The sequence below is a fragment of the Peromyscus eremicus genome, chromosome 8b (assembly GCF_949786415.1).
Source record: "Peromyscus eremicus chromosome 8b, PerEre_H2_v1, whole genome shotgun sequence".
NCBI lineage: Eukaryota > Metazoa > Chordata > Mammalia > Rodentia > Cricetidae > Peromyscus > Peromyscus eremicus.
The window spans coordinates 9,810,450-9,954,628 of NC_081424.1; the positions used below are offsets into that span (position 1 = coordinate 9,810,450).

A 144,179-nucleotide genomic window follows, 5' to 3' on the forward strand; every position below is an offset into this window, starting at 1 on the left:
TATCTAGAATCGCGATTCAGTCATCATCAAGCCAGTTCTCCACTCCGATGTTCGTCTGTCATCTTCCCGTCCTCCCACACTTTCTGCGTCCTGGTCCTGCTGGCCGCTGGCCTGGGATATGGTGTCTTTCTTGACCTCTACCTTCTCTGCCTCCTGCTAAGTGTCCCGAGAAACCCCGGGTCTCCAGGTAGGAAGTGTAGCACATCGGTCAGGGGCACAGCTTTGGGAAATGTGCGGCTGGGTGCCCAGCACAGAGTCGCAGGACGGTGTGTGCGCTCTTAGGCTGGGCGCTTGGTGCAACCCACGTGATGGCTTCGCGGTAACCACAGAGGAACTTGGTGCAGGAAGTGTCCCAGCTGTTGCTCATTAGCATAGGAACGAAATTACACAAAGCAAATTGTTAGCAGACATGTTGCCATAATCTTTAACTGGTGGCAATAAATAAGAGTGATCCTCTTTCAAGTAAATACGAGATTTCCGAAAACCCCAGCTTCCAATTGTCCGTGAAGGAATCACGTTGGATGAGGCTAAGCCTTGGCGGGAAGGACATGGAGGGGGCTGAGGCTCCAGCATCGGTGCCCTGGAGTCGGGCTGCTGGACAGCTGCTGCTAACTTGGCAATATGGAAGCAGGCATGTTTGTGCCTCTGGACATCTGACCATCTGCTGGGTTTCCCTCAGGGGTTTTCAGTCTGGTCCTCTCATGGAACTGAGAGTAAAGTAACGTGGCCACACAGCAGGAAAGCAGAGGGGGGCTCAGCTCAGTGTGTTCATGTCAAAAAGAAAAGCACAGAGTTGGGTTTTTTTTTTTGTCACCCCTCTTCTTAACAAGATGTCGCAATTAAAAAGACAAAAGCTACTCCTTCACAGCCCATGTCTTTATCTGTGGTTTAAACAATGTGAGCCTGGAGCCTGGCCCCACCGTGAGCACACATCCCATAGCCTATGCATAGGAACACCTCTCCGTTCCTCAGGAAGAGATCAGAAAGCCCGTCAAGACTTTCTGATGATGATAATGTTCAAATAGAACATTGGTTGTTTCCAATTTTCTTCAAAGAGTCAACAAAACCCCCCTAAAAGAATCTAAAAAACTTTTTTTTAATTTAAAGTTTTAATGTTAAGAAGTATTCTGTGGCCAGGCGGTGGTGGCGCATGCCTTTAATCCCAGCACTCAGGAGGCAGAGCCAGGCGGATCTCTGTGAGTTCGAGGCCAGCCTGGGCTACCAAGTGAGTTCCAGGAAAGGCGCAAAGCTACACAGAGAAACCCTGTCTCGAAAAACCAAAAAAAAAAAAAAAGAAGTATTCTGTGATAGCATGGAGATGTGAAAATAGGTTATGGCGGTGTCATGAGCCGGGACTGTCCGCAGAGATGGGAAACAGGTGATGGCCGTGTCGTGGGCCGGGACTGTCCACACAACTGCTCTTTTCCTGTTTTCCTACCAAACGTGTGCGTTTGCATGTTCTGGTTGCTTCTGAACCTCTCAGCCCAGCACCCCTTCCCAAGTTACTAATTTTGAACGTGGTTTTGGTCTTTTTGAGGAGTTTTCTGCCCCTTTATTTCTACTGAAAGGGAAACACCATTGACGAACCCATTGAAGAGAAATAGCAGGTCCTCCTTGGTAGACACGACCAGACCCTTAGTCAGCAGTTCTCTGCCTGGAGCTCCCCAGGGTGCCCTTTCCTCGGGCATCCAGGTCCCCGGGTTTGGCATGTCAAGTCAGCCACGTGAGAGGAACAAGTCCAGAAGCCAGAATTGTTCTGGTCATCTAGCTGTCCACAGGCCAGGCCCCGCGACAGTGGGAGGGAACACCTTCTAGTAACAGCGGTAGCATTAAACTGGCTTGGCCTCCACATTACAAAGCCGGAAAGATGCTTAAGAACATGGTTTACTCCCAACCACTTCCTTCCATATTCCAACTCCAGTATCAGGAGACACACACACACACACACACACACACACACACACATACACACACACACACACACACACACACACACGCCCCACATCTTTTATCTAAAATCTTCACAAAGGGAATAATGTGTTTCATAAAACATTTAAAATGCTTTAGGCAACAGGATTATCTCTTGATTTTTTTTTCCCAAGTGTTTAACAGACAAATGTAATTGGAAATGTTTGGAGCATAAGCACACATACTCTTTAATTTGGAATTATGCAAAATTTGATCGTTATTCACTACAACCTGAAGCAAAGCTATGCAGATGGAATAGCAATAGTGTTAACTGTCAAATGTGAGTTCAAGTCCTTCTCATCTGGACCGGAGTAAGCCCTATGGCCTGACCTCTCAGGTCTGTTTAGAGGAAATGGCCTGGCGTGTTGGACATTCGAGAAGCTAGTTAGCTGCCCTGTTTGACAAGGGTTTGAGAGGGATGAAAATTAATTATAATTGTAGCATTGCTACAATGATTGGGTCAGCTAATTAGATTCCATGCAAAAACAGGCAAGAAGAATTGGTTCCACTGGTTATTCTGTGCCATGGCAGCCTTCATGCCGAGAAAAATGAAACTGCTTCTCGGTTTCTTCATCTTTTAAAATCTGGCCAAACCTTAAATGTCTGGGATTCTGCAATCAAACTAATTTAAGGCTTTGTGTGAAATAAGACAGCACCTGACCGAGAGGCGTTGTGTGGGGACACAGCTCCAGGCCCCCCACAGACTTGAACCAGATCCTAGCTCTTCTTCAAAGACTCCTTGAGGTTGGCTTCTCTTTGACTTGTTTGGGCATATTTTAACTTGGGGACACCAGGGAGGCACAGGTAAGGTCAGGCAGGACATTTGGAAAGGTTAATCCTGCAAGTCACTAAGAAGTCTGTGTCCCTGGAAGAGGTACCATGAGTCTACAGGGAGAGGGCACCCACGGCTGAGCGGAGCAATGTTTCTATCTCTCACTGCATCCACACCAGCAGCTGGTTCTGTCTCTATGAACTGCCTGACGCTCTTTGAGACAAGGCTCTAACTCAGAGCGGCGGCGAGCACCTACCCCTAACAAGCTTTCGCAAGGCAGAGTCTGCTCACTGCTTCTAACTTCTTAAAGATTCTCCCCAAGGTCTGATTCAAGGTCATTTTGTCGCATGCTAAAAATACCAGACATCCAGCTGATCTGAAACTGATCAAGTTCCATTTGGCGGGAAGCTTTGGGACATTCTTCCCCTTCTTGGTCATATTTCAAGTCCAACCACCATTGTACATGTAACAAAGATCCTGTGGGTGTCAGGTCACACTTTCTCAAACAGGGGACATCAAAGTGGGCCCCGTAGCATACCATGGAATATTTCCTGTGGACTTCGCCCAAATTCTAGCCCATCTGTACAGTAGGTAGCTCCATCCAAGGAGCTACCCTTATCTTGTTCTGAAGCAAGACATCTGGCTGAGAGCTGAGGGGTCAACATCCCTCCGGCTCCACATGCCAGCTGAGACCTTGCCCAGGCTGCAACCTAAGCGGAGACGCCTTTCCTAACTCACGCTGCGGCCATGGGAAACCCTGTGTTACTCTTGATCCTCACCCTCCCCAGACGCGCCTTTAAGGAAAAAGATGTGCCCAGGAGTTCTCTAAGGGTCTTTATAAACAGAGGGAAAGAAAGAACTTGACAAAGGACAGCAGGAAGAGGAGAGGTCACCCTTCTGCTCGGTAAACCGTGGCTCCGTCCCTCGCTGGACACAGCTGCAAAAGGCAGAAAATCAATTTTTTTCTTATTACTTCACAGTGAAGAGTGAAAACCTATTTGTAAATTGAATTAAACCCAATAAAAACACATCTGTGTATTTGTCGAGGACTAGAAAAATTAGCCACAGACACAGCTACAGAATGCGGCCACATAACTCAAAATCAGCACTCCCTCACTCCACGCTTGTTGAGACAGTTTTCCTTCCCTTCTTTTTCTTCAAGAAACACACATCGATAAATGTCACCAAGGTTCTTCAGCACGCCAGCGTCTCAGCCCCCAGCAAGAGTCTGGGAGGGAGGGGACTCCAAATCTTTGTTTAGGCAGACAGTTGTGTCCAGATTTTCCCCTCGACAGTCAGCCAGTAGTGAATCTGGAACCCCCCAGATCACAATTTCTTCTCAAGTGGCAATCTGGGATGCTGACTGTGGCATTAATCCCCTGTCCCCGTCCAGTCCAGATCTTGCTCATAGAAGCCCTAACCCAGCATTGAGTTCTGAATGAGCGGACCACAGCAGGCAGCATCCTGAATTCTCATTAGCAGTGCAGTCTGCCCTCTGGTGGAGCAATGAAGGACTGCAGGAGCTAGGGCTGGAAAACATCTTTTCCTCACTGTTCTTTGAGGGAGCCAAAAAACTTGAAGTTTTCAGATAGTGCAAGGCGAGGCAAGTCATCCTCGGGAGAAAGTCACCCCAGAGCTGACTCCAGTGAGGCTCAGGCTGATAGGTCCCCAGAACAGGGAGAGGCTGCTCCTGCCGTGGGCAACCCCACACCACCACCAAGGACAAGGTCCTTCTCAACTTTGAAAGCCCCTTCCAGGGCTCTCCTAGGGTGGCAGCATTCAGTTATCCACTCTGTCATGACACAAATAGCACCCATAAAGAGTGACCAGCATGTGAGGAACTTTAGATGTAACAGGCCTTTTGTGATTTTTCTGACAAATCAATGAACACAGTGGAGCCTCTGAAAGGGGCCATTTGGAATGTTAGAAATGGCAAAGATGCACATTTTGTAAAAAGACAAAGTCTTTGTGGCTGTCACTTGTAAGAAGACAAATTGCTTGTGATGCTGGCTGGGTGCTGGTCAGGCAAAAGATGATTTTGAGGTCTAGGGCTTTGCTTCTAACTCTACCAACTTCAGAACTTGGCTTGCTTCAGCTTGTCAATGTGGTAGCAGAGTTTCAGTGCGGGTCCCAGCTTCAGTCCCAGGTATTTCATGATCATGTCACTCCTCAGCAACAGCAAGGCATTGCCATCAATCTCCTGGTGGGAAGCGATCGGGAAGAGAAAACTCAGGAGACAGTTAGAACAGCCGGATGGCAGCTCAGGTCAAGGCGAGCTAACCGGGCGGTCTAAGGGCGGGTGAGTCGATTAGAGAGCGTGTGCTATGGGTTCTGGGAGAGCTCTTGGGGACAGTTAAAGCAAACATGATGTCCTCCCTGAAGTCGTTCACCTTGTACCTTTCAGATTCCCGACCTTTCCTGGCTGACGGACTCAGAAAGAACTTCACCCACAGTCCTGCTAGCCCATGTACGATACTGGTCATCCAACTAAACTCATCCACAGACCAGTCAGCCCGAGGGGACCCTGACTGATGCTCCTGCCTTTAAAGAGGACCATGAAGCTGGGAAAGGCAAGCAGATTACCCCTAAAATAAGAATGTATCCCTGAAAACACCTGGATCTTAGCCTATGGAGACCCTGGCCAGGCTCCTGCCTGACCCACAGAAATAAAGACAAGCAATGTCCATTGTCTTAAGGCCCTGGATTTGTAAAATTTGTTATATCAGCAATCCAGAATTAATATAGTGAGCTGAGCAAGTAACCTAATAATTCTCATCTTTCTCCCTACTTATCATCTCCCTACTTATATATTTCAGAAGTAGCTAAATGATTATAACATTTACATGAAGGCTATATGAGTGAGGCCTCATGTAACATATTTATGTGTATTTTCTCATTTAACCCTCTAAGCCAGTGGTTCTCCACCTTTGGGGTTGAATGACCCTTTCACAGGGGTTACCTAAGACCATTGGAAAACACAGATATTTACATTATCATTCATAACAGTAGCAAAATTACAGTTATGAGTTAGCAACAAAATAATTTTATGACTGAGTTCACAACTGTATTAAAGGGTCACAGCAGTAGGAAGGTTGAGAACCACTGCTCTAAACAGTAGGCACAGGCTGGACCACAGTTTGCCTGGCATATTGTAGGTGTGCTGTAAATGACTGTTGGATGTATACAGGTTGGGCAGGTGGATGGATGGATGGATGGATGGATGGATGGATGGATGGATGGATGGACGGGTGGATGGATGGATGGGTAGATGGATGGATGGGTGGGTGGGTGGATGAATAGGTGGATGGGCAGATGAATGGGTGGGTGGATGGATGGATGGACGGGTGGATGGACAGGTGGATGGGTAGATGGATGGGTGGGTGGGTGGGTAGGTGGATGAATGGGTGGATGGATGGATGGATAGATAAATGGATGAATGGGTGGGTGGGTAGATGGATGGATGGGTGGGTGGATTGATGGATGGGTAGATGGATGGGTAGGTAGGTGGGTAGGTGGATGAATGGGTGGATGGATGGATGGATGGATAGATAGATGGATGAATGGGTGGGTAGGTGGATGGATGGATGAATGGGTGGATGGATATATGGGAGGGTAGATGGATGGATAGATAAATGGATGAATGGGTGGATGGATGGATGGATGGATGGATGGATGGATGGATGGATGGGTGGATGGGTAGATGGATAGGTGGGAGTGCAGAAAAGCAGTCAAGGCCCAAGAGAGAATAGACGAGAAAAGTATGACTTAAAAACACAAAACTGTTGGTTGCTCTGCTCTGACAGGCCTACGGTTGCCTTCATCTCTCTCATCTCTGGCTCACTCAAGCCTGACAGGTAGGGCTTAGTCTAGATCACAAGCATTTGGGGGATCCTGAACTCCTCTCTCGATCCATGCATCCCAATCCCTGGCCCTCCCTCCAGACCCACCCCTTCCATACATGCTTTCTGAAGAGCTCCACATGAGGCCCCAGAGCCTGAGGGTCAGCGTCCTTCAAAAACCGAACCACATCCTCCACGGTCCAGGTCGAAGGGTTTCTGCTGCTCAGTCGCCTGATGTCTGACACCTCTGGAGAGGGGCTGGAGGCTGGAAGGGAACGAGCAGAGGAGGGACCATGAGCCAGCGAAGGTCAGCGCCCTCCTGGTGCTGCCTTCTCGGGGCACCCACCCCTGGCTGGCCTGGGAGGAGTCCTTGGTGCTCTGAAGTCCACGGTATGGCCAAGTGACTCTGTGGCCAGTGAATTCTGAGCGGCTGCTCAGTGAGGAGCAAGAACATAGAAAGGCAGCAGCTGCTCTGTGCCATGCTGTCCAGGAAAGGGAGTTTGGGGGAGCTTTTGTCCTCAACAAACAGAAGTTCTGGTGCAGCTGAAGTTCTCCAGAGCCTGTTTGTGGCCCAGGGTCTGTTACAGCCAGCTCTTGGTGGCTGGGGCTGGTAAGCTAAGTGGTAGTGCAATGGGCCTCTGTGGGCTGTGGGGCCAAGTGATAATGGACCCTTTTTGGGTCCCCTGGAGATGGCAGCTGTGGCAGAACTGAGGTGGTTTGGGCGTTCACTTTTGGACTTTGCAGAGTGGCTAATTGGTCACTTAACCTCTAGCAGCTCTGGGAGGGTCTGTCTATACCTGCTCTCAGAGGAAGATGATGTTACCTCTCTGTTTGTCCTTTGTCCCCAGCACCGGGTTCTTCTGAGTCCTTAGGAGGGTGCCTCTCCCGCTGACCCTTCTCCCTGCCATCCCTGCTGAATCTTTAAACTCATACCGATAATGGTATGGCTAATCTGTATTGTCTGTGTGACTGGGTTTAGAATCACCCAGGAGACATACCTCTGGGAAGCATTTCCAGAGAGAAGGGAAGACACACTCTGAATGTGAGTGGCACCACCCAGAGGCTGGGCTCTCAGACTGAATGGGGGAGTGGTGGAGAAAGCCAGTGTGCTGGCTACTTTGATGTGAACTTGATACATGCCAGAAGAAGAAAACTCAATTGAGAAGACATTCCCACCAGACTGGCTGTAAGACAAGCCTGTGGTGTGTTGTCTTGACTGATGATTGATGAGGGAGGGCCCAGCACACTGTGGGCAGTGCCACAGCACACTGTGGTAGTCCTGGGTGTTATAAGAAAGCAGGCCGAGCAAGCCAGTAGGCAGCACTCCTCCATGGCCTCCGTATCAGTTCCTTTCTCCAGGTTCCTGCCTTGAGTACCCGCCATGATTATCCTGGATGGTGGACTACAAGCTGTGAGAAGAATTCAGCCCCTTCCTCCCTGAGCTGCTTTCCTCGCGGTGGTTTATCACAGCAATAGAATCTCTAGCTAAGGCAGCCAGGTAAATGCCACCATTCCCCTTTCTCTGCTCTCTGGTATACCCAGAACTGACCAAGCTCCATGGTCCCACCTCAAGCAACTTCTGCTTCCATGCCCTGGTCATGTGGGGCTGTAACCCCTAACTGAGCTGACCTAGGCCCCCTGTCCCTTCAGTTGCTTCTTGTCAAGTATTTGTCCACAGGAATGAGAAAAGTAGGAAATATACCTGTCCCCTGAGATGATTCCCAAGGGTCTCCTTGTTTCTGCTCTTTTCTGTCTAGCATATGACTTCCACTGTCTCAGGCTGTCCCTGAGACCAAGATGTGTCTGTATACATCTGCCACTCAAGGTCCCTCTGAGTCCCCTTGCCTATGCACTATATGTCCAAGTCAATAGGGGTATTGTGATTCCATAGTCCCTTCCTTTCTTAGATGTAGAGGAAGGACTTTGGGCTGGAGGACCTAGGGACAAATCCTGGAGCTTCCCTTGCTTGTGACTAGATGACAATTTATCTTAGATCAGGGCTGGTTATGGGTATTGAAGTGGGCAAGAACTGGGCCTTCTGGTCAACCTACCACGGGTGTTCCACAGAGAGAAGGAGGCTCCCTCCACATCCATCTGGGCACACTGATTATAGCCCGTTTTCCTATTGCTTCCTGTTTGCCCTCCTCCTTCCCATTGATATCCCATCAACCATCAAAGCCTAGGGATTAGGAACTGGTGAGATAGCTCATCGGGTAACACATTTGTCATACAAGCACAAGAACCCGAGTTTGAATCCCCCAAAACTGACATAAAAAGAAAATGTATAACAGAAATGTTGCAATCCCAGAACTTCTAAGAAGAGCTAAGAGGAGGGGTCAGAAGAATCCCTGGAAGCCTGTGAGCCAGCCAGCCTAGTGTACAGAGCAGGAAAGCAGCAAGGAGACACTGGCTTGAACAAGGTGGAAAGGCAAGGACCCAACACCAAGATTGTCTCTGAACCTCCATATGAGTATGATGGTACACACAGAGTGCCACTCACACACAAATGGACATGTACATGATGTAGTCACATGTTGTACACACATACACACAAATAAAATGAGAGAGAGAGAGAGAGAGAGAGAGAGAGAGAGAGAGAGAGAGAGAGAGGGAACATGAATGAACATAAGAGGCTGCTAGCCCAGGGACCATCAGACCCCTTTGTGAACTCCATGGCCACATCTTTTGCAGTACCATCACTCACATACTCTTCTGTAGCCTTTAGATTTTACCCCCGAGAATCCTCAGTGTTCATTTCACAGTCATGTACCCAGCACTTTCTTCCCTGGCTTGGTCTTGGGAGATGTGTTTGGTGAACAATACAACCGAAATCCTCTCATTACAGGGGTCATATACTACATTGACCCCTCCACAGCTGTGCAGACAGTAAATATACTCGAAGAGTGGCTTTGACGACCGTGAAATGGATCAATACGTTTTGCAGAAGCATGCTAGCTTTGTGTGAGTGATCCTTGCCACTACTTCAAGGCTAGGAAAAGGCCACGGTTCTGAACAAACAGCAGCTTCCCTACAGGAGAATTCTAGGAGCCGAGAAGCTGATGCCCGTGCCCTTCTCTAAGTCTTAAGAGGAAACTGTTTTCTTCCATGCTTCCCCTCCCCCTTTGCTATGCCTGAGAAGTGCCCAGCAGCGTTCCTGCCCCGAGAGAAGCAAGCCATCACATTTCTGAATCTGTGCTGGTTGAGAACTGGGTTTACTTTGACATTTTTTTCCCTGACCTTTCCTTGTTGGGCCTGGAAGGGTCCCATAAGGTAGTTTGGCACCAAGCATCTTGCTAAGAAACTGTTAATGCTTCCCAGAGCCTTCCAGCACTGATGTGCACCAGTGAAAGATGATTTTTGAGTCTGTTTAAAGACATCTGCACTCAACATGGGGCCGCAGAATCACAGAAACCACATCTGTCTCCAGGGCCCGCCCACGGGAGCATGGCTGTTAATCAGGGTGGTAATAGATGTCCTGACTACAAAGGCGGGAAGTCTTTAGTCCAAGAATGATTCTGGAGCCAGGAGAGCAGAGGTCAAATCTAATTTCCTATAGTTGGCAGGAGGGAGGGGAAGTCTAGCCCACTGATAAGATCCTGCGCAGGGTCCTGAACTCCTTTGAGTGAGGTCAGGGACAGCTGTCTGTAGCAGAGCAGAGGGCTCCTGGTTTGTCTCGGAGGGGGATGTCTCAGTGAGGGCTGTAGAGAGAGACACCGAGGCAAGAGTTCTCCATGCTCGGGACTTGGTGCCAGCTGTGGGCATTTTTCCCCTTTTCAGGATGGTGGAAGAGCAGCCAGGCTGGCTCAGGAGTATTTCTGCGGGGTCTTTTAGTCATCCAAGACAGGAGAGCAGGTAGCCTAAGTCACACCTCAGGAGTTCCTCCTCATCCAGAGCACAGAAACTCACTGTGGAGAAGGAAAACAGAACTTGCCAGCAACAGGCTTGCCCTCACAGAGAAAAATCAACACACCACTACACCCTGCTCCAGCCTCTGGGAAGGTGTCAGGAAGACAGATGCGTCCAGTCGGGCACAGCCAGAGCGGGCAGATGGGATAGGTAAGCCATGATGGGCTGAATGAACGGAGCCCTGTGTGGATAACGCATACAAAGCACTCGCCATCCACACCATTCTCCAGCTCTGGGAAAGCTGTGCTTGGTCTTGCCGCTCCCCAGGGGCTGTGGAGATGTGAAAAGTGAGACCCAGTGGTGAATGGGCACATAATGCAATCTTGTTGCTCCTGAAGCCAAACTCACGGTTAATGGAAAAACAGACCACCGGTAGACCCAGTGCTGAAAAGCAATCCCTTGGCCTCTTCCACAGTACAGGTACTATACCACATCTGCAGAGCTCTTTCTGTCTTGTGCATTCCCACGAGCACACACATAATTGGTTTTTGCTCATTCATAATTCAGGGGAAACTTTAGCGAACAGTGTGGGAGAGGGAAACAAGTGAGTGACGAGCCAGGATGAGCCAGGAGCCAGAACTCCCTGCCTCCCAGAGCTGCGCACGGCTCTGCATTTCTCCAGAGTACAGGAGAGGTGTGTGGCAGGATTTCCATGTTCCCTCCAACCCCAGGCCCTGCCTGACCCAGTGGACCACAGGCTGCTGACATCGCCTCTGAAGGCCTCAGGTGTGTGTCCAAGGCTATGGAGAGTGGGGTGCCCAGGCTAGCCCACAATCTGCGCAGAGTCAGGCAGTTTGAAACAGTTATTGCTTCATGCTCTTTTAATTCCAGTTTGTAAGATACTCTGAGGTGACAGAGCCCAGAGACAAGGAGTCTCCATAAGTCCTTCCTTATATTGTAATCAGGTTTTTCTATTAACCCTTGAAGATAAGCTGAGCTGCCAACAGGACACTGTTTGCCTCTGGACATCTCCCCTTCAAAGGGTTCAAAATGTCACTTCTCTTTTCATTTCAGTGGGGTCCATCTCACCTCCAGGGAGCCTTTCCCAAGGCGAGGAGATCCAGCAATGCCCCTTCCAATACTGTAACAGCAACCCCCCTTTTAATACTGTGACAGCAACCCCTCCCTAGCCAATACTGTCGTAGGAACCCTCCACATTCAATACTGTGACAGCAACCCCTCCCCAGCCAACACTGTCACACAGACTACACTTTCCACCTCCAACAGCAATCACAGTAACGTGCTAAGATCTGTCTCTCTGAAATGAGATCCTTCTGCCCTGCTCACAGCACCATCCTCAGACCTGAGAAGAGCCCCTGCCTAGGTGCTCAGTGGACATCTGCTGACCAGAACGCCCCAGTCCCTTAGTTACCTGCCATCTTGGGCAGCCAGGATCAAATGGGATAAGGTGGTAAAGGTCAGAATTAGCCCCAAAGTTAGCTGGGATTCTTCCACGCCATCCCATAAATGTCCAGTAGATCCAGCCCCTAAATCCCACCACGAACCAGTCCAACCCTGCTCAGAAATACATGGTTTATAATCGCTATAAGCGAAGCCCCATCTGCCTGACAGGACGCCAAACCATCCAGTGTGATTTCCCGCCTCATCGCAGCCCTAACTCTTTCCTCCCCACAACAGTGAGGAAGCCCTTTCTTGCCTCTGCAGATGCCAGGCCTCACATGAGGCAATTCATCCTCATTCTTTTACTAGCACAATTACCCCTCACCGACACCACATCCCATGGAGGCCAACTCCATCCCACAGGAAACATCTGAGCTGTAAGGACAGTGTCGGGTTTATTTTGCTTCTGATCCTACATCTTGGAGCTGCCTGTGGTTGGGAATTCTATAGCACGTTCAGGAAGCTTTTGTTACCTGAAACCTCTTTGCGGCCCTTTATAGCTCTGGCTGACTGTATCTGGGATGAGAGACAGGAGCTCCCAAATATTCACCTGAGGGGCAGCTTAAACCCCAGGGAAACCACATCCCATGCAGCACCTTGGCGCTGGCAGGGGCTTGGCAGCCCAGGCACCAGCTCCAGCTCCGACAGCAGGAGGCTGGGCTAAGGCTGGCAGCTGAGGACTGGTCACGTCATCACCCCCCTCCCCTCCTGCCTGCAGCCTGGTCCAGCTTCCCAGACTCAGCGGTTTTAAACCATTGTGATTAGTAGCTAGGGAGAAAATCCATTTCTAGGTTTCTTGCAGGGTTTATGAGTTGGGTCAAACCCACTGAAAGAGAAACAGTTTCTGGATGCCAACGGATTTCAGCTGGGATGTAATTTCAGAGGAACATCAAGCAGTACTCAGGGAGAGAAAAGGCTTTAACAGAGAGAAGAAGAGAGCGAGGGACCCGCAGCAGGGGCGCGGGCTGGCTGGTGGGCGAAGATGGGTTAGGAAGCTAAGGCTTTCCCTCTTGCTGGTATTGCGCCGCTAGGTCAGCGTGCTGAACCACCATGGCTTCTAATCACTGATAGCTAGGCAGGTTTGTTTCAAGCAGAGCAATTGTGAGAGGCCCTGGATAAAGAGTCACAGTGGGGCTGGATTCCCGTCACCCTCTTCTCCATCCCCTTCCACACGGGAAAGGACCCCGAGAAACAGTGCAAGCAAAGCTCCTGAGTGGTTTGGATAGACCCAAACTTTGGAGTCAGCCACGTCAGTCTGGTTCAACAACTGACAGACCTCTTGATCTGTGTTCCCTGGAAACGTATATGGTAACACATCTTAGAAGCGACACATTAGAACATGTAAACCATAAGGAACAGTAGAAAGCGGTCCCTGGTCAAATAAACATTTAACGCAGGCGTCCTTCTGCTTGGACTGTCAGGGATTCAAACACAAATGAGACCCTCCCAAAACTGAGGGCGTGGTCCCCCTACTGTGTGGCAGGACAGAGTAATACTTAGGGAACAAAGTACCAGGGGAAGAAAAATGGAGAATACCAACATTCAAGTGTCGCTCAGAGTGCCAGTTGCCTGCACAACATCTCTTCCCCCATCTCTTTATAACAGGGTCCCTGGTTTCCACCTGGAATTAAAGCCACATTTCCCAGTTTCCTTTGCAGCTGTTGGCCACATGACTCAATTCTAGAAAATGGGATGCAGCAGGAATGGAAAGTTCTTTCAGAGACACGAGGCACAGGCCTCTGTCCCCTTTCCTCCCACCTCCGTCCCTCGCTCTCTACTGAGACCGCATGGCTCAGCGGCTCGCTCCTGTATTCCATTTTCCCTTCAGCACTCGGCAGAGGCTCCGTTAAAAACGGAATCCTTACACTGAAAAGGTCCTGCAGCTATAAAGAGTGAATCATTTTATTTTTCTGTCTTTTCCAGCCACCTCTCCCTCAAGGGGTCCCTGCTGATCTTTCCATCCTTGGCCAGCAGAGGCCCATCTGGGGCTCACTGATCTGGGATGGGTGAAGCCGTTTGAGGGAAGTGTGTAGAGGGTCTTGAGTTGTACACAACAGCTCCCTGTACGGCTCATGGCAGCCACAGGAGGAGGGAGCCATGCCTAGAGAAGAGACGTGGCTAAGGGCACACACAGCCAGCCCAGTGGGTGATGACGGATGAGCAAGCTGAAGATCCCCTGGGACCCTCCTCGGCAGTTCCAGCTGTGGAGATAGGCTGTGGCCTGTGAGGGATATACTCACGTGTTGGGGACCGATTCCGGACAGTGGTGTCCTTACTTTATCAAACCTTACAAAGGCAGGAAGTTCCTGGCCTAACCTCGGGCTGTACAACTTCCTGGAGTACCTGCTAATCAGCCAGCTGCAGGGGCCTGGGACCAAAGTGACCTCACCCTCCCTTAGGAATTTTCCATCCTTCTCTCCGTGCTTCCCCTGTTCCCCCTCCCTGCCTGAAGCCCTGTTTATAAGCCTCAACACCCAGTCAATAAACGGAGACCTCGACGCAACTCAGAATGTCTCTGTCTTCCTTTACGCGCCTGGTCTCCTTTCTCTCTCACCCCCATTGATCTTTCAGGAGGTGCCTCCTCGGGTCTCATCAAATAACCTGGCCCGCGGGACCGGGCAAGTGGCGCCCGAACGTGGGGCTCGAGGCACGGTGACCTGCCGGACGACAGACAACGGAAGGGGCCCCGGAGAGGATTAGGGTAGAGACGCCCGGACCGCATCACTCGTGCAACGCGGGAGAGTCTTGAGGTAAGTATGTCGTCCCATCGATCATGGGCAAAAATTTATCTAAAGAGGCTGTTTTTCTAAAGGAGATGAAAAGGTAATCTTAGGGAGAGAGGAATAAGAGTTAAGAAAAAGGATTTGATAAAATTCTTCTAATATGGGGAGGAGAAATGTCCCTGGTTAGTGATTAATGGACCAGGAAATCACCCTTTGACTTGGAACAAGGTTGGAAAAGATATTAACAAATTACTCAGAGACGGGGAAAATGTCCCCGACGCCTTTTTTAGTTTTTATGGTGTGATTAGAGATGTTCTAAAGGAAACAGAGAGATGGGCGTGTTTCACATTTACTAGCCCTTGCAGAGGATTTTCTCTCAAACTCCCCCTGCCTGACACCCAAGGGTCCAGAGGTTTATTGACATCTACCGGTAAGAGCGCTCTCTGTCCTGTCTGTGTCTCTGTCATGTTACTTTTGTTTTGTACCGGTCGACCGATTTGTACTTTGCAGGCTCTCACTGGGGCAGACGTGTCCGGACAGTGAACCTGGCGGCGAAGGGAGACGTCCCAGAGCCCTAAGGCCACCTCAGAGGTGACGATTTGGTTTAGGAGCATCTTTGGGTATCTTCCCCCACAATGGGAGGAAGTGCCACCTTGTATTTTGTCCCGGGAATTTGTCAGAGCCATTTTGTGGTTTTTTTGTTATGTTTTGTTATGATCATTGTTACTTTACTCTCTCCTTCTCTTCCAAGAAAAAAAAATTTGTTTAACTAAACGAAAAAAGGGGAACTGCTGCAGGCCGCAGGAATATATCATAAAAACTCAGCTGGTTATGGCAAAGTCACTACCTGGAGGAATCAGGGAATTCCTCCAGAGGAAGCCAAATCCTAAGGAGTTTTTGGTGTTACTTGGCTTGTTATATATCAGCTGTATTCTGTTATAAAAATCATGTGTGCCTTCATAGTTTTCCCAATTGATTTTTCCCTAAGAAGGGCTAACAATGTGCACTGATCACTCTCTAGACATACACATTCCAGGCATTTGGAGAACAGCCCCAGGAAAGGCTTTCTCTGGAATCAGATATCTCCCCTAGCCATTTTCAAGGACACAAGGAAACACCACCCAGGTGGTCACCCAACTTCCGAGGACTAACGGTGATAACCACCCACAGGCGAGTCTCCTGACTTAAGGTAAATTCCACAAGGAGACACCGCCTAGGAGAGGTGGATGTTAAGTAATAGCTTTACACAGTTTAGCTTGGACCCTCCCTTTTATATACCGGGACTTCCAGGGCACAGAAAGGAAAAGAAAAAAGAGAATGGAAGAACTAGATGGGTAAGAACTTGAGAGGAACAAACTGAGATGGGGAAGAACTAGATTGAAAGGCTAGAAGAGAGGACTAGAGGAACGAGATGGAAGATGAGAAAAGAGCCAGATGGGGAAGAACAAGATGAGAAAGAGCCAGATGAGAGAGAAGGAGATGGGAGAGGAGCTGATAGGGGAAAGAACTAGATAGATGAGAACCTAGAAGGGTCAGAACTATATGAAGGAATTAAGATAGAACCTAGAGGTAGATAAATATAGAGAAATCAGTCAAGAAAGGAGCTAGACATGACAGCAGAATAGAAGCTGTGTAGAGAGAGAACTGTCACAGAATAATAAAGTGTATGAACAAAACAAAACAACAACAACAAAAAAAAAGGTGCATGTCTGACTGACAGGGATGTGGAAGCCCCTGATGTCTGTTTGATCAAGGACAGAGATCCTCGAGTCTGGATTGTTTTTGATGTGATTGAGCCTGGAGGGTTACCCCCTCACCTCCCAGAGCACATCAGGCTGTCATTGTTCTTGGAGCTTTGTTGGTTGTTTTGTTGGGGCAAAGTTTTTTCGTGTGCCCTTGGTCTTGTGTGTAATGTATTAATTGTTCTCTTTGTTGACTTGACTGTGACGGACGCTATGGGACAGTTCCCTTCTTCTCTACTAGACCTTTGCCTAGCCCACTGGAAGGATGTGTGAGCCACAATAGAGGGAACTGAGTTCCCCACCCCCACTCCCTGATTGAACTGAGATAAACAGGTAGCTCCTGCCAGATGGGGCTTGCATACTGCAGGAGGGGCTTGCTGGCTGTGAATGAGGCCGTCGTCTCAGTGCTGATGTTCCAGTTCTTGAATTGTCTGTGTAAATGTTATTTGTTTCTGTCTACTAACCTCCCTTATTTTTCTAGAGGAAGAGGAGGAAAGAGAGGCATAACAAAGGCCACCTCCTTCCCTCCCTAACTCTCTTGCTATCAGGACTGCAGCCAGCTGGCTGCTCTCAGGAGGGTGGGGTACGTGCTCTCCATACAGGCAGGCAAAGATGGGAGCTTTGGACAGGGCAATGGGGACTGCCTGCAATTGACAAGAATCTGACCCTCCCTTCCTTTACTGTGATAACTTCAAGGTCTCTTCTGCTGGCCAGCAGCTTCTCTTGTTAGCCCTTCTCTGTCCTGATATTGCTTAAAAAGAAATGTTAAATTACCAGTTCAAGATACTGGGAAAATTATGCTTTTGTTTCCACAGGAAAAACAAAAATTTACATGGGTTTTGGTCATTTGAGTTCAGTGGGTTACAAATACTTGCCATCATTTAAGAGAATTGGTTTCAAATTATTGTTGGTTAAGATAAAAAATAATGTTTTTATAAAAAATGACTTGAGATATGTATATATATAAAAAAAAGAAACATGTTTCATATTTCTTTGTCTTGCTATTCTGCTGTTACATTGAGACTCCAAAGGGTCATAGTTGTAAAAATGTCTGTCTACTCTACAGGTATGAATGAAAAATGTGGCCACATGTATGTTTGGTTTTGAATGTCTGAGTTTGCATGTCCTTTGTGTTAAGAAATGCAAGTTAATACTAGTCATCTGGCTATTCAGATACTAGTTTAAAGCATAAACTGTTCTATTTTCAAAAAAAAAAAAAAAACTAAGAGGTATATTTGACTAATATATCTATAGGAGAACAAATTGGCCTGGTTATTGTTACCAAACTTAGAGATATTTTCAAGATTAGGCCTAGATTTGTTTGGCTTGGATACATTTAATAGATAATAGTCCTCAAACCTGTCAAGGATCTGATAAATATGGCATTTACATTATTTGATAAAAAGCTTACTATAGCAAACAGAGACTCCGAGCTCCCCAGCTCCTAGCAATGACTCCCAAGGTCTCCAAAGAAGATATGAAACAACGACAAGAAGATGCCACCTGAATTGTGGACAATGCTGTCCTGACAGCTGTCCTGCCAACACTATGAAGACTATAGGAGCCTGGGATGATGACAGTCTGGGTAATGAATAGTCTATGTTGTTTTTTAAATAGACTTAAAAGTCTGCACTCAGGTAAAGTTTATCCTTCTCAGATCTTTGATGACATTTATGACTGGACTAGCTATAGCTTTCTCAGCTTAGTAATTGATTGATCAATGGATTAATTAATTAAAGCTAATAAGTCTCTTTAAAAAAGATAAACAGGTTGTAAATATAGACTTACAGATGCTTTTCATTGGGCCAAGGAAATTTCAGTCCAATCTATATTTGGTTCTCTAGATAGAAAAGACACTATGGATTTCAGGGCAAATTGATAATACTACAAATTACTAAGACTATGGGTCTAAAAGTTCCAAATAAGTTCATAAGTTTTAACTCCTGTTCCTAGTTTATATCTGTCTCAACAGGTTTCCACTTGGCTGACAGATACATCCAAGCATCATTTGCTGGTGACAACCTACTGCAAATGACTGTGAGCCCTGAACTTGCTGAAAGCTGATATGGACCAATTCAGCCGATATGCATACCATCTCTTCAGCTGGTCAATAAAACATTCCCTCTTGTCTTTGACTAACATTCTGGCTTTCCAGGGCCTTGACGACAACGTCCCAATGTCAGCAGGAAGTAATTACAGAAGAGAGAAAACATCTCCCCTGTTTCCCCCCCACCCCAGAATGTTAGATCAAAAGGGAATTTCTTGTCATAGGGAACCTGAGATAAAGTTCCAAGTTCCTTGAGGATAAGGAACTCTGTCAGCCATCATAAGGCTTTTGGCCTTGTGCTTCTGCTAATTACTGTTGGCTCTTATATCACTGATGTCTTAACTAAATGATGATTCATGTCTGGGTACCACTAAACTGAGGATGCTAGAATTCCAATATCCACCTCGGAACCCATGACACACTTGCAGATGGCAAAAACTAAATAAGGGGAAGCTCGCTTTGCCATTGATAATGGGAAAACTCTTATGTTCTGGTCCAATTAGTCTCCGATATGGAATTCTTTGAGCAGAGAGGCAGATACACTGGAGAACCTGTGTCTATAACTATTGCCCTCTTGTTAGGTATTGGGGCATCACTGCAGGAATTGGTACAGGAACTACTGCTCTCGTGCAGAGCAACCACCTTATGCAGTCACAAATGGCTATGACTACTGACCTAGAGGCCATAGAAAGATCCATTTCTGCTCTGGAGAAATCTTTAACCTCGCTCTCTGAGGTTGTGTTACAAAACAAAAGAGGTCTGGATTTACTATTTTTTAAAGGAGGGGGGATTATGTGCAGCCTTGAAGGGAGAATGCTGCTTTTATGCCGACCATACTGGTATTGTCAGGAAATCGATGGAAAAATTACGGGAAAGGCTGGTTCAAAGAAAAAGGGAGTTTAAAAATCAGCACGGGTGGTTTGATCTTTGGTCCCTGGGCCTTTCAGCGGTTGACTCGATTTATCAATAATCAGATTGATTCGGCCTTACCACAACACGTCTCGATTCATTATCACAGAGTAGATTCTGAGGAGGCCAGCCAGGAGCCCCATCAAGGACTCAGATTCAGTGTCCTAAGGCCCTAACATCCCCACGGTCCTGCTAGAGGGTACTCAACGACGGGAATAGTACAGGGCCCACGCCGGAGACAACAGCATACAGAGGTCGCCCGAGACCGGCTCAACACGGCATGCTGCCGAGCGTGGGAAGCCCCCTGTGTAGCCTAAGACAGGGACTCTCTCGGACCTTAGCCACCCCGACACATGGACTTGATCCATTTTTGAGAAAAGAGGGGGAACTGTTGGGGACCGATTCCGGACAGTGGTGTCCTTACTTTATCAAACCTTACAAAGGCAGGAAGTTCCTGGCCTAACCTCGGGCTGTACAACTTCCTGGAGTACCTGCTAATCAGCCAGCTGCAGGGGCCTGGGACCAAAGTGACCTCACCCTCCCTTAGGAATTTTCCATCCTTCTCTCCGTGCTTCCCCTGTTCCCCCTCCCTGCCTGAAGCCCTGTTTATAAGCCTCAACACCCAGTCAATAAACGGAGACCTCGACGCAACTCAGAATGTCTCTGTCTTCCTTTACGCGCCTGGTCTCCTTTCTCTCTCACCCCCATTGATCTTTCAGGAGGTGCCTCCTCGAGTCTCATCAAATAACCTGGCCCGCGGGACCGGGCACTCACGGATCTACGGTATTAGTGGTTATTAACCACTTGGGCCTTCTGCCAAAGCTACACGTGAACGTGTTTAACCTTCCTCATGATTCTGTGAGGGAAGGGTGGCTGGTACCCCACTTCAATTTTTCCCTCAGAAGGACAGAGAAACTAGGACTTGAATAGGGTCACACAGTTAGAGAAGAGCAAATCCAGAATTCCAGGCTGCTTCATCCACAAAATTATCCGTTCTGCGCTGTGGCTTCTAATCCACTAATGAAATACCAAAGCTGGAAAATGACTTTGTGAAGCAAGGGTGCCCTGTCCTTTGACATCGCAGTACGATGTCACATGATACGCGTTGTACTCACTTCATTGCCACTCTGGTTACGGGAGGGCCACAAGCTGCAGATTGGACCCCCCTGTTGTAAAGCATCTCTTGGAATGGCCTCCACCTAGTTCTTTGGAGCATGTTTCATGTATTACCTTTCTCTGGTGAGGGAGACGGGAGGGCCTAGTGACCAGCACTGAGACACTTTTGTCTTTTCTGCCTTCTCCAGTGAGCTCGGGTCACGGATGAATTAATCACCCACTGTGCAAAAGACGCTCTTTGCCTACATATGCTGCTGTTTTCTTCCGGGCACAGAGCTGGGCTCCTTCCTGGGTAAGTGGGATCTAGTGATCCAGTCTTGCCAATGGATCTTGAGTGGGATCCATGCCCATCCCTTCCAGGGCATCACGTATGTCATCCTCCCTCCCATCCACTAGATGCAGGGTGGCCAGAGAGGCGGGCATGGCGGAGACACAAGATGAACAGGGCACCAGGCCCTGCGTTGAGAGGGAACACCTCACTGGGCTCTTGAATGTCAATGGCATTTGAGTGAGTGGACTAATTATTCCTAACTTAATATGTCATTACCTTCATTTATGATCAAAAAGTTGACACTGGCTGCCTATAAGAATAACAAAACTTCAAGGGGCTTGTGGAAAGTTCTGTTTTCCCAGAAGTGTCTTGTTCAAATCGTTGTAATATAATCCTGCCCTCCCCAAGCTGTGTCTCCACGGCCAGGGTGGAGGCCATTAAGCCACGAGGAAGCCAGGGCACGCATTACATTACCACATCTGTCTCCTTCGACATCACTCCTCTTGGGGCTGGAGGCTGGGAACCTCAGTCCAGGCGTCGATGGACCTCCTAAGGGCACAGGGTTGGTACGGGAACCACCGGTGGTAGCGGGAGGGCCTCCCCCAAGGTGGCTGTCTCCAGAGTTGCGCCTCTTGTAGTACTGTGAGGAGGAGTGGGTCAAGGAGCCTCTGTGGCTAAAGGCCGTGGAGGAGGTGTCCATGCTGTAGCGGCTCATGCCTACAGGGTTTGCCAGACACTCTTCAGCAGTGGCCGCCTGGGCTAAAAAGTAAGGGACACAAGGAAAGACATGAGAGAGCAGTCCAGGGAGCTACCTCAGCCTTGACAAACCCTGCTCTGACACGGTCGTTACTACCAGTGAGCATCTGCGAAGAGGAGAAATGAACACAGAATAGTCCAAAGAGCACTCGCTGGCAGCAGATTGAGATCTTGCCTCAGCAGAGAGGGACCAAAAGACAGATTCTTCCATGTTTAGAAGTAACAGTAGCTGTCTTGGCCCTTAATCACTTGGAAATAACCCCCTTCCCCCAAAATCAATAGTTATGCTTGTGAGCTGTACATGTGACCAATGGTGTGTGTGTGTGTGTGTGTGTGTGTGTGTGTGTGTGTGTGTTTGTAGGTGTGTGCATAGGTATGTGTAGAGGGGTGTGTGTGTGTAGATGTGTGTGTATGTGTATAAGTGTGTGTGTAGGGGTGTGTTGTGTGTGTGTGTAAAGGTCTAGATACATCATGGACATAAAGAGAAAACCGTTCTACCCCCACCTAGTCAAAATCATATCTTTTTAGCTTCATCAATAATTGTAGATTAAACACCATCAAAACAGACCCTGATATCCCAAAAGAAACACAATCAGTAACAAGGACAGGTGTTCCAGGATTGGCAATGAAGAAACCCAGGACCCAGACATCGTCACCATGTCTCAATTTCTCCTTCAAGAAGGTAATGAAAATCTAGTATTTGATATTATTAGGGCAAGTAGCTGGTCTCACTCTGGGGACTTCCATGGAGACTGCCTGGAAACAAAGGCCTTCAAGACTTAAGAACATGGCAGTAACTTGGTAAATTTTGCAGGTGCAAAAAAACCGTCTATTTTAGGGCTGGGGAGATGGCCCAGCAGTTAAGAGCACTTGCTGCTCTTCCAGATGACCTGGGCTCAATTCTTAGGACCTGTGTGTTGACACACAACTGTCCATAGCTCCAGGTCCAAGGGAGCCAACACCCTCTTCCGGCCTCTGCAGGCACCAGGCATGCATGTGGTGCACAGACATGCATGCAAGGCAAATAACCCGTACGCATGAAATAAAATAAAGCCACCTTGTATTGTACAGGATGAACAGTTCCATATGAATAACCTTAAGACAGTAAAAACAGCAAATTAAATTTAGAGCAAATGAATAGAGATTTGAGCAGAAATTAATTTAATAGAAAAACACTGGGAGATAAAAACAGTGACAGCAAAAGCTGGTTCTTTGACAACACTAAGAAAATGAACACTTCTTTAGATGACCTGACAAAAATATAGCCAACTCAGATCGCCAGACTCATCTTTCTCTCAACCTTCCAGGAATAAGGAAAGTTAAAGCATGTGATAAATGACTGTAATTAATTAGGTAACTTGAATGAAATGGCAAATTACTGGAGCTGACTCAAGAACTGATAATCTGTATAGCATAGAACTGTAGTAAGAGACTGAATTAGCAATTTAAAAAAATACCCACAAAGAAAGAGAAAAGACAAATGATTTAGAGGCAAACTCTACCAAACATTTCAAGATTAAAAAAAAAATACAGATTTTTCACAAATTCTTCCAAAAAAGTAAAAGAGGAGAGAATGCTTTCTAACTCATTTTATAAAGCTAGTGCCACTTTGATACCAAATCTAGACAGACACCGTAGGAAAAGAGAATTCCAGGCAACAGGCTCCTGATCACATGGATGCAGAAATCCTCCCCAAGTACTAACAAGACTGAACCTGATGGCATTCAGGAAGAGTTACACCAACCAAGGAGGAATTGAGAGGTAATCCAACATCCAAAAATAAATTAATATGCCGTATTGACTACGTGATCACCTCAATAGAGGCAGAAAAACCTGGGACAAAACCTTGTACCTTTTCATGATAAATATCAGTCAATACCAGGACAGAAGGGAATCGCCTAACAAAGGCTCTTCGAAAGTCCACAGGTGACATCACGGTTTGTGGGAAAAGAGTGGATGCTGTTCCCTGTGGCCACCGCTTCAGCCATCAGCTTTCTGCTGGAGGCTTCAGCCATGCTGAAATTTTTGCTAAGAAAAAGCAAGGACAGTCTTCCAGATTGGGAAAGGAAGTAAGACGGCCTCTGTGCATGCAAAGGCCTCTGGAACCCAGTTTTAAAATGATTGGAATTCATAAATTATCACCAAGGTTGTAGGATGCAAAATCAATCCACAAAAATCAATTGTATTTCTATATACTTCCACTGAACAATCTGAAGATGACGTTAAGAAAGCAATTCCACACAATAAGATTAAAACAGTGAAACACTTGAAAATGTATTAAACAAAAGAAATCTCGATTTATGAGCTGGAAAAATACACAGCACTGTTGGAAGAAGATGCAAATGAATGGTGAAAATACCATAGTCGTAGACTTTTTTATCATTAAGGTGGCAATATACTCAAAATGTTCAACAAAATCAACACAATCCCTGTTAGAATCCTCACTAATTTCTTTATTGTAATTAACACACCTAGGAAAATTGTCATGGTAAGGTCAAGGAGAAACATTGCTGGCCTAACACACGCAAGGCCTCAGTACCACAAAGCTCCCCAAACAGACAATAAGAAGTGCTGCATAGAAATCAGAACTCTCACCTACTGCTCATAAATTAAGAGTGGCCCAGCCACTTTGGAAAACAAACACATAAGGCAGAATTCTCACATGACTCAGAAATTGTACTCCTGGGTGTGCGCATAAAGGAAATAAAGACACTTTCCCATACAAAAACCTGTGCACGAGTGTTTACAGTAATGGTGTTCACAGACAGAAGCAACACACCTGTCTACTAGGGGTGAATGGATTACACTATACAAGGGAACTATCTCAGCATAGGAAGAGGGAAGAGCCGATGCCGGCTACAGCACAGATGCACCCTGAAGCATTATGCTCGGGGTAAGAAGGTCGCAAAGCATCGCATAGTCAATGATTCCATGAACACGGGTACTCAAGACAAGCATCTCTAGAGTGGGTGCCTAGGGCTGTGGTTTGGGGAAGAAGGTGATACCTAAAAAACACGTGCTTTCTTCTTGAGGTGACGACAAAACCCTGCACTTGGCTAGGGTAACAATGCACATCTCCTGGAACTGTACCTTAAATGGGTGGATTTGGTGATACCTGAATTAAATCCCAATACAGCTATTTTTGAAGAGGGACAGTGGTTTGCAGACTGGAAGCTGTGATCAAACGCCTAAGAGCTTTGCCGCCAACTTTGACAACACTGTCCTGGTCACTAGGACACAGAAGCCTGGGCACCCTAAATGTACCTGTGTGCCTGACCATATGCTGCAAGGTGTTTTCTGGAAGCTAGCCTCTCCACGCTGACTAAGAAGGAACATTCACACCTGCTGAGTACATCCCGTAGGCCAGTAAGGCTGTAAAGCCAGTGAACAGAAAGGCAGCCTATGCTCCCTTTACTGGGAAGTTCTCATAGCCGGTCCTTCCCTGGTTCCAAGCGGCAGGTACTTTGGTGTACATGAAATGATAATAGTTTCTTCCGTAGAGCTTGGCATAGAGGGGAGCTTGATAACACTTACTGGGTAAACACTGAGCCAGTGTCAGCGAGAACACGGTCATTACTCAGAAGATGCATTAGCTCATGTCGTAAAGTGGTGACATGGAATTTCAAGTAGATTTGTGACAAACAATGACAAGCGGTTTAATAAAACACGGTGCTAAATATTTTAAATCTAAAGAGGACGTGCCTGAATTGTCCTGATCATCTCTTATAGAGAACACAGATAGACCAGCCATGTAAGTGTGGAAAATGCAGAAGCAGACAGATCATTCTATGGCAAACAGTAGGGGTGGGGAGCATGGGAACACGACTTTACTGCTTTAAAAGCTGCTGATGACCCTGGGTGAGAATCAAGGAATAAAAGCCAGCTTCCTGATGACTCAGTCAGAAGAGAAAAACCGTCTCAGAGAGCACTGAGCCAGGACACCCTCCCCACAAAGGACACTCTGGTGACTCCAAAGTCTGCCTAGGTGGGTAACTATGGGGACAAGTCGCCACACCTCACACCTGCTCCCGAGAGACATGAATGAACAGCAGTTCAGATGCACAGGTGTGAGGGTGAGGCCTATAATCCCAGGTACTTGGACGCTGAGGCAAAATGATTGCAAGTTCCAGGCCTGCCTAGGCAACTTAGAAATCCTGTCTCAAAATAAAAACGAAACATAACAAAACAACAGAGGGCTGAAGCGTAGCAGGGCGGTTCGCGCATGGCTAACAAGGGCAAGCTCTAATTTTAACCTTCGTACCACCAAAAATTAAAAAGCAAAGGACCGACAGGGCAAATGCGCTGGAGCCTGATTAAACCAGCTCTTTCCTCGTGTGTATCAGTGGGAGTGCTGCGCGGCATACCAAGTGGGAAATGACTAAAGCCATTCTGGGTTGTTTTGTGCTACGAACCTGAAAGGCGTTGAACAACCGCCTCAGCATTTCCCTGGGGTCGAATGTGTCCTCTGGCAGGACAAGCCACAGATTTAGGTAAAACAGGGGGTGAAGCATTCATCACAAACTAGATAGCTGAAAACAGCAGCTGCCTTTCTCCCATGCTCTGGAAGCCCTAAGTGCAGAGCGGAGGTGGCAGAGGGCTTAGCCTCCTTCTAGAGTGTACGGGAGGGGCCTCTCCCGGGTTTTTGAGGTCACTCACAACCTGGGCATTCCTTGGCTGCAGGAACAGTCCTCCAGGCTCAGCCCGTGTTCTCCCTGTGGGCACTATCTGTACCTTTCTCCTACAATGCAGCGGGACCTCATTAACTATTGATAGGTCGTTTCAGCAAAGACCCCATTTCTGAATAAGGACCCATTCACAGGTGCTAGGGGAACACACGTCATTTGAGGGACACAGTTTGGCTGAGGACACGTAGATGAGTTTTGTTAGTGGTGATTTTTTAAAGATTTATTTATTTTATGCATATGAGTGCTCTATCTGCATGTATGACTTTATGCCAGAAGAGGGTATCAGATCCCACTAGAGATGGTTGTGAGCCGCCATGTGGTTGCTGGGAATTGAACTCAGGACCCCTAGAAGGGCAGTCAGTGCTCTTAACCACTGAGCCATCTCTCCAGCCCCTTTTAGTATTTTTAATATAGAATCTCACCTAGTAGCCCAGACTAGCCTGGAACTCACAATGTAGCCCAGGCTGGTATTGAACTTACGGCAATTCTGCTAAGTGCAATTCTGCTGAGCGCGTAAGTGACCACACATGGCTCTTGATTTTTTTACGGTCATGTATTTTAGTATATATCCATAAATACAATTAGCAAATCAAACAATGATATCATTGATGAGAAGCTTGTTAAAAAGAAGTTGATTGAAAGGGCTATCTGGAGCAATCGGCTCTATAGGTATTACTCAGACAGTAAGAATTGGGAAGGTGGCGTCAGCACTGGGACCACGCTGAGCTAGATCCAACCTCTTCCATGGCTAGTAACTGAGCTTCTTACTGGGATGCTTCCCCAGGGGCCTGGAGAGATGGCTCAGTGGTTGAAGAAGACCTAAGCCCAGTTCCCAGCACCCACGCTGGATGGGTTTGGAACAGAGGACCACAGAACTCTCTGCAACTCTACTTCTAGGAGATCTGATGCCTCTTCTGGCCACTGTTGGTACTGCATGCACATGCACAAAGCTACATACATACACAGACATAAGAATGAAATAAAAACTTCCCCAAGGGATCTTACAATCTCCCTCATAGCTGGGCCACTGTGCTACAAACCTATTGCTTAAAATTCTCTCTTACATGTAAGTCCAATTGCTCTTGCTTTGATATAAAAGATGGCTGGTGGACACTCTTTGTGCTACTCAGTGCCATGAGGTCATTCAACAGACAGGTAGATGGGTTACAGGTAGGCAGGACTTCTAGTTAGTAACTTACACACTTAACTGCACCGTGACATATATTTATCATCTGGATCCACTATTTAAAGTGGGTGAAACAGAGGAAGAGAGTTTTCCTGGCAGAGAGAACTAACAGCTCCTTTTAGTTTTGTGGCAGACAAGAGTATGAACAGCAGAGGGGGCCAGCAGACCTGGAATCATCCAGAACACATAGTCTCAGAGATTGCACCTCCCTTCCACACAGATTCCTGGCAAACCACAGGCCTGGCGGGTAACATGGCCAGTGTTATTCCCCTCTGGGTCCTCACAAAGCTCTTCTTATCTGAAATAAGCTCTCTGGTCCCCAGTGAGAAAATCCAGCCTAGGGCTGTGGAAAGTGGAGCTGGGCAAAGCAGGGGGAGGCAGGCCTCAGGCGCCTTGCAAGTCCATCTCAGAGCCCAGAGAAACCACTTGTAAATCATTCTGTGTCTCCTTGAGAGAGAACAATAGCCTGACTTCTGTGTACCCACAAGAGCTTGCTTCAGCAGAAGGGAAGTACATGCAGGGCACATGCATTCATCTCGGGGCCCCTTTTGGGGTTTGGGTGTCTGGGGAACTCTCTGGAGAGCTTTGTGTTTCTTTTTCACCATGTGATCTGTTTGGGGACTGTGATTTCCTCCGCTGCTGGGTATAAAATCCTGTCCATGGATAAAGCCAAACAAATCTCTAGAACAGGAAGGGCCTCCTGACTGTCTAAGTCTCCCTGTTTGATGAACAATTTCCTCCCTCTGCCTGCTGTGGCCTGGGGCACAGTGGGGTGGGGGGAGGGGCCTTCCAGGACCACTGTGGGCAGACCACTCGCTCCACTGTCCTGGAGAGCTCCATGTGGAGAAGCAGCAAAAGAAAGAGGGAGCTGGGCGGTGGTGGTGCACATGGTGCACGTCTTTAATCCCAGAACTCAGGAGGCAGAGGCAGGTGGATCTCTGTGAGTTTGAGGCCAGCCTGGTCTACAGAGTGAGTTCCAGGAAAGGCGCAAAGCTACACAGAGAAACCCTGTCTCGAAAAACCAAAAAAAAAAAAAAAAAAAAAAAAAAAAAAAAAAAAAAAAAAGAGGGAGAAGAGAGGGAGAGAGAGAGAGTCCCAAAGCAAGGCAGGCCCGTGTGCAAAGCCGATATGTAGAGCGAGTGTTAGCACTCTGTTTAAGGCACGGTCTTGGATGCTATCAGCCAAGGGAGCTTGGGCCATTCATTGATTTACTCAGTAAATCAGACCAGTATTCTCTCATGAAGGCCTGACTGAAATGCAGCAAAACTCTTCTCACACAATACCTCTCCATCCAGAGATGCCCAGAGACTCCTGACTGAGACGCTATCCCACCATTCCTACTCCCGACCCCATCGAGACACACACACACACACGCACGCACGCACGCACGCACGCACGCACGCACGCACGCACGCACGCACTCCACCTCACCTTATTTCTCTCTCATCAATCACAACTTCCCAGTTGAGGGAGCAGCTGTACGGAGTGAGCCCTTGTACAGTCATTAAGGCGACCTTCCCCCAGGCTGAAAGCCATGGCCTTTCTTGATGGATGGCCTGGCCCTTCGCAGCCCTGCCTAGTTCCTGGTCAGTGTCCAGAGGGTTTCAGTGAGAAGAGCTTGACCTGGTTACACTAAGAGCTGCCAGCACTTCAGATCCCGGTCTCAAAGCCCGAGAGAAAAAGCTGGACGGCAGCCCGCCAGGCACAGCTTCCAAGAGCTCCGAAGAACCAACCGGGCGGCTTAGCCAGGTAGCCGTTCCTAGAGAGAAAAGCCTGGAGTCCCAGAGCACAGGGCAGGAGGCCTGGGGCAGGCTGGCGGCAGGGCCAGGAAGGTTGGGGGCCCTTCTCCCCTCAGCCCAGACACAGGTGCCTCCCGTCCTACCTGGGTGCAGAGTCCTTTTCCTCGTGGCTTAGCCCGTATTCCTGGGGGCTGCAGCTCCTAACATGTGACAGATGCTGTGGGAGGCAGGGGGCCTTCTGTGTCCCCTAAGGGACTCAGAGGTAGCAGAAACCAAACACCCACCCTGCCACTGCAGCTCTGATTTGAGGAGGCTCTGGTCGCAGATTTTCCGTTCCAGCTCAGTCCCGCCCTTGTTCTTACAGATAAGCAATTCTCGTTTTCCCTTAGGGCCTCAATGGCCTTGCGTCTTGCCTTCCTGGTTCAAAGGGCATCAGGCCACACCACCTACAGGCGGAGCATTTCATTCGCTTCAATTACATTTTCCATTAACTGCGTCTCCGGCCAGTATAGATTTTTCTCCTTTAGCTTACCCTAGCCCGGCCCCGAGGATCAACCTTGACTCCACTCTGGTCCATTTTAGTTCATTTACATTTTCCCTCCCCCGAGGAGAGGCCCAGAACCAGCCATCACGTTTAATGCCTGACACCTGAATTTTCTTCATTCTCCAGCATGCTTCTGGTTTGCCTGAGACTTTGTTCTGAGCTACGGATTGCTCTTCCTTCTTTGGAAAGTTGGACCAAAGGCAGTTCTGACTGAAGTCAGCTGTTTAGAATAATAAATTCCCTTTGGGCCTCAATGACCACCTTCCACGGGATCTGGCGGCTCTCCCAAGCCTCTACCCCAAAGTGCACGGGAAACCCAAGCAGAAGCGGTGGAGGCGGTGGTGGAGGCATGGCCAGTCCACAGTCTGCTGGCCCCACATGCTTTGTGCTCTTTTATAAACTGGGGGGCTGCAGAGATGATTCAGTCAGCCAAGTGCTTGCTGCACGAGTGTGGGAACATGAGTGAGATTCCAGTACATACACTCACACTCACACACGTGCACTCATACACACTCATACACAAGTGTACTCACACACACGTGTGCACACACACGTGCACACACACGTCAATTCCCCAGGCTTGCTGGCCAGCCAGCCTAGCCAAGTAATGAGCTCCAAGTCAATAAGAGACTAAGGAAATGAGGTGACTAGACTAGAGAAACAGCTCCGTAGATGAATAGCAGCTCTGGAGAGCCATATGTGCTCAGCACCGTTCACAGCCTCCTGCTGTGAAGGCCTAGACTTGACTTCACAGGCTCTACCTTCGGGAAAGGGCCACCATCTCAGACCACCTGCTGTACCCAGTTCCAGGAAGGACCTCAGGAGTGTGCCGTGACAACTTGAACGGAGACAGAGCGGCATCCTCCGGCAGACATCCTGTCTGCAATTTAGGCCCTTGAAGATATCTAGATAATCCTGCTGAGCAGTCCAGATAATCCTGTTCAGCGGGTTGTGGTTCCCCGCCAAAAGTCTAACCCAGTGGTTTCAAGTGTGGTTTCGCGCCCAAAGTCTAGACCAATAGTTTCAAAAAATCACCTTGCCCCTTCTACCCAATCCCAAGTTGCCAATTCCAGGCTTGTGGTTTTTCCCTATAAAAACCTCTACACCTGGGCTCGTGGCCGCAGCCACATTTCCTTCCATCTGCCATGCGGTGGCCCAGGTTGAACCTGAATGGACCCTTATGTGCTTGCATCGGAAATCGGCTCCTTGGTGGTCTCTGGGGGCTTCCCGAAATGGGTACAACACTGCAACCAGCTCCAGGAAATCCGATGCCCTCTCTGGACTCCCAGGGGACCTGCACTCACATACATATGCATATAATTAAAAAGAAAATAAATCTTTTCTTTCAATAAAAAGACTCCCAATGTCGACCTTTGACCTTCATATATACTGCACACACGTGCATCCATATGCACACAATACAACCCCTGTCTTAGGGTTTCTATTGCTGTGATAAAACACCATGACCAAAAGCAAACTGGAGAGGATCAGGTTTATTGGGCTTACACTTCCACATCATAGTCCATCACAGAAGAAAGTCAGGACAGGAGCTCCAGCAGGACTAGAACTTAGAGGCAGGAGATGATACTGAGGCCATGGAGGGGTGCTGCTTACTGGCTTTTTCCTCATCGCTTGCTCAGCCTGCTTTCTTACAGAACCCAGAACCACCAGCCCAGGGATGGTACCACTCACAATGGACTGGACTCTCCCCATCAATCACTAATTAAGAAAATGCCTACAGGTTTGCCTACAGCCAGATCTCGTAGGGGTATTTTCTCAATTGAGGCTCCCTCCTTTCAGATGACTCTAGCTTGTGTCAAGTTGACCTAAAACTAACCAGTACAGCCCCACCCCCCACGTACTAAATAAACTATATTCATACACACACTAAATTAACTATATACATACACACACTAAATAAACTATATTCACACACACACTAAATAAACTGTATACATACACACACTAAATAAACTTGGGAAAAATTGAAAATGGCCCTTATCAGTGAAGAAGCTCAGAGCAGGTGTTCAGCTCTGCACCTTCCAGGGTAGGAGGTGTCAGAGACATGGGCTGGCTGATTTGGATCAACCTGTTTTTTTTGTAAGTCATCTTGAATCGGGGAAGGGCTCCTGAGCACAGCTAATGTCATTTCTTCAAGGTTGACTCAGAAAGAAACCAGCTCTCATCTTTGAGGAAGACTTCTGGTCCTCCCTGGGATAAGATGTTAAAACAAGACTGTTTTAGTTTGGGCTTGGGCTAAGGCTGGAAGACAGCAGCCATTAGGGAAACATTACAAAAAGTGATGGTGGAACTCCTTGTAGTGGTTTGAATGAGAATGGCTCATGTAGGCTCATAGGTTTGAATGCTTGGTTCCCAGTTGGTGGAACTGCTTGGGAAGGATCAGGAGGTGTGGCCTTTTGGGAGGAGGTGTGTCACTAGGGGTAGACTTTGAGGTTTCAGAAGACTCATGCTATTCCCAGTGTGGCCTCCTGCTTTCAGTTTGAGATGTGACATCTCAGCTGTTCCTGCCACCATGCCTTTGCCCTGCCATCACGGACTCCACATTCTGAAACCATAACTCCAATTAAATGCTTTCTTATATGTGCTGCCTTGGTCATGGTGTTCTATCAGCAACAGAAAGTAACTAAGACACTTTTCTCCTTTGTCACAGCATGGAAGATCCCGATGTTACCAACAAGTGGTACCCAACGTCTCTTCTGTTCTGCTGAAGTGTCGCGGATGCTAAAATCTGCTTCATTGACTTGGGACAGAAGGCAAAAGAGGACCAGTTCCCACTTTGTGGCTCCATGGTGTCAGATGACTGTAAGCAGTTCTGCTCAAAAGCCCTGGAGGTCACCTGCAGCCATGGCCCTAAGTACACAGTAAGTTACCAGAAAGATAGCTTTTGTGTTGGAGCACAGCTCCATCTTTTCAGCATCCTTTACTGTCCTGTGTGGGAGCTGGCAGAATCAGACAGGTATATGGCTGCCTTTGGGAAGCCCCAGGTCCAGTAGCCAGGGTTCACAATGGTCACATCATCATGTCCAACTGCACCAATCTGCAGAAAAAAGGACATGTCACCATGGCCTGGTGAAAGGCCGACTTCAGGTCCCCTGGATGCCAAAAGAACCAAATCTCGAAGTGGGCTTCACCAGCAATTCATTCATGGTGGTTATGAGGGCAAATACATCCCCCGTCATGGATCCTATAGATAAATGTCAGGCCCTGTGCTTTGAGGGTTCCCATTGCATTCCCCCCATTAATCATGTTCATCAATAAATATTATATCCTACACAGAGAGAGAGTCTCCAGTTTTTCTCCAGTAAATGATTATCTACATTTAGTGTGTGAACAAGACTGAGGCTGACCAGAAGGTTGACTAGAAGCCAAATTATGAAGAGAAGTATCAGTCTCTTCCCAATGGCTTTAACATGGCTGCGTGAATAGTTTGCTCTCTGTCCTCTGGAGCTTGGGCTATACACTCAATTACTCTCAGAGTCCCTTGGAAAACCCAAAAGACCACAGACAGCTGGCAGAGGAAAAGAGGGGTACCCTGCAGAGGTCAGCATGTGTGCTGAGATTGTTGGGGCAAAGAATGTATGTTTCTCAAGAAACAGAAGTGGCCATCTGGAAAGAGCTGCAGGAACACCTTAGGCCCATGCTGTAGGGCAGGCTTCATCCTGGCACTCCCCTGGGATCTCACCATACAGGAGTCATGAGGACCACAAGTTCTAGATCCTGCCTGAAAAATCCAGGGTTGGGGGGGTGACTCAATACTTGCCTAGCATGTCCAAATCAAGGCCATGACACCCCAGGACCAAAGAGAGAGAGAGAGAGTAGAGTTGCCCCCCCCCAAAGAAATGTAGATACCTACCTAGAAAAGAACAGCAAATATTTGTCCACGTCAAGAAGTATGTGGGTGAGAGATGCTAAGGGGACTGGAGAGCCCACTCAGGAGCAATCAAACACTTGTCAGAAACAGGGAACAAATGCCAACCTACAGCAGAGCATGGCTGTCCCTTTCCTTTTCTCCACCCCCACACGGCTGTGAGCGGTTCAGAAATCAATCAGGATTTGCCGGGTGTGGGAGGGGTGGAGAATCCAACCATGCCCACCTTCACCGCCACAGGCAGGTGACCTGCAGGAAGCTAAGCTGGAAACCGGAAACACAGGAGTAAGATCTCCGAGGGAAACTCGGTTGGATATCACACCCATCCGAGCACATTAGCTGTTGAATAAGAACATTTTGTAACATGAAAGGAACTGAAAAAGTCACAAGATTTATCCTAAATTTCATTCATAGAGAAGAGCTGGTCCAGAGGGCAGACTTCCAGGGCTGTGGGAAGTACCAACTGTGTCCTTCTGGGCATGTCCTATGGGTCTCTGTTCAACCCAAGGAGGCAAGGGTTTGAGAAATGAAACCATGTATCTGTGCTAGTCTCATGCCAAGATCTTGTAGAAAATTAACTCCACGTGTCTCTGAGAACACTATGGTTTGGAGGCGACAGAAAGAATACTCTGTATCCACACCTCCAACTTCTTATTTGATGTAGAAAGTACAGTCCCGGAGAATGGAGAGAGGACCGTTTGTAGTTCACATAGAGGCATGAAGAAAAACATACAGCTATACGGCCTCTGCCCACACTAATCATATTCAGCTACTTTTCTATGTGAACGGACAAATCTCTTCCTTCTTCCAAGGTCTAAGTGGGATCAAAACGAAACTGTAGGCAAGGTTCATATAGTATCCAAGAAACCCTATTTGAAGGATCTAAATGAGTCCTTCCCTACTCTCCTCTTGGGCTTGAGATAGAGCCTCTTATTCATTCACTCATGTTTAAGACAGCATCACTGTGTAGCCCAGGCTTGCTACAAATTCACCATCACCCGGCCTCCACTTCCTGAGTGATATGTTGCAGGAATGTGCCAGTGCACCAGCCCTGACAGATTGTCATCTTTATTGTAAGTATTTCATATTCTGCTCTAAATCTGTGAGCCCAGACCTGCAGATGAAACTTTTTTTTCATGATTTCTACTTTTATTCATCAAAAAGTTTCCTAAACTATGCCTTTCCAAGACAGGGTCTCACATAGAGCTTTGGACAGAGACAGGTTTGACAACTGTTTTTAGAACCTTGATTAGTGACAGTGTTCATTGTCAATGTGACAGACTGTGGAATCACCTGGGAGATGGGGCTCGGGGTGTGCTGGGCAGTTTTATGTTAACTTGACACAAGCTAAAGTCATTTGAAAGGAGGGAACCTCAATTAAGAAAATATCTCCATAAGACCAGGCTGCAGGCAAGCCTGTAAGGCGTTTTCTTAATTAGTGATCAATGGGGGAGGGCCCAGCCCACTGTGGGTGAGGCCATCTCTGGGTTGGTCGTCCTGGGTTCCGTAAGAAAGCAGGCTGGGCAAGCCATAAAGAGCAAGCCAGTAAGCAGCACTCTTCCATGGTCTCTGCACCAGCTCCTGCCTCCAGGTTCCTGCTCTGAGTTCCTGTCCTGGCTTCCTTCAGTGATGGACTACAATGTGGAAGTGTAAGCCAAATAAACCCTTTCCTCTCCAACTTGCATTTTGGTCATGGTGTTTCATCACAGTAATGGAAACCCTAAGACACAGGACATGCCTGTTGGGATGATCTTACATTACCTGACGTGAGGAGACCCATCTGAGCTGTAGATGGTCCCATTCTCTGGGAGGAAGTTGATGGTCTGTAGAAGGTGAAGAAGGGGAGCCGAGCCTTCACACAGTGTTTATCATTCTCTGCTCCCCGACTTCAGGCCCAGTCTGATCAGCTGCTTCAAGCCCCTGCCTCTGGACTCCCCCACCATGATGGACTCCATCCTGGAACTGTGAGCCAGAACCAACCCTTCCTCCCTTCAGTTGCTTTTGTGAATATTTGAAGGAAACCAAGGCAAACACCCTGCCCCTGGCTCTGCTCTGTTTCCCATGTACCTTTCCTAGATCAACAATGCTACTTTCAGAGAAAGAAAAAAGTCAAGCCGTCTCTGCTCTCCCTTGAGATTCTTGCTGAATTCTGCAAATCCATGCCTCTAGTTTGCTAAGTAAGGAAGGAGCACCTGCCATTGGTATCTACAGAGGCAGACAGCGCTGAGGTATTGGCCTCCCTGCTCCACCCACTGGCCATTTATTCAACCTGGGCTATTCTGTGGCCATGGTACCCAAGTTGCTCAACCTTTGGTTACTTTCCATCCTGTGATAAGAGGTAAACACCAGCTCTCAAAGGAAGGCATATCTGGTGCATAGTCCAATTAAATTCCTTCAGTGTAGGGTCTTAGTTATGTAGCTTCTTCAAGCAGATAAACATGGGAGACTCCACGCAGGAAGACTACATCTGCCCCATCAGCCTATATTCTTTGGAATTGCTTAGTTCCTTAGTTTCAGAGTCCTTCAATTACTCAACAATGATGAGCAAGTACCCAGAGTTTCCTTACAGTAGGGGCAAGAAAATCACTCAGAAAGATGCGATGTGGTGTCACAGTCTAAATTCTAAGCACGCAGGCTGCAAAGCTAGAGTGTCAGCTCTCAGGAGCTGGAGAGACGGTGTTTCCCTGGAGTATAGGATGGGAATAGTCTGGACATCTGAGTTCCAGTCAGCTGGGTGTCATCCTGGGAGCCCAGAGAAATGGGCCTGGGCCTCCAGAGGACAGCCGCGCTCCTCAGCAGCTGCCCCATCTGGCAACCTTGAGGGAGGGCCCCTGCAGCAGGAAGAAGCAAGTCCGCCTCACCTGACTCGGTCCTCGCATCCTCTCTCTCCTGGGTCTTCTCAGAGGCACCGAGGCTCCCGGGGTAGGGCAGGTGGCTGAAGAGGTTGTCACATAGGAGCCTGCGGCAGAGTGTGGTCAGGAAGCGGAGGACATAGCCCACACTGTTCACCACGGGCAGACTCCTCAGGTGCTGTTTTCCATCAAAGGAAGCAGAGACTGGAAAACCAGAAAGAGCAACTCAGGGCTGGGCGTGGAAAGCTGGAAGGGTGATCGATTTCCCTTTTATCCGTAAGTGGGCTCTGTGGAGCTGCACTGGAAGTCTCCGTAAAGCCCTGTTCCCGCTCTAGGGTCCTACCCCCGACAGCACACTGCTTGAGTTATCATGGCCCTCTATCTCCTCCTTTCCTTGATTTTCATGACTGTGGCAGCGGCTCTGACCAGTTCTGCTCAGATTTGGAGATCTGTCTGTCCGTTTGCCTTTGTCTGATATTTTTTCTCACAGCAGGAGTCATGGGACTGGGGACAGGGGAGAAAGACTACAGAGACAAAGAACCCTTCACGGAACACTGAACAGGGGCCACGTCATACCCACAGGGCACTTCTGGGGGTTGTGAGCCTCCCACACTCAGTGGACCCAATGTGCCCCACGCCCTTACACTCTGTTCTCCACATTCTGTCCCTGGGCCCAGCCTCTAAGTCTGGGTCAAGCCACTAAATCTGCCTACTCCCAAAGGTCTCGGGTGTTTAGTACCGCTTCCTGACCTGAAGAGCAGCAAATCCCACATATCACATACGATTCCTCTGTAAGGAAAGCTTGCCTCATCTCCCAATTATTCTTTACTCAGTCATTTTGTTAAACTTGGTGTGATTCCAGGATACATGTTTCATGTTCTGGGTTGTCAAAGGCTATTTATTATCTTGTTCCTCAAATTGTCCCAGCTTTCATTTTGGGAACTCTACTGGGTTGACTCCTGTGTCCTTCCAATTCAACACTTTTTGGTTTGGGGCACTTTGGTATATTCCAGGTTCATCCTGGTCCAGCCCTAGAATCAGACATTCTCCAACTGTCCTATTTCCTTTTATGAATGAAGGATGCAGAGAAGCCCAATCAGAGAACCGAGTGAGCTCACTGCTCCTGAGTGTCAGTAATTTTGAACCCTCCAAGTGTGCAGAGCGTTGGAAGTGTGGATGTGTGCTCACTTGGTGTAATTATGTACCTGTTGATATTTCTACCCAGGAGTCTATCTCTATCCATGTCTGAAGGAGGAGGTAGATACAGACACCTGAGTTCACCCTGAAGTCTCCAATTCTACATGGCACTTGCCACCAGAGGACCCCAGGGGGATTTCAGGGGAGGCCCCCAAGAGAACAGTCTTTAACTCAGGGCTGGAGAGATGACTCAGTGGTTAAGCGTACTGACTGCTCTTCCAGAGGACCCAGGTTCAATTCCTAGCACCCGCATGGCAGCTCACGACTGTCTGTAACTCCAGTTCCTGAGACTCCAAAACCCTTATAGACGTACATGCAGGTAAAACACCAATGCACATAAAATAAAAATAAATATTTAAAAATGGGGCGGGGGAGGGGGGCTCTCTAGAGCAACACCGGGTTCCAGCTCTAGACAGTAACCAAATCCAGAAGTGGCGTCAGTTTCCGGAAGCACTGAGCAGTGTCTGTCCTGTCTCTCGCCTCACAGCCCCTCACCCCAGAACTGCACCACAGCTCCATGTGAGGGACACACAAGGACACCTCAGAGAGGACATTCTGCTTTGCCCTAGGCTTCCCACACACACAGCAACCCTAGCGGGCAGCCTATATTTGCATTGTATGCCCTGAAGGTTGGCTGATGGCAGGGGCTGCTATTGTTAGCTTTTATTATAACCAGACACCAAAAGATTCCATTTTTCAATTTGATTAGGCCTGTGGAACTCATTTCCACATGGGCCTCCTGGCTGGCCTTGAGGATGGGACGGAAGGCTGCTGTCCCTCGTTGCAGAAGATGAAGCTAAGGAGAACCCTCGACTGGATTTTTCAGTTCCTGTGTCCACCGTGTGGCACTTGCTCTTCATCTAAAACCCCAAGTGGCTCTGGTCCAGGGGCCAGCCACAGAGCTGTCCTTATGCTTCTTCCGGACACTTTGCAAATCCCCAATTAGTGTGGGCACTGTCTAAAAGGCTGAGTGATACAGAAACTGGCCCTGAGTGGAGGGTCTCGGGACCTCAGGTCTATCCACCAAGTCATGCATGTGTTCTGTAAGTATTCATGGGATTGCATACATGGAGAAATCCCACCTCTCGCAAGAGGGTGTGGAGCTCCTGCGTTCCTAAATTCTCCCTCTCGGGGTTGCGGCTAAGGCAGAGCACCCCAACAGTCATGCTGGGAGGGGGGTTGTGCGGCTCTTTGATGCTGCTTCCTTCAGCTCTCAGAGTGTCTGCAGTCCAGGCAGCCTCCTTAGCTGCCCTGGGGTGTTTGGGGAGCAGCTTCTAAATGCAGAGTGGGTGCCCCACTGTTTCTCCCAAGTCCTGCATCTCTCTGGGTCACATTGATGCTGTCCTGCAGCATTGTTGGACCTCCATCTCCAACTGGAACACGAAAAGCTACCCCACACTTAATGACCTCAAGGTGGAGGCGCTCAAGGCTACAGCGTTCTCCCAGGCACCAGGAAAAATGGTTCTCTCTGGCTTCCTGGGAATTCCCTCAGCCAATTGGAACCCCACAAGTCATCCATTCTGGTGTTGCTTCTCCCCAGTGCCAAGGCCCTGAGGCCACAGAGAGGAAGGAGCAGGAAAGCCAGGCTCAGGACCAGCTCTCCCAGCTCATGGGCAGGGGATATAGAGTCTCTAAGACAAGTGGCATCATAGAGGAGTACAGAGCAAGGGGCCCTCCCTCAGCCCCAGATCTATGTCTTGAGCCCTACTCTGTAGCAAGGAGCAAGGTAAGAGGATGGTTCCAGGGAAAGAAGACATGGAGCCACGGAGGAATTCCAGGAGGTCCAAGACTAGATTCTCCCCCTTGCCCTCGTTCACGCGTCTTCCTGTCTGTATATCTACTGAGGCCCTCGAATATCACCCTGTGTCAGACACATGCACTTGAACCTAGCCAAGGCTCCTCTCTTCCTTTTTCCTCCCCTCTCCTTCCCCTTCCCTCCTCTCCTCCTCTTTTTTTCTCCTTTCTTTAGGTTTTGAGACAGTATCTCACTATGTAGCACAATGTCTTAGAATGCTCTGTGTAGTCCATATTGGCCGCAAACTCAAAACACTCCTGCCTCTGTCTCTGTAGTTCTGCGACTCCAGACATGCACCTCCATGGCTGCTTTCCTTGATTCCTTCTTAACTAACCCGGCAGCCCATTGCCAGGAAATCTTCTGCCTTTTCCTGGGTGCTAAGGAAGGCCATAGCCACGATGCCAAGCCAGAAGATATCGGCCTGACTCTCCAATATGTTTCCGATAATGCAAAGCCTGGTGATCCAGGCAGTGACAAGAGTTGAATAGTGTGAGACAGAGAGGCAAAGGATTTGCAAGGGTCGGGACTCTGCATTCTGAAGGCAAATCTGTTCCTCTGGAAGCTGGCAGGTGGGGCTTAAACAGAGCTGTGACCCTGTTTGAAGAGGTGCCGCCCTGAGATGGGTTGAAATGGTGAGGTTTCCCTGTTGTCCTCCGTGGTGGTGAGTGCCATGAAAACGAATCCGGTAAAGAAGGTCTGACATTCAGATCAAGGTCAGGAGAGAGGACTCCAGTAAGGCAGCATTTGATCAGAAACCCAAAAGGGGTTCCGGGAGCACGCAGCATGGACCACTAGGTAAGATATTCCAGAAAAAGAAGTTAGCAGGAGCAAAGGCCCTGAGGTGGGAAAATAGTTGAAGGATGCAGGAAGAATAGCAAAGAAGTCATCTAACCCGAGCTTAATATGGGAGAGAGAGGCAACCCTGAGTTTGGAGAGGGAGCCTGAAGCAGTTCACATAGCCCTATGGGCCTTGTAAAGAAATGGGCTTTTACTTGGACACAGGAGCCAGTGGAGGATTTAGGTTGAAGAACAAGTACCATCTTATCTTAAACCCACTGTGGTTGGAACTGCATGTGGATACGCCTGAAGGCAGAGGCACAGTGTTGGACGTGGGGAGAGGACAGAGGTACAGGGGTTAGCCAGGAGGTCATCCAGGAGGTCATTCTTGCTGTCCAGGTCTGGCAGCTGTCTCTCAAGTTGTCCCAAGGGATGCACTCTGCTCACAAGCTCACGGAGGCCCTGGAGCCCAGCAGGTGAAGGACAGGCACTGGCCGCCCCCACTGCTCCCACTTGGAGAGAGAGACCCCCAGCACGCCTCCCACATCCCCACGCCTTACCTGACACCAGCTCACCGCGGTAGCCCTGCTTGACAAGGGAGAAGACCAGCCTTGGCTGGTGCGCACAGTCGATGCATGCCTGCACCGCCTGCTGCAGGACAGCTGCAGGCCGCTCAGGCCCCAGGCGCTCAGGAAGCTGCTGCAGCTTCCTCCTCTCCAGGTACGGACCCGCATCGGCCTGCTTGTTAATGTAGAGGCACACTGTGGGCACAGAGAACAGCGGGTGTGAGACGTCGAGCATTGCGAGTGCATCGGGCCTGCAGGCTGCCTAGGCGGGGGCATCTCGGGCCTGGACCAGGCCCTGGCCTCGGGAAAACTGCAAAGGGCAGACATGGGACTGATCCTCCCCGTGTAAGAAGGTAAAAAGGCTAAAAAGCTGTACTTCCTAGTTGTCAGAACTTGCTCAAGTGGTCACTTCCTGGCAGTGGGCAGAGGGATGGCTGGGTCCCCTTGAACTGGGTAAAACTATACAGAAGACAATTACTGTGGCCCATAGGGACAGTGTATATAAAGGTATTTCCATCTGGGCAGGTACGTGACAAAATCTTCCTCTGCTCCTCCAAGCACAGCAGGCCATTTCCCTGTGAACTTGCACCAATAAAAAACGTGGTGTGACACTAATCATTCTAAGGCAGTATGACGTTCCAATGGGATTGCTATTTATAATTTCAGGGAATAATGGTCAAAACCCATCAATAACCCCACACTTAAAAGATTTATTATTATTTTTTATTTTATGTGTATGTATGGGTGTGTTTATTCATATATATATGTCTGTGTACCACGTGCCCTGGGACCTGGTGTCAGATCCCATGGGACTGGAGTTATAGACAGTTACAAGCTACTGTGTAGATACTTGGAACTGAACCCAGGTCCTCTGCAAGAGCAACAAATACTCTTAACCCCTGAGCCACCTCTCCATTCCCCAATTCCTCACACTTTGAAGATAATATATCTCATCATAAAAATTTGAACATAAATTGTGTTCATTTTCATTTTAACTATGCTAATGTATTATGTATTAATATATTTTGTAGGTAAGTATCATATTTATATAACATAAATCTACAGGAAAATGTCAGAAAGCCTGTAAAAAAAGTTTTCCATGTTCAGTAAATTTTGAGCAGACTACAGTGGGGAATTTTATGAATTTTACAGTTAAAAGAGGAAATAAAAAGCTCATAAATCCCTTTTTACATTGTGTGTGTGTGTGTGTGTGTGTGTGTGTGTGTGTGTGTGTGTGTGTACCAGGCATACATGTGGAGGAGATCAGAGAACAGCTTGAGGGAGGCTGCTCTCGCCTTCCACCGTGTGGGTTCCAGGGTTTGAACTTAGATCACCGAGCCAGCCTGGCAGCGGGTGCCTCTACCCACTGACCCATCTCCGGGACCATCATAAGTCCTTTTTAGAGAAACCAGTTCTACTGAGAGGACTGCCCAGTGAAGTCAGTTGGTTGAGGGGCTCAGAACTAGCAGATACAAGTTCAACTTCATTGTGTCCTAAGGCAGCATACGTGCCCGCTCACAACTATTTCACCTGTAATTAGGGCATACACGCCTGCTCACAACTATTTCACCTGTGATTAGGGCATACACGCCCGCTCACAACTATTTCATCTGTAATTAAGGCATACATGCCTGCTCACTGTTTCATCTGTAATTTAACAGAAATTGCCCACCAGGTCAGCCTGACTCCAGACTGCTCTGATACAATGTGTCCTGATCCCACTCCCAGGTCAGTCGTTTGAAGATTAAAAAGTAACAACAATGTTATCATGACCTGCTTAGAAAAGCCCAAAGACTCTTCTCTGCTCTCAACGCCAGATCCTTAACAGACGAAGAATTTCCTAGCTTCCGTCTTGAGAAAAGCTACCCCAAGTCAGGTGGGAATGCTTCTCCTCCCTTTCAGTGGTGATGCTAGAAGTTCTTTCTGTCTCCCGAGGATTTTTGACAGTGTGAAACAGATGCAAGAAATAGAAATTTTACAAGAGTAAAGAAAAACTGAATGCTAATAACAAGGTCATATTTTATTCCACACATCAATTGCCTGTCTTAAGTGTCTGTCCTTCCTCCTACAACATAAGCGTCTTACCTCAGAGGTCACTGTTTGGGGGAGTGTTGTTTTGCTTTTTTGTTTGATTTTTGATTTTTGGTTGTTGTTGGGTTTTTTTGTTGTTGTTTTTTGTTTTTGTTTGAGACAAGGTTTCTGTGTGTAGCCCTGGCTGTCCTGGAACTCACTCTGTAGACCAGGCTGGCCTCGAACTCAGAGATCTGCCTGCCTCTGCCTCCTGAGTGCTGGGATTAAAGGTGTGTGCCACCATTGCTGGGTTAGCGGAGTGTTAAGAAGGACTTTAGGAAGTGACTAGAAGGACTTCGGGGATGTTAGGACAGACATCGGGGACAACAGACCGGCACCTCCCACGTTATCAAGCCAGCCTGAGTTGGGTGTTATTATTATGGCTTTGCTCATGAGGAGACGGAGGCTGAAGAGCCCAGGGGACAGCTCATCCGTAGGCAGGACTGCAGTGTGGAATTTGAGGCAATTCCCTCTGAACCCAAGAGGTCATTACATTCCCCCGGGCTGCTGCTCCCATGTGCCCTCATTTCGGACGATCTGGAAAGTAGTTAATAACAGGTCTGTGCACCAGCAGGTGAGTGATGTGGACTCTGGCTACTCAGTTCTCAGATGCTGAGGTGAGACCTCGGGTTCTGGACCCAAGAGAAGAGCTAGGGGTTGCTACGGCAGGGGGTTGCTGGCAGGAAAGGCAGCTAGGCTTCCTGGAGGATATGTCCAGGCTGAGTGTGAGGAGCAATGGGGTGACTAGACAGGAAGCTCACCCTGAATAGAGGAAGAGAATATGCTAGGACCCTACGGACAGCACCTGGTGAGTGGAATCAAGGGGCGGGAGGGGAGAGTCGAGCGGGGGAGGGGGAGGGGGAGGGGAGAGGAGGGAGGCTGGAGCCTGTAGGGCTTTCTCAGTGTTAACAGGTTTAGTCTCTACACTGCAGTGGGAAGGGACTAAACGGACTTCAACGGGATGGGGGCAGGGAGTGAAGCTGTGACAAGGGGCTGTGTGTGTGTGTGTGTGTGTGTGTGTGCGCACCTCTGTAGCCATCTAACTACTGTTACAATTAAGAAGAAGCTGTTGGTTGGCTGATAGATCATCATCATCATCATCATCATAGAGAGAAAGATTGGAATGTGTGCTACGCTGGATTGCAGGATGTGGTAGCAAGTGGAAATACAAATGCAGCATGGACACACTCAAGTGAGCACACTCAGATGCAGCCACTGCTCTTGTCTATTCCAAAGCAACCAGCTGAACCCAACGTTCACAGGAAACAAAGGTTTTCATAACCAAACCTGTGCTTTCAGAGACCAGGGCTGTCCTGTCTGCTGCCCAGCTTCCATGCCAGATCTTTCTTTGGGTTATTCAGGGAAAGTTTCTTTTCTTTCTTAGAAACAAGGTTTCTCTGTGCAGCCCCAGCTGTCCTGAAATTCGCCCTGTAGACCAGGCTGGCCTCGAACTCAAAGATCAGCCTGCCTCTGCCTCCTGTGTTGGGTGCTGGGATTAAAGGCGTGTGTCACCACACCCAGTGGAAATATCTCAGAGAAATTCTTAGACTCATAACATAACTGCTAGATGAATGGACACTGTTACTGGAAAGCCATTGTCCCTTGGAGTCCATTCTATTGACACACCTGTGAGAGCCTGTGGGACCACCAAGCTGGGGATGGTGGCTGCATCCTGAGGGATGGAGCTGAGGTCGGGTTCCGGGGTACTCCGTGGAGGCGACAGAGCCAAAGGAGTCATGAGCACTGGAGGCTTGATCTGCAAGAGAGTCTGTTTAATCAGTGAACATCTAGACCTGCTCTCTATTCCACCCCGATCTTTCCTGGGTATCTGCTAATCCTCCTCAGTACTCTCTCACGCCTACACCTTTCTACTTCTCAGCTTTGGGAAAGGAGCCTCAGATTCAAGTTCACGTTCAAAATTCGTATTTGGATTATAGTCAGACGGTAGCTCTGTACTTCACCCTTACATTGGCACTACCCAGGAAGTGACAGCACCAGGAAGTGGGTGTAGGGGCATACAGAGGCATGAAGAGTTAAAACCCACAGGCCCCCTGAGGACAGGATGCAGCCTGCAGGGCAGTGCCCCATCCACACCTCTGTACTCTGTAGAGTCCTGGCCACAGGGCTTTCCCTGCATCCACCAGGCGATGGACCATGATGCTCTCCCCACTCTCTGATGAGCTCACAGCATGCAGAAGCACTCTCCAGGTTGCTGACAAGCTGTTCAGCGGTGACTTCCTGTGGCAGACTGTCAGACACAATCTGGATGGGACAGGAATGGGCAGCCACCACCTGTGAAGGTCTCCCCCGAAACCACATGTAAGGAGATGGAATTTGTACTAAGGGAAGTACAAGTCAATGATATTGGGTCAATAAGCCGCTCTGCACCTGCACTAGGTTGGGCCAGAGTGATGTATGGCAGTGGAGGATAAATGGGGACAGATGGTGGATTCAGTTTGAAGATGGAATAAGTCAATAGCTCCTCTTTTTCACCAGTGACTCATGTAGGGACCCCACTCCAGAAGAATCAAGTCAGTTTACAAGAGTGGACCCCTAGGCATCAGGAATTTCAAAAGTTTCATTTTTTTTTTCAGTGTGTAGAGACAGTTCAAGAACAATTGCTCCATCCCCAAGCTTTTCAACTTTTTCAAGCAATCTCTTGTGGGTCTCACAAAAATGCCAGTTTTGATTCTGAGTTCTGGGATCGGATCCCACATTGTAATGAGCCCCCGGGTGGGATGTCTCTGCAGGTCCATGAGCACACTTTGGACAGCCAGGTGTTGTTTTTCATTGTTAATTCACATGCATCCTTATCCTAACGTGCTTCTGGACTTCTAGGATGGACTAGTAATAGTGATGAGGGAAAGGTGCTCCAAATGCTGCGTGTCTCATTAACAGTGATGGAGACAGAGTACTCCATGGTCACATAGAGACAGAGTGCTCCATCATCACATAGAGACAAAGTGCTCCATCATTACATAGAGACAAAGTGCTCCATTGTCACATAGAGACACAGTGCTCCATCATCACATAGAGACAGAGTACTCAGTGGTCACATAGAGACAGAGTGCTCCATTGTCACATAGAGACAAAGTGCTCCATCGTCACATAGAGACAGAGTGTTCCATCATCACATAGAGACAGAGTGCTCCATCATCACATAGAGACAAAGTGCTCCATCATCACATAGAGACAAACTGCTCCATCATCACATAGAGTCAAAGTACTCTATCATCACATAGAGACAGAGTGCTCCATCATCACATAGAGATAGAGTGCTCCATCATCACACAGAGACAAAGTGCTCCATCGTCACATAGAGACAGAGTGCTCCATCATCACATAGAGACAGAGTGCTCCATCGTCACATAGAGACAAAGTGCTCCAAATTCTGTGCATTCATTGTCTGAGTCACTGCTCTAGTGCTGTGAGGAGACACCATGACCAAGGCATCTCTTCTAAAAAAATCATTTAATTGAGGGTTTGCTTACAAGTTTAGAGGGTTAGTCCATGATCATCATGGCAGGAAGCAGGCTGGCATGGTGCTGGAGCAGTAGCTGAGAGCTTTACATCCTGGTCTGCAGGCAGTGTGCAGAGACAGAGGGAGAGACTGGGCCTGGCCTGGGCTTTCAAAACTTTAAAGCCCGCTCCCAGTGACACACCTCCTCCAATAGGCCACACTCAATCCAACAAGGCCACACCTCCTAGTCCTTCCCACACAGTTCCATTCCCTGGTGACTAATCATTCAAACATATGAACCTATGAGGGCCTTTCTCATTGAAACCATTACAACCAATTTGCTGTATTTGCCTGTTTAGTCACGGCAGATATGAACTATCCTGTTTCAAGCCAGAGGAGCTGTTTTGTGACATAACTGGGAATAAAGCAGACCAAAACTTACCCTCATGGAGCTGCTACTGTAACGGGGCAGGGGAGCAACAAACACAACACGTGTGGGTCATGGAGTGTCAGGAAGTGAGACGGGCTGGGACTGGGAAATAACTGAAGGGATGCACTTTGTGAAGTTTTGACACGGAATGGCTTGAGTCACATTGTATAAAGACTGAATTGAACAAGTAACTTAGCTGTCTAGGGGAAGAATCTTCCCGGCAATGAGAACATCCAACACCAAGATCCCGAGGCAGGAGGAGGGTGCAAGGCGGAAAAGGTAAAGAGTGAGACTGTGCCTGCCTTTGGAGGGCACGCCAGGCCTCCGGCTACCACCCCAAGACTTCTGAACAGGCCACTAACACTTAATCCTTCTGACCCCTCATGTCCAAAAGAGGCTTACAGGGACACAGTGAAAGAATGCTAGTCTAGAGATGAGCGAGAGGTGACTGTCGGTGATCCGGGTGACAGCTGTGCAGGCCAGGAGCGATGGGGCTTTTCTGGATACATTTGGAAGGTGGAATGTGTCTGGGTAGAGAAGCCATGAGTGACTCTGAGGGTTGGGCCAGAAAGGCTTCAGGTTGTGTAAGGATGACGTCACACACCCGGATGCCCTGAAATTTTTAAATGGGAAGGTTCCTATTGGAATAAACTTAGGAAATGATGGAAAAAGACATTGGAATCAGGAAATAAAGCCAACGCGTTATAGTTTTGTCATGGAGAGGAACAAAGAACAAGCCACAGCACTGGGGAGAAGTAGCGTGGGGAGATTTACCCTGCAATAGGTGCCACCTCACACCATCAAAAGGAAAATCAAAACACAAAACAGTGATGTCGGCAAGGTCGTGGGGAAACCGGACACTTGTATACTGAGTATGTGAAATGGTGTGGTCACTCTGGAAATCAGGAAGAAAGTTCCTTGAAAATCCAAAGTGGAACCACCACACAGCCCAGTGGCTCAGCCCACGCTCACAGGAAAGAATTGAAGGCAGCCTGAAAGACAGTCTGGAGGCCCGGCTTTGCTGGATCACCATTTACATAGTCAGAGAGAGGGAGAGTGGAGTGGGCACTGTAGCTCGTGGGCATTGCAGCGCTCAGGCTGGAGGAAGTGAAGAGCTGTTTAGAGTTCAGAGTTTCACGTCTGCCAGCTCTAGAGATCGGTTGCCCAACATGACTCTAACTTATGCTTAGAGAAAACTGCAACTTAGTTTCATGTCATCATCATTTTCATCACAATTTAGAACATTCTTGAAACAGTTTAAAAGACATTTTTGTTCTTTTTTTATTTCAAGATGGGAGAAATAGGTTTTTGGTTTTGATCTGTTTGTTTGTTTTTTGGTTTTTTGAGACAAAGTTTTGCTGTGTTGGCCTGGCTGTCCTGGAACTCACTCTGTAGACCAGGCTGGCCTCGAACTCAGAGATCCGCCTGCCTCTGCCTCCCGAGTGCTGAGATTAAAGGCATGTGCCACCACTTCCCGGGGAGAGATAACTTTTAATGCTGATGTCAATGATCCAGGAGAGGAGAATCAGAGCTAGATGATGCCGTCAGCACCCAAGGCCTCTGACCAGGTGTGGGAAGGAAGGTGGTGTTCGCTGGGGCAGGACCTGTCCTGTACTGCCGCGGCAAGGGAGGCAGAATTGAAGGTGTGTAGGTGCTGAGTGGAGGATGGTGGGAGCTTGCAGAAGGGCTTTGCTAGATAGATGGTCCAATTCCTTCACTGGATAAAAAAAAAATGGTGTCGAAGAATGGAAGGCTGGCGTGTTAACGAACCAGGGTGGGATGACAGGAAAGGGACTGTGGCCAGTGAGTGTCACTAAGGGGACAGAGGAAGGTGTGGAAACAAATTTGAGAGGGGAGCAGCCAACAGCAAGCTAGGTGGCTGCTCAGTGGTGCTGCCTGGGTGCTGAGCGGGGGGCCTCTTACCCTGCATAAACCAAAGCTTCAGTCAGCAGAAGGGATTGTATTCATTTCAGTGTAGCGTCTGAAAAAAATTACAGGACCCAACACGTAAGCAACACACTACTGAACAATGGAAAAGTGATTTCAAAAATGCCTCGGTGCTGGGAAAGAAAGCTCTGAAACCCACTGCGACTCCGTCTCCGTGACTTTGGCTTCCTCAACGGTCTGCTCTCACAAGGCAGTGGCCCCGACTATCCTAAGAGTTCCCAGTGACCTTGCTATGAATGATATCCTACTGCGCATGGTTTGGGGTGGCAAGGCAGATGGGGAGGGGCCCAAAGACTTCAGGCCGTAAGCTCTGGGAGAGTCCCAGTCAGCTCTCCTTTCCTAATTCTCAGTTCACTAACCCCCAACCTACGCATAATTCTACCCATCAGGAGAACAAAAATCGGCAAATTGTGATTTATTTGCCTGTGATCTTCAAGTAAATCAACATGAAGGTCTTTGTGTTCCTTTCCTAGAATGATTGATGGTGATGATGGTGATGCGGATGCTGATGATGGTAGTGATGGTGATGATGATGATGATGATGATGATGATGGTAGTGATTGTAGTGATATATTGTGTACCTCAATAAACTTGCCTGGGGATCGGAGTATAATCTAGAGCCAGCCACTAGATTAGACATAGAGGCCAGACAGTGGTGGCACACACCCTTAATCCTATCACTCGGGAGCCAGAGATCGGTCTGGATCTCTGTGAGTTCAAGGCCACACTGGAAACAGAGCCAGGCACTGGTGGCACACACTTTTAATCCCATTACCAGGAAGCACACACACCTTTAATCCCAGGAAGTGATGTCTGGGCAGAGAAAGGAATATAAGGCGTGAGGAAACAGGAACTCACTCTTTTGAGGCTGAGGATTCCATAGAGGTAAGAACGTGGCTGGTTTGTTTTGTTTCTCTGATCTTTCAGCTTTCACCCCAATATCTGGTTCCAGGTTTTTTATTAATAAGACCGTTTAGCAATTCTTATTACAGGTGATGATGATGATGATGGTGGTGGTGGTGGTGGTGGTGCTGATAGTGCTGATGGTGGTGGTGGTAATGATGATGGTGATGATAATGATTATTGAAATCTCAGGCTCATGAACCACATAACAACCCCAACATCTCATGCTTGTTCTCTATTATATTTATTAATGTTGGATTTATCCACTGAACCCATTTCAAAATAAGTCATGGTATTACAATTAGCTGTCACTTCTACTCATCATTTCTACTCAAATGAAGCGATCACAGGGATCAGATGAGTCAGTTGGCTACAAGAAAAGAAAAGCTTCCAATGCCAGGCAGTGGTGGCGCATGCCTTTAACCCCAGCACTGGAGAGGTAGAGGCAGATGCATCTCTGAGTTTGAGGCCAGCCTGGACTACAGAATGAGTTCTAGGACAGCCAGGGCTGCACAGAGAAACCTTGTCTCAAAAACTTCCTTATTTACCCTCTGTGGTGGTTTGAATGAGAATAGCTTCCACAGGTCCACAGATTCGAATACTTGGTCACTAGGGAGGGGCACTATCTGAAAGGATTAGGAGGTGTGGTCTTGCTGGAAGAAGTGTGTCACTGAGGGTGAGCTGGAGGTTTTAAAAGGCCCACTCCTGGCCCAGTCTCTCTCTCCTGCTGTCTGTGGGTCCGAATATAACACTCTCAATTCCTTCTTCAGCACCGTATCTGCCTGCATCCTGCCATGCTTCCTGCCATGATGACCAGGTACTAAACCTCTGAACTATAAGCCAGCCCCCAATTAAATGCTTGCCTTTATAAAAGTTGCTGTGGTCATGGTGTCTCTTCCCAGCAATAGGACACTGATGGAGACTCCCCCCTCTACAGCTACTGGGACTTTTAAACAAAGCAGGAATCTTTCGCAAACTGTGGACAGCATTGTTCTATGGGTATGTCCCCAGGGGCTTTTGTGACAGGGGCCCGGTCCCTAATACATTAAGTGATGCAAGAACCTTCAAGAGATGGTTAGGCCATTGGGGGCATCACCTTGGGGAAAAATTAATTTTGGCTCTTGAAGTAAGTTAGTCTCTGTGAGAGTTTTTAAAAGTGAGGAGACTGGCCAGGTATGGTAGCCTGCCTTTAATCCAGCACCAGCCAGGGCTCCATAGAGAGACCCTGTTTCAAAACAACAACAAACAAAAACAAAGGAAGTATGACTGTTTCCCCCCACACACACCAAGTTCCTGCTTCACCAGGTGACTCGTGGGTCCCTATCACGTCTGCTCACACTACTGTAATATCTTCTGCCAGGAGCCTCACCATGTTCTTGGGCCTCCAGGACTGTAAACTGGCTAACACTCTTTTCTTTTTCTTTCTGGGTGGTGGTGGTGGTGTGTCTGTCTGTCTGTCTGTCTGTCTCTGTGTGTGTCTGTGTGTCTCTGTGTGTGCGTCATCAGGGCATCATGCCCACTGGACAAACACTCTACACCTGGCTACATCCCCAGACCAAAGGGCTCATTCCTTTATGAATTCTATAGCCACCTTCTTCTGTTACAGCAATCAAAACTAGACTAGAAGAAGGGGTCTCTGACTTTTTAAAAATAGGATTTTTGTGGGAGAATAAAATGCAATCAAAATTTACTTAGTGTTCAGAAATTTAAGTTTAACTGCCTAATATAAAGAGCTAAAAATAGCCTGCTGGAGAGAACTCTGTCAGTAAAATGCTGGTCTTGTAAGAAGGAGGACCAGAGTTTAACAGCCAGAATGCACACACATCTAGCATTTAAGAGGGAGTCACCATGATTTTAGAAAAGGCTAGAAATAGAGGGACGCAGCTATGCAGCACATTGTCTGTGATATGATGTGGGCCTCTTCCTCAATCAGAACAAGCTGTTCTCTGGGGGCGGGGGGGGGGGGGGGGGAGATTTGTCTTTACTGTTCTTGCTTTCAATTTTTAAAAATATTGATTTGTTGATTTGGATGTTTTGATGGACAAAAAAAAGTGAAATGCTCACATGTTGGTTTCTAATGTCATTCTTCAATAAAAGGACAGGGACTTCTAGCAGAAATGGACGGTCCCGAGACTAAGACAGGGAGCATGCAGAATAAGACAGGGAACTTGCAGAATAAGACAGGGAGCATGCAGAATAAGACAACAGGGAACATGCAGAATAAGACAGGGAGCATTCAGAATAAGACAGGGAGCATGCAGAATAAGACGGGAAGCACGCAGAATAAGACAGGGAGTATGCAGAATAAGACAACAGGGAACATGCAGAATAAGACAGGGAGCATGCAGAATAAGACAAGGAGCATGCAGAATAAGACGGGGAGCATGCAGGATAAGACAGGGAGCATGCAGGATAAGACAACAGGGAACATGCAGAATAAGACAGGGAGCATGCAGAATAAGACAGGGAACATGCAGAATAAGACAGGGAGCATGCAGAATAAGACGGGGAGCATGCAGAATAAGACGGGGAGCATGCAGGATAAGATGGGGAGCATGTAGGATAAGATGGGGAGCATGCAGGATAAGACAACAGGGAGCATGCAGAATAAGATGGGGAGCATGCAGGGTAAGACAACAGGGAGCATGCAGAATAAGACGGGGAGCATGCAGAATAAGACAGGGAGCATGCAGAATAAGACAGGGAGCATGCAGAATAAGACAAGGAGCATGCAGGATAAGCTGGAAGCATCTTGAAGTGCTGAGAGGTAACAAGATGTTAACAAAAACTACCAGTGATCGAGTATCTTGAGGGGGAAGGGGCTGACTGAAAGAGCTCCAGAGGACAAATGTGGACCACTATGAGCAACAGTGTAGTGACCTATTATAGCACGAGTATATATGTAATAAATGTCCACAAGTCCATCTGCCGTGAGTAAGTGACTGACAATGTAAACAAGTAGGAGGACAAAGAAATCTCTCATGAAGGAAATGTCCACAACCTCTGGGAGGGGGTAGAGGGGGCGGGACACAATTCCCTGGTCTCTAAGGGTGGGCTGTGTGGACATAATGAATTCCTCTAACTACTGCAGTGTGGAAGTGGGGGCGGTCACTTTTACAGTGGGGACACCTGACTAATGTCACCTCAGCCACGGGGTCAAAAGCAACATCATCAGTGGTACTGACAGTATGTGCTTTTGATACAGTTAAACAGAGATGTTACTGCACCCCTGTTTTCTCCCCTATACCATCTAATATGTGAGGAAACGATAGTCAGACCACAATTGCATAATATTCTGTGAAACTCCTCAAAACTGTTCATCACCAAAAGTAAGGAAAAGCCAAGCAACTTCCACAGACAGAGGAGCTTAAGAAAACATGATGACTGAAGGTGAGGCTGGGCTGGACGGGACCCCGGAACAGATTAGAGAGACAGTCATACAATTAGAAGAAAGTATGGACTTGATTTATGACAACATACTATCAGTTTGCTGTTTGTGACAAATGTGCCATTGTAGTGTAAGATGTTAACAGTGAGGAGCTAGGCTGGCGGGGCGAATCTTACAGTATAAAGCAGAGATCCTGCTGCAAATATTTAAAAGCAGAATATGGTTGAATGGTGAGTGGTGTGGTGGTGTGGAGGGGTAAAGAGGGGCCTCTTCCTGGCAGCACCAGAGGGGAAGAGCCGAAGGTCTGCTACCGAGATCCCTGTCTGGTATGCTGGGCTAAGCCTTGGCCTGATACATCTCTAGCTGGCATCTTTTCCTGAGTTCAGAACCTCAGTCACACAGGACAGTGAGGTCCCACCCAGGGCACTGTTGCTGGTGGCTGTCCCAGGTGTAGTCAGAACAAGAAGGATAGCTTTGTCCACGTCCACCGCACACTTTCCCTGGGGACACATTTCTTTCTTCCTGACATTCACATTCTTCTTTCATTCAAAACTCCCTTGTAATGTAGCCCGTGGTAACCAGCTCCAAGGCGACAAACAGGGTTCGAGGAAAAGGGCCACAGTGTAGAGAAATGAAACTTAAGAGTTTTTTATCTGAGGGAATACATTCACACCTGAACTGTCTGGGTCATGCTCTTTTATTATTCTGCTACTCTTTCTTACAGCTGTAATTCTTCCTAGTTCTAATTCCTTCTAAGTTCTAATCCTTCCTCATTCTCTTTTGTTCTACACACAGCTACATCTCGTTTCTACACAGCTTCGTCTTCCTTGTCTCCACACACTTACAAATCTCCACACACTTACATTCTCCACACAGCTACACACCTTTATACTTTTCTCACATTTCTCTCTTCACCTCTCACACGTCTCTCTCACTTCTTCTTACACACATCTTTACATAGCTATTGCTCTGTCTTTCTTCTATCTCTACATCTCTACACATAGCTCTTTCTTCTCTCTCTCTCTCTCTCTCTCTCTCTCTCTCTCTCTCTCTCTCTCTCTCTCCATAGCTCTCCACAGTCCCCCTTCACAGCCAAACTCTGGACAAATAGAAGTTCCATTTTCAGGGTCACAAAGCATTTCTTGAGTAAACAATCAGAGACAGCACTATGTCTTAACGTTATCAGCCTGACTTTGGTTCAACAGACATTTAGGAGTTTGTCCTTGAGCAAATCATCTCCAGGGGCAACCTAGTCTATTTTTTTAATTTGTTCTAAGGTCTTAGCTAAATGTGTAAAAGGCTATCTTTGTGCTGAGAATGTTCCTGTGTGAGTCTGAGGTAATGACAAAAAATAGGGCCTAAGTGTCTTACAGTCTTTGTGGAACAATAGATCTAGTTATGAAGCATACTCTAGTATATTTTCTATGTATCAAAATCATACAGCTTAATGAGAAGTTATCTTCCTGACCATCCATGGATAGATGTGTCCGTAAGATTGAAATGTAATCATGAGATTACATATACATATCATATGAGATTACACATTACAGTGCAGATGTTGGGGAGATACCACAGCTGTTTTTGCACATGTGAAATTACAGACAGAAGCAACAGTTCTCAGGGTTGGTGGTCCGTAAGCCTTGCTTGAATGGGGTTCTCCTCCATCAGAGAAGTATTCATCTGGTGACTTGACATCTGAATTATCAATTGCTATCTGCTGTATTTGTGTCATGGCCTGCAATAGCTTGTGACACCCTCAGGGTTGTAAGGAGAGGCCATTAGGAAGTACAGCTAGAGAAATGGATTCATTCACCATGTTTAACTTCAGACTGTATTCTAAAAACTTGCCTGGTAAAATGCAAATTGATTCTGATAAGAAGTATGTGTGATTACATTCCTAGAGGTCAGCCTGCCATTGGATCCACAGTTACCTTTTCACATCTGGGAGAATGTAAACACCCAAGAGATGAAGGTGTTGTATCATTTGGCCTTGGTTTCAGTCAAATCTGGCATCCTAATTTAACAATCTTTGCCCCAGCACTTTCCCAAGGAGGTAAAACTATGTAAATACAGCATACTCCGGGCATCAGGATGAATCAGAAGGGAGCGGGAGGGATGTACCTTTTGGAGACACAAATGGGTGAGCGGGGAGGCTGGTGTTTCTCCTACCAGCTCCGAGTTGGAATTCTTCCTGGAGTGGGGAGGTGCTACAAGTACTGTAAGGCTTACATGGGCTGCTGTCTTGCCTGGGGTGGGGAAGAAAGATTTCATTCTCCTCCTGACACAGGAAGCCAAGAAGAAAACAATGAAGAATGATGTGGTACCCTGTGGATGCTGAGAGAGAGAGAGAGAGAGAGAGAGAGAGAGAGACTAGGGAGAGAGAGAGAGAGAGAGAGAGAGAGAGAGAGAGAGACTAGGGGACAAATCGCGAAGACTGGAAAATGTGGGATCAGAAAGCAGATGTGTCCATGAGCCTCACTGCCCACCATACCCTGTGACACAATAATTTTCAGTAGAAACTACACATTTCAAGGGAGTCAAGTTCTCTGCTTCAGTAGCCATGGGTCAAAATGACCAGCCCTGTTGTTGAGAAAGGGGACACATGACTGCAGGCATCCAGCACACAGCAGAACTGCAGCTGTGGGGTGCCAGGACCCACTTGAATTAGTCCATAAGAAATGACTATACAATCTTCAGAAATACTGCAAGTTGATAGTTGTACTTGTTTGAATGAAAATGGCCCCATAGGGAGTGGCACTGTTAGGAAGTGTGGCCTTGTTGGAGGAAGTGTGTCACTGGGGGTGGACTTTGAGGTTTTAAATGCTCAAGCCAGGCCCAGTGTCACTTTCTTTCTCTTCCTGCTGCCTGTGGATCCAGATGTAGAACTCTCAGCTCCTTCTCCAGCATCATGTCTGCCAGCATGCCACCATGACAATAATGGACTAAACCTCTGAACTGTAAGCTAGTCCCAATGAAATGTTTTTCATTAGGAGAGTTGCTGTGGCCATGGTGTCTCTTCAGAGCAATAGAAACCATAAGTTAAACACAGCCATGTTTAAAGCTTGAGTTGCGTAGATTTACAGTTGAATTGAGTACATTTTAAAAGTGCTAAGTGTTCAGAATTCATCACTCTCCAACCATTTCACTCTGCATCTGTACTGCTGAGGTGGGCTGCAGGGCAGCTTGGCCCTGCTCCGTGCTCAGGTTCATTTGTTGGTGGCTCAGAGCTGGGAGCATGCGGGTATTTTCACCTTGTAATGTTGCAAATGTTTCAAATGAGGACGGGGTTTGTTGTATTGGTTTACAGACCTAAGAAGGTGACCAGAACACACGTTAAAATGTGGATTCCACTTCAAAGTGTGTCGCACATTATGGCTGTTACATGGTGAGTGACACAAAAATTATAATCCTGGCTTTATTTTGCCTATTTGTTTGTTTTCAAAGGCTGTCTTTTAGTTCACAGCCTTGACAAACAGGATGGTGGTTCTGCTACTTAAGATGTTAAAGTCAGTGCAGGTACAGGACAGAAGCTCGGGTTTAAGCTTCATGCAGCCCCTTCCTGGCTCCTTACAAAGATCACTCTGTAGTCATGAAACATAAGCGAAATTTGCCTCCTAATCTTAGAAGAGTTTCTGAACTGAGGACCTGGCCAAGATGCTAAGAGGTAAACATTCCTTTTAGAACAAAGGAGGCTGTGTGGCTCTCTAGAAGCTATGGTGTTAAGAGATTAACTGCTGTCTTGGCCAAGGTGACAGTGAACAGCGAGGCTCAGTGGTGAGCGGGCCCCAAGAACAAGGCAGCAGGAAGCCCGAGGCTTCCAGAGACTCAGCAAGATGGGCCCTGGGATGAGGCATGGGCTGTGGACTCCAGAGGTCTGACATCTGCCCACCAGTTTGACCCTGCCCTTTCTGCCTGCAACTCGCTCATGTTAGCATGAATCTCAGAAACAGTCAAATGTCTGACTGTCAACGAGACAGTCTAGAAGAGATGACTGTGTCATTCTCAGGCCAGAGAGAGCTGCTATCTGTGCAGGGATAGAGGGAACTAACAGATACCACCTGTCAGGGGTGATATCACAGGCCCAGGACACAGTCAGAGGAAAGAGACAGCCTCAGAATTTCTCAAAAAAAAAAAAAAAAAAAAAGAGCTCAACAAAGACTCCAAGTCACACTGTTGACTCTCACTAATACCAGCAATCACTGTTGCAGTGTCCTTAGTGATGTTGCGATTTTGTAGAGTAGTAGTGTTTGTTGTGTTAATGTATCATCAGATTGTAGCAATAGTAACTGTTACTCTTCAAATGTCCTCCCACTCCAAATGCCTTCCCCTTCACACCTGATGGTAGAAACTACCAGAACTGAACTTGCAAGGAGCGTTCATAGTAAATGTAAACAGCCCCTGATGGAGGGCACAGGAGAATTTCCTTTCCTTTCTTCTAAAAAATAATGTTTATTTATTCTCTAGCAATCTTATACATGTCTGTAGTTCATTTTGATCCTCTTCACCCCTACTGCCCTTTCTTCCTCCCTCGTCCCAACACATCCACTTCCTACTTTAATTTCAGCTATTTATTTATTTCTATTTGGTTACCTGAGACAGGGTACTACTTTGTTGCCCAAACTGGTTTCAAACTCATGAACTCTATGAATCCTCCTGCCTCCAGATAGCTGGGAACGCAAATCTGTGCCACCATATTCAAGTCCAAGAAGCATTTTCTTAGTAATAAAATACAAGAACTTTAAGGTCAGACAAAGTAAGAGTCTGCCCTGCTTAGGCAGGTTTTTTTTAAGGAAAAAACAAAAAACAAAAAACTTCTGGCTCCCGTACTGTGTCCCAGATACTTAAAATTGCCAAGTTAGTGGCCATTTGGTAAGTGGAGTGAGACTGTAAAATTTACTTGCTGGCTCTTCCACAATCAGTGTCCTGTCATCGATGGTAAAATGGGGTGCCAGGGTCTGGGAAATTGCCAAAATAAAACTGAGGAGGCCACGTTACCAACTGAGATTCTAAATCATCAGCACCTGTCAGTGTGCAGCATCGGATGAAACAAAAACTTTCTCTCACCAATATGTATTTTAGAATAAAGGTTACTTTTTGAGGAAATCATTTTAGCTTTGTGTAGAGTTTCACATGGTTCTTATTTCTCCTGTGTCACCACTGATGGGTGACAGGATCACACAGACTCGCACCTGGTTTGGAAGTATTCTTCTAGGACACTAAGCTTAAGGCTTACAGAGTTGTCTGGGGATATGTGGTTTGAGACAATGTCCATGCATTTTCCTAACTGTACGGGAAGTAGACTCAAAAGATAACTGTGGTCTCTTGTTCCTACAGAAGAAATTATTTGTGCAGCGGGAACAGACCTGCTTGCTTTGTGCAGGGTCTGTGGGTGTCAGCCAGCCTACCTAAGCTGTGTCCTGCTCTGAGGTGTCGCTGGGTGTCAGGGGCACTGAAAACTCCCTTTTAGGAGGGAGGATGTTGCAGGCCGTGATAATATGAAGTAGGAATTCAACTGACTATGACCTGGATGAAGCCAAGGGCCTTCCAGAGGTAAAAACCGAGGCTTAAGGAGTCTTGGTGATGTTTCACTTTTGATTATTAACCATTTCTTGCTCTGAGTTTCTTGCGTGCTATGGTAGCTTTTTCATTAAATTCCTTTTCTAAGAACAGTGTGTTGATCATTTATTGGGCACTGCTGTGGAATGTTGTTCTGTATGCTGTGAATGTGTGTTGTTCTGATTGGGTGATAAATAAAATGTTCATTGGCTGGTAGCCAGGCAGGAAGAATAGGCGGGATAAGCAGACAAGGAGAATTCTGGGAAGAGGAAGGCTGAGTCAGGAGTCGCTAGCCAGACACAGAGGAAGCAAGATGACAAGGCAGAACTGAGAAAAGGTACCAAGCCACGTTGCTGAACATAGATAAGAATTATGGCTTAAATTAAATGTAAGAGCTAGTCAGTAATACGCCTAAGCTAATGGCCATACAATTCGTAATTAATATAAGCCTTTGTGTGTTTACTTGAGTCTAAGCGGCTTCGGGACCAGGCAGGACACCAAAAAACTTCCAATTACTGGGCACTGTTTCTCCTCTACTAAAGGAATATTTAGATAACTTTCTGTGCAGTAACACAGCCAGGATCCCTAATTTCAAGCCTCCCTGTAATTATCGTCATTAACATCATCCAGCCAGGAGCATCCCCGATGGACAAAAGTATCTTATCAGAGATACCTCTGTACTCTCTATGAATAGACTTAAGCATCCAGACTATCTGTTTGAGAAGGCCTGGCAGATGTGCTAATTAAGCTTAACTTTCTCCCTTTCCAAAGTCTTATCTCTAGTTTTAGATCTACCTTTAACTATTAACTCAGACCTAAAGGGCTTCTTCTTACAGGTACATCAAGCTGACTCAGGCTGCCCAGCCACCGAGTACACTCCCCGGCCCTGCCAGAAAACCACAGTAGCCAAGAAAGCTTGGACAGAAAAGGGGCCAAAGGAAAGTAAGGTGGTTTTATTTTCACTCGTCACTGATAGACTCCTAACACTTTACCGAACCACTTCTAAGAATATAGTTGAACACATAAAATTCCCCCCCCCCACTAAGATATTAACAGAATTTAGCCCTCAATGGATTCTATTCCCCATTAGTCACTTCCCTTTTGGACTGCAGATGATGGCTGGCAATTACTGCTCCTTTGTGTGGATCTTATTGCCCCTCCTTTTGACCCTGGGGGAATTCAAGCCTGGTGACCTTGCATTGCTATTGCATGAGTATATAATTGTAAACCTCAGAGACTTGAGGGGACGAGACAGAGAAGAAAAAAGAGAATGGAAGAACTAGATTACAGGGCTAGAAGAGAGAACTAGAGGGATGAGATGGAAGATGAGGAAGAGCCAGATGGGGAAGAACAAGATGAGAAAGAAGGAGATGAGAGAGGAGCTGGTATGGGAAGGAACTAGATGGATGAGAACCTAGATAGGGCGGACCTAAGATGAGAGAATTAAGATAGAACTTGGAGGAGATAGCAGATAAATCTAGAGAGATATTCAGGCAAGAAAGGAGCTAAGCATGAGAGCAGAATAGAAGCTGTGTAGAGAGAGAACTGATGCAGAATAATAAAGTGAATGGAATAAAGAGTTTCATGTACATAGATTTATTGGAGAATCCCTCAGATTTATTCGCCGCCACCAGTAGCATCTCTTCTGGAACTCTGGGGAAGGCTATCAAGGGGCTGGACCCCAACAGCATTCAATAAGAGAAAACTCGCAAAGTAAATAAGGTTTGTTCCATGGAGTGAATGGTCATTTTTCTTGGCCCAAGAAATTTTGTGTCTGCTCAGAATTTTCATTCTTGGGTCACAGCCCCTAGGGGACCAGGAAGAAGGCCAACAGAGCTTTAAGATGTTCCCTCAGAACTTGGACTTGCTCCCTGGTTCTGTGAAACAGAAAGCGAGCCCTGCTCCAGCCCTCCAAATGCAATTCCCAGACTCCAGCAAGGGCACAGGTACCTGAGCAGACACAGGTGCCCAGGTTAGCTTCTGAGAGCAGATACACAAATTCCAAAGCCAGCATGCCATGGACAAAAGGTCTCCCTGGTGGGAAATACTGTAGTTGGTTTTTTTTTTTTTAATTTTTTTTTTCTCTTTTACTCTTTTAGGGGCCTGCCACCCAGCTCCCAAATAAATCACATGGAGTCTTACTCTTTCTTATGAATGCCCAGCCTTAGCCTGGCTTGTTCCTAGGCAGCTTTTCTTAACTTAAGTTATCCCATCTACCTCTTGCCTCTGGGCTTTTACATTTTTTCTATTCTACATACCTTTCTTTCCTTCAACTCCATGGCTGGCTGTGTAGCTGGGTGGTTAGCCCCTTGCATCCTCCTCTTCTTCTCCTTTTCTCATTCCTTGATCTTTTCTTCCCAGATTTCTCCTCTTATTTATTCTCCCTGCCTGGCAGGCCCACCTATCCTTTCTCCTGCCTAGATATTGACCATTCAGCTCTTTATTAGACCAATCAGGTGCTTTAGAGAGACAAAGTAACTAACACAATGTCACAGAATTAAGCAAATGTAACATAAAAGAATGCAACACATTTTTGCATCATTATAGAACTGTTCCACAGCATAAACAAATGTAACACATCTAAAATAATATTCCACAACAGAGGTTCATTTGCTTTAAGTTTTCTTAACATTTTTTTGAGATTTTATTTATTTTTATGTGTATGAGTGTTTGCCTGAATATTGGTGCACTGTGTGTGTGCTATGTATGCCCAAAGAGACCGGAAGAGGGTGTTGGATGCCCTGGGACTGAAATTACAGTTGTGAACTGCCATGTGGTTTCTGGGAATTGATCTTGGTCCTCTGCAAGAGCAGCCAGTGCTCTTAATGGCTGAGCTGTCTTTCCAGCCCCTTATTTTCTTTAATTATGTGGGGGTGGGGTGGGGGTGGGGTTAGGGGTTGTCTATGTGTGGGTATGTGCATGTGAGTGTAGGTGCCCACAGAGGCCAGAGGCATTGGCTTCTTCCAAACCTGAGTTACAGGTAGTTGTGAGCCACCTCATGTAAGTGCTAGAAACAGAATTTGGGTCCTGGGTGAGAGCAGTGTGCTCTCTGAACTGCTGCGCCACGTCTGTAATAAAGAGCTGAACAGCCAATGGCAAGGCAGGAAAGGATAGGGGGGGCTGACAGGAGGAGAGATCTGAGAGGATCTCTTCTCAGTCACCAAGAAGAGAAGGAGAGGAGGACATCAGGGTCCAGCCACCCAGCTACACAGCCAGTCACGGAGTAGGAAGTAAAGGAAGGAACATAGAATAGAGAGGGTAAAAGCCCAGAGACAAAAGGTAGATGGGGTAATTTAAGTTAAGGAAAGCTGGCAAGAAACAAACCAAGCTAAGGCTGGGCATTTACAAGTAATAATAAGCCTCTGAGTGTGTATTTATTTGGGTCGCAGGGTGGTGGGCTCCCCAAAGAGTCAAAGAGTTAAACAACAACAACAACCCTCAAGTAATTTTAATAACCAACCTTTCCCCACGACTGGTTTTTTTTTTTTTTTGTTTTTTTTTTTTTGTTTTTTTTTTGCATTTGGAAGGATTGAGACGAGGGGGAGGAATGAAGGTTGAATTCATTTCTCCTTCTTCTACAACCTCTTTCTGCTGACCTGAAATCATTTCCATACATTTCCCTAATACTTGAGAGTTAATTGCCAATTTGCATTTTGGTTGCAGAGTCTGGGTCTCAGGATGGGAGCGCCAGCTTTTATTTCAAGAAAAATAAGTGGAAGACAGTACGGCTGCTTCTCTTTGAAAGCCCCAAGGCTTGCAGAGCAGGAGCCTGCTGACACGCCTTTCTCTTTTTCCCTCAAGTATCGGGTCCCTTCAGAATCTGTCGCAGCACAGGGGCCGGCCACTGGGGTCATGCCATCAGACCTGCTCCCCACCCACAGCCTCTCAACACTGTGAGTTCTTATGATGCTCTTGGGATCCTGGTTGCCATGGATCTGCCCTTTGCAGCCAAACTTGGCATCAGCATCTTTTCTAAGCAGGAAACACTTGATATCAGTAAATCCTTTTTAGTAGGAAATTCTGATGGACACCCCAGAGTCCCTTGCTAAGCCTCTGACTTGGGAGCCTTTTCTGCATCCTTTAACAGCAGCCTGCTCACAGCGTTGCTTTAAATGTCTCAGGAGTAGCATCGGCTTTCCACACAGACAGATGAGGAATAAGTCCTAGAAGTAGCTTCAAGGTGCATATAGACAGGGGACAGGCGAGTGCCTGACACTCTCATTCAAATGCAAGCTTAATAACATGTGTTTAGCAATGGCCTAAAATCTGCTCACCTGATGGCTTTCCCTTCTGGTGTGATTCCCTTTCTCCACTTGTAAGAAGAAAAGAAAAGAAAGAAAGAAAAAGAAAAGAGCACACAAGAGCATGCATTATGTGCTGGGTTGTCACAGTGAGACCTTGTCCGACACGTGCTCCATTGAGAGACTTATTTCCTAGCCTGTGTTTACTCAGATCCCTGTCTTCCCCAGCATTTTGCATCAGAGCTCTGCCCAGTTCCCCGGTGCCCCAGGCCGACTGGGAGAAGGAGATGGTGGAGGCGTACCTTGTACCTGGGTTTCCGCCCTCTCTTCTTTGGGATTGTCACTGCTGGTCCAGAGCCGGCAGAAGCAGAATAAAGGTTATGGACTGCCATGGGCACCGGCGTGGAGTGAAGGGGAGGCCGGCCACGCTTCCTCCCCGGGACCTTCTGTGTCTGCATCTCCGCTGGGGCCAGTCTTACCGAGTGAGGAGGCAAACCGCACGGGGAAGAGAGGTCCTGGGAGTTAGTTCAGAGAGAAAGCAAAACAAAACCAGAAATGTCTGTTTGGTTTTCAAAGCATATAGCTCTGTGTGTGTATACCTCCCACTTCCGGGAGAAAGCCAGGGTGCGTGGAAGAGAGACAGGCACCACTAGCCTACGATTCTGCTAGGTGCAAAAGACAACAGATTCCTGGATCCAGACACACCTGATAGTGTCGCCAGCAACTGAATGCTTTCACGTCTCAATTCAATTTTTAACTAATAAAATAGTATCACAGTCGTGATTTAAATACTATATATATGACATTTCTATGTTTATAATGTTTAATGTTAAATAAATCAATATATTATATTTAATATCATTATATTACATAAATTCATTCATTCCCTCCCCCCATATTTAACCTTCTTTCTTTGGTTTAATTACAAATTGTCATCACCTCTTTTTCTCTTGAAAGAAATGTAACAATACATGTCAATTTCATTAAAGCCATGACATCCTTTAGTCAAAATATGCACAGGGGTTTGCATACAGAAATGTTCATTTTAACAATATGGAGAACTGCAGAAATAAAATAGATACAACCTAAATAACCATATCTAAGAGAATAGCTAACACACCTACAAACTAAAACTGTCAACTGATTTAAAGCCTTTAGCAACGCAGTTTGCAGAACATGATGTTGGGTGAAGGGAGCATCACACATGTAAATGATGCACAAAACGGATCTCAATTACGCAAAAATTTATCCGGTAAAATCAATGGAAGGAGGCATGCTAAAAGGTCACCTAGATAAAGATGGCCAGACTGTGGGAAACTGTTCACAGCACATAGTCCTTTGTACACAGCCAACAGTATTGACCATAAACTACTTAGGTAGAATTCCATAAATCTTAAAGCAAAGGTCGCTGATTGACCTTGACCAGAGAGACCAGAAGATCTGGAAACTCAGAGGTCAGATATCCTGGCATGGTCAGGACTGTGTAGAGTGGGGTAGAGCTTTAGACTTTAACTCAGGGGCAATGTTAGGTGATGAAATCCACTTCTACAGAGTAGTGGAAACTTCCAGAACCTTCTGGTGGGAATGAGAAGGTTTTGCTGACAAGTCTGTAGAAGGTGTTAGGACGGCAGCATCCGCATGCCTTGGTGGGGCAGCAATGCAGGGGCTGTATAATCACTTTACTCAGGGAAGGAAAAGTAAAACACTTGACATTCTTCTAAAACATAATAGGGGAAGATTTGTTTTTGGAAATACCGTATTAGGTGGATAGATTTTCTTTTTTCTTTTTTTTTTTCAGTGTGGGGCTTGAACCTACGGCCCTGTATACACCATGCAAGCACTTACCAGTGGGCCACACTTCCAACTCAATAAATAGAATTCTAAAGTAGAAATATTTTTATTTCACACACTGTTGAATGTTTCAGATAAAGAAACAAACTTGTCTATCTGTGGACCCAGGCTCAGTTCCCAACACCCACCTCAGGGAGCTCACACCTGCTGTCACCCCCTCAGGCTGCTCACACCTGCTGTCACCCCCCTCAGGCTGCTCACATCTGCTGTCACCCCCCTTAGGCTGCTCACACCTGCTGTCACCCCCCTCAGGGAGCTCACACCTGCTGTCACCCCCTCAGGCTGCTCACACCTGCTGTCACCCCCCTCAGGGAGCTCACACCTGCTGTCACCCCCCTCAGGGAGCTCACACCTGCTGTCACCCCCCTCAGGCTGCTCACATCTGCTGTCACCCCCTCAGGCTGCTCACACCTGCTGTCACCCCCCTCAGGCTGCTCACATCTGCTGTCACCCCCTCAGGGAGCTCACATCTGCTGTCACCCCCTCAGGGAGCTCACATCTGCTGTCACCCCCTCAGGCTGCTCACATCTGCTGTCACCCCCTCAGGGAGCTCACATCTGCTGTCACCCCCTCAGGGAGCTCACATCTGCTGTCACCCCCCTCAGGGAGCTCACACCTGCTGTCACCCCCTCAGGCTGCTCACACCTGCTGCCACCCCCCTCAGGCTGCTCACACCTGCTGTCACCCCCCTCAGGGAGCTCACACCTGCTGTCACCCCCCCCTCAGGCTGCTCACACCTGCTGTCACCCCCTCAGGCTGCTCACACCTGCTGTCACCCCCTCAGGGAGCTCACACCTGCTGCCACCGCCCTCAGGCTGCTCACACCTGCTGTCACCCCCCTCAGGGAGCTCACACCTGCTGTCACCCCCCCTCAGGCTGCTCACACCTGCTGTCACCCCCCTCAGGCTGCTCACACCTGCTGTCACCCCCTCAGGCTGCTCACACCTGCTGTCACCCCCTCAGGCTGCTCACACCTGCTGTCACCCCCTCAGGCTGCTCACATCTGCTGTCACCCCCTCAGGGAGCTCACACCTGCTGTCACCCCCTCAGGGAGCTCACACCTGCTGTCACCCCCCTCAGGGAGCTCACATCTGCTGTCACCCCCTCAGGGAGCTCACATCTGCTGTCACCCCCTCAGGCTGCTCACACCTGCTGTCACCCCCCTCAGGGAGCTCACACCTGCTGTCAACCCCCTCAGGGAGCTCACACCTGCTGTCACCCCCCTCAGGGAGCTCACATCTGCTGTCACCCCCTCAGGGAGCTCACACCTGCTGTCACCCCCCTCAGGCTGCTCACACCTGCTGTCACCCCCTCAGGGAGCTCACACCTGCTGTCACCCCCCTCAGGGAGCTCACACCTGCTGTCACCCCCCTCAGGGAGCTCACACCTGCTGTCACCCCCCTCAGGCTGCTCACACCTGCTGTCACCCCCTCAGGGAGCTCACACCTGCTGTCACCCCCTCAGGAAGCTCACACCTGCTGTCACCCCCTCAGGGAGCTCACATCTGCTGTCACCCCCTCAGGCTGCTCACACCTGCTGTCACCCCCTCAGGCTGCTCACACCTGCTGTCATCCCCTCAGGGAGCTCACACCTGCTGTCATCCCCTCAGGGAGCTCACACCTGCTGTCACCCCCCTCAGGCTGCTCACACCTGCTGTCACCCCCCTCAGGCTGCTCACACCTGCTATCACCCCCCTCAGGCTGCTCACACCTGCTGTCACCCCCTCAGGCTGCTCACACCTGCTGTCACCCCCTCAGGGAGCTCACACCTGCTGTCACCCCCCTCAGGGAGCTCACACCTGCTGTCACCCCCTCAGGGAGCTCACACCTGCTGTCACCCCCTCAGGCTGCTCACACCTGCTGTCACCCCCCTCAGGCTGCTCACACCTGCTGTCACCCCCTCAGGCTGCTCACACCTGCTGTCACCACCTCAGGCTGCTCACACCTGCTGTCACCCCCTCAGGCTGCTCACACCTGCTGTCACCCCCCTCAGGGAGCTCACACCTGCTGTCACCCCCTCAGGGAGCTCACACCTGCTGTCACCCCCTCAGGCTGCTCACACCTGCTGTCACCCCCTCAGGCTGCTCACACCTGCTGTCACCCCCTCAGGGAGCTCACACCTGCTGTCACCCCCTCAGGGAGCTCACACCTGCTGTCACCCCCCTCAGGCTGCTCACACCTGCTGTCACCCCCTCAGGCTGCTCACACCTGCTGTCACCCCCCTCAGGCTGCTCACACCTGCTGTCACCCCCCTCAGGCTGCTCACACCTGCTGTCACCCCCTCAGGCTGCTCACACCTGCTGTCACCCCCCCCTCAGGGAGCTCACACCTGCTGTCACCCCTTCAGGGAGCTCACATCTGCTGTCACCCCCTCAGGCTGCTCACACCTGCTGTCACCCCCCTCAGGGAGCTCACACCTGCTGTCACCCCCCACAGGCTGCTCACACCTGCTGTCACCCCCTCAGGGAGCTCACACCTGCTGTCACCCCCTCAGGCTGCTCACACCTGCTGTCACCCCCCTCAGGCTGCTCACATCTGCTGTCACCCCCCTCAGGGAGCTCACACCTGCTGTCACCCCCTCAGGCTGCTCACACCTGCTGTCACCCCCCTCAGGGAGCTCACACCTGCTGTCACCCCCTCAAGGAGCTCACACCTGCTGTCACCCCCCTCAGGCTGCTCACACCTGCTGTCACCCCCTCAGGGAGCTCACACCTGCTGTCACCGCCCTCAGGCTGCTCACACCTGCTGTCACCCCCTCAGGCTGCTCACACCTGCTGTCACCCCCCTCAGGCTGCTCACACCTGCTGTCACCCCCCTCAGGTTGCTCACACTTGCTGTCACCCCCCTCAGGGAGCTCACACCTGCTGTCACCCCCCTCAGGCTGCTCACACCTGCTGTCACCCCCTCAGGCTGCTCACACCTGCTGTCACCCCCCTCAGGCTGCTCACACCTGCTGTCACCCCCCTCAGGCTGCTCACACTTGCTGTCACCCCCCTCAGGCTGCTCACACTTGCCTGCTGTCACCCCCCTCAGGGAGCTCACATCTGCTGTCACCCCCTCAGGCTGTTCACACCTGCTGTCACCCCCCTCAGGGAGCTCACACCTGCTGTCACCCCCCTCAGGCTGCTCACACCAGCCTATACCTCCCCAGGCCTCTTCTGGCTCTTGCAAGCACCAGGCTCACAAGGGTAAATCCTCATCTAGACACATAAATATACACATAGTTACAAATAAAGTAAGAATAAGATAACGTACAGCAAAGAAGTAGCCTGTTAAAGTTACCAATTTTCTTTGTTTCTGTGTGTTGAGGAAAATATCCCATTTCACTGATTTAAGAGACTTTTTTAAAAAAATATATTAGCATTCATGGAATAATGTTGTCCCTATAGCACTTCAAGCAGATCAGAATTCCAAGGGAGTAGGGAGTGTCTTTTTAAATTCTTACTAAAGCATAAGATAATGACACATCTTGTAATTGAATACATCTTAGAGTCAATGAGTTGTGATTACTGTATAGGAATTCATAACATAAAAATCTATTTCTGGACTCGGCACTCATGCTCCTTGGCATGAACAAAAGTGTTCACTGGCACAGAAGAGGCCCAAAGCACTGGTGGGTCAACCAGAACCAACAAGTTCTTGTCAGGCGAGAGTGGGTCTTCTTTTGACCTACCGTTACCAAACGTCTGCTCCTTCCTTGGGAGTTTAAAGATTTCAGAAACAGAAGCCTTTCTCATTGTAGAGTGGATTTCTGCACCCTTATACTTTGCCTCAGTTTTTAAAGTTTATTTTGCTTTGTTTAGTTTTGGTTTCAGGGGACAAGGTCTTTCTACGTAGCCTGAGCTGTCTGGAACAGTGTCTCGTCTGCCTCAGCCTCCTGAGTGCTGGGATGGAGTTGTGTACGACAGGTCTGTCCTACTTTGCCATTAATGTGGAGATTAGCGATGTGTCTAGTACCTTCGGTGTCAAATGAAGCAGGAGAAAACCTATGGTTGGGGCTGAGGAGAAAGCCCAGCAGAGAAAGTGCTCATCTTGCAAGGTAAGGATCTGGTCCCATCCCCAGAGCAAGACAGACAGGCATGGCGGCTGCGCTTGTAATCCCAGCACTGGAGGCAGAAACAGCTGGATCTCCGGGTTGGCTCACTGGCCTGCCAGCCTAACCTAAGTTGTGAGCCCAGGTCCCAGAGAGAGCCCCTGTCTCAGAAGTCAGATAGACAGCATCTAAGAAAGAACACCGAGTTAACCTCTAGCTTCCACGCTCATCTGTACACACACAGGCCTGTGCGTGTGTACACAGGCACACGCACATACTTCACAAATAAACAAAATGTAATAATTTTTAAATGACAATGAAGTTTAAGACAATATGAGTTAGCTGGGTGGTGGCACACGCCTTTAATCCCAGCACTTGGGAGGCAGAGGCAGCAGATCTCTGTGAATTCGAGGCCAGCCTGGTCTACAGATCGAGTTCCAGGACAGGCTCCAAAGCTACACAGAGAAACCTTGTCTCGAAAAACAAAAAACAAAACAAGCAAAAACAAACAAAAAATATATGAGCAACAAAGTTTCAAACTTAAGTAAATCTAAAAGGAGTCTTTGACATCTAAAAATTAAACTTAGCTTTCCCTAAACTGTTCCATATAACAAAAACCTCTCCTAGGGGAAAATAAAAAAACTATCTGTTCAACTAATTTCTTTCCCCCTGACATTCCACCTCCCTCTTCTTTTTAAGGAGGAAAACCCACGCCTCAGGCTGCCTCCCACTTGCTGCCTTCCACAGAAGCACCAGCCTTAAGCAGTGTGAGAGCCCTGCTGGATGACTAGTTTGATACCTGCTGCTAATCGACCAATAAGGAGCCATTGTTGACGGAGTGGTGGGTACCACAGGGAGGGGAGAGAGAGCCTGAGGCAAGAAGTGTCCAAAGCTCCCTCAACCTGTCATGCCTGAGTGATTGCTCACTTTACCTGCTAATCAGGGATGGATTCACCAATACTCATCACAGACAAACTCAACGTTAAGTAACAAGGTTACTTACCTGAATAATAAATGAGTTTATTAGAACCATAGGGGCTCCTCTAAATGTCTCCATAGCATAATTTTAGAGTTTGGAGAGTCACTAGTAAAGTACCTTCACTTTCAATAACAGGTCCAGACACTTCAGGAAAGTGGGGGGAAGAGGGAATGCAGGTGCCCCCAAATCTCCCTTTCCAAAACTAAGATGTGGATTGAAAAGAGAGAGAATTTAAAATAATAGTACTACAGATAAGGAAGGGCCTCAGCTTTGGAAAGCAGTGATAGCAACACACAGGAAATCCTGTTAGGGAGAGCAGAACAATGGAAGATAAACAGTGAATTTTATCATCCTTAAGTAAAGGTTCAATAGTAAAAGGAAAGGCAAACACTGGAATACATAATAAAAGACTCATCCAGAAGGAAGCGTCTCTCTGTGTCTTAAGAAAATAAGAATAGCCAGGTGTAATGATTCACGCCTTTAATCCCAGCACTTGAGAGGCAGATGAGTTCGAGGCCAGCCTGGTTTGCACAGTGAGTTCCAGGAGAGCCAGAGCTACATAGTGGAGCCGTATCTCAAACAAACAAACAAAACATAGAAAAGAAAAGAAAAATAAGAATGAAGACAAATTCTAATGAAAATAATATACTTAAAATTTATTAAGAAAAAAATCTACAGAAAGTTCAAAAATATATGGCCAGAGTTATTCTCTGCAAAATTATTTGTAATAGTGAAGTACTGAAAACTATCAAAACAGCCTTGATGTGGCATATTACTTCAAACTCGTAAGATGGAATACTTTGTGGTTTTAAGCATGAGTGTGTGAGTGTGTGTGTATGTGTGTGTACACACGTGTGTGTAAGAGGGCACATGCAGGGCATTTCTCTACAATGTTCATATGGCTTCATGTGGGAATCTGCAGTGCTCTATGAACAGGCTGGATCTGAGAAAGAAAAGCCTCGAAAAGCTGGAGGTGGTCGTCCTTGGGAAGAAAAAAACTAAAATGTGGTTTTTACTTTCTTTTGTGTGCCATTTTAAATTCTTGGAATTTTTAAACCAGAGACAGATATAAATAGAAAAACAAACAATGTCTGAATGAGTTTCCTTCTCTGAGAGCTCTTTCTGATATCTTCACGCTTTTAAATAGCCTTCATTTTCTTTGTCTTCTAATGATGCTGCGTCCTACACCACTGAACTCCACTGGGCATTGCTTTAATATCCCAAACAAAAGCAGTGAAATGAAGTTGCTTTGACCAAGGCTGAGGGCAGCGCTAGTCCACTGGTGGACTCAGAAGGCAGTTTGACTACCTGTCCATTTAGCAAAACACACATAGTGGGTTTCCTGCTAGGGCCCGTGATCTACTCAGCCGTAGGCTTTTGGTCAGTTTTACAGGAACAGACCCACATTCCCCTGTGAAACGGCCTCAGATCCAACAGAAACTAATTGGTTGCCCTGCAAGAGCCACGCCACTATTGCACCAGGCGTATCTTAACTAGAAGGGTATGCTGTAGCAGGCGGGGTCCACAGCTGGGTCTCCCAAGCCTGCTAACGGCTTTCACCCTCCATCTTGGTCAGACGAAAAAGCCTCTTTTTGCAGTGGGTAATGATCAATGTAGAGTCTCACCACTGGTCAAGGTGCTAAGAATTAGAGACTATTGAGTAATCAGTTCTAAATGAAGCATCTCTATCAGCCCCTTCAAGACCCAGGGAACATTCTAGAAGAGGGGACAGAAAGCTTCTAAGATAGTCACCGCCTATAAAAAGTCAGACAAGAGAGACAATAATAATATGCACAGACAGGTAGTATAAGCAAGATATGAAATGCCAGGGAATCAAGGAGGATGGAAGAAATTGGTTCTGCCAGCAGAGTCGAGAGGCGTGGCAACAGGAGAATCAGAACATGGTGTCAGAGGTAGGACTTTCCCGGGCAGAAGTGCCCAGGCCAGTGATGCGATAGGGTTGGGCAGGGATGTTTAGGGGGTGTAAGAAGGAAATGTAGATAAATTAGCAGGGAGAAAGATCCACGGCTTTCTGTTGTTTCTGAAAGCAGCAAGAGGCAGCAGTACAGGGTCTTGAGTCTCTGCAAGACTCTTAAATGATTCCCTTCTGTTAACTATAGGGAAGGGGTCTGCCCCCAGTGGGATGCTTTCTCACCAGCATTTCAGAACATTACAGTCATCCGATTTCATCTCGCTCTGGGGCTCCGTGCTGAATTCATTTGGACCCAATGTCTTTCAAATGCAACCTATAGTCACCTAATACCCTAACAGCTCTCAGGTTTTTGGGGCCATACACGAGGTGATTTCTAATGGTACAGGCTCACGTTGGCATCTGTCTGAATCCAGCCATTCTCAAAGGCGGCCCAAGAGCTCAGGCTCCCGGGAGATGTCTTCCTCTGCACGAGTCTCTCAACTCCATCCCTCCCCCCCACAACCCCGTTGTCTGACTAATAGCAATCTCAAGTGCTGATTAAACACGATTCACACAGCTTCTTCATTGTTTCATGCACATAAGTGATGTGTGTGCATCCCTGGAGGCCGGAGCCTGTGTTCCACTTATTACTCTGCCCTTCAGCATCTGGCTCAGGGGTGCACCTATAGAGTACACCTGGCACCTGTTCAATGGCAGCCTTGTTCACCGTGATGGCAGCCTTGTTCACCATGGAGTACAGCCATCTCACCTGGAGTCAGAAGTGTAGATCTACATTTGTAAGGTTTGGGTGAAACGTATCTATTTGGATAGAAGTGTGTTCAACATAAAAGAACACTTTGAAAATCGACAAAACCTTCCCAATGGGGTGAAGATGTAGCTCAGTGAAAGAATGCTCGTGTGGAATGCACAAGGCCCTGACTTTGAGACTCAGTGCTGTAAAAACAAAACAAAATAAACAAAAGACAGAAACAACTTCATATGACAAGATAGAGGCAATGGGGGCTGGAGGGACAGCTCAGGACACACACACACACACACACACACACACACACACATACACACACGTAATTAAAAATCAATCTTTTATTAGAAACAAGAAATGAGGACAATAATAGAGTCTGTTAAATTGAGAAAATGAGTTCTTTTAAAACACACTTTCCCCAATTCTGACAACATTTAGCTAACAGACGCCAAACCAATACTCACATCTACTCATTCCTGGCATTAAAATTTTACTCTGTGATATTGTTCTCCATATTTTATTTATAGGATAAATATTTTATCCTATAAATAAAACCAAGATTCCTAGAGACAGCTGATTTCATGTTTTGGGGACAAAGAAGGGTCAGGGTTGGCTTGAATATCTGATTAGTGCAGAGGTAAGGGTGGTTTTAAGGGTACGAGGAAGGTTACTAAAGGACGAAGAAGAAAGATGTCATGACTTCCTCAGCAGCAGGGACAGCGGTAATCCGGCAACCCAAATGCATTGTGTGTGGAGGCCATAAACTCCTTTCAGCCCACGGAAGTCTTAGAGGAGTTGTACCCAGATATAACTGTAGTGTTTTTAATGTAATTGAAAGGTGAACAGAATAAAACATAATTTGTTTCAGTTGGTTTTACTAAATGTGGGGGACTTTTTTTTATAGCTGCTTGTTCCACTGATTAAGTGTGGATATGCACTTGTCTTTAGAATCTAAACAGAGAAGGGTCATACGTTGTGAAGAGGCCACCTCATCCTGGACAAGCAGGAATTGAACCCAAACCGAAGGGACTTGTCGGCGCTGGTCCCCACATCAGAACCAAGGAAAAGGAGGGCTCCGCAGGGAAAGGTGACCCACTGCCAGCAGGGAAAGGTGACCCGCCGCCACCATCTGACAGCCTTAGAGGAACTGCTTGAACCTGCAGGACATGAAGCTTCTGGATGTGCCTAGGAAGTAGGGGGACACCCCGGGACCATGGTGCCTCCTTGCCCACAGAAATAGCACCCTCACTCTGGTGTGGGGAGGCTAGGTGGCAGAGTCCCCCGGATCCTTGTGATGGCCCATGTGCTGGGGACAGAGGACTGCGGAAGCAGCCCAACTCGTCTGCCTTTGAACCCACTCTCCCTCCTGCCCCAGCAATGAGAGGCAGAGCAGTCAGTGTGATAGAAAATCTAAGGCCGTCTGTGTCAGAGGTGGGAGGGGAGAGGTCACAATGCAAGAAGCGCAAATGTGTGCAGTAGGGTTTCAAACCCTGCAGAATTTGAAAATACCAGAGCAGTTGGAAACGTGAGAGACAGGTGTGCCATACATGTACTCAGAATTCACTGGTTGGACAGCTGCTCAGCTGTATCCCAACCCTCCTTCGGTCCTGTTGGCCAGCCCAGAAACTTCCTTGTAACTCCAGCTTTGCCAACAGGGCCCATTGGCCTAGACCTGCTTCTCAGAAGATAACTCTGAGGTAAGGGAAAGCAGGTATAAGGCCCATGAGTGGCTGGCCTTGCCCCTCCTGGTTTCGGATACCCACTCCTTTTTATTTCAACACCCCACTATGACCAGTCTTACACTTCAAGGGACATCCGCACAGAAGACAACACTCTGGAGATCTCGGGTACTAGCCTGGGCCTGATGCTTTCCCTTACACGGCCTGCCTAAGCCATGTCCCCTGGTGCCTGTGACAGTGGACTGCTGTCTGGGTTCACTCTCTGGGAGGTGATGGCCTGAGCTTGGAAGATGGGCGTGGGAAGAGGAGGCCAGAAGAATGTAGCCCCCCCACCCCCACCCTGCCCTTGCTTTGCTAGCTCTCTACCAGAAACCCCCTCCTGTCTGGCTCCAGGGTCCTAACCTCCCCTGAGTGACTCCCTGAGGTCCTCTGCCTCTTGAACCAAGAGTTGAATACCCAGCCTCCTATTCTGAGTTTTCCATCACCACGTGGCCATCCCCCTCCATTAAATACTTATTCTCTTAAATACAAAAGAGATTACCCTGAAGACATCCATGCAAATGACAGCATGTACCTGCCTTAGGCATGCCCTTAACGATGGGGTGAAACAGAACCTTGGAAAAGAGCCTCCTTTGGGAAGGTTCTGTCTTTGCTACTTCAAAGGCTTGAGTCTGCCTCTCTCTTGCCACAGCTGGAGATGTGCCCATGAGCAAGCTTATGGGTCTTGATGGGGGGGGGGCTGACAGGAAGTGGGGAGATCTGTGTTCCCCAGATTCATAGGTTAAAAAAAAAGAAAAGGTGATGATCTTCAAGGTAAATGTTGGAATTTACATAGTGGCATGGTAGTGTGCTCTCAGAGGGCCGTCAGGGAGAATGCAAATATAAATGCAGAAACCACTATACATCCCTGCAGGTCCTCTCCCTGCTTAACTATAGTTTTGCTTTGAGGGAAATCAGTTACCCACATTCTGAAAATGTCACGATAATACAATGAGGAACTAAGATACCCTGAGAGAAAGATCATAGTCACATAACTCTTATTACAGTACATTACCATGCCAATTTTTATTGTTAGTTATTATTGTTGCTCTCTTACCATGCTTAATTTATAAATTCGGCTTTATCATAGGTATATGTGTAGGAAAAAAACATTGTATATAGTACTCTCTGACGTTTCAGGCATTCAATGGGGTTCTTGGAGTTTGTGTAGACATACAGACGCAAATAGTCTCTCTGGAAGATTCTCACAATGACAGCTACTGTCTCTTGCTGGGATAAGGAGGGAAAGTGCGGGTCCAGGGGATGGAGAGCGACTTCTCTTTCCACATTGCTCTCTAACGTGAATGCTGTGTGTTTTTAAACAGTAATAAAATCAAGTGTGACCTAAAGGAGAGAGTGACCTCCGCGGCTGTTGATTGCCAGGGCCAGCTGCACCCGTGTGGGTGAGGTGGGTGGAGTGAGGAGCTCTGAACCCTGAAAAGATTGCAAATCATGGGGCAACATGGGAGTGTTACAGTCATGAGTCTTGTACATTCACAGTATGTGAGCATTCGCCCTAACCAGGAGGCCTACTGATCCCAGTGAGTCAACTGAGCAGACCACACCTTTCCCTATGGGCACTGGTGGTACCCCAGGCTCAGAGATATGAACTGGTGGAAATGTCCATGGACCAGGTTCATATAGACTCTACTTTTGATTAGGTGATAGCAGACTCGTTACTCAACCCTTCTGAGTTTGCCTAGCAATCGGTACAGGTTCTGAACACCCCACGGAGCAAAGCTGACAGGCTCATGCCAAGTTCAGTGAGCAGTTCAGGCTCACATAGCAAAAGCAAGAGAGGCCCCGAGTTCCCAGGTTCTGACTCACAGACCAACGTAGAAACAGAGCAGCCACGTTGCCTTGGTAAGTCAGAGTGGTGTGATGCGGCTGAGCTGCTCTGCAGCCGGTGACCTAAACAGGTTGAGGCAGAAGGCCTCAGCACCCAGGAGGTGTCTAGGGACAGTCCCAGGGGCAATGGCAAAGGGCATGGAGCAGTTCCTCACAAGTCTCCAGGCGTCTGCTGAGTGGAGGGAGATTGGGAAAGTATCACAGCGCCTTCTTTCAATAGGTTAGCTGCAGCCAAACCTCTCCTGCATGGTCTAGTGGAGACATCTGAGGTCACTGGGAGTACCTTGCTAGATCTTTGGGAGCTGAACACTCAGTAGGGAGAAGAGATCATCACGTAGGACAGAGCAGAACATTTCTGAGACTACTGGACCTCAAGGATGGGACCAAAGAGTCCAGGACAGTCACAGCCTGCAGCACACCTCGCCCACCAACTCCTCTCCACCTTGCCCTTCCTGGGTGCCCACAGCCTGGAGCTCCCTGTGCCCCTGGAGGATATGGAAGCTGGAAACACTGAGACTGCAGCCCCTGGACTCCCACACCCACAACTCTTCAGAGGTTTACATGACCATCTGAACCGAAGGAAGAATAAGGGCCCAAGGTTAGAACTGAGCCTCTGTCTGTCACAGAGCCTGTAATGGGGCTCCCCGCAGTTTTGTCTAAGAACGGTATTTAACCTTTGCTCAGCTTTACACAGCAGAGGTCCGTCCTCACTCTCCAACAGTAGTGTTCTCCTGACCTGAAAAGGAGCTGCCTTCAAAGACTCATGCCCCACAGGAAGCTGTTTTAGGGGTGAGGGGTAGGCTCATTTCCCATAGCTCTGCCTGGAAGTTGCTACTCTAACAGAAACTTTCTATCCCCAGTTCCTTCTCTATGCGGTAACCGAATTCTTTCTGTCATAGCACCGATGTTCTATCCTTATCTGGATCCGTGTCTCTCTTGATACACTTGAGCTCCGTGTCTTTGATTGATTGATTTGGACTTTTGAGACAGGGTATCCCTGGCTAGCCTAGTATTTGCTAGATAGTCCAGGCTGGCTTCCAAGTTGCTGTGATCCTTCTGCGTCTGCCTCTTGGGTGCAGGACTGCAGGTGCGCACAGCTGGTTCTATCTCCAGGGAGTTGAGTATCCGCACATCTCTGGGAATTAGAAAATGTTCTCCAAATGGTGGAATGAGTGATCTGATAACCCGCCCCTCATCAGGGACTCTTCCACTGCTCAGCACTGAAGCACCAGGCTCCAGCCTAGGCCATCTGTTTATTATCCGTTAGTAGCGTCCCAGGCTCGGGGACACCAGAGGAGTCTTCAATAACCATTTTCTGGGGCCAGCTACATGACTGAGTGGGTAAAAGCGCTTAGCATACAAGCCTGGCAACCCGAGTTCGACCCCTGGAACCCACACAAAGGTGGAAGAGAGCCTGCTCCCCAAAGTTGTCCTCTGACCTCACACACACCCCAGGCCATGCACACACACTCATGTGCATATACACTCATGCACAATTAAAAAAAACAAAACAAACAAAAAACAAAACAAACAAAAAAACAAAAAACAAACAAACAAAAAACCCACTTCCCAACAAGAAGACCCCAGCAAGACATGTCATTTATGTGTTTCCAAAACAGGCCTGACGAAATTCACCTACTTCATTTCTGAAAGTTTTCAGGTGGTTCAGAGCCCAGCGTTACTGCCCTTGTACTTAGGGGTGAGGAGCTGAAGCTCAGATAGAGAGCAGGCGGTCACCATCCATCAGTAAACAGAGCTGGGATCCAGCCCCAGAGCTCTGTGCACAGGCCCCTCAACTCTCCTCTAGGGCAGCCCCGAACAGAACTCATCAGATTGGCAATGTTGCAGGGAGGGCACGAGAGGGAAGCCTGACCTTTCTGGCCACACCCTTTCATCTCTGAAAGCTGAAATGACGACCCAACAGTTCGCAGGAAGATCCTGCTATTCAGTCAGAGTCCACAGTATCTGGACCTGATGGCTGAAGAGCGGGTGCGGGCTGTCCCGTTGAAGGACACTTGTCTGCTAAGGACGCAGCTGTGTCTCAGAACCCCTGGGCAGGGAAAGGCACTTCCCCGGGGCTGCTGCGGTAGTTCTCGTTTTTTTTTTTTTTTCAGCAAGCCACCATTTCCTGTTTTGTTCTCTATTTATACTTTATGTTTAGTCTTGAGAAAGTGCCGGGGGCTTGGTGTTTGGGGTGTTCTTCGTTCAATCTCTGCAAAGCAAGCTTTCTTTTCAAGGTGATGTGTGATGTGTGTGTGTGTGTGTGTGTGTGTGTGTGTGTGTGTGTGTGTGCGCGCGCGCGCGCGCGCGCGCGCGCACGTAAGCGCATGGGTGTGTGTGGGGGGGAGGGGACTACAGAGCAAGGTTCTTTTCAATGCTTTGCTAGGAAGAATCATGAAAACTTCGCTGGTAAAACAACAACATTCAAATAGTACCAGTCATTACCAGTCATAACTCCCCAAATCTCGGGACCTATTCAATAGCCTCCAGAGCACGAACTTATCAAGGATGGTGATAGCTAATATTGATTGTCAACTTGACACACCTGGGCAGAGGGAACCTCATTCCTTATGGTGAAATTGCCTCCACTAGACTGGCCTGTGGCCATGTCTGTGGAGCATGTTTTTTGATTGCTAATTGATGAAGGAAGGCCTAACCCACTGTGGGGGGTGCCATCCTGCTGCAAGGAACAAAAATATGCAAAGCAGGATTTCAGCTGATTATGACAAAGACCTGGAAGAAACCAAGGGCCTTCCAGAGGTCAAGCTGAGGCTCAAGGAGCCTTGGTGATATTTGGCTTTTGATTATCAGCCGTTTCCTGCTATGAGTTTCTTGTGTGCTATTGTAGCTTTCCCATGATTTATTGGGCACCATTTCCCCTCTACTAAAGGAATATTTAGATAACCTTGGGTGCTGACAGCTATGCACAGCCAGAACCCCAGTTCAAGCCTCCCTGTAATTATCGTCATTGGCAGCATCCGGCCAGGACCATCCCTAGATGGAGGAAAGTACCTTATCAGAGATACCTCTGTACTCTCTAAGAACAGACTTAAGTGTCCAGACTACCTGTTTGAGAAGGCCTGGCAGATGTGCCAATTAAGCTTAACTACCTCCTTTCCCAAATCTTACCTCTAGTTCCAGATCTCCCTTTAGCTATCACCAGAGGCATCCAGCTGTACACAGGTTGCCTAGCGACTGAGCACACTTTCCCCCACCCTGCAGAAAAAAATGGCAGATAGCTTGAACAGATAGGAGCCACAGGAAAAAAGAAGGCAATTTTATTTTCTCCCATTGACCTAGCAACTTACAGATTTTTATCATTTTCTACCAATCACGTTTAAGACTATAGTGGAGCACATAAAGATCCCTCTTCTTAGATATTACCCAAATTTAGCATTTAATTAATTCATTAGTCACTTCCCTTTAGGGTTGCAAATGGTAATTAACAATTCCTGCCCCTCTGTGTGATTCTTATCACCCCTCCAATTGACCCTGGAAGCCTGACAATCACTGCCTGAGGAAACTCTTACCTGCCTTTATGACCACCCAAGAATTCAAGCCTGGTGACCTTGCTCGACCAGGGGACTACTATTGCTTGAGTTTATAACTGGACTCGAGAGAGACTTGGGGGAACAGAGAGATGGAGAACAGAGGGGGATAAGGAGAATTTTGACCAGAGAGAACGTGTGGACGAGATGGAAGATGAGGAAGAGTCAAATGGGGAAGTACTAGCTGGGTAAGAACAAGATGAAAAGGACCTAGATGAGCCAGAATTAAGACGAGAGAATTAAGATAGAACTTAGAGGGAGCAGTAGATAAATAGAGAGAGAAATCGGGCAAGAAAGGAGCTAGGCATGAGAACAGAACTGAAGCTGTGTAAATAGGATGTTATCCCAGAGGAATTAAAGCAAGTGGACTATGGAGCTCGATGTGCTGAGATTCTATTTCCCAAAAACAGACCTCGCCGTTAGTAGTTCTCTCCTGAGCCCCTGGGATGTATAATATTAAGGCTGGTCCCTCTAATATCATACAAGACCATCCCTGGGCAGGTGGTCCTGGATTCTATAAGAAAGCAGGCTGAGCAAGCCAGGGAGAGCAAGCCAGTAAGTAGCATCTGCATCAGCTCCTGCCTCCAGGTTTCTGCCTTGAGTTCCTGCCTCGACCTCCCTTAGTGATGTACTGTGATATAGAAGCCAAGCCAAATAAACCCTTTCCTTCCTAAGTTGCTTTTTGATCATGGTGGTTATCACAATAGGAAGGCCAACGAGGGTAAGGACAAAACTCTCTGAGACCACAACCCTCCCAACGCCACATTTCATAGATTTCAGCCACACAATTAATTGTTCATTTTTAAAGTCCAGAGATTTGTAACCATGGTGTCTCCATGAAATGCTCTTTGGAAAACACTGGGGTACCTCAGGCACTTCTCTAGTGCTATAGAATGAGGTGTAGCAATTCAACGTTTCCTTGGAAGACCCACCGCCTCAGGGCCCGCATGAGCTGCACGTAGCTGTCAGCAGTATACAAACACGAATGGTACTAAGTCGAGAAATGGCACAGTGCCTCTCTAGGGCTCAGGAGAGCCAACATTAGCTGCGAGGCAGCAGCAAGTGCACACTTATTTGAAGCTGATTTTCAGTCTCTATGTTTGGTCGTCAGACTTCCCCAGTCAACAAGGAACACGGAGCAGTCAGGGAGCTGCCTTTGATGGGTGCTCAGTGGAGGGGCAGAGTGGCTGTAGAGCGTTGATCTGAGCCGGCAATCAGATGCACCAGAATTTGCCAGGTCTAGGCTGCCAGGATGCTGCTAGGGTCCCACGGGGCCCTGCATAACAGGCAGGCCCTGGAGGATAGGAATTACAGCTCTTCCCACACCAATAATTTTTTTCTTCTCCTTTTGCAAAGAATGGAGTCAGAAGGAACTGGGTTTCCTGATCACTCTGCAGCACTCCCAAAGACAGCTAGCAGGTAAGATCATTTCTTTATTTTCTAAGAAAAGAAGAACGCACCCAGACAGCATCATGATGCTCAGCTCTGTCTGCAGTGTGCGGCAGTAGTCTCCGGTCTACACAGCACCAATGTCTTGGGAGTAAAGCAGCTGAAACCCTTACATCAGAAGGGGCTCGACGCTCTAGAAAGCTGTGAGGCTGGGAAGAAAGGCAGGTGCTGAGTACTGGGCATGGTCATAAGCCCTGTCTGGACACAGGTAGCCAGCCATTACTCAGTGGTTCACTGTCCTCTGGAACTTTATCAAAGAAAAAATCCAGTGTTTAAACATCAGGAATACAAGGGCCGTCCCTGAGTCTGAAACGAATGGGCAAAGTGAGGGGGTTGGAGTAAGGCACACAGAAGAGCGTTCTTCCAATAGGGTCCGCCCTCTTATAGGAGGGAGAGCAAAATACACTGAATTGACTTCTGATCCCCAAGGCTCCCAAAGGCTTCTGGGATATCCTGATCAGGACAGTTGTCCTCACCCCCACCAGGGACACAGGTTGGGAGGGTCACTACCTCTCTGGCCAGTGTTCCTACACCCTCACACAACCTACTGTCCCCCAACACCACCCTGGCAGGTGTTATAAGACCAAGCAAGGTCAAGGGCAAATTCTTAGCCCTCGGAGGGGAAGTGCTAGCCAGAAACACTGTTCTCTTTGTCTGCTTATCCTTTTAACCATTCTACCATATTTTCCAACTGTCTAGGTGTGCAGAGCACTGAGGAGCCGAAGGTGCACACAGACACCCTCAGGAGGACCCCTCAGGAAGGCAGAGCACCCTCACGTGTCCAATGAGTCCTATTGACATATTGGGGTACGCAAACCCAGCACAGCTGACTGCTTCCCCCCCCTCCACCCCCCCCACCCCCCACCACCCCCATCACTAACATACAGCTTCTCCCAGATGGTGCTGAGCCTGGATCACACTCACAGGTCACCTGAGGAGAAGCAGGCACTGCACACCCTTGGGGCACACAGGATAGCGGCCAGTAGCAAAAAATGGCAGTGTGTCTGTGGACTAGGGCCGCCACAAAGACTCTGTGGACCCGCTCCTTCTCTCAGAGTGCCCTGCTGTTGGAAGGCAGGAATCTAGTCCCCCCCCCCCCCCTTGATCACGGCTTTCCTTACCGTTCATGGCAGGGGCACTGCCCTTGGTGCACAGTCACACACGGGGCCCGGCCCACAGCACCAACAAGGCAACAGATAGAGGATGGGTATGTGAACCAGTGGCATGCACAGCTGCTAATATTACTCCACTAAATTCTCACTGTGCGACTTTAAGGCAAGTGTTGTGAGACGCCCCCTATCGTACAGACCTGTCACACCTGTGCAGGTAGAGCCTTGAACTCAGCCTGAAGCAAGTGGAAGACATTGTTGCCACCACCCCACACCCCATATCTGGGCTGGGTGAAGACGTATGTGACCTCTCCAGGTCTGGCTGTGAGCGAGCAGGTCCTTAGCCAATCCAGACAGATTGAAATGAAAGGGGCGGGGGGGGGGGGGGAGGGTTGGGGGGAGCACGGCAGAATTGTGGGCTTCCGCTCTTGGTTGCCAAAGGAAAAGTCAACAAAGCCAAGAACAATGATCCTTTTGTCCAGCATGCTCCCAGGGTGGCAAGCAGAGCTCGGGAGGAGTGCTGGGTGTTCTTTCGCAAAGGTCTCTGGAGTCTGTGAAGCCCAGCTGAGCCAGCTCTTAATTAGCATTCAGTTTACCTTCTGAAAACCCTTACCTATATGAATATTTGGGGGACACTCAGGCATTTGTGTGGCACTCTGAGGCTGTGTGGGACATCAGGACAAACACTCGTGCACGCAGAAAGGCACACCCACGGGGTCATTTAGGACCAGACTCAGTGTAGGAGCTGGGAAGGACAGCTTCGCAGAGCGAGTGTGACAGAGACAGAAATCAGAGAATCACCCTACCCCGGGACGCTAGCAGCCACCAGAAGGCACCGGAACTACTCAGGGACGATTCTATTTCTATCCATTAAAGAACAGGAACGGATCTCAAACATGAAACGCCAGGACATGGGATGAGACGGGAACCAAGAGACGGGGACCAGACATGAGGGGACAAGTGTGGGGACAGAGATGGTACTGGGACAGTCTGGAGGGTCATAGGTCCAGGTGGAGACACCAATCCCAGCTCAGGGTGTTGTGAACTCAGATCTCACCAGCCTTAGACAAAACCAAGTCTGGGGTGCAGCAAGAGGTCTATGAATAGGTTTTGGGAATTTTCTGAGGAATCAGGAGAAGCTAGAAGAGCAGAAAGGGGTACATTTTATCCCAACTTCTAAAGCAAGTTGGACCCCGAGTGTGATTATTAATTGTTAAATTATTAATCATTTCAGAACTAACAGGTCCATGAGTACTAGAAGATGACACCTGTTTATAAGGTGCCGTTGACTCCAGAAGGACTAAGTCTCTTCAAATTGAAGGTTTATCCTAATGAGATTCACTTAAGAGAAAGGCAGGGTAATTAGGTGGAGGCCGGAAGAATGAACTAACCCAGGTGCTTGGCTTTCACACAGTAACTTCCCAAGATCATTTCTGAAACAGACAATACGTCGTGTGGGAGCAGGAGGGTAGTGCAGTCAGGCAGAGCTCGTGACTAGTGAGCCACTGCCAAGGTGGGTGACAGCACACATGGGCAGCCTTGCCTCTAGGGCAAGTGTCTGCTCTCCAGTCAGCCATCGTCTTCCCGGGAACGGGGATGAAGGCTTGGACGGCAGACAAGCCAAGTAACCAGCCCGGGAGAGGCAGTCCGTGCTGCCGACTACAGGGCTGGGATGCAGGATGCTGTACACATGTAGACAAAAGCAATCGGAGGAAACTGAACGGATGCCCTTTTGTTCATAGATGTCAGGAGACACGTGATAGGAAAGGTTTCCAGTGTGAAGATTTAGTGGGGCTGGAGAGATGGCTCGGTGGTTGGTTTGGGTCACTTGCTGTTTTTCTAGAGGACCCAGGTTCAATCCCCAGCACCCCTGTGGTGGTTCACAATCCTTCCTAACTTCTGTTCCAGAGGATCTGATGCCCATCCTTCTGGCCTCTGCAGATAATGGGCATGCATGTGGTACACACACACAAATGCAGCCAAAACACCCATGCACATAAAATAAAAGTAAATAAATCTTTAAAAAACAGATTTAGAAATTTTAGTTAGGACAAACCTGGTTCCGATCATGACCTAGACCATTTGATGAAGGAGCCCCTGGGACGGAGACTGCCCAGAGGCCAGCTCAAAAGACACAATAACACCATTGTCTGCAGAACAGCTGGAGTCTACACCTGCATCTGTCAGGGCAGAACAGCTGCAGTCTACACCTGCATCTGTCCGGGCACAGAATTAAAAATAAATATTGACTCAAAGCAGGAGGGAAAGGCGAGGCATATGGATGGAGCTTCCTTCCGTGGGAAAGTCAGAAATGAGAACACGGAGCTGGGAAAAAAGTGTTCTGTGTGGCAGCACACTGTGGATCCATGACACGAACGGTGTGTCGCAACACAGTCCATGAGCTGGCCCCATCACACTGCATCAAGAATTCAGATTAGAGAGAGAGAAGGAAGCAAAGTAGAAGCAATCCAGCCTGCTTATCTGAAGGACAAGGAGAGAGACAGACAGACAGACAGAGAGGAAGTTTTAATTTAAAAAGTTATTTAAGCATGCAGTCCAAAAACTAGGTATTTCTTTATGCAAATAAATGTTCATTCTTGAATCAAAACAACAAAGAAAAACTATTTGAGGCAGGTCTCATGTAGCCTAGGCTGGCCTCAAACTTTCAGTATAGCAGAGGATGACCTTGAACTTCTGATCCTCCTGCCTCCACAGCCTGAGTGCTGGGTTATATGTACCTCCATGCTTGGTTTCTATGGTACTGGGAACGGGACCCAGAACTTCAGGCATTTGAGCTCACTCTCCCAACTGAGCTCCATCTCTGGCCTGACAACTACAATGATATTTTGATTTAAAAAAAAAAAGAATTTAAAGTCGGGCACAGTGACACCGACTTATAACACTCCAGCGGCTGAGGCAGGACGATCACGAATTCAAGGCTAGCCTAAGCTACACATTTAAAAATAAAAGTGTTAATTAAAAGGGTGATAATGCTGAATTCTCATGATCTATGTCTCAGTCTAACTCAAAAGTGGATGAGCAGGAATTAACGCATCGGTCTGTGTTTGTTTCAACAGCAACCAGAAGTAAATACCAGAAGAGATGCCAAGTATTACCACTAGTGGGACCTACACTACAGGATAGAAAGTTCCTGTGTCTGCATGAAAGAAGTGCTTGGAACCGTACAGGAACAAAAAAGCTATCCCACTGACAAGCCAGCCCAGCCCAGGCGGGCTCCTCCTCATCACTGTTGAGAAGGCTGTGTCTCTCAACAAGCTTTCTTCTGACAAGTCCATTCTGTCACTTCTTCGTAGGAGAGAAATGAAACCTGGAGGCAAATCCCTAACTCCAAGAAGCTCAATGTAGTCAGGATATTAACACCTATTAATAGGAGAAGGGCACTGTAGAAAAAGAAAACTACAGTCCCCACCCCAGCCATCAATCTCCTTTACGAAGGCTCTGTTATCAGTCTCTTGTTACATTTCATAATAGGTTTTCAAAACGGATCTTGGTTGTGAGACCCAAGGGGCAGACACAGTGCGTGAAGACCGCAGCTAAGAGGCGTGCTCACGGCAGAGTGGCTCACAGAGAAGGACCCTCAGATGCTGATTGAATTCGTTTGATTGGATTGAACTGAACAGATTTAAATGGAGATTCTCAGGATGAGGCATTTAATAAACCTTAGTCTAATCGAACTAGACTGGCAAAATAAAGCATCATAAATCCATATCCTGGAACACTGTGACTTCCTGAGACAGTCATCTCCCCATCCCAAAGCAGCCCAGAGGGACCCATTCAGGCTTCCTTGGTTGCTGACAGGGCAGTGTCTCCAGGATTTATAAATCCACTAGGAAATGACAATGAAAGTAGCCAATGGCTATGTGCAGTTACCACATTTGCATGCTATTAAAACTGCATAAAAGGATTTACGTTTAGAGAGGCTTAGATATATACGGCACACCTAAAATATACATCTAATTTTAGAGTAGCTTATTAATGTATTGACTCACGTCTAGCTGAGCATACCAGACAGACGCATGAATTCTTAAGTACTCTCCGATAGCCCGATTGATTAGTGCACTGGTTTCCTAACATAGTCCCAGTTAATCACCCCCACTTGATAGCTTGAAACAGCCGAAATGGGTTCTCTCACCAGAGTCCGAGGTCAAGACGGCAGCTGGACTGGGTTAGTCTTGGAACCTGGCAGGGTGGAGTCCACTCTCTGCCTCTTTCCTGGCCTCTTGGGGTTGCCAGCAGTCCTTGGCATTATTTGACCAGGACCCACATCAGTCCAGTTTCTCCCTCCATTGCCCAAGTCTTCTCTCCCTCTGTCTCCACACGGCCACCAATCCTTAGCTAATTACGTTTTCAAGGACTGTATTTCCAGTTAGTGAGGAGTGTGAGCGTCCGTGAGGGTATGAATTTTAAGGGGGCCCTGCTCAACCATATGCAGATAGTTTGTGTCAACCTTTCCATGCAGGAGTGTTACCTGTAACGTTAAGTATGGAATGGTTTCCAATAACTAACTCCATGTGCAGTTCTTTTTCTTTCTTTTATCTTTTTGTCCCTAGACAGGTCTCATGTAACTGAGGCTGGCCTTGAACCCTTGACCCTCCTGGCTCCACTTCCCCAGCACTTGGATTACAAAGGTATGTCCACCACAGTCGATGCCAGTCCAACACAAAGCTCTATCGAGTGATGCTACCATGTGACGTCATCTAACTTATCACTAATTTGGGAAGGTAGTTTTCCCCCTTTTCAAGATTTTTTTCCAACACAGATATTTGTATTATTGGACAATTTTCATGCAGTCAAGTTCACAGGTCTTAAAGTCACATTTGAGTTTCAGCAAAAGCGTACACCAATGCAACCCATACCCCAAAATATTGACTGTTGAGCTGAGTACCCCAGTGGTATAGCACTTCCAGTATAGCCCAGTGGTAGAGCACTTTCCTGGCACACACCAGGATCTTGGGTTCGATTTCCAACACCTCAAAACATTAAATAAATAACTATTTTGTCTCCTTGGAAAGATTTGCTGTGCCTTTTCCCAGTGATCCCTATTGCTTCCCTGACAACAATTACTCTATTTACTAGACTCTTCTTGATATATATATATATTTCACACTTTTGCATCTGGCTTTATTAGCTGATGTAGCAGGCATTTCAACACCGCAGGCCTTTGCTCCGCAGGCCTTTGCTCTTGAGTAGCAGCCCACTGCAGGATGGTAGTACAGCCTGTCCACCATTCACCTGGGTATTTATTGGGGCTGTTTCCAATTTTAAGTTGCTTTTAAGACTCTGCCAGCAACACGCCTGTGTGGATCTTTGTAGATGTCTGCTTTTTCCTTCTTGGGTTGATGAGAGGAGTGTAACTGCTGGACCACAGCTTAGGCTTCCATTGAACTTGGTATGGAACAGCCTTGTTCCTTCCCACCAACACCAGGGTGAGCGGGTGAGCGGAGGGATCTCTCCACTGCCTCCCCTGGGGGAGCTGCCCTGCCCCTGGGGGAGCTGCCCTGCTCCTGGGGTAGCCATTCCAGTCTGCCTTCATGTATGGAGAGGTTGGGTGTCTATTTATGTATATATTGGCCTTCCATATATCTTCTGTTTAAAGTGCCTTTTCTAGATTTTTACACACTTTTTTTTTTTTTTTTTTTTTTTGGTTTTTCTAGACAAGGTTCCTCTGTGTAGCTTTGCGCCTTTTCCTGTAACTTACTTGGTAGCCCAGGCTGGCCTCGAACTCACAGAGATCCGCCTGGCTCTGCCTCCCGAGTGCTGGGATTAAAGGCGTGCGCCACCACCGCCTGGCTTTTTTACACACATTTTTGTTGCTTGCTTTTTTTTTTTTTTTTTTTTATTGTTAAGCTATAAGAATTCTTTAAATATTCTTAGACCATGTCTTTTGTTTAAATATATATACTGTAAATCTTCACTACCCTCTTTGGCTCACATATTTGCTTTCTAAATAGTGTGTTTTCTATCTTAATTTTTATTTATGTGCCTTTTTACTACCCCCCCCCCCCAGCAGTACATATGACAGGCACCACCAAGGCCTAGAGGAGCAGCATGGACTGGAGACACGAACATGGCCTCAGACACATGGCACAGACAATGGAGGTCTTTCGAGGAGGCCTAATCCAGAAAATGAAAATATCTTGGATATCTTGTTGCTGCACAGAGCCAGGGTGATCATGCAGCTGAGCAGTGAGTTCAGGGGCGGAGCCTGCACGAGCTCCAAGCTGCCACAAACCACCCTGCAGGCCCTACTGGCAACTAGATGCTCCCATACCTGTAGCCAACGCCATGGATCTAGTTCTGCCTCTTGCCCTGCCATCTTTCCCATCTTCTGAATGCACATTCATTTACTAAAATGCCATTGCAAACTGCTGCGTGTTACACAGTGTGTTTTTTGCCCAGACAGCTTTGCATGCGAATACTTATTGTAACGAGTCATTGAGCTGGTTCACAGTTTCTGGTAAATCCTGGTCCATCGCTGAGAGTCAGCTTGGATATCCTGCTGTTGCCCAGCGTCAGGGTGATCATGTGGCTGGGCCACGTGTCCAGGGGCAGGATCCTCGCCAGCTCCAGGCCACTGCACACCTCCTTGCCCGCCGCAGCCACAGCTAGCTGCTGCCGCCACCACATCCCTAGTTCTGCTTCTCTCAGCCGAAGCATTCTGCTATCTTTTTTTCCAACTTCATGAGACCACTTTCTAAAATCAGCTTCCCAGAAGACCTGCCTTTGTTGTTGTTGTTGTTCCAGAGATAGTTGGCGCTTTGCAAACTCATGTGCCACAGTGTCTCACCTCAAAGGCGGTGGGTCTCTCAGGCTCCTCAGAGGAGCTCCTCAGCCCCTCAGATGCCAGCAGCTGCCACTGTCTCAAACTGACCCCTGCTTTAGATTTTTCTATATGCACAATCATGTCATCTGTGAATTTAAAACAGTACTTCTTTTCCTATTTATTTTTTAAATATTTATTTTTATTCCATGTGTTTTGCTTTTGCGTATTTATGTGCACCACGTGCATGCCTGATTCTTGTGGAGACCAGAAGAGGGTGTCAGATCCCCTGGAACCCACGTTGTAGAGGGTTATGAATCATCATGGGGGTGCTGGGAATTGAACCAGATTCTGCGCAAGAAAAGTAGACATTTAACTGCTGGGCCATCTTTCTAGCCTCCGAGATAGCATTACTTTTTTGAAAGTGTATTTCTGGGGCTGGGGAGATGGCTCAGTAAATATAATGTTTGCCACACAAGCAGAGGACTTGAGTTTGAGTCCCCAGAACCCATATTTGAAAAGCTAGAATGGGGGATAGAAGCCGGGCAGTGGTGGCGCATGCCTTTAATCCCAGCACTTGGGAGGCAGAGCCAGATGGATCTCTGTGAGTTCAAGGCCAGCCTGGTCTACAGAGTGAGATCCAGGACAGGCACCAAAACAACAGAGAAAAACCCTGTCTCAAAAAGAAACAAACAAAGAAACAAACAAAACAAACAAACAGAAAAAGAATCGGGGCATAGAAAGCTAGCTCAGGAGTTAAAGAGCTCTTGCAGAGGTGCCCAATTCCCCAGCACCCACCTGGGGGCTCACAGCCAATCCTAACTCTAGTTGTAGGGGATTTGATGCCTCTGTTGACTTCTGGTAGCACCGAGCACACATGTAGTACACGTACATGTATGCAGGCAAAACTCTCATACATATAAAAATAAAATAAATAAGCCTTGATAAAAAAAAAAAAAAAAAAAAGCTGGGTGCAGCGAAGCATAGCTGTAACTCCAGCTTGGGAGTCAGAGACAGGGGGATCCCTGGGGCTGGCTGTCCAGCTAGTCCTGCTGAATCACTGAGCTCTGGGGTCAGTGAGAGACCCTGCTCCAAAATTAATGTGGACAGCAATAGAGGAGCGTCTGGCCCCCACAGGCACATGTGCATGTGTGCACACATACTTACACACCCCCAACATACACACACCTGCCCATGACAAAATTGCATTTCTTTCCAATCTTTTGCCTGTTTTATTTTACTTCCCCCATACCTTTCCTGTCTTGTTAGAGTGACCGGAAACTCCAGAACAATGCTGAAGTAAGTGAGAGAAGACATCTCTGCTTACACTGCTCCTAGGAAGAATATTTTTCAGTATTTTATCTCTAAAAAAGATGCTATATGTGGAGATTGATAAGTTTTTTGCACACTGAAGGCCTCTCTGCTGATGCAGCGAACTGAATCAGGCCGAATCAGGAAAAGCCCAGGTTTAATGGGTAAAGCATTCCCGGGTAATTCCCTGCCCTGCAGAGAGGAGACAGGGAGGAGACCAGAAGAACCACATGTCTGTTTTCTGGAATGCCGCTTATATACCCTGTGGGAGTGGTCTTGAGCCTCTCTGGGGGAGGAGCTGTGTTTGGTGGGCTTTGAAGGGGTGGGTTTGGGGAAAGACATGGGAGGGGAGTTGAGACTCCTTCCAAACATTCCAGACTCTTTAGGTATAGGGATGCCAGGGTGTCAGGGGTTGAGGTGGAGCTCCCACCCAAACAGAGATGTATAAGATGCCTTTTATCAGATTAATAAATTTTCTTCTAGTCTGTGCTGAGATGAAACCCAAGGCTTGTGCATGCCAGGCAAATGCTCTACCACTGAGCTGTGTGCCCAGTCCTTGGCTCTCTGAGACGGTCCTTGAACTTGCCACTCCTCTGCTGTAACAGGACCCCAGACCTTAGCACAACTGACGCCATGTTAGAGGCACCGTTCTGACCTTGAAACCCAGCACATACGCCCCAATACTTTCCAGAAACAGGAACAAAGACCTAATCCATCAAAGACTTGGTCCGTGAGTCCAGGATCCAGGAAAGCCCCTAACTGTACCAACCCTGCTGCTTGGTTCTGTAGCTCGGCCTCTTGCTAACTCTTCCTGCTAAGTGAATTGTGCCAACTAGGATGTGGTCTTTGTACACAAAAGACAAAGAACTGTGAGGATCCGGGCCAAATGATTTGGACAAGTTTCCAGTTCAGCCACCAGCCAGTGATAAAGACTTTCTTTTCTGCTTCTGTGTTTTCTCTGTTGGACTCATAACACTGCCTCCTCTCTGGTTATGGCCTTCCCTGTTATCTTTTGGAAGTACACTGGAGGAAGCCCCTCCTTATTCCTTGACTGACACTTTGTGTTATCTTGCTTGATCAGTTTTTGGGGGTATAATTTTTCCATCTATTCCAAGAACTTTGGCTTTATTGATACATGTCTGTGGCTGGGATTTTACTCCACAGACTTTTGCTCTTAACTAGATGGATTGCTCTCTTCCGACTAGTGTGAGCTTCGTCTGATCCTGTCTTTCTAGTTTTGTAACACGGAAACCTAAATAACTATTTTAGGTCTTACTTTTTCCTTCCTTCCTTCCTTCCTTCCTTTCTTCCTTCCTTCCTTCCTGTTTCTTGTTTTTTGTTTGTTTTTGTTTTTGAAGATGGACTCTCATGTAGTCCAGGCTGGTCTAAAACGTGTAGGTGAAGCTGGTTTCCACTCCAGATCCTCCTGTTTCCACCTCCCAGATGCTGGGTCTAAGGGATGTGCTACCACTCACAGAATCTTACTTTCTACTCTGAGTGTTTACAGACGCTCATCTACAAGCACTGTGCTGAACACACAACATGGTAGTTTGCTGGAGGTTTCTTTTATGTTCCATCAACTCCGAATACTTGCTAATTTTCCTGGTGACTTCTTCTTTAACCTTAAGGTGATCATATAGCATTTTAAAGTTCACATAGCTGGAGTTTTCCTGACCTGCTTGTTACTGACTTTTACGCATTCTCTAGGATTCTGGCCTTTGGAACGCACTGGGATTCATTGACATTTATTGGGACTTGTTTTGTCGCTGCTTTGCATTGACCTTGGTGAATATTCCATGTATTTAAAAAGAATATACTGAACATGGGAGACAAGCCTGTAAGTCCATCTCTCAGGAGGCTGAGGCAGGGGAATCATGAGTTTGAGTCTGGATGCATGGTGAGAATTTGTCTAAAATAACAGTGAATGAATGAGTCAGATAAATAAATAACAGGATGTCTGCTCTGTGGTCCACAGGGCTGCTGGGACGTCCATCTCCTTACGCGTTATTTCAAACCGGGCCCAGCAGCTACGGAGAGCACAATGTCAAAACCTGCAACTAAAATTGCAAATTTGCTTTTTGCCCCTTTGGTTCTGTCAGCTTTTGATGTGTGTGTTTTGCACCTGTTTCAGTGACGCAGCACACATGGGATCTTTGTGTCTCCTTCACAGTTCCTCTCGTCATTATGAGTGTCATTTCTAGTAAGACTGTGTGGCCTGAGGTCCACTTTGTGTGACATTGACATAATCATTCTCTTAATCTTAGGGCTAATGTTCACACCGGCATCTTAACATTTTTAAAGTTATTGTTGTGTATGTGGTGTGTGTGTGTGTGTGTGTGTGTGTGTGTGTGTGTGTGTGTGTGTCTGGGTGCCCCCATGCCCTGCCACACACACACAAGTCAGAGGACAACCGTGAGTCCTCACCTTTCATCTTGTTTGAAAGGGTCTTTGTTGTGTTTTGGCTGCGAACATCAGCCTAGCTGGCCTGTAAGTGCCCAGGGACTCTCCTGCCTCCATGTCTCCTCTTCCAATATGAGCACTGGGGTTATAGATGGCGCCTACACAAACTGAGCTGAGCAACTTTAAATCCCATGTACCTGTCATCTGCTCAACTCACAACCAGTTTCGTCCATTTTGTTTATTTATCTTTGAATTAAATTCACACAGAATTCCGGGGTCCCAAAATTGGGAAGATGTCTGAATTGTGTAATTTTTGTTTTCTGTTTGGCTCCTTTTCAGTGGGGCTTTATCAGCAAAATTCAGAAAGAGAAGCTGAATTGTCGGAGGCTATGGCTCCTATTTATTTTTATTTGTCTGTTTTACAATGCTGGGGTTGAACCTGGGGCCTTGAGAGCATTAGACCAGGGTTCCACAACTGGGCTGCAAGCTCTACCCTGGAACTTAAGACTTTGTGGATATACATTTGTTTCGTACATTTGTAATATTTACAAATTGATTGCTTCTCAGAGGAGAAAAACATGTTTCTCTATGACCAGTTTTATTTATTGTTTTACTCTTATTAGTGTGTATGGGGGGCATTGCACGACGGGACAGTGAACACATGCACACATGTGTGTAAAGGTCAGAGGACAGCCTCATAGTGTGGCTCCGATGGAGCTATCCTCTGTTTGAGACAGGGTCTCTCATTGGTCTGTATTCACCAATAAGTCCAGACAGCTGGCTAGTCTCAGCCTCTCTCCTGCTGTCAGTGGGATCAAAGGAGCATGATCCAGCCCAGCTTTTGAAGCAGGGTCTGAACTTGAGTTCTCGTGCTTGTAATGGCAACACCTGACTGAGATGTCTCTCCAGCCCTTTTTAATTTTTATTTTACTAATTTATTATTCTCACTTGGTAGCTCAGACTGGCCTTGGCTTTCTGGAATTACAAAGCATTGCCACCATACACTCCTTTGCCTTGTTTTGGTGGCCGGCCTGTGACTGGGGCCCTGGAGAGAACTTCAGGTCTGGGAGAGGCGGAGGGGACTTCTGCAGGGGACTGTTTCCCTGCAGGGTGGCAAGTGGGCCAGAGGATGGCAGAGAGGGTGGTTCGCCATCAGCTCTCTCCAGTAACTGTGCCCAGTGCTCTCTACAGAGAGAGTGGCCTGTAGTTCTGCTTTGCAAAGGCCCCTTGTCGGAGTTGCGTCGTTCCTGACTTTCTGTCTTCAGACAAATCACTGTGCTCCGCAGTCCCCATCTTGGAGTGTTTTATAGTAAACTCTCCTTTCTCAAATGGCTGCTGTGGTTTGTCTCCTGATGCCACCCCAGGGTCTTCCAGACTCCAGTCCCTCCCTCCAACCTCTTGTGAAAACCCCGACTCATTTTCTTCTCAGATCTGTCATGGAAGGCCCATCTCTCATTCTAACCCGGCTCTCTCCTTGCCTGGTCTCTAGACACTCTCTGACACACTAGTGCCAGCTACCGTGGTCCCTTCCCCACCTCCTTAAAGAGCTAAGCACACTCAACCTATCCTTCCAGGGAGCCCAGCCGGCATCTCCCTAACCAGACGAGCCCTCCCCCATCCCCCAGATGTGTGTGAGTCCTGGAGTGGAAACTGTAGCTCTCTGTTACTCCTGAGAAGCACTGGGTTTTCTCTGGAATACAGTCCGCTAAGTTTCCATCACTCCTCACTGGTCCCATTGACAAATAGAACGTTTAGTTTTCCAGATGTTTCCTGTGGCTTCCCAGGACCAAAGGTCACACCTGCGCTTCCACATCTACCTGCAGGCAGAGGCCTGTTGGTACACTTGCACACAGGAGAACATTTCTAAAGGAGTACGCTCTCTATAGAGCTGTGAGTGAACCCGGGAGGGTGGAGAGAGAGATTCTACATTCATTCATTCACTCATTCTTTCAGCCATGTCTTTCTTCAGCAAACGTTTGTCCAGTGCTCACTCTCTGGCAGTATTTTGGGTACCAAGGATATAGTATGAGTGACAACCACTGTTACTGGCCCCATGGAACTTGTCTTTTAGTGGGAAGAAATGGACAGTTAACACAGACATGGAACCAGCCATGCTGGGAAATGCCACAGTAGACTAGAGATGGCAATAAGGCCTGACGCAGCGAGGGCCTCGGAGGGGCTAGTTAAAGGATATTTAAGAAAACTCCAAGAAACCTAAAGTCCTGAGGATATGTGAGTGAAGAACATTCTAGACAAATGAGGTAACAAGTGTGTTATCCCTGGGACAGGTGTGGACTTAGTGTGTCAGAACTAGTGATCCAGCTAAGGTACAAAATGAGGGAGCACAGTGAGAAGGGACATGAAGGAGGCGATGGGGACCTCGGTCTGGCTGTTGTGAAAACACTCCTGCTTGTCTCGGGCTCCATCTGCCGTCAGTGGGATCAAAGGAACGTGATCAAGCCCATCTCTTTTTGAGCTACAGGTGGAACCACTGGGCATTTGTGAACAGAGCAGAGACACAACTGGAGGTGTGTGTGTGTGTGTGTGTGTGTGTGTGTGTGTGCGCGCGCGTGTGTGTGTTCACACTCATGCTAAGTGCTCTGACACTCAGCCACACCACAGCCGTTATTGTACTTTAAAAGGTTCACTCTGTACAGCTACATAGTGAAGAACCAGCCTGCCTCTACCTTAGACTTAAAAGCCATCTTACAGTAAAGACAATCTTGGTTCATTCCTGTACATAACTACATCTCTGTTCCTCAAGGATCGGCCTGTGTCCCACCTGCAACCTTAACTAAAAGTGGTTCTGTACTGGCTGTTCCAGGAAACAGCAACCATGCCTTTATTTCAAAAAGTTGTTTATGGGGCAGGAGAGATGGCTCAGAGGTTAAGAGCTCTTCCAGAGGTCCTGAGTTCAATTCCCAGCAACCACATGGTGGCTCGCAACCATCTGTGATGAGATCTGGTGCCCTCTTCTGGCCTGCAGTCAGTCATACATGCCGTATACATAATAAATAAATAAATCTTTTTTTAAAAAAAGTTGTTTATAATCATCTTGCAGCCTTACCTTTGTTTCAAAAGGTTGTTATGACCACCTGTTGTTATGACTACCTTGTTATGCTCACCTTCACCATGTCCTTGTTTTAGGACCCCATGTAGGACTCACTTGTTCTGTTCCTGTACCCCACCTGTTCCCCCCCCCATTTGGAAATCTCCTACCCCTGAGCTATAAAAACCTTGTTTTCCTCACACCCAGTGCTGACCTCTCCCTTGGGGGAGGCAGCCTGTGGACACAAATAAAAATAAAAAGTTTGCTTTAGCCGGGCGGTGGTGGCACACACCTTTAATCCCAGCACTCGGGAGGCAGAGGCAGGCGGATCTTTGTGAGTTCGAGACCAGCCTGGTCTACAGAGTGAGATCCAGGAAAGGCACAAAGCTACACAGAGAAACCCTGTCTCGGGAAAAAAAAAAAAAGTTTGCTTTACTCTATTACTTGCTTTAAATAATTTGGCCATGATGATTTGATTTCTCCTCCTTTCTTTGGGATTAACTAAATAGCCTGTACCAATTCACTAATTTTCATTTAAATATGAACACAGCCGGGCGGTGGTGGCGCACGCCTTTAATCCCAGCACTCGGGAGGCAGAGCCAGGCGGATCTCTGTGAGTTCGAGGCCAGCCTGGGCTACCAAGTGAGTCCCAGGAAAGGCACAAAGCTACACAGAGAAACCCTGTCTCGAAAAAAAAAAAATATGAACACAGCTACAGTGTTCAACTTGGATAACTAGGAAATATATCGTAAGCCAATACAGAGGAGGCACAGTGATCCAATCCTGGAATTAAGTGGAAGCTGAATGGCCAAAGTTGCCCGAGGCTAGACCCCAGGGCAAGACAGGCTCCAGAACTCTGCTTTTCAGTTTGAACTTAGGCTTGTCCAATGCAGTGTCTATAGGGGAGTACAGAAGCCAAAGAGAATGTGGACAATATAAAAACTGCAGTATGCAAATACCACAATATGCCACGTGTTCATCCCAGGTTGTCTAAACTTACACACATGTATACAGGAGCACACGTACACACCTCTGTTGATTTCCTAAATTGGCTTAGCTCTTGCAGTTTCTTCCAGCAGAAGAGATTACCTGGCCATCCCATTTGGAATCTCTTACGAAGAAAGGTATTTCAGAACTGGGGCTCCCAGGATAGACTAGACCCAAGCAGAATACATAGTCCCTATCTGAGTTGAAGCCCTGTGCCTCTCTGGTGTGAGGCTTAGAGCAAAAGCTGACCACGGAGCTGGGTGAGACAAGAGAGTGGGGCGGGGAGTGGGTCGCAAGAGGCCCAGGAGGGATGCTCATCTTTCCTTCTTTCTTCTCTGATTTCCTTCTGTTCTGGTACAGGACCCATGCCTTCAAGCTCTCCTCTCAGAAGGCGGGACTGTAGCTGAAGTTTTTTGGTCCTGCCTGGCCCATGGTCAGGACAAATCTCTCCCACTTAGGTCCCCCGAGTAAACACATAAAGACTTATATTACTTATAAACTGTATGGCCGTGGCACGCTGCTTGCTACCTGTTCTTATATCTTAAATTAACCCATTTCTTTTTTTTTTTTTTTTTTTTTTGGTTTTTGGTTTTTTGAGACAGGGTTTCTCTGTGTAGCTTTGCGCCTCTCCTGGAACTCACTTGGTAGCCCAGGCTGGCCTCGAACTCACAGAGATCCGCCTGGCTCTGCCTCCCGAGTGCTGGGATTAAAGGCGTGCGCCACCACCGCCCGGCAAATTAACCCATTTCTATAAATCTATACCTTGCCACATGGCTCGTGGCTTACCGGTATCTTACATCATGCTTTTCCTCATGGCGGCGGCTCCCAGCATCTCCCTGCCTCAGCCTTTCACTTCCCAGAATTCTCCTCCTCCTTGTCCTACCTACACTATCCTTCCCGCCTGGCTACTGGCCAATCAGCGTTTTATTTATCAATCAATCATAACAACATATATTTACAGCCTACAGGACATCCCACAGCACAGGACCCTTCTCCATTGCTGGGCACAGCTGACTGAATTCTTCCAGATCCTCTGTTCATCCTTGCTTCCCACAAACTGCTCTCCCCTGGCCTCGCTCTGTGTTCGAGATTTGCAAAGTCCGTTTCCCCTTGGGTAGAGGAGAATTCTGTGTATAGTGGAGGGTCCAAGTGAGACTCACACCTTCCCTCCCTCCCAGACTCCCCTGCACAGACTGCTTCACCCTCGGATCCCTTCTCCACCTCCCTTCTCTGCCCTGGCATATGCAAAGGGATCCTTCCAAAGGCTGGGGGGCATGTATCCTTGGCACGATCCCTCATCTTGTCCAACGGAAGGTGTTCCCTCCTGCATTGCCTGTCTCACCATGCATGGGACTCATCTGTGACTTGCCTGTGTTCCTGCTCTGCCCCCTAGGAAGACTGAGAGCTCTCTGGGGTGAGTCTGTCTTCCTCACCTGTACGTCACGGGCTTTCCACAGGGCAGGCATAGAGCTAAGGCTGCAGGAGCTGTACTGAATACGTGGGTGAGTAAATGAATAAGTGAATGAAACTCCAGGTGGCTTTCCGATTTTACTAGAATGCCACATTGATTTTTACCACACCTTAATAAGGGAGAAATACGAAAGAAGGGGAGTGACTGAATCGGGTACTTTAGACAACATTAAACAGCCCTTACCCACCACCTCCCCAGTCTCAAGGGCACAGTCCCAACCTTAAGCGGTTTGCAAAGGAGAAAGACAAGGCCGGGTGGTGGTGGCGCACGCCTTTAATCCCAGCACTTGGGAGGCAGAGGCAGGTGGATCTTTGTGAGTTCGAGGCCAGCCTGGTCTACAGAGCGAGATCCAGGAAAGGCGCAAAGCTACACAGAGAAACCTTGTCTCAAAAAAACCAAAAAAAAAAAAAAAAAAAAAAAAAAAGAGAAAGACAACAGGGATTGCCAAGTGGCACTTGCCACATCCAGGCCCCGATACAGGCATTGGTCACCTCGTTGGATTCTTGAAACTCCCTCAGGAGCAGGGTGGAGGAGTGGGGGGGGTAGGGGGGTGGAGGGGGTAGGGAGTGGGGGAGTGGGGGGTGTCGTCACTGCCATTTTATAGGTAGAGACTTGGCCCTGTGTCAGTTGGCTAGGACCTGTGACTTTTTGTTTGTTTGGTTTGGTTTGGTGGTGTTTTTGGTTTTGGTTTTTTCCAGACAGGGTTTTTCTGTGTAGCTTTGGAGCCTGTCCTGGATCTCGCTCTGTAGACCAGGCTGGCCTCCAACTCACAGAGATCCACCTGCCTCTGCCTCCCGAGTGCTGGGATTAAAGGTGTGCGCCACCACTACCCTGAGACCCGTGACTCTTAAATGTGGACATGCGTTCTCCACCCTAAGGCCTCCATTTTCCAGGCCACAGCATGTCTCTGAGAAGGACAACCACAGGAATAAAGCAAGAGCAGGGACGGGGCTGGGGGCAGCAGTGACCAAGGCGGTCGTGACCATTTGACTAAGGCACAGGGAGGGTGTCAACAACTAGCAGGACAACGGAGTGCGTGAGGCCCCACGCTCGCTCTCACCAACCGTGGGGAAGGTGGCGCCTGTGGCCTTTCAAAGACAGCGTGCTCTCTGCCCTTGTATGGAAGTGGTAGGAAAGCTCCAGGGTTACTGCCTGCAGCTCCCTGGAGCTCCGACACTGTCAAGTACAGCTGAAACTCCGACCGTGCTCAGACGCAGCCAAAGCTACACTTCAGCTTGAGTCTGTGTTCTAAGCTGTGAATTCTCGGCTCAGGAGAGAGTGGCGTCACCTTTCACGTATGTGGTGAGCTGTTTTACAGGCCCTCGGACTGAAGAACTCAGGGCGGCTACAACCTTGGCAGCCGGAGCTGAGAGACCAGCTTGGCTCTAAAGCAGCATCTTCCCAGTGACCATAAGGACAGCAGCCTCGAAGTCTGACAGACACTCTCTCTGGGGAAACTGAGGCAAGAGAGGAATCAGGGAGAATGAAGGCCAAGGCATCCACACAGAGGAGGCCAGTTAGGAGTTCTTCAACTGCATTTAAACACAAGTCTCTGAGGGCTGTCTAGGGAGATGCCCTTTCTTTCTCTTCTCAATAAATAAAACAGGATTTATCACGGAGGCAGGCGACACCAGAGAGGGCCCTGTGCCTACCATCTTCTCTGGTTTTTGCATATGAGACATGTTTGGACAAGTTAGAGGATCTCTTCTCAACCCAGGACGGTCAAACAGGGAACCCACCCTGTGACAAGCCCTGAGCTTGGCCTCCGCCGGGCAGTGCATCCAGCCCTGCTCACGTCATGTACTGGAACAGCCAGCGAATCCAGGCATTCATCTCCCCTCTAATCCCGATAACGCCAAGGCTCAGAGACAAGAAGAGGTGGCCTGTCTACCTGGACAGTGGCAGGGCTGTCATCCCGTCCTGGGCTGTCAAGACACCAGCAGCTGTGGTTAAGAGTGCTCACTGCTCTTGCAGAGGACCCAGGTCCAGTTCTCAGAGCCCACATAGTGGTTCACAACAACCTGAAACTTGAGCTCCAGGAGGACTGATGCCCTGTTCTGGCCTCCCTAGGTACTGCACACACACATAAACTCATACAGGCACACATATAGACACATAAATAAATAAACCTTAAAAAATAAAAAAGACACCAGCAGCCTACCCCAGGACTTCAGGTGTGATAGTATAGAAGGCAATAGCTGCCCTCAGAGTGTGAGGGAAAGTCTCGCCTATGAGACAGTTAAATCCCAACCTACAGACACAGGGACTTGGCTGTGGGCCTGAGCACGCCCATGAGACAACGAATGACTGGCAGAGGACAGCACTTTGTAGAGGAGGGGTCTCTAAGGGACAGCAGACTCACTTCTTACCCTAGAAGACACTTACCCATCTCTCTAAGTGTCCAGAGTAAGCTATTCTATGAGTCTCGCCTACTATAGGCACTTAATAATTATTTTCACTCTGACTAATTAACAAATCAAAGTCACTCTACCAATTGACTTCTCTTTCTCCACTGACCTTCTCTCTCTCTCTCTCTCTCCCTCCTCTCTCTCTCTCTCTCTCTCTCTCTCTCTCTCTCTCTCTCTCTCTCTCTCTCTCTCACACACACACACACACACACACACACACACACACACACACACATGCACACGCACACGCACTATGACCTGCTCAGGACAACTTCAAAGCAGTTAGCTAAGATGGTCCAGTCTCACAGACTGCTCCAGTCAGGACTTCAGATAAGCTCTGCCCTTTCCCATCACACCAACACTGGACAACAGCCAGCCCTCCCAGGACTTGATGTTTATCTCAATTTTTTCAGGGTCCCCTAAAGATGCTGTCACCTCCAGACAATGGAAAGTAATTTTAAGGACACAGTGCCTACATTCCCAAGAGGTAGGGTGGGTGTTTTTTAGGTCATTCAGTGGATATTTGTCATCATTTAGGGGGGTCGGTTACAAGTTGTTATTGGCCATGGTCAGGGAGGAAACTAAGCAAAGAAAATAGATTCAGGGATCTCATTCTAAAAAGAAAATGGGGAGGGAGGATATAGAAAATAATAGGATAAAAGAGTAGATTATTGAATCTACTTTCAAACTGAAAAAGCAACTACTAGTCTCAAATATTTTACATTGGTGTGGATTTTTTTATATTGATACAAATTTTAGGTTATTTTTGTTATTCTGTATATATGTTTCTATTCTTGTTTAAGATATTTTTGTATATTGATACAAATCCAAGGTTATTTTTGTATACTGTATTGTGTGTTCCTATTTCTTGTTTAAGATATCATACCTATGCAGCTCATTTAAAAATGTAATATAAAGTTTTAGTCTTTGAAAGCTATTTAGGATAACAAAGAAAGACACGTTAGTAGTTAGTCATCTATAACAATCAAACTTGTAGTCATGTTAGGTATGTTTTCAAGGTCACACAGAGATATGTTTTAAATAGATAGATGGTCTTCAAACACTTCAGAGACCTATAGAATATGACATTTAAAATATTTCAATAACTAGGTTTTTCATGACTGAGAGACACATCTGCTCCTGGCAGCACCAATTTACTTCAAAAAAGAATGATGGGCATCGAAGAACCTCTGTATGGAGTTTGCTTTCAATGTGGCAGAGCTAGCCATTTGGGCAAAAAATTGCCCTTGCCTCAACTGCTGACAGAATGATGTCCAAATTGAACAAGCAGGACACACAAAAAGGCGACTGCCAAACTTTCCCAAGACAAGGTAGGACAGTCCTTCAAATTTTCCTGCCTCACAAAAATTTCTGTCAAATATTCTAGGCCTGCAGACCAAAGATAGATGCCCCAATGGTGCAGAGGAACCTGGGGTGACTGTTTTCAGACAGCCAGATGTCTCTGTCATTTCTATAGTTCAGAAGCTGTTTGCTCTGCACTTCCTGTTTACTCAGGTAATATTATATTCCTCTCAGGTCTCTATGGGGTTGAAGACTAGATAGTTATAGTTACAGTTTTCCTTAGTTATGATAAAAACTAAATTAGGTACAAAACTTTGGACTCACCAAGAAAGGTTAAATAATGGAGTATTTTCTCTGAATTTGCCAAATACAAATGGACCGGATGTTGTGACTATAATTCTTACTTGATAATTATTATTATTGTATATAGTTTTACTATGTTAGAGTTAAAATTCTTCCTTTTTATTTAGACAAAAAGGGGAGAATGTTGTGGGAGACCTGTTTGTGTTACTACTCAGAGACTGCCAATGGAGTCAGACCTTGGTTTGAAGGGTGAAGTCCATATTCATCTGGCCAGAATGTACCATAGAGTTTTCTGGCCGACTCAGAGGAAGCTAGAGGGACACACAGGAGGAATAAAGAAGTGCAAAGAGAGATGCACAGGCCTTTTCCATCGGGGAAGGTGGAGAACATTTCTCATCGCTCACGGATCTCTCAGGTTTATTCCCTAATACTTAACTCCTGAGTTTTATTTTTTTAATAAAACAATAAAAGAAGTCACAACATTTCTCTGCTTAATACCCATAAATTTCAGGGGCCAGATACACTAGCCACGTTTGAGTCATGATGTCTTTGTCCTTTGTATGATATTTAAGTCACTATGTGCAAGATAGAAAGAAAAGGACCTTTTCAGAAATGTTCCAGGGCCCATCAAGGATTGAAGCATTTCCGTCAGTCCTTACCACTACTTTGTTAAAACAAGGGCTGGGGTGCTGACAACTGAGCACCTAATTGCTTTGGATACAAGCACACAGGGCCCCACACCCTCCTTTCAGAAACTCCTGGTTCTCCTCCCCAAACTGCTATTAAGCCTCCTTAATAGCCACCGAGGGTCTAGAGGAAGGCTTTGCCTCAGGTCCACTTTGAAGGCCCAGGCCTTTCTCCGCGGCCACAGCCCTGATATTCCCTGGGCCCCTAATTAAAATGCCTAAAGCAGAAGCTCCTGTTTCATCGCTGGGGCTCCTGAAGCCTTGGCTAACGCTCCACACAGATGAACGAACTGCTGCCTCGGCCTTTCTTGTTCCTCTTCAGCCTCATTGTCGTATTTATTAGCCCAATTCCCTGTCAGACACAGGCCGGAATATCTAAAAAGTGAGGTAAGCGCTCTCCCGGGCCGGGCAAGGTGGCACGTCCTTATGGCTCCTAAACTTGGTTTGCAGCCTGTGTGGACAGCTCTCCTGGGCACAGGCCTGCCAGTGTTGCCCACGATAGGGACTAGTTCCCTCCAGCTGTAATTACCTTCCATTCCCACTACTGTAAAATGACTAGATGGTTCATTCTATTATCCGTTCACTAAAATTTAGCAACCTACAGCATTTCTGAGAATTAGTCACAGTCTGAGGGGAAAATAAACACCAAGTTCACCCTCCCATCATGATCTAAATCACATTAGCCTAACTGCATGACATTCAGAATTAAGACTACATTTGCATTTTGTACTCCATTACTCCCCAGCCTCCTCATGTCTGTCTGTCTGTCTGTCTGTCTGCATCCTTACACAGAATGTCATCACATGAAGATGTGACGTAAGAGAATGCCAGGGCACAGAAAGAGAATGTGAAAGGTGACAGGTCTTGCGGATGGCTGGGGAAGGGCAAAGGGCCTTCCCCAAAAGTGGCCCTTTCCATTTTTTCTTTGTTGCGTGCTTTGTACTATGCACAATGAATAAATGCATCAGAATAATGGTATGTAGCGACCTGCATAATGATATGTGTAGCAGTACATACACTGGGGACATGTACCCAAAAATTATTTATAATTAGGCAATTATAAGTAGTAGATATATACTATGATGATGTAGTTGAAAACAGCAAGTATTTGGCATCCAACTGTAAATAATGGAATCTGAGACTTGTAAGGTGTTGGGTAGGGATGGTGAGATGGTTTAGCAGATAAAAGAGCTGGCTGCCAAACCTGATGACTAGAATAAAAAAATCAGTGCTGAGTGACCAAAACACTATGAATTACAAAATTCATGTTGAAATTAAATCCTCAGTGCCACCGTATTAAAATATGTGACCCTTGGGGAGTAACTAAGCCACAAAAGCTCTCCTCCCATGAATGAAATTAGCTTCCCCATAAAAAAGACTCAAAATTGAAAGAACCACTCCCTGGTCCTTCCATCTATCCATCCATCCATCTACCCTCCTCTCCTCCTCCTTTTTTTGTGAAATCTGAACACTTTTTAAAAAAATGTATATTAGTATTTTATCTGCATATATACCTTTATTTCAGAAGGGGACATCAGATCCCACTGTAGATGGTTGTGAGCCACCATGTGGTTGCTGGGAATTGAACTCAGGACCTCTGGAAGAACAGCCAGTGCTTTTAACCACTGAGTCATCTCTCCAGCCCCTTCCATCCCTTCTTATATGATGATACTGTATGTCTTGTCTGAAGCACCCAGAAACATGACACCATCTTGGAAACAGAGGGCATCCCTCGGCAGACATCATTCCTACCCATACTCTGATCTTAGCCCTCCCAACTCCAGATCTATGAGAAACAAAATTGTTACTTACAAGTTATCAAATCTAAGGTATTTTGTTATCAGACACCCACAGACAAAGATAACCGATCTACGTCTTACAATGGCACCATTAGTGCAGTGTGTAAAACTGGCCAGGGGAAGAAGGAACTGGATGTAAAGGTGCCATGGCTGTGGTCCCTGAGAGTGCCATGAGGCCTGAGCAAGAACGACGGGACGGGGACAGAGGGAGCGAGAGGCTCTCTTTAAAGTAGATCATCAGTGAGGTCTTGTTTTCCAGTGTGAACTCATGGGGTGAAGAAGGTTGGGGATTAGAACTCTCAGAAAGCTGAGCAGGGAGGCCATAACTGCTTTCACAAGGGCACAACAAAGGAGGAGGAGGTGTGGGGGAGGGGCAAAGGATGAGCCTGGGCTTGGAAATGCTGAGGTTGGGCTTTCTGTGGAACAAGTAGCACAGATGTCCTTTAGAACAATTGATCTTCCAGCTTGGGTGTGGGCCAGCCAAGCAAGTCCTCAGGCTTATAACCGCTCCCACGATGACTCCTCCTCCTCCCACGATGACTCCTCCTCCCACGATGACTCCTCCTCCTCCCACGATGACTCCTCCTCCCACAATGACGCCTCCTCCTCCCACATGACTCCTCCTCCCACAATGACTCCTCCTCCTCCCACGATGACTCCTCCTCCTCCCACAATGACTCCTCCTCCTCCCACAATGACGCCTCCTCCTCCCACATGACTCCTCCTCCCACAATGACTCCTCCTCCTCCCACATGACTCCTCCTCCCACAATGACTCCTCCTCCTCCCACGATGACTCCTCCTCCTCCCACAATGACTCCTCCTCCTCCTCCCACAATGACTCCTCCTCCTCCCACGATGACTCCTCCTCCTCTCACAATGACTCCTCCTCCTCCCACAATGACTCCTCCTCCTCCCACAATGACTCCTCCTCCTCCCACAATGACTCCTCCCTCTCCATGCCTGCAGATCCACCATGCATCCAGAAAATAGAGTGGCCCCCCTCTATGCTCACAGGGTCGGTGGGGAAGGGACAGTTAGCCAGGGTTACTCTTGGGATGAGGGGGACAGCCGTCTGCCTGGCACTGGCCACTGCAGGCATCTGTCCTGTCCTGGAGGTTCAGTCTTGGCAAGGGGGGACGTGTCACCATCAGTAAGAACCTCAACACTGAGATCGTCCACACTTGGTCTTCTTGCTATAGCTCTCTGAACACTGCCTACCACACCAGGCAGGGATCAGAACACACTAGAAATCTCCAGTCAAGTGTATGGTGTGAAATGTGGACAAAGAAAATCAAAATCCCCAGCAAAATCTCTAGTGCCCAGGCCGCTGCACTAAGGAGGCCTCCTCTCGGCTTAGCATGCCACATGCAGCTGAGTAGCCCTTGTCCAGCCATCCACACCACCCACCCAGAGTGAGCGGAGTCCCGTGTTACAAGTGGCGCTTTTTCAAAGCGTCTGTTTGACACTTGCTCATCATCACGTGAAGATGTCCTTAAATTAACTGGCTACTGCTGACAGCAGCTTCGGCGTAGGATTCAGGGATGCAGGACTTTTGTTCTGACCCAGGGACTCTCACTGGTTCTCCAGCAAGACATTTAATTCAAAGGAGCTCAGACTCAGATAAGGAAGGATCTCAAGGGGACGCCATCCACCAGAATAACAGCATGGGAGGGTAGAAAACCTGGTAGAAAGGGTGAAAATTCGATTCCTCGTCTTCACGTGCCTAGAACTCTTGCCGCCATTTCTCCCTCCCGGTTGGTATTCGAAGCGTCTTAGGCTGGATCCCGATGGGAAAGGGTCCCAGGTCACACTAACAGAGATCGGTCACTGACTCAGCAAGTGAGAACTCTGGGGTTCGTCTCGCACTGTCAGTGTGCCCCCTGCTCTGGGGTTTCGTCAGTCTTAGAGACTTCACTGTGAACTTGCACTGGGGAGGAAATAGGACTCTTGTTTAAAAGGGATTCGGGGCCGTGAAGACCACCTTCTCCGCTGTGGAGAGAGCTAGGACCTCTGTGGACCCATGGCTACTGCAGTGAGTACAGCAGGAACAAGACAGGCCTGAATGTCCAGGGAATGTAGGCATTTGCCTGTAGCGAGGCCATCAGGAGGCTCGGTTACCACTGATAGTTACAGAGACGTGGATGAAAGGCGGGTAAGCACTGGGTTCCTCTCGGGTGCGGACGCCCTAACTGGGAACGTGACTGTATTTGGGGACAGAATTAAGTAAGGGAAAGTGAGGTCATAAGGGTGAGACCCCCAACCAATGAAACTGGTGCCTTTAAAAGAAGAGAAGGAAGGTTGGAGAGATGGATCAGCAGTTAGGAGCACTTTTTATTCTTGCAGAGGACCCAGGCTCAATTCCATGCACCCACATAATGGCTCACATTCATTCATTCATGAGTTCCAGGGGATCTAAAGTTCTCTTCTGACTTTCTCAGGCACCAGGCATGCATGTTGGGCACATATATACACACAGGAAGAACATTTGTATGCATAAAAAAAAATTGTCTTTTAAAGAAGAGAAAGAGACACTAGGGATGCACCACGGAGCAGGGGCCATGTAAGCACCCAGACACGACTCGGTGAGCCGGCCCTGGCAAACTCCAATACGCGCTATGGGTGGTCCTTTTCTTCTTAAGTCGTGAAACAGACGGCCACTGTTTACAGCCTTCCTGTGAGTATCCTCAGAATATCACAATGTGCTTTGTGAACTTGGCTTGTTCTCTTCTCGTTTCCGGTCTTGGTTTTAGACAGGGTCTCACTCTCTAGCCCGGGCTGGCTGTACCTCACGGCAGTTCTGCCTCAGCCTGCTGAGTGCTGAGATCGAAGAACCTCCACACCCAGCTTGTTTTATGTATTATGTGCTTGTTCCTTGGCACTCTCCCCCTATCCCTTTTTAAATCCACACCCCCATCTCCCCATCACTCCTCATCCCTGGAGGTGGGAGCTTCCTACTGTCCTAGGCAGCTGGAGATGTCCTGAGGGCCGTGACTGCAAACACAGATTTCCAGGACATTGGTAACACTGGGGCTTCCCCGAGTGCCCTACCCCAAAGGCATCAGCCTGAGGAAACACCCAGGTCTTCTTCACACCACCAGCCATCCTCGACCTTCTGCTCTGCCGTGTGGTTCTAGTCCACGAGGCCGGGGCTGGGACTGCTCACTCGAAGACCTCTGCTGCTTCTGCAGTTAAGTGTTTCCTGAGTGAGACTGATGGTGTCCAGAGGGGGACCTGAAAATGTCCAACTTCCTTCATGGCTGGGAGGCTTAGGCCTGCCACAGCTCCTGTGGTGCCCTGTCTTAGACCTCGCAACTGACTGGCTTAACAGTTTTGCTCATGAGCCAGACGTAGGCATCTCTGAGAGAGTTCATGCGTAGGTTTAACATTTGAATCAGTGGAATGGAGAAAGCTGTATTGTTGCTAGAGTTTTCCTGCCTGACCCACAGTCAGGACAAATCTTTGTCACCCACCAGTCCCGCAGCCGCTCAGACCCGACCAAGTAAACACAGAGACTTATATTGCTTACAAACTGTATGGCCGTGGCAGGCTTCTTACTAACTGTTCTTACAGCTTAAATTAATCCATTTCCATAAATCTATACCTTGCCACATGGCTCGTGGCTTACCGGGATCTTCACATGCGGCTTGTCATGGTGGCAGCTGGCAGTGTCTCTCTCACCCAGCTTCCTGTTCTCTCCATTCTTTCCGCCAGCTCTGGGAGCCATCAACTCTCAGAAATAGTGGGTCTGTGCTTCTATCAAAGCAGTGTGTAGCCCAGAAACCTCTTCTTTTTTTTTTTTTTGTACTAGCAGAGGCTAAATCCACCACACAGCTTAATGTGCCACTTGCAGAGGCCTCATTCCCGCCATACTGCAGGTCAAGCATACACGCCAGGAACCCGCCATAGTGGCTCAAACACGCAGGCTGCCGCTAGCTTAAAAGAGACAACTAGGAGCTGTTTTTAGCTCCATTTTAGAATCTTTTTTTCTCAGTTTTTAGGTGGAAACTCTGGCCACCACGTTGGACGCCATTTGTAGCTAGAGTTTTCCAGCCTGGCCCACAGTCAGGACAAATCTCTCTCACCTGCCAGTCCCACAGCCGCTCAGACCCGACCAAGTAAACACAGAGACTTATATTGCTTACAAACTGTATGGCCGTGGCAGGCTTCTTGCTAACTGTTCTTACAGCTTAAATTAATCCATTTCCATAAATCTATACCTTGCCACGTGGCTTGTGGCTTACCGGTACTTTATATCTTCCTTGTCCTGATGGCGGCTGGCAGTGTCTCTCTCACCCAGCTTCCTGTTCTCTCCATTCTCCTCTCTGTTAGTCCCTCCTATACTTTTTGCCTGGCCATTGGCCAATCAGTGATTTATTTATTGACCAATCAGCAACACATTTGACATACAGACCATCCCACAGCACTGTGTTGCCTTCCTCATACAGCAGACTCATCTAATCTACCTAAGATGTGAAGTACAAAAACACTGTCCCTCCACTGAGCCCCAGGGAACCCCACCTCCTGGTCTGCCTCCCTGAGACACTGATTATATTCTCATAGGCTCTCACTCACTCCAGTATTTCCTCCTCCTCCTTCTCCTCTTTCTCTTCTTGAGATTTTATTTTTATTTTATGCACATGAGTGTTGTGTCTGCATACGTACATAAGCGCACCACAATCGCATCATGCTTGCAGGGGCCAAAAGAGAGCATCAGATCCCCTGGAACTGGAGTTACAGATGGTTGTCAGCCGCCTTGAGTGCTGGGAACCAAGCTCAGCTCCTCTGCAAGAGCAGCCAGTGCTCTTACCTGCGGAGCCAGCTCCCCGGCCCCAGCATCAGTTCTGACTGGCTCTTAAGCCTACTGTCGCGTGGACTAGAATTGTATAGCTGAGTCAGCTGAGTATCCAGTTTACCAACCGCAAATCCTGAATTTCCCAGCCTCGGTGATCACATGAGCTGCTCCTCGGATTGGATCTTACGTACACATGCACACAAGCCCTACCAAATGATTCTGCTTCTTTGGAAATACACCCTCTGTCTCACTTCTTTTTTCAGATAGGCTTTCTCTATGCAGCCCTGGTCGGCCCGGAGCTTGTTTGCTATGTAGACCAGGCTTGCCCCAAACTCAGAGATCCACCTGCTTTTGCCTACAGAGTGCTGGGATTAAAGATATAGATAATCATACATACTCTTAAATCACATTTTTAGTATTTATTAAATCTTGTGTGTTCTACTTAGATAAGTACTTTTTGGGAAACATTTGGCTAAAACTTTATTTATTAAGGAAGTATCTTTTTAAATGTGACTTCTTGCTATGTTGCCTAGGCTGGTCTTGAACTCCTGGGTTCAACCACTCTCCCTCTCACTTTTTGAGTATCTGGTACTATAGGCATGTGCCACCATACTCAGCTAGAATAAATAGATTTTTAATAAAACTTAGTCACACTTACAAATCCACATGACATATTTAGTGTTGAAAGTATAAATCTAAGGGATCTAGGCCCTCGGAGGGTGGCAGTGTTCCAGTGAGAGGCCCCACACCGTGCACACCGGGCAGGACTGATAGGATACAGAAGTTACTACTGGAAGAAAAAGGACATGAAGTTGGGAGAAAGATGTGGGAGGCAGGATCCAACAGGAATGGGGTGGAGGAGTGAATGTGATCAAAATACACTGTCTACGTACGTGAAATCCTCAAATACAAGTATTATATGTAAATGAATATATTAAGTAAAGTGAACTACATATTTATTAGTTTCCTTTCTGACTATGCATGCTTCTGATGATAACTGTCCGGTCTGGGAAGGGACAGGGTGGTTTACGGGGTGTGATGGAGCAAAGCGTTTGTCTCTCTCTTCAGTCTGCACCCAGTGAGATCAACCAGGCATTATGGTGAAGCATGCCTCCCTTCTCAGGGGCTACATTCCTTCTTTTAAACGTGAAAAAATAGTAGCCTGGGGGTAATTATAGAAGGTGAGTTCTCACTGCGTCCCAGTGATCTGTTGCTGCATTAAGAGCTCTGTGGCTTATGATAGGTCAGCAGGATAGGGAAAATTCATTGAGGTTTTTATGGTGATATTTTATTTGTATTAAAATGTTATTTGTATGTTAATAAATAAAGTTGCCCGGGGGTCAGAGCTATTAGCAAGCCATAGGAAAGCAGGGCAGTGGTGGCGTACGCTTGTAATCCCAGCACTTGGTAGGCAGAGCTAGGTAAGTCTCTGTGTGTTCAGGGATACAGCCAGTATTGGTTACACATGCCTTTAATCTCAATACCAATCATGGAAAACCTGGAGGTCTATACAGACAGGCCGTGATGAGGCGGTCATGTGGTTGGGTTTACAACCAATCAGAAGGCAGAACAGAAATTCAATATAAGGACTTTAACACAGAAAGTAGCTCTGGTTCAGAGAGGTAGGACCACCACAGGAGGAAGGGTAAGGTTTTAGCTCTTAGCTCTGACCTCTTGGCTTTCTTCTTTGCATTGGTTCTGTGTTTCTTATTTAAAAAGACGGTTGGTTACATCTACAGGTTTTTATCTTTTTTGAGATTTCAATTTTTTAAATTTTACATGTATAGTGTTTTGCCTGCATGTATGTCTATGTGCACCATATGCATGCCTGGTTTCTGAGGTCCGAAGAGGGCATTGAATCCCCTAGATCTGGAGTTATAGATAGGTGTGAGCTGCCATGTGGGTTCTGGGAACCAAACCCGAGTCCTCAGCTGTTTAAGGGGGTGAGAGAGAGAGAGAGAGAAAGAGAGAGAGAGAGTAAAGCATGGAGAGTGGCAAGGCCCCCAGGTGCTCAGCAGTGACGAGAGAGGGGGGCCTTCACTTGGCACAGTGGTGGAAGCCCAGTGAGCATGCCTGGCCCCAGGAGAGCAGGGACCAGCCTAGCTGGAGTTCTCTGCTAGGTGGGGCAGTACTCATGACAAAGCACTCTCCTGCCGGATAGAAAACACTCATTTTCTGAACCTGTGAACAGCTTCAGCTTACACAGGAACCACAACATACCCCTTAGCCCGTTTTCTGCTCCACAACAACACACCTGGAGCTGGTACTGTATAAAGAAAAGAGGTGTATCTGGCTTCCAGGTTTGAAGCCTGAAGACATGAGATTGGGTGGTCTGACCAGACAGACCCTGTAATGAAGGCTCGCTTAGCTGCACCAGCTTGTGGCAGCTGACATCCTGACAGGCCCATGTGCATGAGGAAGAGATCACATGCAAAAACAGGAAGCCAGAGCTAGACAGAGGGCCAAGCTTTCGATTCGCAGTTTTCTCTCTTGGAAACTAACTGTGGTTCCCCCTCCCCCCAAACCACACTGGTCCCTTCTTAGGGCGGCTCTCCCAGCAGCCTAACCACTTTATCTAGGATTCACTTCTTAATGGTGCCTCTACCTCTAGACCACCCTGGGGACCCTGCTCCCAGCCCATGAACCTCTAGGGACATACACACTCAAGCCATACCCAGACCGTACCAGGATGTTTACTTTCCAGGAATGTAATTGGTGCACGGATTGAAGGCAGGTTGCTCAGAATTGTGTCCAGAATTGCAAGAATAGTATGCCATTTCAGAAAATTATGTTGCCAGCAGCAGCTGGGGTTGGAGTCAGCTGTTACAGTCTGCACAGGAGCTCCTGGGGGCAGGCCTCAGGACCTGCGCTGCTCCGGCGGTGAGAATTCCAAATCCTCACTCTGCCTTCATCCTTCTCTGCGCCTCAGATATGATCACACATGCTGATGGGCTAGCCTCAGGTTGTGGGTGTGGGTGGTTATGTCATCTAGGAATTTCACTTCAGGCTTGTAACCAGGGCATTGAAAGTATTTGTAATAAAGAAGGAGGAATGAGGGAGCCCTGCTCTGAAAACAAGTTTTCTGTGCCCACGCGGCCTTTCCAAGAGGGGAGGCAGCGAGTGGTTTCCTCTTGTAGGAAGGCAGGATCTGGAACAACTTAGCCTGGCTGAGCAGGAGCAGCGGGCACTGGGCATGAGAGAGCTCTTTCTTCTCCGCCCTCGTGGGTGAAATGAATGCCCCGCCCACTGAGCAAACGGGAGAAGGCAGCAGACTGGGCACAGCCACGTGACCCCCGGCTAGCTAGTCGATGGAGGCATCAGTGTCTCCTTCTGTGTGACAGACACCGACAGCCCCTCGTGTGCTGGCATCCTAAACGGACTGGACAAGGTGGGTGCGGCGTTACCCTCGCCCTCCAGAGACACAGGCGTCAACTTGTGCTGCTGTCACTTACCACCCGCTCAGCCCGTTCCAAAGTTCTGCATAGTCTAAATCACCTTGGCGGTGAGGACTGACGAAGAGAACTATCTCTGGGAAGGAAAAGAAGTTGTGGAGTTTTCAAGGATGCCTCAGTTCAGGCCCAGGTCACATCGGCAGGCAGTCACCTACCTGGCTTTTAGGAACTAGAGTCTAGGTAGCTTCGCAGATCAGCCCTGTGCATTCTGAGGACAAATGCGAACCCTCAGAAGAGAGAGAAGTACTGGGGAAGTACTGGAGGTAAGGGGGCCCTGGGTACCACTGGGGAGTCCTGACAACAGGAAGGCAGAGGCTGAGCCTGGTTCCTGGGAGGCTGCCCTTCAGTCCCACACCCATCTGGGTGTCTGGGGTTTGCCTGGGGACAACGGCTCAAGTTATAAGTTCTCACTCTTAACTCCTTCTTCAGATGCCCAGGGTTTCCCCCTCAAGAGTATTGTTTTGATTGCTATTTTTAGCCTTCTAACTTCTAAAACAGAGTGAGCTGGTTGGAAAATGGGGGCTCACTTGGACCTGGAGTTCCCATGCAATTCTGCTCATCCCATCCATTATCTGTGTTCAGGGAAGAGAAAGAAAACTCTGGAGATGGAGAGGCTGCATAAGGCAGCAATCGGGAGACTGGAAACCTCAGCCGAAGCCGGGCCTGGATTTGTTTAACTGGTAACTCACAAGGCCCTCTGCTGAAATCAACCGGCAGCCAGGTCTCTGGCCTTATGGAAATTAATAGGTTTTCTGCACCACCACCTCCAATAAGTTTCTAAATATTTTTCTCTTCAGCCTTGAAAGTGCCAAATATAGTTATAAAAATGACCTGAACTATGTCCAAAAATAGCTATATATATTTCAAATCAAATACAGAAATAGCTTTATGTGCTTCATAGTTTTAATTTTTTTTCTCACTATCCTGGTCTCAAACCAGTTAGTAGGAATTCAAGTTCCTAACACATGACCTGAAGAGAGCTCTGGGCCCCTGCTGGGGACACATACACACACACACACACACACACACACACACACACACACACACACACGAAGCAAACCTTTCTGATGTACCTCCCCCTCACTCTGCTTTCACAACACAATTCATCCTCATTCGCTCTCATTAAAGTAACACACGCTTGTACAGCTTCTCACTGGGGACACAACGAACTACATCCACATCAAGCCCCGATATAACCCTACCCTACTGATGGATTGTTTTATTTATGTTAAGTATTTAATGTTTATTATGTAATGAACACCCCAAACAAAAGCTAGCTGGGTGGTGGTGGCACACGCCTTTAATCCCAGCACTTGGGAGGCAGAGACAAACAGAGCTCTGTGAGTTCAAAGTCAGTCTGATCTACACAGCAAGTTCCAGGCCAGCCAAGGCCACGTGGTAAGATTTTGTCTCAAAGACAGTAACAACACCAACACCAACACACACATACACACACACACACACACACACACACACACACACACACACACCAAACAAGAGCTGCATCTTCGCACTGTGGGTGGTAATTGAAAGATTACGGGTTTGTCCCACAGTTTCTGCTTGCTTATAACCTGAACACCAAAGGCTGTACAGCCTTGCACTTGGTTCTTTCTTGCAAATTAGACAGTAGAAGAGATGCACTCAATTAGGCTCCAGCGTATTTTGGCACCAAGAAGGAAAATTCCAAATAGAAGGGGCAATGCACCAGCAGCCACTGGATGAACCCTAAATCTCAAGGCAAATTCCAGCATGGCTGACAAATGGAGATAAATGAACCAGGCCAATGATCACAGGCTGAACAATGACAGACACCTATTGCCACAGGGGTTTTCTGTGCTGGTCAGTACACCCAGTGCCTTCTACGACAATTTCAGTCATTGTCTTTGGAACAAACAGCATTTCTTCATGGCTGATGGTCTGATCGAGCTAACATCTCCACAACGTTCCGACAGGGAAGGCAGTGAGCCTAGGGAGGTGAGGGTGGAGAGTCAGCCTCTTTTTCTGGAAAGCCGAAAGGAAGGATGAGGCTTGGGGCTGGAGATGCCTCAGTCCATTTGGTGAAGTTACTTGCTGAGCGAGCATGAGAACCGAGTTTGGATTGTCCACACCCCCATAAGAGACCAGGCATGGTGGGGCGGGCATGGAATCCCAGCACTAGGGGCATAGAGACAGGAGACTTCTGGGGTCCCCAGGCCCGCCAGTCTAGATAATCAGCATGACAATCTCTTCATGAGAGACCCTGTCAAAGAAAGAAAGAAAGAAAGAAAGAAAGAAAGAAAGAAAGAAAGAAAGAAAGAAAGAGAGAAAGAAGGAAGGAAAGAAAGAAGGAAGGAAGGAAGGAAGGAAGGAAGGAAAGAAAAGAAAGAAAGAAAGAAAGAAAGAAGGAAGGAAGGAAAGAAGGAAAGAAGGAAAGAAGGAAGGAAAGAAAGAAAGAAAGAAAGAAAGAAAAGATAGACAGCTACTGAAGGAGTCACCTGACAGTGGCCTCTGGCTTCCATAAAACATGAGGACATATATGCATGCATGTTCATGCACATACATACACACACAAAGAATGAGTCTTGCATCAGATGTGGTCAGAGCCCAGAAATGATTAAGCCCAGAGGGATGTTTCAGTTACATCAACTCCTAATCTCATTTCCAAAATCAAAAGCATGAGTTCCCACGGCTGACTTCCACCACGTGTTTTCCCTCCAGTTCTTCGGTTCCTTGCTCACCAAGGCACCGGCTGCCAGGCAAAACAGGACTCAGATCCTGAGGCCGCCCCAGGCTGGCTTAGAGCCTGTGCCATGACAGAGCCCCAGATGCGGCCACTCTGAGAACACACACGACTGGAGGGTATTGGGGGAAAAGACATCTTGTGTTTGTTCCTGGTTTTCTCATTATAGACGTGATGCCCTGGGATGGCGTCTGGGTAAGAGAGAAAGAAAAAAGAGATGCCTTCCTTTTACCTAAAAGAAAACAGTCCACACTCTGTCAGCTGAGAGCCATGGGCCACCTCTCTGCGGCTGAATCTTTCTCTAAACTCCTTTCCTGGGTTCTAGCCCAGCAGCCTTAGCCACTTCCCCACAGGGCCCTTCCCCTCACTTTCAAAGAATTGGGACAATTCTTTGCTCTGCCTCATTTGCATCTGTCCCTTCATAAATTTCTTTATGACTTTCAAGCCATGATATCTGTTTTGAACCAATGAGATCTCTGCTGTATCCACCAGTCGGCACAGGGCTAGAGAAAGGGAAAAAAGAGCCTTTGCTACCAAACATTCACTTCAAAAGTTGAGACACCGTCAGGGTCTGGGTCATTGCCACCTTTCGAAGCACAGCGGACGCTCTTTTGCCATGGCACGGTCGATCATGGTCTCACAACAGCTGGCTCCATGCCTCCCTCCGCTGTTGTGACTTCCGGAGTCCAGCAGCCAGGGATGCGCATGGAATCTCAAAAATCCACAACTGAGTTTGGTTATCTGATCAACACTTTCACACACACATACTTCATAAACTTTCTGAAAGACCGTGCCCGAGGAATTGCAAGGGTGAAGAGATGTAGGTTCAGGGCACCAGATTCCTGGTGACCCGCTGCAGCCGGTGCGAACCGAAGCTACGCCAGAGAGGTCTGCCTCGAGAGCCACGGACACACTCTTCAGGGTGTCCCCAGGACTCTGGAATGACTTTTCAGTTTAGTACAAGCTCAAGACTGCCCCTGGGTGATCAGTTTCTTTCTTCCCCGAAGGAGTAACCAAGCCACGTGGTAACCACCCCACAAGGTGAGGAGTACTGTCTTCTTAGCTATGGCTAAAGGGTTCCTCCTGGTTGCAAGAAGCTGGTTTATTCCAGAATGCACACCTGACTGAAGGCAGGGGGTACTTGTCTTAGTGGGAACTTGCCTGTCTAGACCTTGACACTAGCATCCCAGGCTAACTAACAGTGTGTGTGTGTGTGTGTGTGTGTGTGTGTGTGTGTGTGTGTGTGATGCGATGCGATGTGATGTGTGGCTTGTGGTGGGTGTGTCGTTCTGCTGGGGCCTCCTATGAGATATGGAGCGCTAGGTGCCTGTGCCCCATAACCATCACTTTGGGTAAATCAGCTGAATTGCAAACCCCTAGACACAACGAAAACAGTCTCTGGCCTGAGCTTCCCCTCAAGTCTCCATCTAAATCTTTGCATCTGCTGCCCCCCACCAATGCAAGAAATCTTGCTGAAATGCAGGCGGGGAGGGACACCAGGGGTGGGGTGGGGGGAACTGACACACCCACTCACCAGCGCTGCCGAGATAAAATAAACCCAACGAGAACAAACCCGGGGGGGAGGGGGGTGTGTGTGCAAGCGCCGGTAAACCAGATTCGTCACTGGGGCTTCCAGCGCCTATAGCCAGAAGACTGCACTCCTGCAGACTCTGGAGTTTGGGGAGGAAAAGGTAGAAACGACAACATGAAGAAAAAGAAAGTAACCAACTCATATGCAACCCCAACATGCTGAGCTACTCTGGATCTCAGAAATTTCACCAGGATTTGAGCGATCTTAATGGTCTTTGAGCCACAACTGGAAATGCCACAATAGATGTTTGAATTAAAAACCACTAGGCTTGCCAAAAGACCAATTGTTAAAAATTGGCAGCATTCCAAAGAACTTAGCAGGCGGCATGCTGCCCGGGGCTCAGAGAATCGCTAATTCTAGAGAAAGTTAATTATCACCTTATTGATAAAAGGGTAATTTTTAAAGCTTGTAGTATGGCTTTTGTGTCTCATTAATTAAAATTTAGAGTAATTTGCTAGACACCCTGGCGGCTTCTGTTACACTATATTTCTATCAAAGCATCTGATTTTTCTTACTCCTAGGGACCATTTGAATCCCCCATCTCTCCTCACCTGTCTTTGAAAGCAACAAAAACATTTTTAAGGAGTGGAAATGTGTAAATCTCAGTCTTTTGGGAGACTTCAGGATTAAGACATAAATGTCCAAGGAAGCTTTTTTGAAAGCTCTCAGAAATACTGAATTTGCCCATCAATACAGAGAAGCCTGCGTGCTCACACCCGGGGGGAGACTGCTCTCAGAAACATCACTCCTGAAATAGGAAAGCGATTTTGCTGACCTTGAAGACTAGATGGGATAAGGGTATGTCTTCATCTTTATTCCCAAATCCATTCTCAAACAAAATCTAAGGGGATGAAACCGGAGGAAGCTGGAATTCTAAATCCCAAGGAGCACACAGAGCTACCTAGGGACCCTGGGACACTGAAGTTTTCAGATGTACCTACTTAGGGAGAAGAAACGTTGCCTGCCCCGGCCAATGCTGTTCCGGTGTGTGTGTGTGTGTGTGTGTGTGTGTGTGTGTGTGTGTGTGTGTGTGTGTGAGAGAGAGAGAGAGAGAGAGAGAGAGAGAGAGAGAGAGAGAGAGAGAGAGAGAGAAGCCCTTGGGTCTTGCAAAACTGCAGACCTAAGAAACACTCTGAATTTGTGTCCGACACCCCAGCTTTCCAACAGAGAAGTTATTCTTCAGGGAGAATTCCTTGTTATATTCCCTCAAACTTATTGCAATCAAGCATTTGAGATCAAACATTAAGATTAAAAAGAAACAATAAAAAACACCCCATTATGAAAGGTTTTGGGGCAATCTTGTCATGATTTTTCTACCATTTAGTTGAAAAAAAGAAGTTAAATTTATTTAAAAAGTTCAACTTCTGTCTTTGTCCTTTCGGGTATTGTTAGAATTTTATCACAAGCAAGTAGTATTGAAGATATTAAAAGCCTTGCTTGTTTGAGTTGTTGGCAAGATCAAAGTGCAGGAGTCGGGGTGGGGGTGGGGGGTGGGGGGGTGACTGCGTTTGGGTTTGGCTTGTTTCCCAGAAGCTGATCTCTGTGACCTCCAACCCTCACCCCCACAACCAGTCCCAGAAAGTGAAACTGCAGCTGGTTTCACTTGCTGAAAACACCAGAGCATCGAAGACGCACAGGACTCTGGGTTCGCCTTGTTCGCTTTTCTGTCTTAGAACCGCTCGTACACATCTTTTAAGAATAAAATAATAAAAGTAATTTTGGTGACCCGGGCAAGAAATTTAAATGTGGTAAACAACTAAAATTTGAGGTTTTGTGGGGATCTTTATTTTCCTTTTATGATACTACAAACTGGACGGACAGATTCTCGGAGAAGTTCCCTCCACAAACACAATCTTAAGAGCAATAAGAAAAAAAAATTCATGTTTTAAAAACAGTTGGCAACTATATTTTAAAAGTAGATTGTAAAGCCACTAAGCAACTTCTGTGCATGGGACGTCTGTGTTCACATTTTAGTTGCAATCTGATAGTCACTCAGTGATGGTTTTCTAGGGAATTGTCACCCAGGAGCTGCTGTTCAAATAGTCACTAGACTGAACATTCCTACCAAGCAGCGCACATATGATGTTCCACGAAACACTCTATCCAGATCAAGTACTTTGTCCTTTGCAATTATTCCTATACTTTCATGCTTTCACCCCAGACACTCTGGTTTGGTTTCGTTAGTTTTTATGAGAAGAAAGTCTTGAGGAGGGACAGGTAACTGTGTCTCTCACTCTTCAAAACAGTCTTTCTTAATTGGGAGAGAAATTGAAAACACAGAGCTCACAGCAAACATGTCTGTTCTGAAGTGCCCAGATTACTTTTCGAGTATCCCAACTGCAAAGCCACTTTGTCAGAGAGCTGCTGCTGATCTATCCCTCTTGAGAAATGTCATGACCCTAGAAAGACAGCACAGCAAGCCACCTCTGGTTTATCATCACAGATAACGGCAAGAACTTGGACTCAGAAACATCAACATGAGTGAAAACCACTTGCTCTGCAGCCACACCACACCCTTACCCACTGCTCCCATCTGCCTAGCAAGCAACTTGAAGAGGCCACTGCAGGAAAACAAGTGGAAACCGGTTCAGGTTACAGTGCCACACCTGGGAGAGAGGTGACTTAGTCTTTGAGTTGTGGGAAAACTCCAACCATTCCAAACTAACCTGGGATTTTCCCCCTTTAAAAAACAAACAAACAAACAAACAAACAAACAAAAAACTAATAACAGGACTGAAGAGATGGCTCAGTGGTTAAGAACACTGACTGCTCTTCCAGAGGACCCGAGTTCAAGTCCCAGCACCCACATGGCAGTTCACAACTGTCTGTAATTCCAGTTCCAGGGGACCCGATATCCATGGCAAAATACCAACATACATAAAATAAAAATAAATTTAAAATAATAATGAAAAAGAAAGGACAGGTTGATTAAAAAAAAAAAACAAAACCAACCAAAAACCTAATAACAGCAACTAGCAATTAATACCCAGCCTCAACTATGGACTGGTAACCATATTATTATCAACCAACACAAAGACATGAAATATTCCATCTGAAACATTCAAAATAAGTAAACAACAAATAACATTTAAAACAAATGCTTTGATGTGTGTTTATAACACACCAATTTTAATAATACATTTTAGGTAAATATTTGTAGCCTAAAACATACTACAATTTTTAAATTAATAAGACAAAGGCAAGCCAAGTCAAATTATCATTAGGAAAAAAATCCAAACAGTTATCTGAGTTCACGTTTAAAAAAAAAAAAAAAGAAAAAATTTTGCACGTATTTATATGCAGCGATAAAGAACAGTAAGTGTGTACATACTGAAAACATATAAACTGTATATTTCTACACTACATCTTCCTTTGCGATATAGTTAAGAAATCAAACATAGTATTTTTCATCTCAGGGTCTGAAGTTTACCCGCCGGGCTCAGTGATTTCAGCACTGGTGCATTGCCACAGCAGCAGGCATGCAGACCCTCCCAAATAAACTAGAGCAGGTAACCTGTTGTGCTGGCAGCCCACAGAGAAGGACCCACATCGCGGCACACCCTCCAGCGGGAGTCTCCCTTACCTACAGCTCGATCACAGAGCCCTGTTCAGGGTGTTGATCGGGTTGGGAGTGTTGACTTAGAAGAAGGTGATTTCCTGCACGTGCCCCCCGAGGATCGCACACGCTATCTTCCACCTGTGTGCATCCTGCAGGCGCCCCCGAGGATTGCACACGCTGCCTTTCCACCCGTGTGCTACTGCTGCTCACAGCTAGTCTCCACCAGCCCTGCTCGCCGCTGCAAACATCTCATTAGACTAATGCATTCAGCACAGGCAGAACACTCGATTTACCATAGCTACGGCAGTGAATTTCCATTACGATGACAGCCTCGACCACATCATGTCCGGAACACCAGCCAACCACTGGCTTCTAAAGAACACACACATTTCACATGCAGAAAGAAGCGAGGGCTCCGTGTGTGTGTGTGTGTGTGTGTGTGTGTGTGTGTGTGTGTGTGTGTGTGGTGTGGTGTGTTTCTCTCCCCTTTACAGCCCAACTAAGATAAATGCACAGTGCAGCTTTTTGTCAACACAGGCTGCCAGGTAATGACACTTCTGCTTCTTGGGTAGTTACTTCCTTGTAATAAACTGAATTATGTCACAATCGTCAGAACGGGTGTTTCCTACATTTCAGTTTTCATTACTCCTCCTCTGTTGCCATAGAAACCAGACTGTAACATCATCTCTTTGTCCCAGTCCTGCAGCCGTGAGGGCCACACCAGGCTTCCTAAGACTGTAGGGATCTGACAAGGCCGATGTTGGGCTTTGGGCAAGAAAGGAGAACAATGCCAACAGCCCGGTTGTTTCAGAAAGCCTGTGTGGGATCAGAGGCACATACCTTCGCGGGTGACACGCTATGGCTGTACCTGTCAGCTCCAAAGCTGCCTCTCCCACGTTTAATGCCACACAGCTCCACATCTGTGTGTGCACACATGTAAGTGTTTCTCCACACCCAAACACGCTTGGGACCTGCATGGGGAAGGAGGCCTCACGTGGGAAGGAGCTGCTGTCTCCTCCACACACTGCCTTTCCACTCAACCAATTTATCCCAGAGAAGGGGCCTTTCCCCCTCCCTTCTTTCTAGAAAGTGAAGCAAGGTTTTTTATGACTGACTTCACTCACTCTGGGGAACTGGGATGTCCCAAGGATCTCCTACAAGCTGAAATCCCTGTTCTGCCAACACAGGCTGCCCCCGGCTCACCTGTAGGAATGGGCACCATGCTTCCTCGGGCAGCACTGACCATGAGCTATGCTAATTTGGAAGGCCTGGGTCACAGCTTCACCAGTTGTTGAGAATATGAGAAATAAAAAAGGAACTACAATTTGAAGTTTGTCGGAATGAATGTGCAGTCTGAAATAAATTTGTCTCATCAAATTAAACAGGTATGGAAAACTGATGCTTTTGAAGTCAAAGCATTATAGTTCCTGAGAAAGAATTTATTCCCTGGCCTGCACGTGTCCTTTCTAGCTGTGACGGCTGCCTACCACAGCCCTTCCCACTCTGCCTCAGGCTGGTTCCCACACTGGCCCTGGCCCAGCTTGGATGGCAGTCTCTGTTTCTGCTGGGTGCCGTAAAGAGTCACGTATTTGTACTGACAGTAGAGTGCCAAAGCCCCCTTTGACATCCAAGGAAACCAAAGGCCGAGTTAGTGAGACTCTCTGACAAGACTGGCCCAGAAAAGCTCTCAATAAATTTCCATTTTACCAAAGACCTGATCTTAGACAGCTGGGCCAAATGGAAATTATTATGGCCATGGGAGACAAAGTTTGAGCTGAAATTCATGATGCAGGTGTGGAAAAGTAAATGTGTTCACACACACACACACACACACACACACACACACACACACAGGTGTAGATTACATGCAGTTAGGGACGATGCATGTGAACAGTCACAGAGCCCTCTCCTCATGGGAAGAGGCCCAAAGAAGCCAGGCATGTCTGGAGAAAGCATCGTGGTTCACCACTCACTTACAACTGCTCTGTGATATTTTGTTTGTGTTCTGACAAATAAAGTTTGTCTGGAGATCAGAGGGCGGAGCTAGCCACTAGCTAACCATAGAGGCCAGGCAGTGGTGGCTCCCACCTTTAATGCCAGCACTAAGGAGGAGGAAACAGGAAGATCGGGAGTTCAAGGCCACCCTGGACTACACGAGATAGAACCAATCTAAAAGAAACAGAGCCAGGCGGTGAGGGTGCACGCCTTTGATCCCAGCACGAGGGAGGTGGAGACAGGAATGTAACACGGGGGAGATCATCTCCCCCATTCAGTCTGAGGATTCGTAGAGACAGGATCCCCCACTTCGGTCTGAGATTTTGTAGAGGTAAGAAGTCACTGGTGGCTGCTGCTCTGCTTCTCTGATCTTTCAGCTTTCACCCTAAATATCTGACTCCGGGTTTTTATTGTTAAGACTAATTAGGATCGCGCTTCAGACAACAACCCTTTTAGACTTATATTTAAACTGAGTCTTTTGTCTTTTGAAAATAAACATATTATAAAACCAAAGGGAAAAAGTAAAAATGAAGATGAGAAAGAGGAAGAGGGAAAAAGAATTCACTCCCTTAGTTCATTTGATTGTTGAATTTTGATGTTTTGTTTTATTTGAGAAAATGTAAGCTTGGTTGTTTTGTTTTGTGTGTGTGTGGGGGGGGTTGTTTGTAGTTTCATAAAACTGATTTCATTTAAAGAAGAAAGGGGCCTAAGGAAGAGGACGAGAAGGAGAAAAGAAACTAGAAGCCAGCTAGGTGTGGGGCGCAAACCGGTAATATTTCAGGAGCCTGAAGCAGAAGGAAAGAGGCCAGTCTGGGTTACACGGTGAGTCCCAGGGCAACCTCAGCTACAGGGTGAAACCCTGAGATGGGGAGGGAGGGAAGATATGTGTGTGTGTGTGTGTATATATACATATATATGTATATATACACATATATATATGATAGATAGATAGATAGATAGATAGATAGATAGATAGATAGATAGATAAAACTAGGACCTGATGGATGTTTAAATGTAGCCTGCACCAAGTATCAAGTTCCAGCCACAGCTGTGGTCGTGGCTGTGGCCTCACAGTCCCACACCACGGTCCACCGAAGAGCACCTTGGATGAGCTGGAATACTGGGTGTTCAATTTAACACAGCTCTTTGCATAAATGAAATGAGTGTTTTTTAAGGAATCAACCGCTGTAAGAGAAAAGGCTTTGGTAGACTCTTCTCACAAAAAGAAAAGGGTTTTCTTTCCCAGCAGGCTTCTGGGCAAGGACTCTGACGCTGATCCGCATGTTCCGCGTCCCCATGTTCATGCAGATGTGCTCTCTGTGTGGCTTGTCCCTGAGCCAGGGAGGCCTGGGTTGCTGCATTGCTACCCAGTGTCAATTTGGCAGTCAAACATGAACTTGCAATTAACTAAAGCTGACTTGAAATATTTAAATATTTACTACTGAGATTAACTGTGAGTACATGCACACGTGTTCCTCAAATTTCTTCTTAACCGTCACCACAGACCTTAATTTACCAATGTTTTACAAAAAAAAAATCTTGAATGTTTTTTATTCCAAGAAAAATTTAAGTAAGCATGTAAGAGAAAGAAATCTTGTGGGATGGCAAGTATCTGCCAAAGGATTTTTAAAAGGCGAAGTGTCCTCCTCACCCATCATAGCTCTAATTTTGCATTTCTCTGGATGACCATTCAAATGCTTAGGCTGGGCTGGGGAGAAGGCTCAGAGGATAAAGTACATGCTGCGTAACATGAGGAGCGGAGTTCATATTTCCAGCCCTCACAGAAATGCCAGGCAGCGGAGGTGTGACTGCCTGAGATCCCGTCGGGATCAGGAAGCAGCAATTAGATGGCTACCTGGATCAGATGAACCAGAGAGTTCCACACTCATTGTGAGGCTCTGCCCCGGTAAATGCAGGGACCAAGGGAGATGCCTGTCATCAACTCTGCTCTGGCCTTCACACAAATGTGCACACACATGTACCCACACACATGCAAACACACACACACATACACACACACAATGCTGTTCCGCCTTGCCCCTTGCTCTTCCTTGGTGCTGTGGTCGATTTCTCCGAGCACAGGCAGCACATTCCACACAAATATCACTTAGTTGGTGGGAAGCAAGAGGTAACCAGGGAAACAGGCTCTCTTTTAGGGTATCTCAAATAGAAACCCACATAGGGTCACCCCTATATGAAGGGTGATCATTCTGTTAGTTGCTGGTGAAGACACCACCCACATTAAAAGCAGCCTTTGCCCTGAGAGGCAGGGCTTTCCAAGACAAGCCTCCAGCTGAGAGGATTCTGCACAGGTGAGGAGTCCATGCTGTGGCATACATAATCCTAAGTGTTAACACAACACTTACCTAAGGACTACTGCTCCATATGGTATCCCAACCCCAGCCATCCTGGAGAAAAAGGTCTTAGTCCCACTCCGCAGACAAAAAAAAAAAAAAAAAATTGCCCCGGGTCATACAGCTCAGAAGTGATGGAGAGTGCCCAGGTGTTTGCTCCTAAGACACACTAGTTATTTAGTCTATCACATGGCTTCCTCGCACTGCCTCTTGTTCCAGCCCCCTATAAACCCAATGACCTTGGTCAAGTCGCTGCCTTGCTTCAGCACAGGGGTCTAGACTGGAGCACCATGACGTCTTCATGAGCCCACAAGGTTCTGACATTCTGCAACTCTAAGAATTGCTTTCTTCACCAGGCTTGATTGACCAACACTTTAGGATGTAAGAGTTGTGGCTTATTGTGGCTGTGGCCATGATTAGTAACAGGCAAAGGGCACTCTTTCAGGCTGGAGGTATGGCTCAGTGGTAGCATACCTACCTAGCACTCACCAGGCCTGGAGTTTGAGCCCCAGTACTGCAAAAGGAAAAGCACATTCTCTCTAATAACGTAAGACCTGATAAATGGAAATATCTGACTGACAGTCTGAAGAAGTTTTGTCTTTTCAAGACATGGTCTCATTATGTAACCCTGGCTATCCTAGAACTCACTATGTAGACCAGGCTGGCCTTGAACTCACAGAGAACAGCCTGCGTCTACCTCCTAGGTGTTGAGATTAAAGGTGTGTGCTACCACAACTAGCATGAAGGAAGATTTGAAGAGAGCTCACAAAGAAAAGGGGGGCAGTGGCGAGGAGGGAAAAGAGGAAGGAAAGCCAAGATTCTTTCCCTGAGTAGGAACAGGGACCAGGCACTACACATAAGTGGCCCCACAGTGTGGCTTCCATATCACAGCACTTTGCCTTGTTTCCTAAAAACTAGAGGATCTGTGTGGTTTGAGAAGGTGTACGGCTTATCACTACCATCTCACCAAAGGGAAACCGAGGCAGCAAGTGGTTAATCTGATGGTCAGACTAAATAGGAGTGGGTATCTCTCATCCCCTGACTCTTCAGTCTCTCCCAAGAACCCTGTGGAATTTTCCTGTGCCATCAGCGGCTCCCAAATAATCACTCAGAAACTTGATATTCATTGTAAATGCTCGGCTGATAGCTCAGGCTTGTTACTAGCTAACTCTTATATTTTCAATGAAACCATGTTTTTATCTATGCTTTGCCACATGGCTTGGTACTTTTTCTCAGTATGGCACGTCCATCTTGCTTCTCCCTGTGTCTGCTAGCTACTCCCGACTCCGCCCTTCTTCATCCCAGCATCCTTAGTTTGGTTGTCCCTTCTATACTTCCTGCCCGGCTACAAGCCAGTCAGTTTTTTATTAAACCAATTTGAGTGACAAATCTTTACAGTATACAAAATGCTTCTTCCATAGCACTGCCCTCCCCAAGGCTGAGTCTTAGTTAAAACTACTCAGAGATCTTTTCAAGATATATTTAAGTATTTATTTATGTTTATGTGTATGTATGCTCTGCCTGCATGTGTGTCTGTGCACCATGAATGTGCCTGGTACCCAAGGAGACCAGAAGAAGGTGTCAGCTTCCCTGGGACTGAAGTTCAAGTGGGATGTGAGCTGCCATGTGGGTGCTGGGATTCAAACCCAGGTCCTCTGGAAGAATAGCCAGTGTTTTTAACCACTGAGCTATCTCTCCAGCCCCTAAGCAGAGACCTTTTCAAAATTAAAGGCAAACTGTTCTTTGTAAGATGATGAGAAACAACCCAAATGTCCAATTAAGTAAGTGTATCATATGTGCACACCAGAGAACACACAGTCAGAAAGGGCAACATATCAAGGAAGAGGGGCTGAAAGACAGCTAAGAACCACTGGGGAAGAGTGCTGTGAAATGCTGCCCTTGGGACCTGTCATGGCCACTGCAGCCATGGTTACCTCAGGATATGTCATGGCCACTACAGCCATGGTTATCCTGGGACCTGTCATGGCCACTGCAGTCATGGTTATCCTGGGACATGTCATGGCCACTGCAGCCATGGTTATCCTGGGACCTGTCATGGCCACTACAGCTGTGGTTACCTGTACAAGATCAGCCAACATTCCAACAGGCAGATCTAACTAGACTTAGCTGACTATTAACCGAGACAAAGAGAACATGAAAGGGTGAGGGGGCATGTTGGTGACTCCTGGGGAACGGGGAGAGTGGGAAAGGGGAGTCCTGATGATCAAGATGCATTGTTTACATGTAGGAAATTGTCAAAGATTAAATAAAAGATATTACTCCATTTTTTTAAAGTAGATGCCATATAGCATAGAATAACAGGAAAAGAGATTCATAATACACATTTGCTGAGAAAATTTAAGGTAGGAAAATAATATACAGAATAGAATTTTATTTTGAAAAGAGGAATGATTTACAAAATATGGGTGAAATGTTATCAGTGGTGATTCATTGGTGGTAGAAATGTGAGTGATTTTCATGCTTCTAGTCTTTTATATTTTCTACATGGCAGCCAGACTTACTTGTTTTGTGATAACAAGAGGTTGAGTGGAGTCATCCATTATCAGGAACAGGATCTTTCCTTGTCATGTTAGGGAATGCACTTATGCGTCTCATAAATCTTGTTTTGTTTTGTTTGAGACAAGGTCTCACTGTGCATCCCTGGCTGACCTGGAGCAAGTGATATAGACCAGGAGAGCTTTGAACTCACAGAGATCTGCCTGCCTCTGCCTCCCAAGTGTTGGAATTAAAGACATGCATTCCATCCCCAGAACTTCTCATAAATCTGAAGTCTCAGATTTCACCATTGAAATAAAAACAACCCTTCTTGCCTACAAGGTAGGGACATCAGACAACAACCTAAGCCAATTTGGAGACTGTCCTGCCATCCTCTGCTCTGGGATTTCCTTTAGGCATATTCTGGAGCCTTTGCAGGGTACTGAGAACAGGCAATACACAGATGGGTCACTGCAGAAGCAGTAATACTCAGTGTTACTTTAGTAAAGCCATTTACCAAAGAAATAACTCCCATCCAAGGAAAGGATTGTTCATTCAGATTCTGCTGAATCCAAAGCATGGTCCCTTCAGACATGGCCTCCTCTGTGTGGCTCTGAGTCTGTGACCTGGGCTGATACTAAGGAATCATCTTAGCAGAAACATTGGCTTTGAGGTCTGACAGTTGGGAAAGTCACAGCCCAGAGACTCTCCTTCTGAGGTAGAGTCTGGTCACCAGATTGTACAATAAGGGACACCAACATTAGGATGGTACTTTGGTCACGAGGCTGTAAATTCCAAAGTGTTAAGGAACAGGGCCTGTAGCCCTGGCACGTGATGCGGCACTTGGTATGCAGGTTAGAATCAGCAAGTCATTACTACTGAATGAGTGAATAACACCAGGGTTTAAAGAGATCCATCTAAGTCCATCTCAGCAAATGTCAGGCTTTCAGACATGATTCCTGTGCTGGTGTGAATCAAAATGACCCCCATAGGTTCATAGAGAGTGGCACTATTAGAAGGTGGGGCTTGTTGGAGGAAGTGTGCCACTAGGGGGTGGGCTTTGAGGTCTCAGTGTCTTTCAAGTCACTTCCTGCTGCCCTCTGATCTGGACATAAAACTCTCAGCTCCTTCTCCAGCACCATGTCTCTTTCCTCCATAACGATAATGAACTGAACCTCTGAAACTGTAAGCCAACCCCAATTAAACGTTTTCCTTTATAAGAGTTGCTGTAGTCATAGTGTCTCTTCACAGCAACAGAACACTGATTAAGACAGTCCCCCCCTCATCTCTCAAAATGATTAATTTTAGATATCTGCTACCTTAGTGAGGGTTAGTTACTATTGCTGTGATGAAACACCATGACCAAAACAAGGAAAGGGTTTATTTCCCTCACAGTTCCGTCATCAAAAGCAGTGAGGGCAGAAACTCAAGTGGGCAGGAACCTGGAGGCAGGAACTGATGCGGAGGCCATGGAGGAGTGCTGCTTACTGGATTGCTCCTCATGGCTTGCTCAGCTGCTTTCTTTCTTTCTTTTTTTTTTTTTTTTTTTTTTTGAGACAGGGTTTCTCCATGTAGATTTGGAGCCTGTCCTGGATCTCGAATTGTAGACCAGGCTGGCCTTAAACTCACAGAAATCTGCCTGCCTCTGCCTCCTGAGTGCTGGGATTAAAGGTGTGCACCACCACCGCCCCGGCTCTGCTTTCTTATAGAACCCAGGACCACCTGCCCAGGGATGGCTCCAACCACAGTGGTCTGGGCCCTTTTCCATTGATGATTAAGAAAATGCCTTACAGCTGGATCTCATGGAGGCATTTTCTCAAATGAGGCTCCCTCCTCTCTGATGGAGTCCAGCTTGTGTCAAGTTGACATAAAACTAGCCAGCACATCTGCCTTCAGAGAAAAATAAACTGTTTTTGTAAAATTGAAAGACTTTTCTCCTCCTTAGCTATAAAATGCTATGACCTTGTGAACCCTGTTTCTTTGAGCTGCAGTTTGTTTTAAAAAATTACACACACACACACACACACACACACACACACACACACACACGATTTCTACAGGTAATCTCTAAACACTTTTGACAACTAGCTGGGTTTCTCTTTCCACGATCAATGTAGAAACCAACTTTGGCTCACCGAGAAATGACACCATGGAGAGTCAGCCCGGCCTCTCTGTTGCCGGAGGAGACTTCAGACAAAGGAAGCGGGTGTGTAGTGTGGGAGCTGAGGGCCGCTGCTCTGGGCTCAGAGCTTACAAAGTTTGGGGTTTGTTGTATGGTGTGGTGTGTGTGTGTGTGTGTGTGTGGTGTGTGGGTGTGTGTGTGGTGTGTGGGTGTGGTGTGTGGGTGTGTGGTATGTGTGAGTGTGTGGTGTGTGTAAGTGTGTATGAGTGTATGTGGTATGTGATGTGTATATGGTGTGGTATATATGTGCGTGTGTGCGTGTGTGTATGAGAGTATGTAGTATGAGTGTGTGGCGTGTAAGTGTGGTGTATGTATGTGGCATATGAGTGTGTGAGTATGTGTGTGGTGTGAGTGTGGTGGGTGTGTATGTGTGAGTGTAGTGTGTGTTTGGTTTGTGTGTGAGTATATGAGTGTGATGTGTTATATATGGTTTGTGGGGTTTGTGTGTATGTGTGTGTGTGTATATGGCTTGTAGGTGTGTGTGTGTGTGGTATGTGAGTGTGTGTGTGTGTGTGTATGGTTTGTGTGTGTGTGTGTGTGTGTGTGTGTGTGTTGGGAGAGATGAGTAAGCAGAAGAGAGTAGAACACACCCTTGTGGGGTGTTCACCAGAGAAGACTGCTTGGCCTGGGTTTAAGCCAATAGGAAGTCCCCATTAGCCCAAGACTGACCACTGGGTTTTGGGGATCCCAGAAAGCCCCGAGGCTTTTTCAGGGTGGGTTCTAAGTGCAAAACCTATGTCGTGGGTTGACACACTTCAGTTAACAAGAACAACTAGAGACAGAACTACAGAAGCCAATGTACTGTTAAGTATGTTAAGAGACTTTCCCATAACCATGGACTTTGATGGATTAGGTCTTTGATTTTGTTTTGGCAGGTGGGGCTGTCTACCAGCTGAGTTTTGTGGCCTGAATGGTACTTCCACCATCGAGTCAGTTGTGCTAAGGTCTGGGGGCTTGTTACAATACCAAAGACCACATTTTTTTTTTCAAATTTAATTTAGAAAATGGAAAATGGTCTTTGAGTGCCTGGTGTAATGGCAAATGCCTATAAACCCGGCACTTGGGAGACAGGTAGAAGGAACAGTAAGTAGTCCAAGGTTATCTTCCACCACACAGGGAGTTCAAAGGTCATCTTCCACCATATAGGGAGTTCAAAGGTCATCTTCAACCACGTAGGAAGTTCAAGGACTGTCTGGAGTACACGAGACCCTGTCTCAAAACAGAACTAGTGCTAAGAGACTGGGATGTTCCTCGGTTGGCAGAGTGTTTCGTCTAACATGCATGAGGCCCTGGATTTAATCTCCAGCCTTATATAAAACTGGACATGTGGTGCTCACTTACAACCTAGCACTTAGGAAATGGGCAGAAGGATCAGAAATTCAATAAAGTCACTGGTGGAAGCTGACATTCCACTTCTGTTATTTAAGGAAAGATCTTCAAGAACAGGCCCCTTAGATGCCAAAGTCAAGCATGTATTCTTACCCTTGGAGCAGAACTTGAATTTGAGCTTGGATGACAGAGCCGTCTGGCAATTTTTATACTCTTTAATAAAAAGCAGCTGTTTGGTGAGTAAATGCCAACTGACTGATAAATTCCTCTTACAGGCAAACAACCAAAGTATGACATGTCTTCAGTGAGCTGACATGAGGTAGAAGCTGAGCCTAGGGATGGGGTCTGGGGGAAAGAAAAGGAAAAAAGGAAGGTTGTAAGAAAGAATAAAAAGATTCAAACATCCTGAAGAAGAGGAGGAGGAGAAAGGGAAGAGGAAGAGGAGGAAGAGGAAGAAGAAGAGAAGGAGGAGAAAGAGGAGGAAGAGGAAGACGAGGAAGAAGAAGAAGAAGAGGAGGAGGAAGAAGAGTGGATGAGGAGGAGGAAGAAGAGGAGGGGGGAGGAGAGGGAGGAGGAAAAGGAGGAAGAGGAAGAAGAGGAGGAGGAAAAGGAAGAGGAAGAGGAGGAGGAAGAAGAGGAGGAGTGTAGCTAGAGTTTTCCTGCCTGGCCCACAGTCAGGACAAATCTTTGTCACCCACCAGTCCCACAGCCGCTCAGACCCAACCAAGTAAACACAGAGACTTATATTGCTTACAAACTGTATGGCCGTGGCAGGCTTCTTGCTAACTGTGCTCATATCTTAAATTAATCCATTTCTATAAATCTATACCTTGCCACATGGCTCGTGGCTTACCGGCATCTTCACATGCTGCTTGTCCTGGTGGCGGCTGGCAGTGTCTCCCTGACTCAGCCTTCCTCTTCCCAGCTTTATTCTCCTCCTTGTCCCACCTATACTTCCTGCCTGGCCAATGGCCAATCAGTGTTTTATTTATTGACCAATCAGCAACACATTTGACATACAGAACATCCCACAGCAGAGGAGGAGAGGGAGAGGAGGAGGAGGAACAAGAAAAGGAGGAGGAGGAGGAGGAGGAGGAGGAGGAGGAGGAGGAGGAGGAGGAGGGAGGCCGAGGAGTGTAAGATCCCCTGGCAGTGGGATCTCAGAGTTTCAGCTGAGGCTGCTCCACAGTTCAGTGTTGTCACCACAGATCTGGTTCTGAATCATCGTGTACCTGTCTTCCCTCGTGGTCACAACACGGCTGCCAGCAGCTGCCAGGTCTTGCGCTTCCTCATTCCCAGTCAGCATAAGGAATGTGCTGAGACTATGTGGACACCTCTAGGAGCAGCTTCTGTAGAGGAGCAAGGAAGTGGCAATCCCAAACCACATCCCTTTCATCTCATTGGCTGGAATGGGGCCACGCCTCCTCCCTCAACCAATGCTTGCCACCAGCTTGTGCTGATGGACTTCAACTCTCCTACCTTCAGTTGGGGAGATGGAGGCAAGGGGCATCAGAAGACTGGGGGGCATGATGACTAGGTGTCAATCATCTCTGTTTGAGGTCTCAAACCGGCACCCCCATGCCCAGGTCTCTCTCTTCTTCCTGTTTTGGAGACGTGAGCGCTAACCTCCCAGCCCGCCAGCTTCCAGCTCAACTGCCATGCCTGTCACCATGCCTGTGCTCCACCACCATGGACTTTACCCCCAGGAACCGAGAATAAAACCTTCCTTCTACATGTCGCCTTGGTTGTGGTGTTTTGGCACAGCCAAAGAAGAGAAATTAACACAACAACTTCTTGAAAGAAAATTCCAAATGTTTGCTGTGGTTGGCTTTCTTTTTGAACCGGGTAAGAGACTCAGTTTTGCATCTTGGATGGTCTTGGATGAAATGATGGACGACTGTTGAGAAGCAACAGTCTGTTGAGAAGCAGAGCCGGGCTCAGGCTACTCTGGGACCCTCCTCAACTATAGGGCAGGGAAAGCAGGCTGCCCTGTGGGGAGAAAGCCAGGCCCCAGGCTCCAGGCTCCAGGATCTAGAGATGGGATTCACTGGCAGAAATGCAACCACCTGATGAAGAGCCTGGGCCCCCAAACTGGGTATCCTGGCAGCTGACTTGCACCTTTCATAGACAGAAGTGGTCTTAAGGAAGGAAGGTTTGTCTTGCAAGGTGCCACGCAGGGCAGTTATTCTTTTGAAGAATGCTCTGTACTGCCGGGATTGCTTCGGCATGGAAGTGCCCAAGGACCTCTCAGCTCTGTGCGTGGTGTTGGGGACCTAACTTGGAAGCTGTGAGAGGAGCAGGTAAGCCTTGGGAAATGGCAACTGGCTAGTGAGCAGGTTCATTCCATCCTGGGAATTCTGTGGAGGGTGAATAAACAACCTGCTTTGGGGCAACAGGACACAGCAGGATCTGCTCATGGGCCTTCTGACTGACCCAGTGACCCAAAGGAGCAGGAATAAGCACAAAGACCTGAATACAGATCCCCAGTGCCCACCTAAAAGCTAATTCCAGTGCCCAAGTCTGCTGTGGGATGTCTTTCTATATGCTGTGAATATGTGTTGCTATGACTGGTTAATAAAGATGCTGCTTCTGGCCTATGGTGAGTTAGGTTATAGCCAGGCAGGAAATCCAAGAGAGAGACAGGAAGAAGAAAGGCAGAGGCAGAAGAGACGCCAGCCAGCCACTGCTCAAGGAGAAGCAAGATGCCAGCAGACCAGTAACACCATGGCCACGTGGCAAACCATAGACTAATAGAAATTGGTTAATTTGAGATAAAAGAGCTAGCTAGCAAGACGCCTGCCATAGGCCATACAGTTTGTAAATAATATTAAGCCTCTGAGTGATTATTTTATAAGCTGCTGCAGGACCACAGGGCTGGGCAGGACAGGAGGAAAACTTTCAACTACACAAGTCTGCAAAAGCAGAGGCAGCAGATTGCTGGAGCTCACTGACCAGCCAGCCTAGCAGAATGATGAGCTCCAGGCTCAGCGGGAGACCCTATGTAAGGCAGAGAATGTGCAGGGAAGACACCCAACTCTGGCCTCCACGTGGACACACACACACACACACACACACACACACACACACACACACGTGCAGGTACAGCTGTGCACGTGCAGAGGAACATATACACACACAAACGAGTGTGTATATGCTAAATGATGGTGAGCGCTGAGAATAGGGAAGCTGTGGCAAGAATGCTCTTGGGTAAGAGAGTCCTGATTAAAATCAGAGTGTACAAGAAAGGTTCCTGCAGTGTGAAGGTGGTTATGGCCCGAAGGTCACAGGGGACGGAGTGCCCTGAGCCCTGGTGACCGCTGCAGCAATCAATGCAAAGCAGAAACACCAGACCCCACACCACATCCTAGCAGAATGCACTTGGGCAAGTCCCAACCTCTCTCTGTCAGAATGATAGTTCTATAATGAACGTGAAGATTTGAGAAATTAAATCCTTGGCTCCCCTCGGTGATTCTTATGATGCCGTCAGAGAAGTATCACCCACATCTATCTGCTCTGTCCCCAGTCACCTGTCCCTACTGCCACCCACTGTATTACATCACAAAAATAAAGAGAAGGGTCACCCTCCTGAGCCACTGCAGTCATTGACAGAGTTACTAACTTCCAGGGCAAGATTTTGTCTGGGTCTGGGGTCTCACAATAATGGAGGGCAGACCACCAAAGTCTGTTAAACCAGAAACAAACTTTATTCCAGAAAAATAAAAAATAAAATTAAAAAAAAAAAGCCAAACATGCCAGGCAGTGGTGGTGCACGCCTTTAATCCCAGCACTCAGGAGGCAGAGCCAGGCAGATCTCTGTGAGTTTGAGGCCAGCCTGGTCTATAGAGTGAGATCCAGGACAGACACCAAAACTACACAGAGAAACCCTGTCTCAAATAACCAAAAAAAAAAAAAAAAAAAAACCAAAACCAAACAAAAAAACAAACAAACCAAAACTTATTAGCTAGCTGAGACCACAGCCACAGTTGGGATTCTAAGGTTGTAGCAGCTGGAGGGGGCTATAGCTTCTTTTTATAGTAAGGGGTAAGTGTGAGACACAGACAAAGGAATTTTTACAATTTTGAAGTTAAACTTTTAGAGACAAATTGTTTTAGGTTTTTACAATTTTCCATTAACAAGGTTTTAGGGGGTTTTGGCTAAACAATATTTGTATATCCCTGCAGCCCTTCCTGACTTAGTTAGTTGATGTTTGCCCAAACCTGCAACTTCTCCTGACATAGCTGGGCTCCCGTGGCGGGGATCCGACACAATGCACGGCAGGTTGTCACGTAGACCTCATTGGAAGTTAACTTTGGTTTCCATGGTGAGTGGTTGGGGGTTATCGAAGAATAGCTAATCCCAGGGCTGCAAAGGGCAATCTTTAGCAAAAACAACAACAACAACAACAAAAACTACCATTTGGGTCGTTGACAGAGCTGCCCATCGTAAAACATGGAAGGCCCAGTTAAAGGTTGATCTCTTTTTTTGTTAGCCAAGCTGATGGCTGTCCGTTTCCATTCCTTAAGTTTATAATTTTATATTTCTACATTCCTGGACCCTTCAAGGCTTCAGGGAGCAGCAAGAGTGTTCCCTTTACCTCTGCTCAGAGGCCGTTCTGCCTGGGTTCCAATCCTGACTCTGACATATACTTGGTGAGTGACACCAACCTGTGTATTTTGGTCCCCATTTGTGAAGGTCTGTGTGTGTGTGTGTGTGTGTGTGTGTGTGTGTGTGTGGTGTGGTGTGTGTGTGTGTGTGTGTGCACACGTGCGCTGTGGTACATAAGCAGATTTGCTGTGTGGGTTATGTGGAGGAATGTGTTCTAAGAGAGCTTAGACAAAACCAGGTGTGTCACAATCAGTCAGAGCTTGAAAATCATAAATATAATATTTCGAGACGTTTATGGCATCTAATTTTCACAGAGGTTCTCGGTGGAGAAAACCCTCCCCACATACTCATGTGCACCTGCCCATTTACACAGAGACAAAGAGCCTCTGTCCTGACAGCAGACAGAGGCTGGCAATCCAAAATTTAAAAGTGAATCTGGAATTGGCTTTGCTGAACTTAGAGCAATCTACTGGGCAGCAGTCTTTAAATTCTAAGTAAGTGCCTTGAGCCACCAGCTAGTCCACAGTATAGGAAATAAATGTCTTGTCCAGGATAAGCCAGGAGCTAGGCATGGTGGTGCATGCCTATAATGTTAGCATTCAGGAGGCTGGAGCAGGAGGAGAAGGAAAAGAAGGAGGAAGGGGAGGGGGGAGGGGAGGGGGAAGGGAAGTGGGAGGAGAAGGAGAAGTCAAGAAACCAGCATTGCATACACAAGAGCTCTTCTGTCACTCACTAATCTTTTTTATAAAGATTTTTAATGTATATCTGTATGCCTGAGTGAGTTCATATGCACTGTCTTAGTTAGGGTCTCTACTGCTATAATGAAACATTGCTACCAAAAGCAGGTTGAGGAGGAAAGGGTTTATTTGGCTTACACTTCCGTATTAGAGTCCATCGTGAAGAAAGTCAAGGCAGGCTGTTTCCTGGCAGGACAGGGGAAGTGAACTCGGTAGCTGGATAGCCTGTGTCACAGCTTGATGTACCTGGTATGTAAAAGCCCTTTTGTTCTGAGTTAATTGTTAAAGGGGGACTTGGGCTATGGAAGAAAGGAGGGTTTAACCTTAATTTGCACAAGAACAAAGCTTGGTACCTAACATCTGCCTGCCCTTGGTGATTGTCTCAGTATGGATATTTACCTTATTTCAGGAGGCCAGCAGGTGGTCTGAATGCTTATCTATCTGCAGTTGTCCTTGAATGTTTGAGGAGTATCTCAGACAAAATACTGTTGTCTGGAGATGGCCCTAGCTGGATACTTGCTAATGGAGATAATTACAGAAAGGCAGGCTTCTGGGTCTAATGCTAAACAGGAGAACAAAAGCCTGGAGATGTTATCCAAATATCCCAGCCGGGGAAAATTGTGCCCAGTGAATGATCAATCAAATGGGAAAGTGATGAGATCACACAGTAAATTCACTGCAGGAAGTGGCCGGTATCACCAAGACGCCGTGAGGCTTGGCTTCCCTCTGGAAGAGCGCTTGACTCTTCCAGGTATTAGCTTTTGCCATTGTCAGCTGAATTCCTACTTCATATTTCTGTGGCTCACAGCAAAGGAAGAGTGTGTTGGTGCCATTTTTGGCACTGATACTTTCCCGTGCCAGGGCCAAATGTGGCCCAGTGGGTAGAGTGCTTGACTAGCATGCACTATGCCTTGGGTTTGAACTCCACACAGTATAAACTGGGCCTGATACCTCTCTAGTCTTTGATCCGGCACTCCAGAGGTAGAGGCAAGGAGGATCAGAAGTTCAAGGCCATCCTTGGCTACATAGTGAGTTCAAGGCTAGCCTGGAATAAATAAGACCCTGTCTGAAAAAATAAAAATAAAATTACCTTCTGTCCCGTCCTCTTTATCCTCCTTTTCCTTCTTCCTTGAGACAAGACCTCACTATGGAGGCTACTCTGGAACCCTCCATCCTCCTGCCTCCACTTCTCAAATGATGGGCTGTACCAGGCTTTCTCTTTGGGGGGCACCAACCAGCTCCCAAATCAAGACACAGAGGCTTCTTATTAGTTTTGAATGCTCGGCCTAGCTTAGGCTCATTTCTGGCCAGCTCTTTTAACTTAATTAATCTGTTTCTCTTTATCTAACTTTCGCCTTGGGGCTTTTTAACCTTTTTTTTTTCTGTATATCTTACTTTCCTGATGTTTCTGTGTCTGTCTGTCTGTCTAGCGGCTGCCCGGCTTCTGGCCCTGGGTGTGTCCCTCTCTTTCTCCTCACTCTCTTCATTCTTCTCTAGCCTGATTTCTCATCCTATTTATTCTCTCTGCCCACCAGCCTCGCCTATCCGTCTTCTGTCCCTTCAGGCTTCTGGCCTCAGACCCAGTGCAGTCGCTGTGGTGGTTGATTAAGAATGACCCCACAGGCTCATAGGTTTGAACGCTTAGTCACCAGGGAGTGACTCTTTGAAAGGATTAGGAGGTGTGGCCTTACTGGAGGAAGTGTGTCACTAGGGATGGGCTATGAAGTTCTGGAAGTCTATGCCAGCCTCCCTCTCCCTTCTTCCTTCCCCCTTCCCTCTCTTCCCCCCCACAGATCAGGATGTAGCTCTTGCTCTAGCGTTATGTGTATTGCCCTGCTCCCCGCCATGATGATAATGGACTAAGCCTCTGAACTGTAAGCCAGCCCCAGTCAACTGCTTTCCTTTATAAGAGTTGCCTTGGTCATGATGTCTCTTCACAGCAATAGAGCAGTCACTAAGACAGGCACTGTCTTAGTTATAGTTTCTATTGCTGCAATAAAACACTGTGATCAAAAGCAACTTGGGAAGGAACGGGTTCACATGCCTTACTTAGCCAGGGCCACAGTCTACTGAAGGAAGCCAGGCAGGAACTCAGTGCAGAAACTGGAGGTGGAAACTGAAGCACTGGCCATGGAGGAGTGCTCTTTATTGGCTCGCTCAGTCTGCTTTCTTAAACACTCAGGACCTCTACCCAAGGGTGGCATCGCCCCCCATTGGCCAGGCCCACCCACTTCAATCAGTAATCAAGAAAATGCCCCACATGCTCACCTACAGGCCATCTGGTGGAGGCATTTTCTCAGCTGAGGTCCCTCTTCCCAGATGACTCTAGCTTGTGTCAAGTTGACCAAACTAAGCAGGACAATTGACCCCCTTGTCAACCTGATGCACAGACACATTATTATTAAACCATCATCTTTCCCTTCTTCTTGTCCCCCAGATTTCATGTTACTATTACTGTGACAATATAAAACATCCCAACGTTTAAAAGTCCCCGTCCAGTGATGGAGTCTTAGAGGCTGCCTGGAGGGCCGCCAGAATCCCAGACAGGTTAGCTCTAACACAGGCGAAAGGATGCCTCCGCACAGGACAGGAGAGCCTGCCGGGAAAGGGAGGGCAAGCAGGCAAAAAGCAAAAGCTCCCTCTTTCCAAGTTCTCTAGGAGAGATGGCTTAGGGTGAGGCTCCTTTCTCAAATAATCTGATAAAGACAGTTCCTCACCGGCACGCCCATCTGCTTGAGTTTTACTTGATTCTGGATGTCGTCAAGTTGATGACCGAGATGAACCATCAGAGGCACCCAACAGTATCACTGCTTCTCTCAGAACACCAGTGTCTTTACAGGCACTTCCTGACCAAGCCCCCTGGCCAACAACCAAGGCCCTGTCCATTACAGCGTTGCTGGACTCCACAGTCACTTCTGAGCACCATCAACTAGCTGACCACATGAGTGGTTCCTTGGTGTTATGGACTGAAGTGTGTCCACCTTAAACAAGATGTGTTAGGATCCTAACCCCTAGTACTTCAGAATGTACCCTATGAAGACCTAGGTGAGTTAGAAGGAAGCCTTCATGGTGGGCCCTAATCCCACAGGACGGTGTCCCCATGAAAGGACGAGATTTGGACATGGGGACGGGCAGCCACAGAAGAAGGCTGTCTAGAGTCCAAGGAGGGCCACCTGACACAGATCCTTCCCCCGAAGCCATAGAAGCACCCAGTGTCCCCAGTGCTTTGCTTTAAGACACACCTTCCAAAGACACCAAATGTCTGCTGTTTAAGCCCTGTCATTTAAGAGACACTGTTATGGCAGGGCGGCAGTGGCGCATGCCTTTAATCCCAGCACTCGGGAGGCAGAGCCAGGAGAATCTTTATAAGTTCGAGGCTAGCCTGGTCTACAGAGCGAGATCCAGGATAGGCACCAAAACTACACAGAGAAACCCTGTCTCAAAACAAGGAGAGAGAGAGAGAGAGAGAGAGAGAGAGAGAGAGAGAGAGAGAGAGGGAGAGACTGTTATAGCCTGGTGTACTAGTTACCCAGCTCCTGACTGCCAACGCCCAGGCAAGGTGTCTTAGTTAGGGTGTCTATTGCTGTGACAAAACACCACATCTACAACAGCTTGAGGAAAAAGGTTCATTTCAGCTTATAGTTCCACATCACAGGCCATCACTGAGGGAAGTCAGGGCAGGAACCTGGAGGCTGGAGCTGATGCAAAGGCCCTGGAGGAGAGCTGCTTACTAGCTTGCTCCTCCTGGCTTGCTAAGCCTGCTTTCTTGTAGTACCCAGGACCACCAGCCTGGGGGAGGTGCCACCCACGGTGAGCTGGGCCTGCCCACATCAATCATTAATCAAGAAAATGAGCCACAGGCCAACCTGGGGCACTTTCTCAACCGAAGGGCCCTCTTCCAAAATTCCAATCTATATTACGTGAAGTTGACATGAAACTAGCCAGCACAGAAGTCATAACCCAGGAGTCATCTACAGCGGAGCCAGCCACATTCAGTGTCACCCTACAGTAGGGTGAGGGAGAAGAGCTCCACTTAGGGCAGGCAGTGTTGTTACTGGGGACATTTGAAGGGATCTGATCCATCACACTGGGTTGAGTCTGTCCCGAACGCTAAGTGTAATGGAAACCAGTTTTTGTGTGCCGCCCACTGGGTGTGAACTAAGTACCCAGAAGGCTTCTGGCTCAGGGTTGGAAAGGTGAAATGAGGATAGCCACAGTTCTGCCCAACAGGCCAGTTTCTGTTTGGCTTGGAACCCAGTCCGGAAGCAAGTGTTCTAAAATAACAAACTACAGATTTACACATAAAAGTTATTATAAATCATTAAGATCCTCAGAGGGAAACAGACCTCAAGAGCCACGTTTTTTGCTGACTGAAATGATCAACATGGTTAGTCTCTTCTCCTTTTTTTAACCTATGGAAAAACCGATGATGCGGGAGAAGAAAACTCCAGTCAAAGCTGTACTCCAGCTTCCTCTAATGCAGAAGGCTTCATGCATACTTTTATTTGACCCAGCCACAACCATTCCCTGCCTGCCTCCACCCAAACTTATTCCTGACTAGGATTTCAAAAAAAAAATGAAGACTCTCAGTCAAATTTGCTTATCAGAAAAATAGGAATTTTTTTTTAGTGTATGTCTCAACTACTTCATGGGACATACCTATATGACAAAAAAAATTAGTTTGTTGTTTACCTGAAATTCACATTTAATTGAGTATCCTTTTATGAAACTTTAATCTGGTTCCAAAGCTGCAGACAGAGGTGTGATGGAATGCCTGTAAGGATGGAATTTCCAGCATGGGCAGGTGGCCTTTGACCCCTGCTTCAGGGCCCCAGAGACCCTGCTCCTCTGAAGCCATCGAAGTATCTGTCCGCTTCCCCCTCAAGAGGCCAAGGTTAGCACTATACACCTAAGCCAAAAACAGAACACAGCAGCGACTGTCACTGGCGTCCAGTGGGCTTTGGAGAAGCGGCTGGGTGCTCTAGGGTGGGAGATCGTCAGGGCCCGCCCTGTAAAATAGAGGATGACCTAGGTCACCCTGGACTTGGGAGGGGCTGCTGCGAGGACATGGCTGAGAGGAGTCTCCGGATAGCAAGTTCTCCCTGTGGGAATCAGGGTAGGAGCTGGGTACCCTAGTTCTTGAGCATCGAGCGGCCCTCCTCGGCTGCCTCGCGCCCCCTGGTGGCCACAGCTGGTCAAGCCACTTAACGCTTTCCTGCCTCTGCTACTTGGATCCCAAAATCGAGGAAGGGAGAGCGGGAGTCTCTTGGGGGGCAGTGCTTTCTCGATGGCCACTGACCTGATAGCATAACTGTCCGTGTCTCTATGGATACAGTGACTCTCACCACAAATGGCTCACAGCATCTACCGTCTTCAGTGATAGCTACAGAATGGAGCCTCGCGGAGCACGGCCCAGGAGAAATCGTGACTTTTTAGGGCATCTTTTCCAACTGAAGTCTGCGCTAGTGAGCTCAAAGCAGCCTAGTGCCTTATGGACCCCATGACGTGATCCCTAGGCGGAATTGGTGGATTCCATCTTTTCAAACAGTAGGCTTCAGTGGTGGGGATGTAGCTCAGCCGGCCTGAGGTCTCCATGCCCGATGTCTCAAATACAGAGCTTGTAAGAAGGGTGCAAACGGAAGTGGAGAGATGGCTCAGCAGTTACAAATACTTACTGCTCTTGCAGAGGAGCGGGTTTACTTCCCAGCACCCAAACCAGGCAGCTCACAACTGTTTGTAACTCCAATTCCAGGGGATACAACGCCCTCTTCTGGCCTCTGTGGGCACTGCACCCCCGTGGTTCATTAACGCTCAGGTGAAACAGACATAAAATAAAAAACAACAAAAATAAGGTGCAAGTAAAAGGCTGTAGAGTGAAAATGGCTTCCTCGTGCCTCTGAGCACAGTATTTTTCCGGTTTTGCTTACTGGCTCAAAAGAAAAAGACTGAAATCTCAGCTCTCAGTTTACATCATTTCCACGGCGATTTCAGCCTCCCTGCCCTTCCACAAATTCTGGAGATGTGCTCCAGACCAAGTAGCCCTCCACTGGAAGGTGTTCTGAGTGTGAAGCCAGAACACTCATGCTCCCCATGTACCTCAGCTCCCCATGTGCCTCTTCCACCTCTACCCAAGGCTGTTAAAGGGAGGAGACAGCCAGCATATTCACAGGACTGATTTTCTTCCTCAATTTTGCTATGATAAATTGTCCAGATTTTATCTAGACACTGCTGGGATGTTACTGTGAGGTGGGTTTTTGTTTTTGTTTGGTTTTAGTTCTTAAGTGGGATTAACATTTAAACCGGTACATCGACTGAGTAATGCAGATTACCCTCCATCCTGGGCCTTATCCAGTCAGGTGAATGCCTTAAAGAGGAGAGCACACCTTAAATCCCAGCACTCAGGAGGCAGAGGCAGGCAATCACCGAGCTTGTGGCCAGCCTGGTCTACAGAGTTCCAAGACAGCCAAGGCTATACAGAGAAACCCTGTCTTGAAAAAAAGGGGGGGAAAAGGAAGAGGATTGCTCTTTCCTGAGGAGGGAGTACTGCCATTAGATGCCTTTTGACACCAGACTGCAGAGCTCCTGTCCTGGGGCTCCAGACTTCGAGCCTACCAAGGATATTCCAGACTACACTCCTGTGAGTCAATGCTTTAGACCAGTCTGCTGCTGCTGCTGCTGCGTGTGTGTGTGTGTGTGTGTGTGTGTGTGTGTGTGTGTGTGTACACATATACATATGTCTATGGGGGGGAGAGAGATGGATGGATGGAGGGAGGGAACAAGGGACGGAGGGAGGGAGGGAGGGAGGGAGGGAGGGGAGGATGCTGTTGTGTAGATTGAATCGGCCCCCTGCCCCTAGAGAGATGGGGGAGGCTCAGGACATTCACCATTCTCAAGAAATGTACAGGGCTCACAAGGAACACCTGAGGCTACATAAGCAGTAGATAATGGGGGGCCCTTGGGGGAGCAGCTACCTACAAACTGTGCAGGAGACTCCAGTGATGCAGCTTCCATCTGTCCTCACCTGTACCAGGTGGGCTTTTGGGAAATGCAACCACCCAAGTCGTCCATGCTCTTGTAAGTTACCCTTCATCTAAGTTTAAGTAAGTAGCCTCAGTAAACTCAGGGGTTTACCAGGGTAGACTTAGATGGAATCATTTCTTTGGTTTGTTATTGCCCCATCTGGGGCAAACAGGATTCCTGTTCAGCTCCCCATGAAAAGTAATACAACAGACCCATAGACTCTTAGGGATAATACGGATGTGTATTATATATGCATGCACATTCCATTGTATGTACATAGACTGGTAGACACATTTAGACGTACCCTCCATTGGTTCTGTTTCTGGGGAAACTTAGGGTCTGCTGGTGTCTGGCTCAGCCCAGACCCCCTCTCCAAACAGTTCGAGAGCCTTCTAGCAATTTGACCTCCCCTTGTCTTGTCAGTGGGTGATTTCCTTCTCTAGAGAACACTCTGCTGTTTCTCGTCTTTTAAAAAAGGAAAGAAGAATATCCGGGTGCTGGTGGTGCACGCCTTTAATCCCAGCATTCAGGAGGCAAAGGCAGGTGGATCTCTGTGAGTTCAAAGCCAGCCTGGTCTACAGAGTAAGTTCCAGGACAGCCAGGCTACACAGAGAAACCCTGAGGGTAGGGGGAGGACAGAAGAAAGCACACCTTGATCCCATTTCTCTTCTTCCCCTTGACTACTCCAGTGTTTTGGCTTTTTAATGAATGAATTTTTTTGTAATGAGACTCTTCTGTAGAAGAGTTTATAGTCAATAACTTGTGTCCCCTGTATTTGTACACTTTGTGTGTGTGTGCGTGCATGTGTGTGTATTAGCATACACAGAAAAGGAGTTAAAAAGAATGTATAGCCCAAGATTTCTCCGAAATGCCCCTGCAATTCCATCAGTGGAATCAGGAACCATCACATTGGCAAGGGGCCAGCACCTTCCCCGTGTCCCCTCCAAATCCCCACTGTTCTCCCC

The 144,179-nt window shown here is 47.5% G+C and overlaps 1 protein-coding gene across 1 annotated transcript; it reads right to left on the minus strand.

The window, feature by feature from the left end:
* Positions 1 to 2,197: 2,197 nt before the first annotated feature.
* Scml4 (Scm polycomb group protein like 4) lies at positions 2,198 to 120,749 on the minus strand. The gene is given in 12 exon segments (XM_059272459.1): positions 2,198 to 4,940; positions 6,699 to 6,844; positions 21,169 to 21,453; positions 36,355 to 36,549; positions 40,675 to 40,875; positions 44,377 to 44,506; positions 62,978 to 63,176; positions 63,178 to 63,190; positions 120,521 to 120,585; positions 120,587 to 120,634; positions 120,686 to 120,701; positions 120,704 to 120,749. Coding segments are annotated over 12 exon segments (1,470 nt in total). The 3' UTR covers positions 2,198 to 4,814.
* Positions 120,750 to 144,179: the final 23,430 nt, after the last annotated feature.